Genomic DNA, 144,179 nt, shown 5'->3' on the forward strand with positions numbered 1-144,179 from the left:
AAAATTAGAGCTTGTCATTTGCATGCTTAAAAAGACACCAGTGGCTTCATTCATCCCATCAACCTGCAAGCAAGTGCATGCTACAGTCTGGAATGATCATAGAAATGACTCAAGAATAAAGTTCACATTCCTCAGCCAAGTGTTCAGGGTTGAGGCTGGATGCAGTCTTATCTCAGTCACACTGAGTCATGTTTCCCACCAGCCTGACTGTGAAGTGTGGTCCTTGTCCTTCAGGGCCAGGGCTGCCCCATCCTGCTACACTTTCTCTACTGCACAGTGGATTAAAAAAAAAAAAAAAAATATATATATATATATATATATTCATATATACACACACACATATATATAATTAGTTGTTGATGGGCCTTTATTTTATTAATTTAAATGGAGAGCTGAGAATCGAACCCAGTGCCCCAGACATGTTAGGCAAGCGCTCTGCCACAGAGCCACAACCCCAACCCCTGCACAGTGAATCTCATCTGAACCTCTGTGTGGCCTCGATCACTTTTTACTCAGCATTATATGAACCTGTGCACTTATTTTTATCTCTTATCCTACATTCAGTTTTCTCACTCTTTCCATATTCTAACTACTTTAATATGTTGAAGGGTTGGTGAAATCAAAATAGCTCACTTACTCCCTCTATTCTGCAGACCTGAAGTTTTCCTGTTTTGAAAATTCTGATTAGAACTTAATTTTTCATTAGCATACCAGCCTAAATGGATAACCTTGATAACATCCAGATCCAGAATTTGACAGGCTAGTTTTTAAAGGTTTGTTCCTTTGTTTGAAATATCAATAGCTGTACTACATTCTTCGAATTTCCTTTTTTTTCATTAGCCAAACCCCAAGTACATAACTCTATTACTTAATTGTTATTAAACATCTGAAAACAATTTTACATGAAGTGACACTCTACTTTTTTTCCTCCCAGGCAATCTTCCTATTGCAGGTTTCAGAATTATCATATTATTTCACTAAAACCCCCCCAAACTCCATTTTTTCTTCATCTGATTTTTAACTCCTCCATTTCTAAATAAACACTTCAGGACATGAATTTTTTTTTTTTACCTGATACTGGGCCTATTCTGGAGAAATCTTTAGTAAAGTCATTGTTTCCTTAATGTAAAATATTTGGGAAGTAAAATTTTGTGGACTAATAAAACTTACAGTACAATTAGAAGACTGCTTTTACATCTCATTCCCTTTTATTGCCCCAGTCTCGAGTTTTAGATTCCTCTGGAGTTGTTCTCATTTCTTCATGGTGTTTAGTAACTGGAACGATATTGCCTCATACGCAAACTTGCGCTTCACTTCCTTCCTCAAATTTTTATGAATGTGTTTCAAGGTCCTCTCTCCTATCTTTACCCTTCTCCATTCTGACCAGCAACCATTCACTACTTTGTCTTTTCCTCTTTCTTCACCAAGTTTTAACCCATTCATTCATTTTAACCCATAAATTAACTTGCTTTGTGATGGATGATGAGGAAAATGACATTGTTTCTTAATAAAAACATGGTCTTACAGCCAGTTCCAGAACTTGTCAGTTCCAACATGTCTGAATTGGCACCCACCAGCTTATAACTTGGCATGATGAGAGGTATCTCCTGAGTCTGAGTTACTTATCATCTTTTCTCTGGTGAGAAATAGAAGTACCTTGCTTTTTAGTGAGCAAATAAATGAAATGATCGTTCCTCTCAATTACCTTCACATGTATAACCTCAGCATGGGGTTTTAGCAACCTGAATTTATGTTCAAAGTTTTCTTTGGACTCATTAAAAAAATAAATGATCTACATTCACTTTTAAAATAACCAGCCTTGGGCTGGGGTTGTGGCTCAGTGGTAGAGCGCTTGCCTTGCACGTGTGAGGCACTGGGTTTGATTCTCAGCACCGTGTACAGACAAATAAATGAAGGTTCATTAACAACTAATAAAAATATTTATAAAATAAAATAACCAGTCTTTGATTGAAATGTTTTAATATGAAGGGGTTATTGTTATAGAACTATGATGCTTAATAGTGATTTTATAGTTAAACAGGTTTCTGTAAAAAGCAAAATATTTACTAGCAATGGAAAGTTATTCTAGGGTATATTATCACAATTAACAAGTTCATTTTTGTTTAAGAGTTGGTCAGTGATACTCTACATGTGCCACCTTATCCTGCAAAGTTTACTTGTTTGGCCACAGGAAGATCATTTGAAAATAATAAGATGCATTGGAAACATTTTAAAAAGTGTCACTTTTTAATATTTTTAAATATAGCTCATTTTCATAAGTCTGTGCAGACATGGGCAGAACTATTTCCAGTGGACTGGTGGAGAGGCAAGTTCCTTGGGTAATTTTTTAAAATATTTTTTTAGTTGTAGGTAGGCACAATACCTTTATTTATTTTTATGTGGTGCTGAAGATTGAACCCCGTGCCTCACACACGCTAAGTAAGTGCTCTACCACGGAGCCACAACTCCAGCCCTCCTGGGGTCATTGATGACTAAGTTTCCCCATTCATTGCATCTGAGTACTGTGCATTAAACATTATGCATTCAGTTATTGATTGTGCAAACAATCTCTAAATCCAATCAGCATTTTTCTTTCTGTTAAAGTAGGAGTGGTAGAAGATGGTGAGAGATCTGAGGTTTGCAGAGAACTTAACATTTTACCTCAAGATCATACAAGGCCCTGGCACAGATGTTTCTAAAACTGTGGACCAATTTTTACCCGGAAGTCTCCAACTCCTCTATTTAAAGCATTTTCAAATATGCTCAGCTCCTGGAGGAGGGTGTTATAAGCCCAAATATTGGAGCATGGAACAGCTGATGCCCTTAGGCCAGTGGGAATTCAGTTATGTCTCAGACCCCCTCCTTTTGAACTATCATGGTATGTCCACTCCACCCAAATGCCCTCTTCCTGACATTTTAGACTGGTGAAAAAATGACTGCTAAAAGAAAACTAGCAGCGACTCCGGTGGTTGAAGCAGGAGGATTTTAAGTTCGAGGCTGGCCTGGTCAACTTAGCAAGGCCCTGTCTCAAAATAAAAAATAAAAAGGGCTGGGGATGTAGCTTAGTGGTAGAGCACCCCCTGGATTTAATAATCCCCAGTATGAAGAAAAGAAAAAGGAAAGAAAACTAGAAAATTGGGCACCCACGCACTTGCTTCCTTTTCTATTCAGTATTTGAGAAGCTTCTTTCTTTGGGCACATCTGTTCATTCATCATGAACCCCAGAGATGTGCTCCCTTCAGTTAGTGAGATCCTGACCAGAAGACCTCAGGCCATGGCTCGGATAATTTCCATGCTCTGAAGATATAACCACGGTCTCTTGAGGTCAAGAGCCAGTTACGTAGCCTGGCTGCACACACTGGAGTCAGCACCACCAGGGTTCAAGGGAGGGTGGAGACCCACAGGTCACTTCCCAGTCCCCTCTCCAGCACCCTGGGACAACCATGGAGAGGTTTCTTTTGATATAATTTCAAGCACATATATACCCTTTACCCAACTTCCAAATGTCAACATTTAACAATATTTGTTTTGCCATTCCCGCCCCTTCTGCCTTCCAGAGCCATTGGAGAGGCAGGTTTTAGGCCCCTCTACCCCTAAGAAGTTTAGTGTACATTTCCTAAAAGTGATTCTTACATAATCCAGTGCACTTATCAAATTAAGGAAATCAATACAATATGTTAATTAATCTGTAAGCTTTATTCTAATTTCATCAACTTTCTCAATGATGATCTTTATGGAGAAAAGAAAATCCTGGAGTCTGACTGGCAATCGGTGGTTGTGGTTTTTTACTTTCCTCTAATCTGGAACAGTTCCTCGGTTTTTCCTTGTTTTTCCCAAACTTGATGTACTTTTGATGAATTCCAGCCAGTTATTTTGCAGAATGTCCCTCAATTTGGGTCCTGTATTTTCAGCAGGGATGCTCCATGAGTTTACCTCCATGAATCTTACCAGGGAGCACATAGGGAATGTTTTTGCCACTGCTAGTGAAGTTGGCTTTGATCCCTGATGAAGGTAGGGTCTACCAGGTTTGTCCTCTGTAAAGTCGCTTGTTCCCCGGGTAATTAATAGGAATCTGTGGGTCCTTACTTTCAGATTGTATAAAAGTGAGTTTATTTTTCCTCCCTAAACACAGACACTTTTGTACTCTGCTTGGGTAAATTACACCTTTACTTGTCCAGCTACTTATGCCAGAAACTAGGGAGTCATTCCTCTGTCCCCAATTCTGTAGCTTCTTCCCCTTTAATGTGATTTGAATCCTCTTCCTCATCCCCACTGCCACTGATTAGCTCTGCTTCTGATCCTCTCTCCCTTGAGTTCCTGGGACTTCACTTTGGTAGGCTCTCTACTTCCTTTCTGTCCCTCTTCACCCATCCCCACGTTGTTACCAGAATTATCTTTCAAAAAATTCAAATCGGATTGTATTAACTTTTTACTTAAAAACCTTTCATATAAATTTGTAAGCTGGAAGTTTTCAGGCAGTGAGGGAAATCACGTGGGCCATGGACCACAAGTCTGTATCAGTCTGCTAGAGCTGCTGTGACAAACACCACAAGCCCGGTGGCTCACACAACAGACATTTATTTGTCACAATTCTGGAGGCTCAAAGTCCAAGATCAAGGTGCTGATTGATTTGGTCTCTGGTGAGTTCTGTCTTCCTGGCTTGCTGGTGGCTACCTTCTCACTGTGTCCTCTAATGGCCTTTTCTTGGTCCATGCATGCAGAAGGAAGAAGAGAGACCAGGAACTTTCTTGTGTCCCTTCTTATAAAGATCTTAATCCTATGAAGTCAGTCCCCACCTTATAACTTCATGTAAACTTAATTACTGTCATAATGGTCCCATCTCCAAATACAGCTACTCTGGAGGTTAGAGTTTCAACACGAGAATTCAGGGGAGACACATAGATGGTCTATAACGTACTCCTAACTACCACCCTTTCTCTGTCCCGTGGCAGACATTGCCAATCGATCAATCCCCACGCTCTTTCCTACTGAATTTGAATGAAGCTCAAGACATCAAATATAACCTTCTCAAGATCAAAGATGCCCTTGCAGAGGGGAAGCATACACATGACTCCATTTCCACTAGGGTAGCTGAGCCACAAGCAAGGAGACCTTGCTACTGGAGGTGTCAGGCAGGGGAGGCGGAGGCGGGGCTGCTGGGTCCTGTTGCAAGTTGGCGTCTGTGCATGTTGGCCAGATGTGTGTCCTGGGTATTGTTCTTGGACGGAAAGCTTTCCAGCTTGACTCTTTTGACTCTCCAAGGGATCTTCAATACCCAATATCTCAATGCATTCATAAACTAAGTTGGTGGTGGGGTGGGAAGGGGGTCCACACTCTGTGCCAACTTGCAGAGCCAGTTGTAGTTCCCTAACTGAGCCAGGTGAGTTGATGCAGATAACCTTGTGCTGCTGCTGCTCCCTCTGTCCAAGGTCCCCACCCCAGTCCCTCAGGGTATCAGTTAGAAGGCTTTAGGTTGCAAGTAGCAGAAAAACTGTCATAAAAGGGCTTAAACAATTACACTTTATTTTCTTCATAAGAAAGTATTTGTTACTAAAAATAGAATCATCATATGACCCAACAAGTCCATTGCTGGGTAGATACCCCTCAAACATGGACAGCGGGGTTAAAGAGATATTTGTGCACTCATGTTCACAGCAGCCATTATTCCTAGTAGCCCAAAGGTGGAAATAACCAAGTGTCCATAGACAGGTGAATGGAAAAACAAAATGTGGTATAGACGAGCAATGGAATATTATTCAGCCTTAAACAGGAAGGAAATTCTAACACATGCTACAGCATGAATAATCTCAAGGACTTTGTGTTAGGTGAAATAAGTCAGTTACAAGAAGACAAAAACTGTTTGATTCAAAATCATACAGACAGGAGTAGAATGGTGGTTGCCAGGAACTGAGGAGAGAGAAGAACAGGGACTTATTGTGTGATGGGTACAGAATTCCAGTTTTGCAAGATGGAAAGAGTTTTGGAGATGGACAGCAGTGATGTTGTATAACAGTATGAATGCACTTAATATCATCGAGTTCTATACTTCAATATAGTTAAGATGACAGGTTTTATTTTATCTTTATTTACCACTATTTTTTAAATGTTGAAAATGTCGTCAGTGGGGAGGAGAAAAAGAATTCCCCAGGGAACTCATGGGCTTGACAATTATAAGGTTAGCCCCCTTGCAATTTTCTTGGTTTTTGCCTTATTGTCACAAAATGGCTGCTGTAGCACCACAAATCTCAACATCCAATGGCAAGAAGGAGTATTTTTTTCTAAAATGTCTTTTTCTTTTAGGTTGGAAAACCTTTCCCGGACAGATTTCTAGGAAGTCACCACCACCCTGCTTCCTCTCAACCTGAGCAGGTATTATCGTCTCCTTAAGTCCCACTCACAATCTTTATAAATGTATAATTATCTCAGTTTAACCCACATTAATACCCTTAGGTCTGAGGATGGACCCTCTTTCGTGAGATACCCAGGAGGCAACCAGAAGTCTCAACCAATTCAGTGTCTCTTGTGAGAAAGAAAGGGCATCGGTATCCATGGAGTAGGCAAATTCTGCCCTCCACACCAACATGTCTACTTGTTTTTCAATAATATTGCCGAAATTCAATTGAACATATTTCAATACGTTTAACACCCAAGGTTCACCTTCTGAATTCCCCCACAGAACTAGCCTCTTTTCCATCTGGGCCAGTATGGTGCATACATATACATACATTCACTGTGGTACTCATAACACATTTATTGTTCCTATTTGTTTACCCATGTGTGTGATTTTCAGACTAGACTGCATTTTATTTGCCTTTGCCTCCCTAGAAAACAGAAGACTCGAAGGCACATACAAAATGTTTGATGAGTGAATGAATGAGCAGGTGCGCGAGCTGGCCTGTTCAGAGAAGCAGCTAAAACTGAGCCCAGAATTCTGGATTTAAAACCCCACAGGGAGACTAGAGAAAACCACACAGCCAGTTGGGCTGAGGCTGGGCTTTGCTGAAAGGGTAGGTGCAATGTCTCAGAAGTCAGAGGAGGAAGGAGAAGGGGAAAGAACCAAGGCCGGGGTTTGTAGCCCTCACTCCGGGCTGGGCCTCCTATGTCCCAAGCAGCTCATTTTTGGCAGAGATCTCCAAGGAGAGCAGAAGCTCGTGGGCTGCGTGCTGTCGTTTGGTAGTGGCCTAGATAAACATCTTCAGTTGTCTTGTAGGTTGTTACGGAAACTGGGAAAACGATCGATTTCAAAGTTGTGAGATGTTTTCATATTTGTTATTATGATCGAATCTCCAAGTAGCCAGATCAGCCTGTGGCTCCCAGTGAACTCCTGTTAACATCATGAACCCAGAAAGTCCACCATCAAGGTGCTGGTCGACTCGGCCTCAGGAGAGGTCTGTCTTCCTGGCTTGCTGATGGCTCTCTTCTCACTGTGTCCTCTAACAGCCTTTTCTTGGTCCATGCGTGCAGAGGGAGAAGAGAACTTATGGTGTCTGCCATGAGAAGGGCAAGGCCCAAGCCAAGAGCATCGCCCTTCAGAACACACGGGGCTTACAGGTGTCGGCAGAGCTGGCAAGAGAGGTCATCTTGCAGTTTCTAGATTCAAAGCAGCGCTCCACGGACTCAGAAAACTCAGCTGGGCTTCTGCTTTCTCCATCAAGTCTAAGCTACTCTAACCCTCCGGGCTGGAGACTTTTACATTATGGTTAAATCAGCAGATACCCCCAACCTCTTCCCTAGGTGCCTCCACTAGAGAGGCCCGTCAAGCTGAAGGCTGGTTCGCCCAGCTTGTGGCCCCTAGGTTGGGTTACATGGCTCAGTGAGACTTGACAGGGAATCCAGATTGTGCTTCCAAAAGATTTTAGCTTTTCCTGGTAGAAGAGACAGATGAGCCTGCCACCAGACCCTCGTCCTGGGGCCCCTGTCTTCTTCCTTCATTGAACATGGACAAATGCCTGTGCATTCAACAGCCATCTTGGGATCATGACAAAAAGACCCAGGACTTCCTGCCTTTGAAAATTTGAACCTCTGTTCCAGTTTTGGACTGCCTTCTTCTAGCTTTTTTTGTTATGAGGGGGAAAAAAAAATCAAATGCTTATTTGTTTAAGCCACCATTTGTCAGTTACGAAAGCCAAAAGCACGCGCCTCTCTGTTCCAAGTGGGGTTTCTGCCCATTTCGTGCTGATACTATGAACCCACCTCTTGTAGTCCAAGTGGTTCATTTGTAAGTCACATGATGGACAATGGTCCTGAGTCATCACATGTGGCCCTGCCTGCCATTTGCTGTTTCTGGAGGAAAGAGACAGCAAAGGCAGGCGGAGGCACCTGAAGCTCGTTACCTTTGGTGGCATTGGTGCTGGGACCAAGCCTGCTGTCAGTCTCCTTGCAGCACTGTGTCCTGCCTTGGGTGCTTGGTATGTCCCTGCAGAGAGGTGCAGAGGTCTGGAACAGCCCAGCCTGCTCTCTTGGTCCTCACAGTTGAGGACCCAAAGAAGGGGAGCTCCTGAAGGGACCTCCCAGGCCAGGGCTCGGGTGGCCCTCTTCTAGGCTGCTACCTCCTGCCTTCAGTCTAAGAGCAATTGTGATCAGGGATGTAATGAGGAAATGAGCCCCTCACCTCGCATGACATGCATAAGGACAGTTTTAAAAATAAGTTGAATTTGATCTAGTCCTAATGATGTTCATATTTATTTCATAAATATAGGACTGAATTTCAGAGAAAAGACGAAGATATAGAGTCACAAAATTTTGAGAAACTGGTGCCCTATTTTGAATAATTGAATCACAATGGCCACCAAAGTGTAAATATTCCATTGTGGAATTTGTCCTGTTGCTGTTTTAAGCCACCCAAGGTAGAGTCTTAGGACTGAGGCCTGGGGTTGTCTGTGCACTAAGATGGAGCTGAGACCTGAGCAGGAAGGGCTGATGGGGAGGGGTCTGGGGAGGTGGGACTCAAAGCCCAGAAGACATTAAATAAAGCATTTGGATGAAAAGCCAAATATGCCACCATCCCTCAACACCGGTACCCCAAATATTCCTTCTTGGTGGGCGTCTTATCTGCTACGAAGCTGAGCACATTTGCTAGTGCCTCTGTGAACGCGTGGGGAGAGGTGGAGTGGAAGAGAGCTGGATTTGGAGGATCCTCAGTCAGCGAGCGGAGGATGGAGAGTAGCCATGATTACTCACTGTGGTCGTGTCTTAAATGTGACAGCGATTTTACTTGGCATGTCAGTTTTATATTTCCATATTGAAAATAAAAATATTTATAAAGGCCTTTCATAGAGTTGGAAACCTAGAGCTGAATAAAGAAGTTTCCAGAAGGAAGGACCTGGGATTCTTCAACAGGAATTCTCCAACCTTTACAGGATTTTAGGAAATTAATTTCTGCAATTTGACTGAGATGACTAGGTGTGGGGTGCTGCTTTCACGAATGTGAAGAAAAATGTTTAAAGTGAAAACAGGTTTATTTTTGTCATTGGAAAGCCTGAATGGGAGGAAGCAACTGTCCCTCCATTTTTCTCTCTCAGGGTTCCTTGAGTAGGCATGGCTGACATTTTGGTCTGGATACCTCTTGGTCATCGAGGGCTGTCCTCTGCATTAGAGGGGGATGCTTAGCAGTTTCCCCTGCCTCTACTCACTAGATGCCGCTAGCTGTGACAATCAAAAATGTCTGCGGACATTGCCAGATGGCCTCTGGGAGACAAAGTCACCACCAGCGGATCATGCCTGCTCTGCCTTAACACACCTGTATAATGGCAGGGTCATCGCTCTTGATAGGAACTCCGCTCTTAGATCTTGAGGAATATAAAGGAGAGCCATGTTCGTAACGTAGAGCAGCCTTTATTAAAATACTTTTCTTCTCACCTCTTCCAATATCCAGCAATGCCAGGACCCCTTGCTCTCTTTCCCCAGAGAAATGCTCTTTCCTTCTTCTGCCTCTCTGTCCTCCCCCTCCCCCTTCGATGCCTCTGGACACAACCAGGTCCCTTGCTTGCCTCTGCCTCTTGACAAAAGGAGCTTGTCTTTCATTCTCCCTCCGTAGAATCTACCTGTGTGGCTTTTGCCATTTCTATCCCTCTCTCATTCTCCTGACTGCATCCAGGGTCCCCCGGATCCCGCCTGGACCCTGCGGGCTCCCCTGTGCAGTGGCGTGTGGCTGAATGGGGGGGACCCGAGCAGTCTAGGCAGCACCCAATTTAGCAGTGGGAGGAGGCCGGGAGAGGCTCCAGCACACGTATGTGAGCTACAGATTTTTTTCAGCCTGCTCACAGATGTGCAAGGAAGATGTAGCATCTTCATTTCTCTAAAATTGTTCTTCTCTTCCTCTGAGCCTCCAGCCACTGAAGAGAGGGGAAACAGTCATCTCTTTAGGTTAAAAAAAAAAAATGCTGCTTAGTCTCTTAGACTTCTGCATCCTCTTTTTCTGTCTTTTGGAGATGGTGTCGGGTCAGCGATGGAGTTGTGGCCAAAGGGTTGTAGTGACAAAGATAGGATCCTCAGATCCATCCGCACCTTCTGCATTCCGGTGATATGTGCTCTGGGTGGGCGGAATGGATACTCCCTGGTTGCATCTTTGAGGGTGAGAACAGTCCCATCCCTGAGAGTTTTGTGTCTACCTGCTGTTGAAGCTGCAGCCACCGGATCTGTGATCTGGGCCACTTGGCTTGGAAGGGCCTGCTTGGGTTCCCTGATGCCTTGGCCCCTGGTCTGACTGCTGCTCGGGACCCCACATCCTCCAGCTGGCTCCTCCCTAGAGCGTGAACCGTGTGACTCACCTTTCCCTCATGATGGCAGATGTAAAGAGGCCTACTGGCCTTTCTTTGGTGCAGGTGGGTCCAGTCTATTCTACAGTGATCCAGTGAGCAGCCCCAGAAATTCTAATTCAGCCCTTGTCCCTGCAGGGGACATGCTGCAGGGTGGTGCCGGCCAGCCTGCAGGTGAACCTCCAAGTCCCAAAGTCGAGGGCTTCAGAAGCCCTTGGCCTTTCCCCACCACCGGCCCACCCTCCTGTGGCCTTCAGAATCAGGAGTGAGTGAGACTCGCCTCTGACAGCTGGCCTCTTCCCTCCCTCCTCCTTCTTGCCCAAAAGACCACGAGGCCAGAGGGGTGGGCTTTCCTCTTTCTCTCCCGTCTGCTCCAGGACTTCCCTTCATAAATCTCCCTGAGTGAGTTGGCTCTTAATATGCCAAGAAGAGGGATAAAACCTAGAGCATTTTTCTCTCTTTCTTAGAATGCTTAGCTTTTCAAGCAACTCTCTAGCTGAAAAGTCCTAAAATTCCATTTAGACGCAAATACTTTGCTTCCCCAACTCCTGTTTCATCTTTGCATCCTTCTGGAACGATTCTTAGCCTCCCTGGAGAAGTAGCAGGGACAGTCAGTATTAAGAAATTAAAACAGAGGCAGCCTGTTTGGATATTTTGAAACTATACTACCACCGTGACATGCAGGACAATTTACCAACTGCATATCACGCTGTAATGTGGTTCTCCCATTGAGGCTACAGTCTGTCCAGTCAATGGCCAGAAGAAGTGTAGGTCCCCAGACAGGAAACCAGGCTCTGAGGGCAAGCTTGACAAACAGGGGAAAGGGCGCTTTGCCATCCTGGAGATCTGGAACCTCAGAATGAGGACAGTCACCCAGGGGTGGGCTAATTCTGTCTCCCAACTGGAGTCAGGCCAGGCTCTTCAAAGGGGACTTTTTCATTGGGTCATGCTTCCTCGACTCTACAATCCAAAAGATTAGTGTAATAAAACCTTTTTAATGGGAAGACCAACATAGGAATAGAAATCTTTCATTTTTGCCAAGTAAGAATGTTTAAAACAAACCACTATTTATCTGTTTGTATCATCTGTGGATCTTGGTGAGTTTGCTTTAAGGAAGGCATTATTACTGACAGGAGGGAAAGCCACCTGAGACGCCTTGAAAGGCATAAACAAAGACCTGGGTCGGAGGCAGGGAAGGAGATGTGCAATGTCTAGTCCAGGGGTGCTAGGTATTCTCCTTGGCCTCCAGGGACCATGAAGGCAGGACTAAAAGGAGGCTGGAGGTTGTCATGGAGATCCTTAAGTGGCAGGTGAGAAGCTAGAACATCAGTTTTGAGAGAGCGAAGCTTCTTGCTCTTTCAAGGAAAGGGAGCTGATACAAAAAGTACCATGTCTGGGAATTTAAGTCAGAGGTTCTGCACAGCTTCGCATGGACTCAGTGCATTTTGAGGAGATGTGTTAGAAGAGGGAAAGTCATTTAGGAATCTATTCCAGCCTTGAGCCGGAGGGTAATATTTGATGGGAAATGAAAGGGCCACTTTTTCTGTACCTGTTTGTTACTGCTTCTATTGGTGACCGCAAAGAAAGGGGTGATTTAAGACTGTCACAAATACTTATAGTAAACATTTTAGACAATTTCTATGTCATCGTCACAGAACGTAGTGCATGTTTATTCCAGGCCCTCTGCCGTGATTCACCTTGTCTTATATCTGCATTCCTATCTGTCTTTTCCTCTGGATCACTTGCTACAAATTGTGATTGTTTTATTATCCTGAGCATTTTAGTAATGTCTGTCCCCCTCAACCCATCAAATCGTAATCTGCATAAGAACAGGATCCACTGTTTTCCTCACTATTGTATCTCGAGCACCAAGCCTGGGCCCCACATGTGGTAGGTACTCAATACCTATTTGTTGCCTGAGTAAATCAGTCAATGAATAAATAAGTAGCTAGCAGAAGTAATCGACATCGTCCTCATCGAGTACTCCTTACTACATGCCTTCCTGCTGGGGGTCCTGGGTTGTTTGTTTATTAGGGTGAGCTTCTCAAAGGCCTCCCTTAAACACAGACAAATGGATGTGCACACTGCTAACGGAAGTGGTCTTGGTGGTTCCTGACGGCGAGCTTTCCCCTGAAGCACGGTGCTAGCACAGCGCCACCTGTTGGAGAGAACAGAAAGTACATTTTTTTTTTGTACAATCTCATTTTCTCTTTACAAATAATCTGGTCTAAATGTTGCAGATCTAGAATCTTCTTTGGCATTTAAAAACGTTTATGTTTGGCTTCATTTCCTGTTAAACTTAGACTTTTTTCTTACTTTTTGTCTCTTAAGCTTTAGTCTTGTTTCACATCATTTCAGATAAAGGAGTCATGATAACCTGTCAAACTTAAGTTACACAAAATAGCTGGTGAATGGAAGTATTTATAGACCTACCCTATGAGTCACGTAGGGATCTCTTGAAGATACAGGCATTTGTGATAAGAATACACTCTGTGGCCAGGTGGGGTAGTGCACACCTGTCATCCCGGTGACTCAGAGGCTAAAGCAGGAGGATCACAAGTTCAAGGCCAGCCTCAGCAACTTAGCAAGACCCTGTCTCAAAATTAAAAAAAGAAAAAAGAAGTACCCTGTACAGTGATGGCATGGCAATGCTTTCATTGATGAGATTATTGAGAAGAAACTTCTAGAACATGCAGCTCTTCTGTCATTATTATAAACATTTGTTATACTGGGAAACATGAAAATAGCAGCAGTAGACGTGTGACTAAAGATGCTAGTGATCATGCTTCATGGGGCACCTGCACTTTTAACATCCCACGTGAAATGCGCAGGCCCTCCGGGCCTCCTTACCCATTTTAGGAGGAACGCTCATTAACCCACGTTGAACTCTCCTGTCTCTCACGGAGGTTCTGTCACGTCAGTGTTGGCCCACTTGTCTCCTCTTCTGGACAGATGACCAAACTATCTAAAGTCCTGGGTTTTGGGTTTTTGATATTTCACTTTTTCTTTTCTCTCCTGATTATTGGTTCCCTGACAGCAGTGGAACCCCCTTATAATCCTTTTATCTGGGAATGTGGGTGAGACTGTTTGCTTCTTACTGATTTCTTAGGAAAAACTTCTATGTTAACTACGTGGCCATTTGCATGTGCTGTAATGTGCTGCTATTGTCTCCTAGTCTGTGTGTGTGCGCGTAGCCTTGTGTGGTTTCAAACACACAGAGATGTCACACTTTACGCTTCCGTACTCAGTCTTTGCCTTGGTGGGAATTTCTGTCATCACTCTGGTGCTCAGAACACCCTTCTTGGTTTGGATAACAGATACAGATGTACTTGTTTTTAACTTTGTTTTTCTGATGCTATTTTTCCAGACTCTCTAATTCACTTCAGATTTACTTTTGTATATTTGAACCAAGCATCACATGTTGGCTCCAAATAGACAATAACCTCCACAGTTCGCTCAACAGACTGTTCGCTTGTCCTTGCTTTCTGTTCCTTCCTTTGTTATAAGTGAATTAATCTTACACATGAATATAAATTTTATAGCTTTCTTTTTTAGTTGCCTTAGGCGGCTTGCTGATTATTATAGCAATACCACACATTTTTAACCACAATAACTACTCAATACCTTTCAATGTTCAAGTCTTCTGTATTACTATTTCCTTTGGAATTTCTCATACCTATTCTTGTTTGTTTTTTCTTCCAGATGAACTATTAAAATCATTTTGCCATTTCCCAAGTTATAACTTTTAGGATTTTGATTTACCCCTTTCCATCCTATTCAACAATTAAAAAAAAAATAATTGAATGAAGAAGTTAATAATATTGACCAAATAAAAATGGCAGCAACATTTATAAATGAATAAATTCTTATATTTGCAAGGCACTTGAAACTTTAATATTATCTCCTTTCACTTTGTCCATCAAGGATCTTCAGAATACTTGAACATAAGAAAGCTGTGGCAAGTGCAAAGAAAGGAGAAGAATCTCTAGTACAAACCAGGAAGGGACCAGGCTGGTAGAGGTTCAGAATCTCCTTAATTCAAATCAGAAAATTAAACGTCATATAAAATGTTAAGGCAGAGATTGGAAAAGGGGCACATGGGTTATTTAAAAAGTCATGGACTTAGCGCCACACTATAAAGGGACACTGTGTCTAACTGGCAGGGGTTTGGCGTCTGAGTCAAGTGTATTCGGGTTCTGGGTCTGTGCTTTGAGGATCTGAGAGCGGCTCTGGGCTGGGTAACTAATAGCCTTTGCAGAAAAAAAGTTTGAGCATGATAAAGTAAATCAGTCATACTATTAAAACCTGAAGTAACTATAAATTTTATAATCATGATAATCTCTAAATGTCTGTCATTTATATTATTGGAAAAAATTAAGAAATTTTAAATAAGAACTATTAAGGTCATTTAAGTTGGTGAACAGAGTTTGAATGTTAAGCAAACACAATTTGTTACATCTATAAGTTGTATTTAACATATTTATCATTTTTCAATGAATTCAGTAGGATTTTGCTTGTTAAATTTATAACTGTTCTGTGACAACAGAAATGCTTAAGAGGATCCAACATTAAATTTGTAAATGTCATTTAAAATGTCTAAATGTCATTTAAAATGTTTAAAGTAGCTGCATCAATTTGTATGAAAAAGTATTTGCTCAGAGGAACATACTCTTTTAAATTTATAAGCTAAATGATTATTATTATTATTATTTTATATACGACATAATTTTTTTTTTTTTTTTGATCAGTCCTGGGATTGAACCCAGGTCCTCATGCATGCCAGGCAAGAACTCTACCACTAAGCCACATCCCCAACCTGATAACATACTTTTATATATACTTTGGGACAAATGTACTTATGAATAAAATAACCGTGTCTGTAGGTCGACTTTCTTTCCAAGCTACAAGGTCTGTGTTGGATGTTAACTCCATTAGCAGTAAGATAACTAACTCATTCAGATTTTCTCCGGACAGTTTCAGTTTAAAAACTCAAAGTCCTGAATCCCTGGGATCTTGGCAAGCCGGATGCTTTGGTCACCCTTATTGACAGACACACAGTCCTATCTGATCTTCAAGAGCCCGTGGCAGCCTGCTGTGAATTGAGTAGGTGGAGACATCAATGCCTCCCTTAGCTTATAGTTACCGCCTTCTTTCCAGTCTTTTTCCACTTTGATTGGTTGGTTTATTTCTGAGATTTTTTTTCCCCCACCCCTCCCCCACCCCAAAGAGAGAACTTGGTTCCTTCCTTTTGGAATGAATGTGATCATTTCTATTTTTAGGTTCCTGATCTGAAGAGGCCCATGGCCTCGGATTAATTTCAGCTGAGGTTCTCTTCAGCTCCTCTGTAGAAACGCTCAGGCACTTGCCTCAGCCTTTGCAGGATGGACGAACTGGACGTTACGAGGATGCTTGGGACGTGAATTACTGGGCATTGTTATCATTTTTCTGATTATTTGAAATATTTTACTTCTTACCATTTAACTTTTATATCAGCTTTATTGAAAGGTAATTCACGTTTTAAAGTATGTAATTTCATTTTTTTATACTGTATATTCACCGTTGTACAATCATCACCACAATCAATTTTATATTTTCCTTGTCCCCCAAAGAACCCCTAATCCTATAAGACCCATGAATCCACTCTCCATTTCCTTTATCCGCCTCTTGCCCCACCTCAGCTGCAAGCAATCAGTAATCTACTTCCTGTCTCTATAGATTTGCCTTTTCTATGGCTGAATGATATTCCATTTTGTTTACATATCACATTTGATCTTTTCATTAGTTTATGGACATTTGGGTTGTGGGCATATTTTCATCATTATGAATAATGCTGCTATGAGTCCTTGTTTTCAAGCTCATTTGTCATGGGTATATGCCCAGGAGTGGAACATCCGGGTCATGTGATAACTGTTTCATCTTGGGAGCCACTGCCAACCTGTTTCCAAAGCAACTGCATTTTACATTGACACTAGCAATGCATGAGATCTCGATTTCTCTATATCCTCTCTCGCTCCTGATATTATCTGTCTTTTTTATTATAGCCTCTCTGGTGGATATGAGGTGACATTTCATTGTAGTTTTGATCTGCATTTTCCTGACAGCTACTGATGTTGAGCATCATGTGCTTATTAGCCATTTGTGTATCTTCTTTGGGAAAAAAGGTCTAATTTGGATTGTTGGCCCATTTTAAAATTGGGTTGTCTTTTTATTTGAATCCTTATAGTGCTTTATACACCTAGATATAGCTTTTTATCAGATATATGATTTATTAAATATTTTCCACTCTCCTGTGGTTGTCTTTCCATTTTCTTCATGGTGTCCTTTGAAGCACAGAGGTTTTAAATTTCGGTGATGTCCCATTGATCTAATATTTTTCTTGTGTCACGAGCACTTATGTTGTCACATTTAAGATTTAGTTCACAGGGCTGGGGAGATAGCTCAGTTGGTAGAGTGCTTGCCCTGTAAGCAGAAGGCTCTGGGTTCAATCCCCAGCACCACAAAAAAAGAAAGATTCAGATTACTTTTAAAGGTTATCCTGAGATGAAAATGTTATTATGTGGTAAAAACGAATACATTATTTATATACATATAAAGCAATTTAAATACCTGGAAAATAGATAGACCTTCTAGAACATGCACATATACACATATAGATTGTTTTTCTCCATTAGTAACAAGAAGGTCCCAAAACCAAGGAGTGGTCCTAGATTCACCCCCATGGAAGAATAGAGAGAAGCATCTTTATTGGAAGATTGCTTTAAAATGTCTGAGGAGGGTGAAGATGGGCTGAGGGGATGATTTTACCCATGTGAACCACACCCAGTTCCAATAACAAAAACAATAAATGTGGAAAACATTTCATGAAGTTCTCTGATATGAACAATTTTTCACTGGGGATAGGGGTGGGAGGCCAGCAAGTCCCATGAAGAAGTTTGCCAGGATTGGAGGTTGGGGGAAGAATTCAGAGGCACCATAAAACAGATTTGGTGAATTCTTTCAACCCAGAATTAGTGGGAGTTTGTTTTTCTGAAGACTGGACACTAGATGTCTCAGTTTCATTGAGTTGGTCAAGAGAAAGGCAGGAAATCACACACACACACACACACACACACACACACACACACAGACCCGGAAACAGGAGTTGTGTCCCATCGTATATGATGTAACCTTTACATGGTTGTTAGAATTTAATTTCAGTCAAACTTTCTTTGAAACTCGGCTGTTCTTTTTAAAGTACTTAATTAAAAACGCATTGAAATATCCACCAGGCCCTGTCATTCTCTGGATGAGGAACTAGAAAAATGATATTGAGAAACTTTTCTTTCTTTTTTTTTTTTAAACAAAGCTGTAGATGAAAGCACCATTGGAAATTAGGTGACAATTCAAAATTTACCTCTAGAAAGCACCCACTGCCATTGAGTAATTTACAAGAAGACGTGTAGGAATGTAAAACTAGAAAGTGCACCAGATGAGACATGCGGGGCAGAGAGAAAAGCACGGATCACGAGCCCAGAGGCATGATTTAACCCCCGAAATCGCTGCCTTTCTGCGCGGCGATGCAACTGAAGACGCGATCCACATGCCCCCCCAACGCCCTGCCCTCCTGGGTCCGGGTGGATCCGGTCCTGCCTGGATAACTACAGAGGAAGGACAGGAATAAGAGGCTCATTGTCAGTCCAGGAACCTCTTAGGTGACACTTTGGGTACTTCCTGGGAAATCAGCCTTTGCCCTCCCCTCTGCCGCCCGGGGTCGCGGCCGCCCCCACACCCCTCCTCAAGTGCAAGTGATCCGGGCCCACGAGGTGGAGCTGGAAGAGGGGCCCAGGGGTCCGCCGCTCCGTTCCCAGACTGCCGGGTTTCACAGAGAAGGAACAAATGACGCCTGTTCTGCAGAGCCGCACAATGAGCCGCTTTCTCCTAGGCCCTGACCTTTCCCGGGAAGAGGCCGAGCCACTTGTCAACTCTGCCTTCGTTGCAGAGAATACGTGGCAAACAGCAAGAGGCCTCCTTGCTAGTGAGGGCATCTGGAAGCCCCCGGAGCTTCTCCCACAGGGCCCGGGGTGCCGGGCTGGTGGGTGCCACCCAGTTTTAGGTAGAAATGGAATACTTAAAATACAAGTCGGATCTGGATGGCCTGCGTGATGGCCAATGACCGCCATGTGGAGATTCCATGGCAAACACGTTGCTGCTCACCCCTGATCCATGTCTTCTCCTTCCCGACTCGCAGAGGCCTGATTATGTACAGCCATGGGGTGACCGTGAATCCAGCAGCCTTTTAACAGCCGCCCCCTGCCCTTTTGCCAGGAGTTGGTCTTTGGGGGGCTGCTGAAGGTCTTTGAAGAAGGAAGAACATTCTTCTACGCTTTCTTCTTGTTTTTAGCCTTGTGTGAAGCCCTACCACTTGGACTGACCTGGCGTCTCCTGACCCAGAAGGTGGACATTAAAGACAGACTTGGTGGGTAAATAAAGGCCCGGTCCTGGTGGGTACAACTGAGCTTCAGACTTGCTCTGCTTTGGGATTCCTTGTTTTTTTTTTTTTTTTTCCCTCTGGATTTCAGTCCAAAGCATCCTGCCTGTTATACAAACTTCTTTCCCAGCTGATCCAACACTACCAGGCATAAGACAAATCTTCAGCAAACCATTTGTAAAACACTTTGGTTTTATTAAGGTTTCAAGAAAGATTCTGGAGGATTCCTGAGGAAGTTTGTGTCATTCCAATACAGAGGAACTGGAAATCACATCAGGCTGGAAGGCTAGGGAACGCTGCTTCCTGTCAAGACAGCAGCCTGCGTACCTCAGAACTGGCTTTCTTTCTTGTTTAGTTATTTCTCTCCCAAAAGGATTTAAAACTGAGACCCATCTTGGCTGTCCATCTGTCCGTCCATCCATCCATCCATCCATCCATCCCCATTCATGTGAGCATCTGCCAGTGTGGCAGTGATGTGGTTCCTGGGGTTCCCTTAGCTGGGTGCCACAGTACTGTGATGACCGTGGCAGTGACGTGGGTCATCGGCTACGGCTTCATTAGTTCACAGCCTCCTCCTTTCAAAACTGGGCTCTCCTGGAGGTGGTGTCAGAGGAAGTCCTTGGGGGAACCCAGCCTAACACAGATTTATCCAGTGTCTACTAGGCCAACCTCATGGCTGGGTGTAGGGTCAGGGACCAGCTGCCATTGTGATATAGGAACAGTTGCATCAAAACACGTGGAACGGGTGCTGCTGGTTTAGAAGTCCCGGGAAGGAGACAAGAAATTCAGCTGCACCAAAGTTCAGTTGCCAATGAGGACATAGATCAGAGAGGTTAGGTCACTTGATTGGCGGATGTTAAAGTTCATCAAGTTATACACGAGATTTGCATACTTTACTGTGGGCATGTTTTATTTCAATAAAAAAGCAAAAAAAATGACCTTCAATATTTCTTTGCCATCCTTCAAAGAAAGGAATAAAGCCCTTCATGTATAAGGGGAATATTAATGATACTAATGATACTTTATACATTTTAATAATAATGGAACTGGTCCTCTTAATTTGTATTTTTCATTGCTCTTCTGCTAGAAGCTCTTCTAAATCCTTGGCTTTTTTTGTTGTTGTTGTTTCGTTTTTTGTTTTGTTTTTTGTTTTGGTGTTCCTGCATGGGCTTAATCTCTTCTAAATCTTAAATTGAAGTTTCAACAGTAGTTTGAAGGAGATGCTTTTGGATGGGTGTTGTTTTCTGCAGATGATACCTGATAGGAGTGTTGCTATCTGTGTTAATCTTAGAGTTCAGGATTAGGTCTCCAAATTGTTGGCTCCCACTCTAGGTCTGTCACAAAAATTTGGGAATGCTTCTTTGGGAACAACCTGTGGGTGACTTTTGGGATGTGCAGCTTGCTTTGGCAATTGAGTTGATCACAGTTCAGTCTTACTAAAAGGAATCCTAAGGGTAGCAAATGTTAGAACACCTATCTTATCTCGCCCACCCAAAGGAGCAGAGGAATGCAAGTCTAATCAGCAAATGGGGAGTTTGTTGACTCACTGAAAACCCAGGAACAGAAGCAGCTTCAGGAATGGCTGGATCCAGGGTCCAAACAATGTCATCTGGACTGTGATTCCACCTTGAGGCTCTTCTGTGTCAAGTAGATCTCAGGCCCCAAGTTGGCCCCAGTCAGGTCTGGATTTTCCCTTGTGTTGGCAACATGGAGGCAGAACCTGCAGACTGTGTATCCCCTCTGTTCCAATGAGGAGAGAAAGGTACCTTTTCTCTTACACCATTGCCAGCGGTATTAGGTCTCATTGTCTCTGAGTGGGTCACGTGCACTTTGCTGGCCTGATCCCTGTGGTCTTGGAAGTGCAGTGTATGGATTGGCTAACTCTAGGTCATGTCATTCTCATCAGAGCCCTCCCCAGGCAAATGGACAACTTCCTTTCTCTCCAGAGAGTTCCCTGGAGCCACTGTGCGTCTCTTCCTCTTTCTGGTTTCAGAGGATCATTATAGCTGTGCCCAGGGGCTGTGACGTGCTCTTACCTCGCTGTCCCATCACTGGGCTGCCTGAGCAGGGATCAGGCCGTCCAGCAGCGGCTCCTGTCGTTGGCATTCCTACCTGGCCTCTGAGGCTGGCGGCATTTTAGCTCTGGCCAGAATACTAGGTGGGTGCCATCGTGTGGCAATTCAGTGGTGCTTAGGTCCCTTCTGCTCCCTCCCCCATCCTAAAAATTCGCGGTGTCTTCCACTCTCAGTAGGCGGACGACCCTTGGGGCATCTCTTTGCTCGGGATGCTCCTTACCTATGTGACGGTCCACAGGCACCTCTGGTACCACCTCTCCCAGGGCTGTCCCACTCCGCTCCACACCACCTTCCCCATCCTTTCTCTGTAGGGGTCTTTGCCTGTGACTTGGTGTGGTCACTTGGTGTGGGAGTGCGTGTCTGTGTGCGCTGCAGTGGGAAGGGCGTCTCTCCCAGGTCAGGCAAGAGGCAGGTGTAACTTGTTTATGGAGTGAACTAAATTCGGTAAGGTGCAACCCAGGACTGAAGCAGCACCTGATGATCTGTCTCCTTACTGTCTGTCTGATTCTGAGGCCTCACTTAATGTTAAACTCAACAACCCTCGATTGGGGATCTCGAAGGGTAGGTCCCACGGAGAAAAGCCGCTGATGGCAGGCACGCACTTGGTCAGTGCAGCATGACGTTGATTTCCTTCAGAGGCAGGAAGTGAGCAAGTTCCTGGAGAGGAGGGTGCCTCCCTATGTGGACCGGGCCTGGGCTGTCGCCTGCTTCCAGCTGGCGTGTCAGCGCCCTCTGCTGGCAAGATTTTCCTTTGTGCTCTGCACAGAGGTGGGACTCCCGGGTAAAGTCTGTGGTTCCCACCAGACTAATGCCCGGCAAGGGTAGGGCCGACCTGGTTTCCATGCTGACCCTTTTCCTAGGGGGCCGGGGATCCGGAGTTTAGGCAAGGATCCTATCCCTGCCTCCAGAGGCTTCTTCTCAAACACAGACAGCTTGCTCACATTACTTGGATATATATTTTCAGATCTAAACATGTTTCTTAAAAAAAAAAAAATCCTCAAAAAGAATATGTTAAAAAAATTTTCACTTCCACCCATCTATGAAAGTTCTTAAAAATAACATGTTTACAATTTGACGAAGTGAACTATGAATACTCTGTCAAAATAACTTCATTTTTTGTCTGTGTGGGGCAGGGGCTGAGGCACCCTTTTCAAATACACAGATTACACACCTCCTATCGCCACACCATCTCTAACCCCCGTGAATGTGAAATGCTGTTGGGGACAGAGCCTTCACCTGCCTCTTAGGTCAGGCAGACCTTTTTATTAACTGTGCAGCTGTCTCGGGAGAAGCCGTTGAAGTTGAGTGTCACTGGACACTCAGTTGAAGCCACTGGGCAGGGCCATGAGGGCCCTGCTGGTGTGTGTACTGACTAAACAGCTCTTGTCTACAAAGCTCTCGTCCCTGTGGGACCACTTGGTGGCACTTGAGAGCTTCTCTGGCCCGTGCCGTTTGCCTGTGGGTGGGGCCTCTGCAGCCATCTTCTACTGTGGGGCTGCGGCTTCTCAGCAGAGCTCATGGGAGCAGCAGTGAACTCCAGACCAAGCGGAAACCAACCCTCTTGGTGGGGTGGGGAGGCTGGGAAGCGGATTCCTTTGCTGTGAGGTCCTGTAAGGGCATCTTCCACCCAGCACAAGAGACCAAGCAGGCTCACCAGCACGGAGGGAACCAAAGCAAGGGGACGCAAAGGGGACTCAGAGATGAGGTGACGCATGAAGAGAGGGTTTCTGCTTCCTGGTTCCAACTTTTCCCTGTCCTCCCTTAGAGTCTATCTTATCCTCTTCTTTCCAACTTGCCGTTTGGTTTAAGCAATAAAAGATCACTAAGGCATGAACTTCTGTTTAGATTGCATTTAATGCAGAAGAGAAGAACGCTGAAAAGTTTTGCTCCAGAGTTCAGAATTTGAGTTATTTTCATGCAAACTACCAGAGACCTGCAGAATACAGTGGGGCCTCTGTTAACAGAATTTTGTTTCCATGAGAATTAAGCAGAAAACCATTTTTTCTTTGTTTCCACCTTTGGTATAAAAGCCTAAAATGCACACACAAAAGCAAAACATTGAAAACAACTTAGAGGCCTATTAATAGGAGACTGGCTAAACATTTCATGCCACAGAACACTACAACGCCATCCAAAGAATAGGACAGATCCATAGCATGGAAGGCTCTCTAGGATCCATAGTTAAATAAACAAAATAATACATTCAGTGGCCTGTGTTGTGTGCTCTCATGCATACGACAAAAAAGAAAAGGGAAAAATATATGAGTTCATTTGCACACACACACAGATATGCTCGGATTAGCATGGGAGTCTCTATTTGCATGGGATGCTCAAGCTCAGGCACAGTGCATGCCTTCAGGGAGACATTGGGGGCACAGAGAGGAAGGGAGGCCTCTTTTTCTCTGTTTACCCTTTTGCACTGTGCAAAAATAATTTTTCCCCACGTTCAGGTATTAGCTCTTTCAATACACTTGTCCTATGGAAGCACGCCCAGATGCACTTTATCAAGTACGGTTCGACACTCCGGGGGTCACTTTATCCTAATGTTGGCTTTCATCTGTGAAAACGGTTGTGCAACCAGGTGGAGGCAGGTGGGGGAAGTAAAGGCTTCTTCTCTTCCTGGCCCTGCAAGGTGGGGGCAGAATGAAACAGGCGGGGTGTAGCCTGAGCATGGTAAGGCAATACCTGCGGCCGGGAACTGCCCGGAAGTCAGCTGGGGTTCCCATCTCCTGTGTGCGTTCTCGAGGCTCAGAGCAGTGGAGTCTTTGGACTTGGACCTTTAGTTTCTGCATCTGTTAAGTGGTGAAGATGAGGCCTTCTCTCCCAGTTCTGAGGAATAACAACGAAAGCACCTGGCTGAGTCTTAGCTGAGTGCAGGGCGTGGGGTGTCATTTTGATTGAATTTTCTTCAGTGTATCCTAAAAGGAGGTACACAGCCTGGATTAGTAGTGATTAGGAGGGTCAACTATGATGTGGATGCCCTGGGTTTGAATTCAGACTCTGCTGTTTAGAGATTGTTAGAAGAGTTTTTTAAAAGAGCGTGTTTCCCTCTGGTTTGAAGAACTATCTTCTATCAGCATGGACATCTTTGACATCAGTCATCAGATTGGAGACCAGTCTGGGTCTGAGGCCAACACGTACGAAAGTAAGCAGAGAGAAGAGGGATCGTGGGAGAAATTAAAGAGAAAATATATCATTTTGCTTGAACCCTTGGATCCAGCTTTGCTGAAGCCTGCTACAGCCATGTGTCCTTTAATGACAGATGAGCTCTGAGATGCATCATAAGGCAATTTTGTCATAGTGTGAACATCATAGATTGTACTTATGCAAACCATGCTACTGGTTGATGACTTGATGTGGCCTCTTGATGCAATGAAGAGGTGCACTAAGCAAGAGGCCAGCGCTGGCCTAACAGTTGACCGTTCTTCGTTAACCTTTTTCTTGTATATATAAGCAGGAGGTCATGTGAGGTGGTGAACATCTGCAACTTGGGAGGCTGAGGCAGAAGCATCACAAGTTCAAGGTCAGCCTCAGCAACACAGTGAGGCCCTAACCAATGTAGCAGGACCCCATCTCAGAAGAAAACATAAAAAGGGCTGGAGATGTGGTTCAGTGGTTAAGCACCTCTGGGTTCAATCCCTGGTACCCAAAGCAAACAAAACAAAAACAAAAGCCAAGACATATGTATGTATATATGTAGGAGTACAGTCTAAAATAACGATGAGAAGTACAGTATGGTAAATGCATAAACATAGCATAGTCATTTGTGATCATTATCAAGTTTTATGTACTGCACATAATTATACTGCTGTACTTTTATATGGCTGGCGGGCTGTGGATGTGTCTGCACCAGCAGGACCACAGACTCCAGAGTAATGTGTAGAGCTATGCTGTTGCAATGGCCATGATGTCACCAGGCAACAGGAATTTTTCAGTTCCATCATAACCTTCTGGGCCCTCTGATGTGTGTGTGGTCTGTCATTGACTGAAACACCACACATCACATGATTGTATATCCCTGAATGGTGAAGGACTGGGTCACTGCCTCTGGAATTGAGGAGGTCCTCCCTCAGTTTCCTCATTCTTGTGTCAAGGTGTAAAAACATGTCATACTAGAAACCAGGTCACGTATGTCCCACCCACCCAGCCACCCTTCACCGGATCCCGATTCCAGGTATGCTCTGAAAATGGGGATAAAAGGGTGAAGAGTGAATTCTGAAGGACATTTAGGCACCTTCCCCATGAAAATAGGAAAAGATTAAGCAGGAAAACCCATTGCCAGTCACACCCTGCATAGGGTTCGAGAGATTTGGATAAGTCATTGCTTTTTCTTAAGAGTGAACTCAATTAAGGCATTTGCCAGTACATGGATGGATTGGAGACTATCGTGCTAAGTGAAATAAGCCAATCCCCCAAAACCAGGGGCCAAATGTTCTCTCTGATATGCTGCTGCTGACATAGTAAGGGTGGGGGAGGGAAGAATAGAAGTTCAATGGATTAGACAAAGGGGAATGAAGTGAAGGGAGAGGGGATAGGAATAGGGAGGACGTAGAATGATCGAACATGACTTTCCTACGTTCATATATGAATACGTGACCCGTATAACTCCACATCAGGTACAACCACGAGAATGGATCCTAGTTAGAATAAGTTATACTCCATGTAGGTATAGGATGTCAAAATTTACTCTACTGTCAAAATTTACTCTACTCTACTGTCAAGCATATCTAAAAAGAACAAATTTTTTTAAAAAAGAGTGGACTCAAAAATTCTGGGAGCAAATACTTCCTGTGGGCAGCTGGAAGCTGTGCATTAAGCTGGGTCACCAAGAGGTTTTTCAGAGAAATGAGAGAAGAGGGGGCTTTGTGAACTGATGGAGGGATTTTAGCAGGGTTCTGGCAATTGGGCCTGTGGTTGGTCCCTTCAGTCTCCCACCCCAGACCTGCTCGGTCTGGACAGATGACTGTGTGGCCTAGATGTGTCCCCACTGCTCAGGAAAGTGGACAGTCCCATTAGCTGTTTAAGACTTGTTGGTCTATTAGTTCTCCTGTTGCAGTTGCTGTCCCTCCCTGTTGGGACTAATGACACGTTAACTAACTCAGACTGACTCCTTACTCCCTGGTGAGTGAGCAAGATCAAGGCCTCAAAGGCGGTTTCAAAAGTTAATGACGATAAATGGAACCATCGTCAGGGATTGGTTAACAACAGTTTCGTGAACGTGATCAGCTCGTGCTTGCCATATAGTCCTATGGGACTCGCCTCCGTGACCCCCACCCTTGCTGACCTTTAAGCTGATTGGTTCCCGCCTAGCCTTCACCCTACATAAAAGCTGTGTGACTTCCTCAATAAACAGTTCCTGCTGTGACTGGTCTCCCTGACGTATCTGATTGTCCTCCGCCCGGAGGGCTGGGGCGGGCAGTCAGTCAGCCCGCCCTACCTTTCCCGGTCTGGCCTTGTTGGGGAGTGCTCCCTTCCCTTGCCGCTGGTCGAGAAGAGCAAGGGGGCTAAAGGCCCCGACACCTCCCCCTAACCCTGCCACCACAACTCCCCTTCCAGAAGAGCCTCTTCCCATTAGGGTGACCAGTCACGCTGGTTTGCTAAGGGGGCGTGTGGGGGCACTTCCTTGAGGACTCACATTTGGACAGCGCCATGCTTGTGCTGGGGACATGGCACTGAAGGAGTCAGCTCTGGGCTTAGCCTGGCGGAGCTGCTGTCTGACAGCTGAGGCTGTCAAACATGGATTTTGCTAGGGAGAGGTGGTGAGGGCCTGGGCAAAGGCCCACAGGTCTGGGGGGCGGCCTCACACAACAGGAGCAGGACAGAGGCCTTCGGAAGGGGTTTCTGCATTAGGAACTGAGGAACGACCCTGTGTGCCGATAGAGATGGGGTAGGAACGGACATTGCAGTCTGGCCAGGAGCTTGTACAGAGACAGTGTGGTGGACGCCAGCATTCTGGGGAGTGGTGGCAGCTACCCCCCAGCCTCACTCCCAAAATTTGCAGGCCTGGGGTCAAGCACACAAATGGAGGCCGAATATCATGTGTCTCAATATTTTAAAGTTCTCCAGCAGGCCAAGAGCTCTTAATTACATGCTCTTAATTTATTCTCCTACACTGTACACGCACGGTCTCTGGTTCTCAGGGTTTGGGGGAGAAAGCAGCCACTCCCAAGATGAGTCAGCTTCGTTCCAGCAACATGCCACTGCTCCATGAGGTGACTCACCTTGTGGAGGCAGCCATGTCATTTCCTTGTCCCTTCATTAGAGGTGCCGGGAGGTGCATAACACATCGGAAGGCCCAGACATTCAGTCCATTATCCTGTACAGGAGGGGGCACTGAAGGAACTTGAAAATTCTTCCCGAGGCTGGTCTACGCCCTACATTCTAACTCTCTCCTCCAAGTCTTAGGCTTCCCCATATCTGACCCTTTTGAGTTGCTGACTACAAGTTCCATATTTTAAATATTTATGAGAAACACACACACACACACACACACACACACACACACACACATATTTCCATTCCTTTCTGATTTGATAGACAAAAGCAAAAGTAAGAAGTCTTCCATTTGCCTTGAGCCACGAGACCTATATTTTACCCCCCACATAAATGGAATTTCTTTCCAGTCATAATATTTTTAGCATTTCTTTTTCTCTCAGATGCTGAGAGGGAGCTCCAGAACGCTCTGGTTTTGCTCCTGGGCCCCCGATCACTGTAGCTCAGCGATGAGGAACTGTGTCACGGGCTCCAGGACCTTCTGTGCTCCTAGCTCTGGCGCTAGCTCTCTGGGATTAGCGCTCTCTCTTCACATACCAGCTGTACCACCTTGGGTAAGTTATTTAACTTCCGTGTCTTGACTCCCTCTCGGGGGTTATCCTTGCAGAAGCTCATCTCTAAATGCCGCCATCAGTTCCTTCCCTTCCTGGATGCACCTGCCCACCCCTCTCCTCCCTTGAATCTGGGATGGACTCTGACGGCTTTGCTGCCAGCCTGGGAAGCCTTTCGGCAACTCCAGCCCCACCACCATCTGACTAGAACCACGCAAGAGGCCCTGCTCAGCTGGTCCTAGTCCAACCACAGAACCTTGTGAGATGATAATAAGTGGGTGTTTTAAGTCACTCAGTTTTAGGGCACAGTACCACAAAATATAGCTGCAATAAACACGGATGGCAACGGTCACCATGCCTTCCTCACAAGCTGGATGTGAGGATTCAATGAGTTAAAATTCATTAGACACTTAGAATAGCGCTGGCAATGCTGTGTTGTCAGCTGTTCGTCACTGTGACCAAAATACCTGAGAAGAACCGTTTAGAGGAGGGCTCGTTCTGTGGTTCTGGTGAGGGAACCAGGGCTGCTTCACCACTGAGCTACACCCCTGGCTCTTCATGTATTTTATTTTGAGACAGGGTCCTGCTAAATTGCTCGGCTGACCTCAAACTTACAACGCTCCTGCCTCAGCCTCCTGGTAGCAGGACTTCTGGGCATGTGCCACCGTGCCCACCAAGGAAAGGTTTATCAAGGATCACGGTTTCAGAGGTTCAGCTACCGTCAGTGGCTCCAAGGCGGAAGCATCATGGCAGAAGGCTCGACCCATGGCAGCCGGCAAGTAGAGAAAGGGAGAGACAGGAAGGGGTGGGGGACGGATTCAGTCCCGGAGGCTGTGCCCACAGGGACCTACTTCCGCCAGCCATGCCACGGTCTGCCTGCATTTACCACTCAGTAGTCCATTCAAATTATCAACCCATCAAATGGATTAATCCACTGATGATGTCACAGCCCTTGTGATCCGATCATTTCCTAAGGCTCCACCTCTGAACCTCGTCATTTTGGGGACCATGCTTTCAACACGCGAGCTTTGGCGGGGGTGGGGGTCACTTCAGATCCAAACCAGAGCAAATGCCAACTGCCCTACAGAATATGTTGAATAAAGAAATGAGCGACCTAGGACTCTGAGAGCATTAGAATCTCAAGCTAATAAAATTTATTTTGAGGAAAGAACCATCTTGGTCACTCAGTTCTGAGATACCTTAGTCAATGTGGATCAGCTGCTGAAATTGAAAAGAGTGTCCTGGAGACCAAGAGGCTCAGAGTTGGTCTGTTGTCTGAGCCTGGGCAAGTCCCTAACTCTGCTAGGCCTCAGTGTCCACAGCTCCCAAATTAAGATGATAATCATTGCCACGATGACAGATCTACAGGAAGGACACTTGGGAAAATAGTCGCGAGGAGCTCTGAAGCTCATAGATTCTTCAGGTTTACTGAGACACCTCATCCTGACCCTTCCATTTGTGTCTCTCTGTCAGACATTGATCTGTGCTTCTGTTGGTTGTGGTGACGCATGCCTGCAATCCCAGCAGCTCCAGAGGCCCAGGCAGGAGGATCACCAGTTTCAAGTCAGCCTCAGCAACTTAGCAAGGCCCTAAGCAACTCAGTGAGACCCCATCTTTAGAGAAATATAAAATATAAAAAAGGGCTAGGGATGTGGCTCAGTGGTTAAGCACCCTAGATGCAATCCCTGGCACCCCCCCTAAAAAACCCAAACCAAACCAAACAAAAACAACAATAAAAAACAACCCTCCCCAAACTGCATCTTTAAATTAAACCCAGCTTCCACAGTCCTGTGGCAACTGATCTCTCAACGACGTTCTCCACTCCCCTGCCTCCTCATCCATGGTTCCATCCGCCATGTTTCTCAGACCACAGTTTCCGCTCACAGCTGCCTTTCTCTATATTTCTTCTCCCTTTATAGCTAAGCTTCTGGAAGCAGGAGTTCTTACTTGCTGTCTCCACCCTCTCCCCTCCATCTACTCCCCGCTGCACCACCACACTGGACCTACCCTGGCCAAGATCACCACTGAGTCACCAGAGCAGGCTCACACCAGCTCTCACGAGCCAATTGGGGGTACCTCTTCCCATCACCACGTGCAGTGCTGTCCTGTCGGTTCCTTAAAATCATCCTCAGTGGGGAAGTTGACAAGACAAATTGGCCACTGCTACAAACCAGGGCTTCCCTTCTCACCTAAGAGTTGGTTGTTGAATACTTACCAGCACAGCACTGCCAATGGCCTGCTGGGTGCCAAAAGCGCTCTCCAGTCTTTCCTGACCGAGACGCTTGGTCACTCTGAGTGGCTCTCCCTCTCTGGCTTCTCTGCTGCCACAGTCTCACGTGCAGGTTTTTAGGTCACTTGTCTTTCACATAGTGGCATTATCTGCGATTCTGGCTTCTTCCTCAAATAAATGCAAAGGGGACATCTTGCATTCCCATAGTTTCAATGATTCTAAAACCAAAAGATGACCCTTGATCCCTTCCCAGGCTTCCCTGCCCGTATCCAATCCACCATCAAGTCCTGCGGATTCAATCTCCTGCATCGCTCTCAAATCCTCTCCTTCCTCTCCATCTTTACTACCACCACATCGTTCAAGCCACTGTCCTCTCCCGCCTGGACCACTGCTTTCTTTCAGTGCCTTCCTCCCTTCCTTCCTCTCTTTCCTTGCTGGGAAAGGAACGCAGGACACATGCTGCTCAAGTGCTTACTCCTGAGCTCCATGTCCAGGCTCAGTGGCTTTCCGTCGCTGGTCCCGTGCAGACCAGACCCTCAGCATGACCTGGAAGGCCGTGTGCCATGGCTCCTGCCCTCCAGTCTGATTTTAAATTCGTGTCTCCTGCATCCCGGCCATGACTGGCCTCCTACCCACGGTGTTCTCCAGAAGCAGACCTCGGCGTGTGCCATTCCCTGTACCTAGAAACCCTGCTCCTTCCCAACTCTTATTTATCTTTCGGATCTCAGCTCAAAAGTCCCTTGGGGATGGTTTTCCTTGAGCTTCCAGACTAGGTCACTCCCCTCTCAGATGTTCTTATAGCACCATGTGGCTCTTCTTCGTAGCCCTTAGGTGATTATAACTACTTAGCTTTTTGTGTTCTCCTCCCGATCACAAGCTCCAGGGACTATTTGTTTTGCCCCCCTGTTGTATACCCAGTGCCTAACTCAAGTATGTTTTGAATGAATGAAACACATCTTTCAAATCCATATCTCAAATCAATCCCCTCTTCTGAATTTCAGTGCCATGTATCTAATTGTCTGCTGGTAACTCCATCCTTCCTGTTGCTCCCCAACTTGGAGTCACCCTTGATTCCTCTCTCTTTTTTTAACCCCCTGGTACCTAAATCACCAGCAAAGCCTATCAAATCTGTCTTCAAAATACATCTAAGGGCCGGAGAGAGAGCTCAGTCGATAGAGTGCTTGCCTTGCAAGTACAAGGCCCTGGGTTCGATCCCCAACACCACAAAAACAAAAACAAAGTATATCTAATGTCTTAGCAAGATGCTCTGTGCTTCCTCGTGGAAGACTGTTAACAACTGGAAAGTTGATTTGCTACTGCAGACACCATGAACAACCTGATTTCCTTAAAACTAAATTGTGAAGAGGAAAAAAAATAGACAGAGGATAAGCAATAGATTAAAAGAGAGACATACCATCTGATAATTGCACTGTGGGACCTTGGTTGGATTCTGATTCAAGTTGTTAAGAAGTTTTAACTGATGGGATTTGATGATATCAAGGAATGATTAATTTTTTGAAGTGTGATTACAGTATAGTTAGGTTTAAAATGCTTATTTTTGGCCAAGTGCAGTGGTACCCACCTGTAACATTAGCAGCTTGGGAGACTGAGGCAGGAGGAGGACAAGTTCAAGGCCAGCCTCAGCAACTTAGCCAGGTCCTAAGCAACTTAGCAAGACCCTGTCTCTAAATACAATATAAAAGGGGCTGGGGATGAGGCTCAGTGGTTAAGTGCCCCTGGGTTCAATCCCTGGTACAGACACACACACACACAAAGCTTACTTTTTTAGAGTAAGCATAATGACATGAATGACGAATGGTATGATGTCCAGGGCCTGCTTCTGAGTAATACAGCAGAGGGGGAAGTAGGTGAGGCACAGATAAGAGTGGCCTGAACTACAGATGGCTGAAGTACCATGGCTGCACTGGAATCTGCCAAACATCCATTTTTGCACAACTGTATTTTCCCGCATTAAAATATGAAAATTATCTCTAAAAATTATCTTACTCTTTCCCGTTCCCACTCTTGTCCAAACCACAGCCTCCCCTCTGACCTCCCTGCCTCCATCCCGGCCTTGCCCTGCAAACTGCTAACTACACTGCTGCACCAGAGTGAGCTCCTCAAACACATCAGGTCCTCCCTCTGCCCGTGAGTCCTCAGGCGGCTTCTCACCTGGCTTAGACAGCGTGGAACCTCTCTCTGACCTGTCTCCTGCCACTCAGCCCCTCACTGGCTCCCCAAGTGCCTCTGTGCTATCAGGATAGAAGTTCAAACCCTCCTGTGAGCCTGTAAGTCTCCAGTGATGTGACCTCTGCCTATCTCTCCAGGGTCCCAACCCAAACCTCAAGCTTTGGGGACAGCCTCCCTTCTTCTAATTACTCCAGCTTGGATCTGGCCCCTCTGGTGAAGGCCCAGCTCAATACCACTCCTCCAGCTCAGGGCTCTGCTTCATAAACATCTACTGCTTCCTCAATTGTTCACTGGACTGAAGTTCCTTGAACACTCGAGCTACCTCTGTATCTCGGTAGCCACAGCCTTGATAAAATGCCCAACACTCAACATTAAGCACATTTTGAATCAATGGATTTAAATTCTACACAAATGAACATTGTTGTATTTTTAAAATCTGTGACCAAATGTTTCTTATAACCAGAGGACAACATTTACTCCTATAATTACTCAGAAATCACAAACTTTATATTTATTGAAAAAGCAATTTTGATTTCCCAGGAAAACATCAAAACAAATAGATGTTTTGAGGGTCAAAGATGAAATAATAAAGATAACAATACTTCTGTTATGATCGGTTCTTCCATCCATTGTCCAAATTTTGACTGTGCAGTTTTAAAAATTGCACACCAAGACATTTGCTTACTGACCGTCTTGTTTGAAGAATCAGGGTCAGAGGGGGCAAACTACAAAGGGGTGCTTCTGTCTCCGGAAGATCAGTTAATAGATGGAGGAGATCTGGGGAGGGAAAAGGTACAGACTTCTCAGATGTGGATGAAATTGAAATAGAAGAACTGTTGCCTCTGCAGAGAAACATGGGGACAGGAAGCAGAGACGCATTGGCCAATGGGGGAAGAGCAAAGGACCACAGCAGGAAAGAACAGAACTGAACTAATTAAAAAATAGGTACAAACAGCATTGCCTGGCATGATTTATTTTTACGCTTTTAATTCTGGTACTTTTCTCAACTGTTACAAGTTCTTTCAATATTAAATCTGTTGTCTCGGTAGGTAATGAAGTTAGTTTTAGCAGATAACAGTTATCAAAGTTTTGGTGAGTCTGGTTTGTCTCGTCCTTTAAATACAAAATTGATGCTATGGCCAGTTATTGGTAAGCCAGAAATTTGAATTATTTTTCCCTGTGTGGTTAATGGATTGTGCTGCCTGAGCCACCGACACAGGCTATTAGACATTTGTGACTAATTGTATGCATTTGCAAGACGATTAGCTAAGGTCGGGAACATGGTTTGTGACAATGGAACAGAGTTCTTCCTTCATGTGAAAAATTACTAGCTTATAATTGCATTATATTATAATTTCACTCCATAGTCGTAAAAAGAAAAACAGTGTAAAAACTCTTAAAAACTGGCTTTATAAAACCAGGTAATATCCCTATAAAGAGAAGCCTGAGTCGGGTGACACGGAGCTTAGCGCTGCCTGCTTCAGCTTGCTGCCGGGCGGCGGCTGTACGACCCGCCATGCCTAAGGCCGCTCTGCCTTGTCACGGCTGGTCCCTCGTGCTCCATTCCATTTATAGTTAGCATTTTGCTCTAAGATGTGGAGAGGTAACAAACACAGGAGCTCTGGAGTCAGGAAGACCCGGGTTGGAGTCCCGGCTCTGTCTGGCTGTGGGACCTTCTCCATGTCACTATTAAATGATGAGGAGGGCTACTTCAGGGTGGGGTTGTTCATGGGAGCCCAGGTAAAGACATTTGCAGAATACCTCCACGACAGCCTTTCACTCTCTGAGTATGAGGTCAGGCCTATTCAAAACACTCCATTATCAGAAGACTTCGATGTCTCTTATTCTGCTTTTTCTTTAAATGTCATAATCCACTGGAGACCTAAGGATGTAAATAGGGACCAAGAAATGTAAACAAGCACAGCCACAGAAATATATTGAATGAATAATCTGTGAGATAAAGCCGTGACTCACACAGAAGAAACAGCTGCACAAAAGGATTAACATTGAAACATTTAAAGAGACTTAACGTAGGAATAAGCTATTTTAATCAAGCAAAAACAAATTTATATTCATTATTTCTAAAAATAAAATTAGACTTTTCCAACCCTTAACATCTGCATTTAATAATATCTTCTAACCAAAATACAGATGCTAAAACAGCAAATTACAATATATCTTGTACAGCATACAGTATGTTCACTGTTTACACTTACTTAAATTCTAGTTGGTCTTTATGTACTCAAAGCATACTTAAACATCACTCATAATAAAGTTTTCACAATTAACAAAAAATGTGACAAGGTTGTCTTAAAACGGCTCTGCTATAAATTGCATAGAATATACAGAATTACAAAGTCAAGTATTTTTTTATCAAAATATACACCCCTCCCTGAAACTAACACAAGCTATCAACATTTTAAACGAATAGTACAATTATAGAAAATATTTGCAAAATTATTTTTTCATGTATAAATATTCTGCCATATTTACTTTGGTCTAGAATTATCAGCATACGAGTCCACTTAAAAAATATCCACATGAGGGCTTCACTACATGTAATCATTTTATATTTATAGTTTTAAATCAAAATAACTAAAATACATAATTTATTGACTCATAATCCTAACTCAGATAAGACAAATCAGTGGATCACAGGGTTGCTTTTTCAGTATTCTAATTATCAATCTGAAAGTGATTTTCATAAGCCCTTTGTGACTATCTCCTTAACAAAACCCAAACGGATGGTGTAGGTATACATATATACAACATACAAAATAAAGTTGAGTTCGCTTGCAATTTCCCATTTTCCTCTACTATATAATACTGCATGTAAGTGAAAGTAGATGAACAAAAGATAAATGCAGATACAATATTGGGGTTACTTAACAGCAAACTACTACGGTATAAAAAGGTCAACTTTAATCATGTCCTTTTCTGGGTGTTGAAATGTTTTCTCGCCCACAAAAATCCATACTAAGCCTTCTTCGTGGACACATCACACTTGTCAAGAGAAACTGGAGTCCTCTGAGCTACTTCTTCTTCATGGTGATAACCTTCCAACCTCAGATCACCTTGGGTTTCCATCTGTCAATCCAATGGACATGGATGGCTGCTGGTTACCCTTGAACTCGGTTCTGAATTCTGCTCCCTCTGGTGATCAAAAGGGAAGGAATGTATTCTTTCTCCCTCTATTCTGGCAGTTTTAAAAGTAAGAATCGTTAAGTTTCAGCTTTCCAAAACCTAGTCCACATGACAGAATATCCTGTAGCGCAACCGGATTTTTGAGGGCAATGCTCACGAGCCGGGCCGGGTCAGTGTAAAAGAACGGTAAAGAACCTAGGTGGGCTGTTAGCAAGGGACCGAGGTGTCTGCAGGTAGGAACATAAAGCTTCTGGATTTGGGGATAGATTTCTGAGTGATATAATTAAGGGGCAGAACTCTATATTCCACCTCCCCAACCCTCAAAAACAAAGCTCCTGTTTGGGGTGAGGAAGGCCTATCACTTCCTCTTGCCCGCTCAAGTCATTAATGGGCCTGGAGGTGGGCTACTGTCCTTCCATCTTATACTAGGATGGACTTGTGGGCTGCATGATCTCCAAGAAGGCTAGTAATCACAGGGGCGAGGTTGTCACTTTCCCTAGCACGTGTATGCCTTGTACTAAATCTCCTGGACACTCCTTTTTGTGGAATGGGAAATGCCAGGTTTACTTGCACCCTTGTCTGTCTGGAACAGATCCCCACATCCACGGCCATGGCCTTGTGACGGCTGGAAGACTGCAGAGTTTCAGAAGAATTTGACCCTCTCTCATTCTCTGAGATGAGGCCATTGCAAAGTAAGGTATGGCACAGGTAATCACAGGTAAATTCTGGGAAGGCTTTCCCCCACAGATAAGGCATGACCTATGTTCTCTGTGACTTGAGTAGACCAGTTCTAGTAACAGCTCAGCCATACTTCCAGGGAACCGCACAGCATTCCGTCTAAAAGCGTGCGCATGCTCTTAAGTCAGTTCTACTCATTTCACACCAATTCTCATTATTGGCAGCTCTATTGCTTGTCAGAATTCTCTGCAGGGGATATGGACAGTTCAAAGTTCTTGTGATTCATAAATGTATTTTACAAGGTCTATTTGCAGAAGTCGTTCTAGATAATGTATGAATGTCCTACTGTAGGTTCCTCATTACACACGTTTTCAGTTATATTGTTAAGTGTTTCATATCTACCCATTAATTTAAACACATTTGAAGAGTGCAGAAGCTGGGTGGGAATAAATACTGTCAGAGCTCACTTATCATTTCACATATTTTGAAGATGCCATCTTCATATCTGACCCTTATTTTCTCCAGTGATTAAAGACAGTTCAGTAGCCAGCTCTTATTAGCATTTACTATTAAGTTTTAAATTAGGCTAAAATTAAACTCCTCTTTCACTGGTAGAAATACCACAGCTAAGAACTTCATTAACTTTCACAAGATACTTGGGATGTTGGAGGATTCAGCTATTTTATTTTTGTGCACTTTATGAAGTTAATGCTAAAACTCAAAGTAGATGTTAGGATCCTTTTTTCTGGAGTTTTCACAAATGAGATTTTTTTTTTTTTTTTTTTTTTTTTTTTTTACATTTCACTCCTTCATGACTGTTATTATGTGAACAAAAACAAAATTCTAAACAAAAAAACAAAACAAAAAAACTAAACTTAAAAAAAAAAAAAATCCCCACCAACTTATCTTTCCGAAGATTTTTCTAACTACTGCCACTCAGAGGACATTTTCAACAATGGTTTGTGCGTGATCCTTTTGATCACAGTCTTCTGAATCCATGAGATGTCGATTCTCCGAGGGATTTGAGTTTTCCTGGCTCACGTCCCCCGTTTTCTCCTGCTGACTTGGGTTTTTGAATAAGTGTTTCTTTTGGTGCATCCCGAGAGCAGCAGCTGTCTTGCAAATTTTGGGGCACTGGAAGCAAGCAAAGCCTTTCCCATCATGCTCTCGGATATGCCTCTGCTCATGATTCCTTTTTGTGGAGAGATACAAAAAACTCTGGAAGCAGAACTGACAGCGGTAACGCTTTTCGCCGGTGTGGATTCTCTCGTGGATTTTGAGGGTCTCATTCAAGGTGAACGCCTTGTTGCAATACTGACAGATGAACTCCTTCACGCCCAGGTGGATGCGTTCGTGTTTCTGTAAGTTCCCTTGCACTGAAAAGCAGCGTCCACAGGTCTTGCACTGGTACGGCTTCTCCCCAGTGTGGCATCTCATGTGCATTTTGAGCGTGGAAGGGCTCTGGAACTGCTTGGCACACAGCTCGCAGACATAAGGCTTGGAGGTGAGATGCCGGTGGGGCCTTCCGTGGCTTCCGGCCCCGGAGGCTTTGTCTCCATCGCAGAGTTCACACTGCAGCTTGGGCATCTCTTTGTTGTCTTCTTCCTCAAAGGCCTTGTCTGGAGGCGACTTCCCCACAGCACAGTCCAGTTCTGCTGGGAATTTACACCTATTGCTCGGGCTCCTGCTGCCCCGCTCTTTCTTCCAGTTGACCTTCCTCATTTTTCTCAACTGTCTGGATTTCTTTTTGGGCTTGTAGTTGTAGTAAGGGCGCCACGGCTTGTCAGTGGAATCCTGGTCGCTTGCGTCATCGAACACCTCATTCATCTCCACACACTCGGACTGGCAAAGCCCCAGGGGGCTCTCTCTGTGGGTCTCCAGGTCACTCTCTTGCGGCAACGCCTCCTCCTGCATTTCATACTTAGGTCTTCTCCCTCTTTTGTAAAATAATTTAGATCCTAGGATATGCCTTTTCACAATGGCTTCATTCCCAATTTTCACTGTTATTTGGCAAAGTGGGGCCACGTTGCTATTTGTGGAGGTTCCCGGCAGAGCAGGTTTTGCAATGTAGGTTTCAATTTTACTGGTTTCTTCAAGGTTTGTGGTTTTGCTCAAGGACCCTCCAGGATCGGCTGCATATTTTGATTCCTCCGCTATCTCTCCCCTGTTATGCGGAATAGTTTTCTTTTTCTCCTTAATGCTTTTGGGTCTGCTTGCAGATCTGCCCACTTTATCCATCTCAGGCTTGCTGTCATCTTTCAGGGGCTGGTTGGCAGCTGGCTCTCCAGGGGCTCTGTGGTTGCTGCTGGTCATGGCAGCGACGGCATTACTGTGCATTATCACTGATGAAAACTGGCTACTATGCACGATGACCGAGGGTGCCGGGCCACTGTAGCTGATCACAGAGGCTGGGTTCTCACCGCCATTGCTCAAAGATGAAACAGGTAGTTCCCCTCCCTGGGGGTCAGAACTGACCGCATTCTCAGTGGACGAGACTGATACCTCAGTTGAATAGAAGTTATTGTCAAGATCGATTTTCAACGTCTCCTCTCCCCATTTGGTGCCCTGCGCGTTTTGTGCGTTGGCAGAAGTGGGCGTGTCCCGACACGCGGATGTTTCCAAAGGGACGGCGGGACTGTTGGTCAAGGCGTTCACGTTCTCTTGGAAATTCAGTGTAGACAACTCAGAGCTGCGTGGATTCTGAACAACATAGGCGCCAGGCGCGGACTCATTCATCTGACCGTTTTCTCGCGCATTTTCATAGGAAGAATTTCGGTAGCTCTTATAAGGAGCTCTCTTGCACTTCATAGGCAGGAGCCTATAAAGCTTATACGGATAGACAGTAGGCTTCAAGCCCCCATTGGCTGTTTTTTTGTTGATGGAAAGTCTATGATCTATGGCATGGAAAGACTTCTGATGGTTTTTAAGGATATAGTAAGTCATAAAAGTTTCAAGACAGAAAATGCACTGATACCGCCTTTCCCCGGTGTGCCAGATTTCGTGTCTTGTCCTGTACTCTGCCAATGCAAAGACTTTGTTGCAGTAATGGCAAGGGTATGTTCTTCTCCACGAGTGGACGTTTGCGTGTCTTCGGAGGCTGGATAAAGTCACATAACTACGTTTGCACACGACACAACTGTAGAGCATTTGCCCATTAACAAATTTAACCATGTGGTCCGTGTCTGGCAAGGTACTGCCAGGACTGGAAAATTCACCAACCCTGTTTTCAGATAGTAATGGTTCTGGACCAGTGAAGGAACCTCCATTCTGTCCAATGGTGGGATAATTTTCTAAGAAGCGCTGGTTTTCTCCAGGGACAGGCATGTGGCTTGACCTCATACAGATCTGTTCGTGCCGATCCAGTCTGTTCAGGGTGGTGAACTGTTTGTTGCAATACTTGCACACTAAAGGCTCCTGGGTTGGCTTGTGCAGCTGCATGTGGGCACTGAGCAGAGCGCTGCTGTCGAAGGATTTGGAACAACAGCTGCAATTGTAGACCAGCGGAGGGACCTCTGCTGCTGCTGGTGGCCCAGGAACAGCCGAAGACTGATTTTCATCTTCCCTGGAAAAATGGACGTCGCCTTCGTTGCTGGGAGATTTGGAATGGGGGAGGACCGCGGCGGGCTGGGGACTTCTTTCCTGGGTAGCCTCTGGGGCGGTCACAGGCGGGGGTGGTATATTTTCTGAGGTTGAGTCAGAATCCTGGGGTATGGAGGTCTTTGGCTTCCGGCAGGTTTTCGGCTTTGCGGCAGGAGCCTCACAATTGTCCTTACCTGCTTGGGCAGGTGAGCTGCTCTCCTGCTCGCGCGCAGGCTGGCTCCGGTAGGCCTCGGTGATGGACGAGACGGCGTACGAGTGCTCGGCCAGCGTGCGGACCGGCTCTGCCTCCTGGCAGACGTCGGTCCTCTCCAGGCCAAGGCTGGCCGTCCGCATGGAGTCGGAGACTTTTTTAAAACTGGCCCTCAAGTCCAGCGGAGAAAACATGTTATTACTATTTTCTGTCTCGATGATGGAAAACGCATTCGTGATCCTTGGCCCGTTAGCGAGGGCTGGCTCTTCGTGCCTTTTCTCATTTTTCTCTTCTTTGACCACTCCCTTTTCAGTAATGCAGAACACATAGGGACCTGGGGAATTCGAGAAGTTGCGGTCAGTCAGATCTTCCAGGAACGATATTCCCAGTTTTTTCCCCGCAGCCGCAAGATCGGTGACCGTTTCCTGTCTCTTGACGACGACTGTGGAGCTGTAGATATAATTAAGTATTTCTGTGAACACTTCAGCTTTGAGATCATCCAGCTCCAGGACATGGCTGGAAATGCAGATTGTGTGGCTCCAAAAGATGTTTTTGAAATAAAGGCTTGAAGCGGCCAGGACATTGCTGTGGGCTTTGAACTTGGTATCTTCCACAATGATGGTGACATCACATAAAATGCCCCGGATACGCTGCTCATTTAAGATGGAGAGCACCGTGTCACTGTGAAAGTCATCCTTGAGGTCCCTGGAAAGGGACATGACTGTCATCTGAAACAAGAGGGGACAAATGGTCAGAGCCCCTTCCACAAGTGGCTTCTTTATTTCTAGATGCTTCACAACTTCTGAGAAAACCTTTTTTTTAGGTATGAAAATTCAGGTTTTTTTTTTTTTTTTTAAATCTCATTCCGACTTGAAGTCAACATTAGAGCTAATCTTTCTCTCGCCCCAGCCTGTTTCTCATACCATTGCTAATAGTTATCATGATTGGAAATCCTCCCAGAATGCTCTTCCTCCTTCCCCCTCCAAAGTTGTAACCGGGTATGTGAGTCCAAATTTGTGTGCAGGGCGGGTATTGTTTGTTTTTCCAAATGCTAAGGGTCTCGTTACCACTCAAGCATGTTGCACTGATACCCTGGAGCTGGGCAGTGTCACAATCCTGCCACGGGCCTCCCACCTGTTCTCAAAGACGACCCTGATGACCTGATCCAGACATAATATATAAAGCAGGAAAATAGCAATATAAAAAGAGTTTTCCCTAAGCAAGTGGTTTCTATCTGTACGTGAGGGTACTGCCTGCCCAGAGAACCAGCAAGAACCGAAGGAGCCATTCTAAGGTGTGGCTCTGACCACCGTCTGCACTGTCTGTGCGATGGCAGACCACCAGGGTCACCTACCCCTCTGTACCAGAGGCCCTGGTGCGTTCCTAATCTGATTTCCCCCTCATTATAGCCAAAGTAGACTACAAAAAGAACTCCGAGTTACAGAAGAGAAACAAAAGAGACCAATCACAAAACCAGGAAAAGTATATTCCTAAGTCTATGGTCATATGCCTCCTGGCAGATTCCTAAATCAGAACAATTTAAAGGCACAGTGGCTCTTGTTCTCTGGGGATCCTGTTGTTATCTTCCTTTATGTTTATTCCTTGTATGTCACACCTGTGTACACACACACACTCTCTCTCTCTCTGTCTCTCTCTCAGGGTGGGGTGGGGATGGGTGTTGTTATTCTTTATCTAGATCCTACACTGTGAGCTGGCATGGTCAGAGCCTACTAAGTGACATTCTAGTGAGGGATGACCAAAGTGGCAGCTTTCACATTTACCCAAGAAAGAAACACGGTACACAGCGACCTGAAATGAAAGTAATGCCCTGGCTACATGAGGTACCTTGTTCTGTTCTAGTACCGTTCATTAAAAAACAGGCTAATAGCAACTCGCTATTTTCCCTATCTACTGTTAGATCATCTCTGCAATTAAAAATTTTAAAAAAGCCTCTGTCTGTGGGGCATATTGACCAGTCATCCCTCTAGTCTCTCTCTGTGCCACCCCGGATGTGTCGTTTCCAGAAAGCCACAAAGTTTGATGATCTCTCAACCACCAGTGTCTTCTTAGCACTGGAATATAGCATTTAGCTCACTGCATTTATTCGGTTGGAAAGACCAGGTGGCCACACAAAGAATCTCTTTACCATTTTGTAAAGTGGTTATTATAAGCTGGGCCAATTATATTATTTAGCATTCTTTATACAAACATCATTTGACAAATTCAGCCACAGGAAAAAGGTACCTTCCTACCAACAAATTCTTCAGTTCAGATAATGAGAACAATATATGCACCACAGACAAGGAAGCTTAGAGCTAACTTTCGTCATCAATTGTAGCCATTCTTAGGGTTCTGGTGTGACTACTGTCTCACTTCCTTTATTTAACAATCGTTCTTCTCTTGTTTCCCCTGTGTTTAATTGAACTTTTCCGTGAGTCTTTTCTAGAAGTGTGGGGATTGTTTCTACAAATAAAAATGAAATTCAATGAAATGAAATATCTATGGCTTCCCCTGTATCCTGCAGGGAGAAAGGGTCTCCCTGAACAGACTCAGGAGTTTGTCCTTCATGCAGTTACAGGGCAAAAATGATCTGTGCTGATGTTTCTTTTGCCTTCCTTATGTCTCTGCTCTGGGCCAGCAGAATCTGCTTTCTCCATTGATTCAGTTATTCTCATCCTGTTTGGCTTCTTATTTCAATTCTTTATCCAGTCTGCCTGGAAAGTCTCAGGTCTGATAAAATGCATGCTCTATGAATCAAAAAGGTGGCTTCTATATTGGCTTAGATCTATCTGATGTCATCTATTTTATCTTTATAATTCAAAACTGCTTCTTCTAAAACACTCTGCAGTGTTTTAAATTCCCATGAGGCTCTACTTCCATCCGGGTAGCAGAGTCATCCCTCAGTATCGTGGGGGATTGGTTCCAAGACCCTCTGCAGATACTGAGATCCACAGATGCTCAAATCCTTTATAAAAAAAAAAATGGCATTAGTATTTGCATATAACTTATGCACACATTCCTATATACTTTCAATCATCTCTAAATTACTTGCAACTAATAAAATGTGAATGTTATATAAATAGTTACTATAGTATATTGTCTAGGGAATAATGGCAAGAAAAAAATCTGCATATGTTCAGCACAGGCATAATTATTTACCCAAATATTTTAAGCTCTGGTTAGTTGAATCCATGGGTGTGAAACCTACAGATATGGAGGGCCTACTGTGCAGTCTTTTGATCAGGTCAATAAATATTGGTGGTATCTTGGCTCAGGTTTATTATACACAAAGACTTCCAACAGCTTGGGGGGCTGAGGCAGGAGGATTGTGAGTTCAAAGCCAGCCTTAGCAACTTCACTTAAGCAACTCAGCGAAACCCTGTATCTAAATAAAATATAAAAAGGGAGTAGGGAAGTACTCAGTGCTTAAGTACCCCTGGGCTCAATCCCTGTACCAACAAACAAAAAAACAAAAAGCCCACAAAGCCCCATCACTTCTGTGGAGTCCTCTGATTCTTCTCTCACATGGTTCACTTAGTGAAAGGCCAACTGTTAACAATAACACCTTTGGCATTTTTAGCACTAGAATAATGTATATAATAATAGGTATTTTTGTACATGTCATTTAAAAATCCTCATAACTTTAGAAAATTCACATGTGACATTGTCCAGGGGAATAGCTACCTTTGCATGGCAGAAATGCTTTAAAAATCTTAGTTATTAAGTAGTAGCTTGATTTGCCTCTTAACACAAGCAAAAAAATTTTTTTCATTCTTAATTTTTTCCAGCAAATATGTTAACACTGAGCATGGTCAGATGTGGTGCTTGGAGACTGGAGGACGGAGGGGAGTGAAGAGGCACGTGTCTGTTCTCAAGGAGCTCAGGGCTGGGCTGAAAGAGAACTGTCAATTAATAACTGGATCCGTGATGGTAGGCCTTGACAGGTGGTGAGTATAAAATGTTAAGTACAGCCGGGCACAGTGGCACATGCCTGAAATCCCAGTGATTCAGGGACTGAGACAGAACCTCAGCTACTTAGCAAGACCCTGTCTCAAAAAAAAGATGGGTTGGGGATGTAGCTCAGTGGTTAAGCCCACCTGGGTTCAATCCCCAGTACACACACAACAAAAGAGACTAAGTTACAATTTATTTACAGGACCCTGGATGGCAGGCTTCAATGCATAAACAAACAAGGGTGCTAGAAGGGCGCTGAGCAGAAGGAATGGGAAAAGCCAACAACAAAAAAGCCACAGAAGGGTTGACTACACGCGGGGGTGAGCATGGTCTGGGTGGCGGCTGGAGAGGGTGTAGGCCGCCCATTCCCAGCGACTGCCGCAACTTAGCGCTTTCTGTGTACCTGTTCAATGAGGTGGGCTAGGAAAGGAAGAGTCAGACCAGACGGGATCATAAAGGGCTCTAGAGGACCCCCTTAGTAAATTTTACACTGTAGGTTGTAGGGAACCATTGAAAGTCATAATCAACTTGAATTAAAAACAAAAAATCAGATTGGCTAGTGTGCTCTAAGGCTCAGAGGCAGGCATGCCGGGGCTAGTCCATCCTAGTGGTCCAGGTAGGGAGTAGTCCTTCCTTCCCAGACACAGGGAGAGCCTGGGCACTCGGAGATGGTTCTGCTCCCTGGCTGAGAAAGTGGGATGGGTGGGGTGATAGTAGTATCTGAACTTAAAACTTATTTTAATTCTTTCAAAAAATATTTATTGAACTGCTAAGTAGAAGGCATTCCTCCTCGGAAAAAAACACTTGCTGAATTCCTACCATATGCTTTTGGACAGCTGTTCCCAAACCTGGCTATGCAATCAAAATCACCTGGCTGCTTTAACACAGTGCAGATTTGCAGATTCAGGCCCCATCTCTCCCCGCAGAGATTTGAGCACAGCTGGGCAGAGACCCTGGAATCCATGTGTAATTTTATGACTTTATTTTGTGAGTAACACATTCACCTGATCCCAAACTGAAAAGGTACAAAGAGTGAACATGAAAAGCCTCCTCTCACCTTCTCCAGTGGTACTGAGTCGACCATCCAAAATCAAGGGCTGACTAAAACCCAGCGCTATAAGAAAAAAACGACAAAAAACTCTGCCCTCAAGGGTTCGTGGGGTAGCAGGGGAAATAAGGTGTGTCCATGAAACACTGCAGAACAAAGATACCCAGGGAACACTGGCTCAGGTGAGCAGGGAGAAGGTTATGGGCATTTAGAGGAGCCTGGCTGGAGAAGGGGTGTGAGGCAGGCAGAGGGGAGAGGCTCCCCAACACCCACCCAACACCACAGGATCCTGATGGGTGGAATTCAGCTGTGTAGATATGGACAAAGGGAGAAAAGGGAATTGCAGGCGGCAAGAGGAAGAGTCAGAATTTCGTGCCATCAACAAGCGCGTAACGCAGAAGCTCCTGTAGCAGCTTAAAACAAAGAATCCAAATCTTCGAATACAAATTGGAAAGGCAGTGAAACTTGCTGAAGAGGCAATGGAAAGATCTAACTCCTCCTCTCGCCCTCAGCCACCACATTGTGTCACAAATGCCATCAGAGCATCGTTGGCCAGCTCATAGGTGATCTCAGAAGGCGCTGCAGCTGAAAGCATCCGAAGCAGAATGAAGAGAGGAGTGTGAAGTCCGTGGGCCAGTGGGGACCTGGTGTAGGCAGTGGGCAAATCTGCTCCCGAAGGTCTTGTTTGACTCCCAGGTTTTCTCTCTCTTTCCCCGCTCCCACCCCTATACTGAGGATGGAACCCAGGGTGTTGCTCATGCCAGACAAGCGCTGTACCACCGAGCTTCAACCCCAGCCTCCACATTTTAAAAAAATTTAGCTAATGAACGTTGAAAACCTCTAAGATTTGAAGTTTATTTTGAAAATGAAATGTCCCTTATTGAAAAGCAGCGAGATGGGCAATACCGGGGTTGCTGCCTGCCTGGCACAGACTGGTGCCCAGGAGCTGGGCCCCCTACGCACACACTGCCTGCCAGAGCGCTTATCACAAGCGGCATCTCCAAGGAACTCCGTCGGCCTGGCCTCTTCGGCAGGTTCTGTTTGCCCGACTGATAAGAACAGGAAGTAAAATAGCACTGGACTTGCAGGTCTGGCGGACGTACCTTAGGGTCATACCCAAATGAAAACTGAGACCTGGCGCTCGTGGGGGAGGAGGGCAGTCACTTGTACCAGCTCTTAACCTGCTCACTCTGTTTCTTCATACGGAGTAACTCAAAACAGAGGCCCCAGAAGCCGGTCGAAAGCCATGATGGATTTCAGAAAAAGAAATCTAAGTCAGACAAGAAATATATATATATATTTGGTACCAGGTATTGAACCTAGAGGCGCTTGACCACTGAGCCACATACCCAGGCCTTTTTATTTATTTATTTATTTATTTATTTATTTTGAGACAGGGTTTCACTATGTTGCTGAGACTGGCTTTGAACTTGCAATCTTCATGCCTCAGCCTCCTGAGTTGCCGGGATTATGAGCGAGCACCACCATGTCCGGCAAGATGAGAAATAATTTGCACGTAGCTTATTTAAATTTTTTCTAAAAGGCAAGTTCTGTACAATTAATTCACTATTCTTAATGGTGTTACTGAGATGGACTAGATATGCATGAGAAAGGCTAACAAGAATGTCCCAGATATAAAAATTTTGGTGAGCCAATATAAAAAACCAAACTGGTTTATAATTAGATAACATGGTCATCTGCCTTATATTACTATCATCCTGAGTCACTTTAGCCAGAAGAGTTTTTAAAATATATTCTTAAAATACACACATACATATGTATGTAGCCAAAATGTTATGTATAATACGTGTTGGATATATAAACATATATGAACATATGCTATAAATATATTTTATAATAAACACTGACATATAAATAGGGTGAACATATAATTCAGCACCCAAAATAGGACACTTGAGAAAGTAGCTACAAGTAATAGCTCTGCCAGGAAAAGAGGTAAACATTGGGATAGTATCCTAGGAAATCAGAATGAATGGTCAGCCTGTATTGTAATATATATGTAAATATGTATATATTTTATATATATATATATATATTTAGTTGTTGATGGGCCTTTATCTTATTCATTTACTTATACGTGGTGCTGAGAATTGAACCCAGTGCCTCACACATGCTAGGCAAGCGCTCCACCACTGAGCCACAACCCCAACACTGTAATATATATTTTTAATATAAATTCTGATATACATCTGCCTGTATTAACATAAAGTGCACCTTATAATTATATAAAGAGCTTTAAAGAATTTTATAAATGCATGATAAGCATCCTTTATAATTAGACTTTCCACAAATGCCACTGGGAAGTTCCAGTTAATCAGTATATTTGGAGAATTCCTAGCCCCTGCTGCCGTGTCTCCTGCCATCCCCTGCCTTAATGAAAACTACAAATACGTATAATGCAAACACGGGCACTAAGTCACGTACTTTTGACGATTAAAATGACTTTGCTTCATCTGCTTTGTAGAATCTCCTGCTCTAAAAAAAGAATATAAATCTCTGTTCGTGGTGAGACATTTGAATAGCACAGATGTGCATGAAGGCAGAGGCAGCAGCCTCTGCTCCATCCTGGCCTCACTGTTCCCCAAATCATGGCCCACAAGGCACAGCGCATATGGCACACGATCTCTTTCGTCCTAGGCTCCTCTTCTCCTGATTTCGTAAAACCTGCACGGTTCATCTGGATCAAGCTTTAGAGAAAACCCGTGAGGTGTCCGTCTCTCTTGATCCCGAGGCTCCCCCAGCTGGCAATCCTGAGATGTCCTCCAACTGATACCTCCTCTAGGCAGCCTCCCACCTCTGGGATTCTACTTCTTGGTCCATACCATCATTCTAGCATATGGGATTATTCAATTGTTCACATATATCCTCCCTGGAGCTCCTTGAGTGCAGGGACAGTCTTATCTTTTTGTCCTCTGTACCGGCAGGGTACATCCTTGGTGACGTTGATAGAGAGTGAGAGGAACTGGCTTCTCAGACCCGGGGTAGCAATGGCTTCGATTACATAATGTGCTTACAGCACGCCCTGATTTACAGCCTTAAAAATCAGACCTAAATGAACCCAGATTCCACTACAGACACAGCAAAATGACTAGGAAAATAAAAATCAATTCTTGTAGAACTTTTTTTTTTTTTTTCTCCCTAGCATTCTTCTAATCTGGCAGTTCTTATGGTGTTTCATGGACCTCTGTCTCTCAAGACCCTTCTCTAGGTTTCTGAGATCAAAATTATTTTCACATGACACTAAGATATTATTTGCCTTAAAAAAAAAAAAAAAGGATGTTGAGATGTGCCGGAAACATACAAAAGCAATGATGGGTAAAACTGCTGGCAAATTGGCAGGCGCCACATCAGTCACACCCAATTGAAGGAGTGAGAATTATTCACTTTATTAGGTCTTGACCCTGGAGTAGATCTATGCATTTTAATATTTGGGGAAGTGGGAGGTGCGTGTAAAACACTTTTCATGTACACTCAAGCACCACAATGGCTCTGCATCTGGGAAATTGGGGGCTCTTTGAGTTGTGAGCTGAATTAGCCAACTGTTTTCATGAACACAGCTTTATTTGAAAGGACTGACAGAAAAACTATGTCGATTGAGACATGAAGTTGGACTAAGACTATCTGTCACTTCAAGGATATTTTGTTGCCAGTAATAAAATTTGGTTTTAAAGGGAAAATTTCAAAATTGGAAACATGTATTCGTAAGGAGCGCACTGTGAGGCAGATGATGTCAACAAACGTGACATTATGTGATGTAGTTGAAAGATCAAATGTAGATCTGCCTAACGCAGTAAACCAGTATTTTCTTTCTTTCTTTTTTTTTTTTTTTTTTTTTTGAGGTGCTAGGGATTGAACCCAGGACCTTGTGCTTGTGAGGAAAGCACTCTACCAACTGAGCTGTATCCCCAGCCCAAACCAATATTTTCCAATGACCAATGCATACTGTTACCAAAAAATCATGTATGGGCTAAACCATGCAACAGAAAATAGTAGATTTAAATGTAACAGAACATTAAAAGTTCATTGTACATTAAAAGTTTCAGATTCTATGTTGCAACTAACTTAAGAAACGACCACTTGTCAAGTTTTGGTGTAGTATCAAAAAATATCTACAACCAACTGAAAAGCCTATTTAAAAACTCCTCCTTTTCCAAATGCTTGCTTGTGTGAGGCTGAATTTTCTTTTCATACCTCAACTAACACAACATGCTGTATTGCAACCGAGTGTAAGAGCACATAAAAACCCAGCCATCTTTTTTAAGCCAAACTTAAATATATTTATAAAAATATAAACGAATACACTCTTTTCACTATTATTTTTTTCATTTTAGAGGACAGTCATTTTAGTAAAATGTTACTTTATCTTGCGATTGGTTTTACCAGTCATTTTTCATGAGTTAATAGTTTTATATTCTCATTTAAAATTTCGAATATGATAAACACCAACAGACAAAATGTAGATGAATGAATGCTCTTTGGGTCCTCAATGGTTTCTATAAGGGGGCCTTGGGATCAATAAATTTGAGAACTGCTGTGCTAGCCAATAGAAGATGTTTACGATAATTTTTAAATGATTTCTCCCACCAGGGAATTATTTTGCTCAATAAGATAAGTTCTATATAAACCTAAAAGGACTAAAGAGAAAGTGAATGAAAGTACAATAAAATACAAAGCAGAAATTCCCAGGAGACAGATGGGGAGACCAAGGGACAGAGAAACAGATGGACATACCCAGCATCACACAGGTACTCTGTACCTGTCACTGCTTTTCTAAACTTGACATGATTGCTAACTATCTCTTGAATTTGAGCATGGCTTCAAAGCCAGGTGACAACAGGCCTGTCCACGCTGTACTGAGGAGATCGTCCTTGGATTTGCAGGGCATGATTCTGTCTGTACAATCTGTCTTTGCTTGTGTCCCCGTACACCAAGCCTCAAGAACCAGCTTGTTCATAGTGATCTGTTTGCCCAAATGAATCTGTCTATTCACCTACTCAAAATCCGCCCCACGCTGTGTCCCGAATGCTGCTTTCAGGCCTTGGTTCACTCATTCTGGGGCTGGATTTGAAAACAAAGGAAGCAGTTCTTGGCAATGATCTAACCAGCTACTTCCCAGTACTTCCAGCATAATTAAACCTTCTTTCCAATTAATTCAGGCAATTTTACTAAAATTTATGGAAGTAAAAAAAAAAAATTAAAATGATATTTTCCACATAAACTTTACGTATCTACTATGTAGACCTTTAAAGGCTTATTAATAAAAATCTGGCATAACTTTATTAGTAGATCCTTAAGACACGAAAAGAGAGTGAAATAACTTTCCAGTGAACTTCCTTAGTGAGAAGTGGAAGTCACGTGTCTACTCTTCAGGGCCAGACTGAACCCCATTTTTCTAAATCTTCTGATCAGAGGACAAGGCCAAGAGCCCTCTCACCAGCACCCTGGCTGCTCAATTCCTAAGACAAATAATAAAACGGAATCAAGAGAACAACTTCCTCCTCTCTCTACTGCAAGCCGTCCTCTATAAAAAGAAACTTAGAAATAAACCCTAACTAAAAAAAGAACGCACTGTATTAGGATACTGACCTGCAGTCCTGCAAAAGTCAAACTCACAGTCCATATGGGGCCGGAGCGGAGCCTGTCCTGGCGTCGACTCTACTGCAGGGGTCTGCTGGTCCTGCGGGGAGTTTTCTCACAGAGGACATTTCGCTTCGGGAGCTGGCTGCAAACGACCCACACGCATTTCTGCAGTACATTTGCTCACAGTCGTGTTGGGTGTCTACGTCAGACCTCACGTGATGGGGTGTTAGAAACACATGCATCAGATCTCAAAAACAGATTACAAAACAGAAGCCCTTTATAGAGTTGAGCTGCGTCTAGGAAAAGGAAAATCCTCTTGCTTTTGTCTTCTGCATGGGGCCCGAAAGGGCACAGAAGAGCATGAATCAGGGTTTAATGCACGTAAGCTGTCAGAGTCAAGAAGGCACCGGGTGCCAGGGAAGCGTGTTTTCTTAACCGAAACTCAGGCGGTTCTACAGGGCGACCTCCCAGGGCCTTGGAGCGCGCCACAGCAGGGAGCTGGCTGGGGCCACCTTCCCCATTACCTGGAGAAGGTAAACAGTCGGTCTGGTCTCCAGGCTTGTACTTGCGTGCACATGGGCTGTGAGAACAGGCACTGTGAGACTCGTGAATGATGCAACGGGCCACTTAAATATTTTAGGTAGCTTATTTGGAAAGATGAAAGGGGGAGAAGGTCCTGGTTTCTTTTCTTTTTCTTTTTCTTTTTTTTTTTTTTCTCTCTCATTTTAAAACACAGCAGTGTTTAAGGGGAGCCTGAGTACCTTGGGTTCATCTCAGGATCAAGCTTGTCTGGACACCTGCTTGCTTAAAAAACCTGGCAAACAGGCTTGGAGAAGCCGTCTCTGAGGCCCTTGTGGGCTGTGTCCCCGTTTCAACCAAATTCCACTGACAGGAGTTCCAAGTGTAATGGGCGGTTTTCATCGGGATGTCGCAGGGACTGAGGACAGGGTTCCTGTCCCCTGAAACTTCTCACTGTAGGAGTGACTTAGCATGAACAGATTGGTTTCAAAGACCAAATATCATTTTCTTGTGAACCACAAGAGCTGGCCGAGTTAACCCTACCTTTCTCAATTGACTACTGCCCCCGGGGGAGGGCGGAGGAAGCCTCTCCACTCTGGCTTCTAAACAAGAATGGTGAGGACAGGTTCCCCTCAAATGGACAGTGCACCACTGCCACTGTGGTGTCAAACAACCTAAATGCACCTCCTCACTGCTCCCCTGACCCACCCTCAGTCCCTCTGCACTGGACTCCTGCAAGAAGTGGATCACAGTTCACACCAGTTCTTTCTGGATGAACCAGACCCTGGGTAGAAAGGCGTGGGTGACGTAATGTACGCAAAAGGCACCGAGAGCAGTACTTGGCACAGTAGGAGTTTGATGTGTATCAGCTGCGAGCAGCTTGAGACTCAACTGTACCCTGCCAACCAGGGGCTAGAGAGGGAACGGCTCGTGCAGCCCCCCTTTAAGTCGTATGCAGGGTGACTGACAGGTGAGATCAAGTCAAGCCCTGCTAACAGCCCTACTGGTGGCCTTCCCAAGCCTTAAAGTCCAGACTCTGTTGTGGCCTAGAGGTTACTATGTCTGAGGCCTCTCCAGAAGTCCTCAGACACACGTGCTATGTTCAGGGGCTGACCCAACTGACACAATCACTTTGCCCACGTGAGATGGATACAGCTTTATCTGAAGTATCTGAGGTATGCACTGTGACATGGAGAAGGTGCGACTGCCATTACTTTTCCTTGGGCTTGGTCTCGGAGAGCCTCCAGCCCGAGGCTCTGCAGGAGAAGACCGCGTAGGTCTTCATATTCATTTGTTCCCTCCCACCCTGATCTTCTGCCCACTTGGCTTATGCACCTGCCCAGTCCCATCTGGGCTTGGGGCCTCTGAAACACTGGCTCCAGTACTGCCATGGCTGGCCCCCTCTGATGCTCCAACCTCACCTGGGACACCCCTTCCTGCTACCTGCTCCCCCTTATACCTGCCCTCCGATCATGATGTTTATTCCTTCCTACCACTTACCTCAAATTGCAGTTACCACAGTCCCCACTTATCTACAGGAGAGATACTCCACAACCCTCGCTGGAGGCCTGGAACTAAAGATAGAACCAAACCCTGTAGATGCTGTTTTTTCCAAGCACACACACCAATGATAAAATTTAATTTACCAATTAGGAATAGTCAGAGATTAACAATAACAAATAATAAACTGAAGTAAAATTTCATTTAAAACTTATGAGTTATTTCTGAAATTTTCCATGTATTATTTTCAGACTGCAGCTGACCTTGGGTCACTGAAAGGGTGAACAGTGAAACTTTGGATAAAGGGGGACTACTGTACCTGTCTGCTTATTTCCTGTCCACTGTGCCTACCAGAAAGTAAGTTCCAAAAGGGACAGGGCCTTATTTATCCTGTTCACTACTCACAACTACCTCTCCAGGTCACAGCATATAGTAGGCACACAAAATGGAAATATCAGTACATACTGAGGAATTAAATGAATTAACAGAGTCAATGCTCAATATATGGAAGCTGATATTATTAATGTGTAGAAACTGAGCCCAGAGAAGTGACTTGCTTACACCAGGGCGTGTAATTCCTGATGGCGGAACAGTGTTCAGCCTGCTGCACTCTGAATCCTCTTGTGCACCTGCACACACAGTGCAGACGGAGTCAGAGAAGGTGACCTGCTCTAAACAGCACAAAAGGGCCCAGCACCAAGTTCAAACTGCAGGCTTATTATATAGGATCACCCCCAAGGAAGTTCCAAGCAGGAATAGACCTATGCTGGGACTTAAGAGGTAGGCCATCAGGGACAGCCAGCCTGAGTCACATGCTGGAAAATCACTGAAAGATACTGAAGAACGTGCCGGGAGGACCCAAGAAGCGGAGCCGAGATTCAGAGTTAAGATGAGCAGCCCCTATCATGGCGGCAGTTCCCAGGACAATCTCGACATTGCTGGACGGTGCCACTTAGGCCTGGGGTCCTAAGTGGCTGGCCAGATGGACAATGACCGTACAGCAGGCATCCTCCAGGTACTGCCTGGCATGCAGTCAGTCACGGCGTCTGTCCCACAGCTCAGAAAACATCCCCGCAGTCAGGACCGACTGATCTAAAGCGGACACATGAGGAAGGTGAGCTGTGTGCCTCTCTCCCCCACAGCAGTGTGCAGGTTCACCCTCTCGTTGAGGGCCTGGTGCAGGTTCAGGGTCATGAGGCTTGAGCTGGGGACCAGCCAGCCCAGGGTGCAGCATGAGAGCACAGGGTACCTGGGGAAGAGGCTCTCCTGGTCAGGAGGGAGCAGGGACACAATCAGAGGCTGGCCAGAACCCCACATTCATATCCCAGTGTCCTTGCAAAGGTTTATAAAATCCCCTGTGATTTGACCTCACTTCCTGCCACTCTATCCAACACGAGGCCTCTTTCTGTTCCTTGAATGTGCCAGGTCCTTCCCATCTCAGGCCCTCTGCAGCCTGGAGTGCCCTCTAGTCTGGGCAGCAGCCCACCGGGTCCCCATTAGGTCCTCTGTTACGCACTCACAGCACGCTTTTCTTTCCAGTACTTATTATGACTGCCATTCAAAGTCACTTGACAAACACGTGCCTTACCAACAGAGTACACTCGTGTGAGGCTGAGTCTGTTTACCAGTTTCCCCAGCAATCAGCTCCGCGACTGCTACGTAAGAGGGGCTGATAAACATTTCCAAGATGAATGCGGAACCAAAGAGCACCCGCCACGAGTCAGCTTTACAGAAGCAGCACACTTGGCACGTCAGCAAGCTTTTAGGACCAGCGTCAGGTCAACGTGACTGCCCCGCTGATTCCCCACCATGCTATGGGGAGGGGGTGGGGTACACGTTTGTATCAATAAAATCAAGAAAGCAATCCTGAAAGGGGAAAACAAAAACACTACATGAAAACCAAGTCAACAGTGGTGGCCCAGAGCCGAGCTCGTAAGATCTTACTGCCCAAACTAGTGAGAACACTGACACAGCTTCAAAACCCAGAATGATCACTCACTGTGACTGCTTTGGCTCAAGTGAGGAAAGGAACAGTCCTTCAAATTCTCCTGAGATGTTGTGCTCAAAATCCAGGGCTGGGGTCTTTGTCTTGGGGGCTTGGACTATATTGGCAACCAACTTTTTAAAAATTAACTTTATTAAATACTAAAAATGAAAAGTTGGCAGCACACTTGTGCAGGGTCAGGCCTTGATGTCTGGGGAGGACTTCGTGCTCACGTGACATCCTCCCTTCTGGCACTCCTGTGCCTTCCCACTCCCTGCAACCTCCCAGCCTCGTCCCCTCCCTTGCCCGACCTCCTCTTCTGAGAGGCAGATCTGGAGTGGTGCTGGGCCTGTGATCTGCTTCTGGGTTACGGAACTATGGGTGCTTGTGAATCCCAGTGCTCCAGGAAATGAGCCACTCCAAAAACACGGGCTCCCTTCTCTATCAGGCAGCCAAGGGCGAGATGGAGAGCCCGTGGTAACGGGCGCTTCCCGGCGGAGCCAAGTGACAGCAGACGCTGGGGAGAGGGATCCAGGCAGGTGTGTTACCTGCATTCTGCTGTGTGCTTCACTAGTCTGCATCCTGCTGAAAACTCCCGAGATGTGCAGTGCCCACAAGCTGGCCCGTGGCTTCTGACGACAGTGTGAAGAAACGGGTCACTGTCTCCAGCTCATGTTGGAGCCCCTCTGGGCAGTGCTTCCAAAAGTTACTTTAAATGACGTCCACATCCCTCCGCAAATGAGTCCAGGTCCCCATGTCAACTTATTCTTCGGCAGGAGGAAGATCATGCAGGCGTGACGGCCAAGACCTGTACTCCAGCATGTAAAGGGCACGTCTGTGTACCCGGCACTGCGGGGCACACCACATCCAGTGGACCCGTTCAGGCCTCACAGCCTAATTTTACAGATAATAAAACAGATTCAGAGAGGTTGCGGAACTCAGTCAAGATCATTTAGCTAGCAAGGGGCAGACTGTGACTCAAGCTCGTGAGCACCAAGACAGAATAAAGAACTTAGCGTTTCCACTTCTGACCTGCAACCCCTGCCAGAGGGAGACCATGTCTCTAATATGATCAGAAATACCACATGTACCATCATGTACCATCAGGGGTTCCTGGGGTGAACATTTAAGGGCGGTTCAGTATTTTCCAGAAAATTCTACTTTTAATTCATTTTCTTAATAAGCTTCAATGTAATGTAATGTATGCTGTTCACAAATATTAATTCCTTTAATTTTTTATCTACTTTCTGTTTCAAGACAATATTTATTGAAGGTCTCCCCCCACCATTTCTTGACTGTCATATGGTAATGGCATCATTATCTTCTAATTGGGATGCCAATTAGAAGAGGGCATAGAAAGGGAATGCAGCGAAGACTGAAGCTATCAACCAGGAGAAGGAGAGACCCCCAAACACTACACTAGGACTTTCCTATAACAGGGCTCTCTAGCTAAGGACAACAGAGGATAAGGCAGACGGTGTCCAGTCTAGTACGGTGGCAAGAACCCGGATCTTGGCGTCAGTGGCCCTGATTCAATCAAGACCAGGGTAAGTTTCTTAGACTCTTTGCACCTCATCTGCCAAATGGAGCTCCTAACAGGAGCGACTAGGGTTAACATGAGGACTAAATGGTAAGACCCATAAAGTGCTCAGTAGTATATGGCACAAAATTGGGCTCCATAAACATTAGCTATTCTATTACTATTATTTTGATAAATGATTATTATTAACCACAAACATCAGTAAGAGCAAGGACTAGCTAAGTCTTGGCTCCCCAAATCAGGGAATGTGAAATTCCTCAATGGCAGCGACAAAGGTCATATCTCACGGTGTGCTCAGAGTTCCCTGCGACCCTGCCGTTGCTTGACAGCCCACAGCGCCCACCAACTTGATCCTTCCTCCTTAGGGCGGAGCAGCTACCCCCAAGCCTGAGCCACCACACACATGGGCATCTGCTCACAAAAACCATCTAAATGGTTCTCTTTTCTTTCATTAGTGGCACTGTTGACGCTTCTTCTGAGCCTGTGGGAAGAGGCATTAAAAATCTAAATAAAGATCTTTAAAGGTGACTACTTATTAGCTGTTCGGGTAGAAAGCCTGGTAAGAAGGGGCCAAAATAATCTGTTTAAAACATATACTTAGAGTACTAATAAATTTGTTATGTGTGCTTTTCCTTTTAAGTCAGAAGGCCACTCGTATTTGGCTATAAATTGACAAGTATAAACGAAGCGGGGATGTTGCCTGTTTGCTGGACCATCTGCCTGTTGTGGGTGGTGACATTCTTTTCCCTTCCCCTGCACTCTGCCTGCTCACCTCTCTGGTCTGTTTACAGACTCTGGGCAGACCACACCTGCTCCTTTCTTTGCACGCAAAGGGGATCTTTGGCATGCAAAGTCCTAGCTCTTACTCTAAAGTAGGAACCTAAGAACACATCCTTTTGGTTATGGTTTATTTTAGGGAGAATTTTTATGGTTTTGGTTTTTTTTTTTTTTTTTTTTGGTACTGGGGATTGAACTCAGGGGCACTCGACCACTGAGCCATATCCCCTATTTTATATTTTATTTAGAGTCAGGGTCTCACTGAGTTTCTTAGTGCCTTGCTTTTGCTGAAGCTGGTTTTGAATCCACTATCCTCCTGCCTCAGTCTCCTGAGTGGCTGGGATTACAGGCGTGGGCCACCATGCCTGGCCCTGGTTTTGGATTTCTGATTTCATAATTCTTTAAATCTCCATGAATTCATTAGTATTTTGTCCAGTAAGAAAAAAGAAAACGTCGTGTTCACTTTGAGGTGTAGCATATTTATGTGATTTATTCCAGATTGTGATTCAAACTTGCATCAAAATCCTTGATTAAAATGATTGGCAACTGTCAGACGTAGTCAGTAGTTTCAAGTTTTCCCCTCCCCTGCTCTGTCAGGTCACCTTTTTTCTCCCTGTGCAGCTGGTAATCTCTGTTCCCGAGGGTAAAACAAGGCCTTTGCTTACAGTGCCGGGGCTCACATTCCAGTTCTGCTAATACACTAGCTATATGAACTTGTAGAAGTCCATTATATTAACATTCTAGATTTATTGTTTTTTTGAATCTATAAAGTAGATATGACAGTGCAACCTCGTTCTTAATGAGGATTAAGTGAGATAATACAGAGAAAAGGTAAATTTCATTCTATTGCTCTTTTTCACCCTGATCATTTTGGATGAAAATTCTAGAAAACAACAGAACGATACCTCCAACTCCTTCCTCCAGCTCATCTTTCAGCGATGCTAGCAACCAGTCTAACGCTTGATGGTTGACAGGGTCGGTTTGTAAGAGGGGATTTCCCTGAAGCTGAAGTGATGATTGGCCTGCAGAGTCCCAGGCTCGGAGGGCCTCCCGGAAGTCCAGGCACAATGAGCTCTGGTGGGCTCAGGTCAGGCTGGCCCCAAAAGAAGGGAAACACGCTAAAAAGTACTCAGGAGAGGTAAGAGGAAGAACAAATATTTAGCAAAATTGGGGACTATCAGTAATACAGTCAGAATTCCTACTGTAAGGCCTTGGGAGAATGTGTTAATAATTTTCAGAACAGTGATGAACTTAGAACACTGTCACAGAACAGGCACGTGCATCACCATGTAACATTATGATATAGTTGATAACTACGTATTACTGACACAAAATTAGTGACTCTTCTGTTGCGGGGAGCCCCACATGCCCACTGAAGAGATCGTACCCTGTACTCCTCCTATGCAGACTAACCCTAGAAAAGGATGGGCTTTGAGTTGCCAGAGAGGAGTTCTACCCCTCGAGGGGCTTCTAGAGGCCCACGTGTTGGCCCTTCCCAACTAGGCAAAGGGACTGAGTCAGATTGCCGAGACCTAGATTGGAGTTTTACCCAATTTTTCACACACAGAAACACCAAGGTAGCCAGCTTCCGTCAGAATGTTTAGGAGATGGGCTGGGAGCTCTCTGTGCTCTTCACACTTCATTCCCTTCCATCCTCACCTGGTGGGAAGGGGACTTTCATGCACAATAAGGTGAGTGATGCTGAGTGACATCAGTACCAGCAAGGAGAGGAGGCAGGGCAGAGGGATGTCTGAGGCTGGAGAGGCAGGGCTGGACACGGGATGCAGGGGGAGGGCCTGACGGAAGGGGCCTGGGTTCCCCCAGGGGGCTTCTGTACCGGTGCATCCCTAGCAGACAGCTCCCTGTAGGCTGCACAACTCCCAGGAAGCCCTGGCGCTCGCTGAGTTGCTGACCATCCACTTCTGCTCTTCTAGGTGCCTTGGGTTTAATAATAGGGTTAGAGTCATTAATGTCAGCTCCCCTGGCTCTGAGAGCAGGCGGCTCTCTTAAAAACATGATCCCTGTCCTAGTGGCAGCTGTTTCAGGTTGCGTCTGGGCATTCCGTCACAGTTGGTGACCACAGCCCATGCCCACTTCCGTGTCCACAAGATGGTGCTGAACATACACACACACACCACGCACACGCTCTTGGGTCCCCAGGAGCTGACAAACTCAGCCCCCAAACTGTTCTCAAAACAGTGGAGTAGATGAGCAAGCCCTGCTTTGACATGGACCAATGACCTTGGGGTGTTTCAGATAACAAGAAGCAAAGCGCCTGGCTTGTGGCGTGGCGTTCGCTCAAATCATTCTGCACGCGCCACACCCGGATTTCAGAGGCTGTTTGGATCAGGGACGGGGCCACCCCCACAGTGTGGGGGTCTCCACCTGAGAGGTCTTCACCAAGGAGTGATGAGGGCCCTCTGCTCCACACCCTCTGAGGGCTCACCCTCCCTGGTCTTTTCCTGGGCTCCAAATTCCTTCAACTATCCCCCTGCATATTTTATAGAGAAGCTGAAGATCACACGGGGTGACCCAGACAGGTGTCCAGACTTCTGGTTCTCTGAGCCTCACCACACCATGCTCCTTAAATGGCAGATGCTGGGCCCCCACTTACTGCATGTGACCTTGGGAAGGACCTGACCTCACTAAGCCTCAGTCTCCTCTATAAAAGGAAGCTAATCATCGGGGGGATTAAATGAAGGCAGATGAGCACTCAGTCGAATGCACGGCGGACAGTAGGTGCTCCCTTATTCATTTTATTTTTTACTATACAAACTTTCTGCAGGGGTGGAGAGCATGGGCTTTTCACTTCTTATTTTCTGCCTCCCTCTTTGGGTTCCAAACTTTCAGGACTAATTTTTTAAGTGAAACTCAAAACTTCATTTATTTCATCTCATTAAATTTAATTGTGTTCATTTGGTCCATCCTTTCCCCGCCTGCTGAAATATTTCAGAATGTCGGTTCTATCAAAGAATACACCTACTGATCACTTAAATGTGCTAACTGATCCCTGCTCCAGATTAGGATGGTGGCACCTGTGGCTGAAAGGCAGGGCGATTGTAGTTGAATGTGACAGTCCTTCTCACCCACCTGAATCACACTTCAAAGTCACTAATGCTGTGCTGATGCCTACTTAGGAAATACTCTTCAATCTGCTAGAATAAAAGATATAAAGTCTCAGTGGGCTCTTGAAAGGAGGAGACTGAACATGAGGCACAGCGTCAGAATGTGGCGAGGAGTGTGTGCAGCTCTGGTCGTGGTAACGCACCAATACCTTTAGAATGGAGACGCTGAGACCACAGGTAAGTGACTCTGAGGTCAGACCAGAAAGCTTCAGAGCTGCTAGGAACAGTTGTTGGGAACAACCTAAGAGCAAAAGAACAAGAATCCACGCTTCCTGGGGCTGATCCATGGCCTCTGGGTTGATCTCTGGTTGCAGGTGACTCAACACAAACCCTAAACAGTTATACTGTCTCTGCTCCGTTGTTTCAATAAACACAGTTTGACTAACTTTTCTAACCATTCTGTTCCATTCCCCGCTTTCTCCAGGGTAGCTCAATCCATTTGTTTTGCTCAGGCTCACAACCCAGCATCCCTGTGCCCCGCCCTGCCGTGGAATTCAGACTGCCTGCCATTGTCTCTGCGCCATATCTCCATATCCGCTTACCCAGCAGAACGCCACCTTCCCATCCTGGCTCCTCCCAGAGGCCAACCTTCTGGACCCAGACACAGAGCAAAGACAAGAGCACTCAGCCCTATTCCTGTCTAGTCCTGTACCACTGACAAATCACCTTCACACACACCACCTTGCTCTCCTTCTCACGACACCCTGGATGGCTGTGAGATATTTCCATTCCAAAGAGGAGACACTGAGTCTTGGAAAAATTAAGCCAAAGTCCCAGCACCACATAGCCAGCAATTGGCAAAGCTGGGTTTGTTACCCTGATCTTGTGACTTAGGGCTTGAAATCAATCATTGACATTCTTTAAAAAAAAAAAAAAAAAAAAAGACTATTTGTGTCATCTAAATGTTAATAAATATAAACTACCATCTCATCTGTTGATCGGTGCTTGTTTATGCCAAATTCTGAGTGCAATGTGTATTTGCTACTGAAAGAACTAGATGTTACTAGTCATATCAACTAATAAAGCAGATTTTCCTGGTCACGTTCTATTACCACGCTGCTGAACAAATGATGGCTTATGCATTGTTTCATGTTTCTTGTCACCTGGCGTTTCATGATCACAGAGCATTTTGTTTCATTTATTTTGTAAAATGGGAGTAATAGCCAAGAGGCTTACTGTGGTAAACAAAGCAATGAATGGACAGACCTCAGCCAGCAACTCTTCAATTTATACAGTCACATATTACTATCGCTAATACATTTTCAATACGTTCATTAAAATCAAATTGTGTTGTTGGCAGAATCAGTTCAGAGAAACCAAGTACTTCCTCCCCCTCTCAGCCACCTTCTGGAGCCCCTGGTCCGATGGAGGAGGTAGCCACAGACCGCTCCTAAATGAAGATCACGGCACTACACTGAGGGGCGTCCAGGGCTGTGGATGGGGCAGTCTAAAAACCAAAAACTTTTAAAAAATATTTTTAGTTATAGACGGACACAATACCTTTGCTTTATTTATTTATTTTTATGTGGTGCTGAGGATCGAACCCAGGACCTCACACAAACTAGGCAAATGCTCTACCACAGAACCACAACCCCAGCCCCCTAAAACCAAATTTGGGTAAGGAAAGTTGGGGAAAGGGAACAGGGTGCGTCTTGAGGGACAGGGAGCATGTCCTTGGACTCCAGGAGGGAAACAAGCATTCTGTTCTAGGCAGAGGTCTTCGCTGAGGCAAGGATGCCTGAAATCGAAAGGAACACCTGGGAAGGCCAAAGAGGTGGGGTGGCTGCTGCACAGGGTGGGTGCAGGGGCTGCCTGGAGGCGAGGAGGGAGACGGCAGGGCCTGGTCAGGAAGAGTCCCAAACCTCAGGACGAGCTGGACTACCCCGGGGCCCCACAGTCCTGAGCCCTACTGCATGCTGGAATCACCTAAGGGTCTTGAGAAAGCATGGATGCTGGAGGCCCCAGCTCCAGATGCTGATTCACATGCTCTTAGGTGGGACCTGGATATTGAGATGTTTGAAAACCTCCCAGGTGACTCTGATGTTTAACATGGACAACAGTAAGACGCTTAAAAGATTTGAAAAATGAACGACTGTGACAAAGTGGCAGCAGTTTGGTGAGAAGGATATCTGTGGGGGTTCTGGAAAGAAGACAGGGAGAGAAGAGAGGAGGAAGATCTGAAGGCCACTTGGATGGCAGTCAACCAACTGGAAACTGAAGGGGAGTGAGCGCCGGGTGGCTGACTTGCCAGTTCTGTGGCCCAGATGCGCCATTAACGGGGAGGGAACCCAGATCAAAGAGCTGGTTTGGGAGGAGGGTAACGAATTCTGTACTCCCCAAAGCAGACTTGCAGCTGAAAGGGAAGCTGTGCAGTGCGCTGACCGGAGGAGGCGGCTGCACACCCGAGTGTGGGTTTTGCCCAGGGAAAGTGAACTACGTGAAAAGAAACGGGGCCCAAGACGGAGCTTCGAGGACAGGGGTGGACATGCCAGAATCATGGACTTATTACAACTTTCGTTTCTTGAAGCTTCTCTAGACTGTCTGCATCAGCACAGCCAGGGTTAAGGCCCCGGAATCTGAGTTTTTAATAAGTTTCCCAGTGCTTGTGGATCGAGGCTAGGTTTGGACATTGTCCTCATTTCCTATGGGTGCTATAACAAATGACCACAAACTTGGTGACTTAAAAACAACAGTAATTTATTAGGTCACAATATCAGAGGCCAGAAGTCCAAATTCAGGTGTCAGCAGGGCCATGCTTTCTCTGAAGGCTGCGGGATGGGGGCGGGTACAGGAGGGGGGATCCTGTTTTGCTTCTTCTAGCTTCTGATGGCTCGTCTTTCCTTGGCTTACAGCAGCCTAATGCCAACCTCTGCCTTGTCTTCACATGGTCACCTCCTCTTTATGGGCCTCTCCTCTGTGTCTCTCCTAAGGACGCTTGTCATTGGATTTAGGGTTTGCCTGCTAATCCAGGATGATCTCATCTCAAGATCCTTAATTACATCTGCAAATGCCTTTCTTTTTTCCCCTAAATAAGGTCATACTCAGGAGTTTTAGGTTCCAGGACATATCTTTTGGTGTCCACCACCCATCCACTACAGGTATCATGGCAATAACTCACGTGGATGAATGGAAAAGGGTGTGGATCCAGAGCTCCAAGCTAAATTCCCTGACAGGCAGGAAAGGGAGGAGGAAAATAGAACCACTTCAGGGATTGCTCAGGTACATTCCTCCCAAGCCTGCTCTGCCTAAGGGCCCTAGGCCACTAAGTGTCAGGGAAATGACAACCTAAAAGAATATGAAATGTGGAATAGAAGAAAAATCATGAATTAACAGAGGGGGTGGGGAGGAAAAATAACAGAATGAGACAAACATCATTACCCCTATGTACATGTATGATTGTGCAAATGGTGCAACTCCACTTCATGTACTACCAGAGAAATAACAGTTGTACCCCATTTGTGTACAGTGAATGAAAATTTTTAAAAATCATAAATTAATGAAAAAACTAGACAGACTACGTTATCCACAAGATGTGAGCAAGAACTTTGAAGAGCTGAAAGGACTTTTAGCTCATTTTCTAAACTGAATTAATTTGAAATGAAGCCAGAATTTCTCCTCTAAGATACCATCGCCCTTTTCCCCTGGCCACCGGGAGTGTTCAGTCTGGACAAGAGGTCAACTTGGCAGAATGGATTACTTCTGTCCTTCAAAATGTTTATTGGGCCAGGTGTGGTGGTGCACACCTAAAATCCCAGTGATTCAGGAGGCTGAGGCAAGATTGCAAGCTCAAGGCCAGCCTGGGCAATGTAGAGGGACTGTCTCAGTCCCCTGCCCAAAAAGGGCTGGGGGTGGCATTAGCTCAGTGATAAAGTAGCCCTAACTTCAATTTCTAGTATCCAAAAAGAAAAAAAAAAATGTTTCCTTAGGAGCAGGGGCTACTGTTGGTGACTAACAACAGTAGTTCACCTATACCTCGTCACCTGCCAGGGTCCCATACATCTGCACCGAGAGTGAATCACCCACAGTTTCACACCAATGCATGTTCCGCCACTACAGTCCTACGTGATAACTATTTGTGACAGTGCCCTGCACAGAAAAGTTTTCTGTCCCCTAAGATTGGAATTGCCCTTCCACAAAAGTCACAACAGTCTTCAGAATCAGATTCTTATTTGTGGTCAGAGTCACCCTATCTTACATTTCTAAGGCAGAACTCAAAGGCACAACCCCCAAACACCCCTTAAGCCTATCCCCAAACACCTCCTAGCTGGCAAGCTGGCACTCACACACAGGCCAACCTCTGCAGAGGTCGGTCTGTGCTTCCCATGGGGCCCACGCGGCATTCCCCACACGCTGCGAGTGTGAGGGATCTCAGGGCATCTTCTAAGACGGGCTCAGCATTTAGAATGGATCCCACGTTAAGCCTTGCCTCTAGGCCAAGGACCACACTCCGAGTAGCCAACATCAGCACTCCACTGCAGGCTGTCTGATGGCTTTTGTTTGTTAACTAGTCCTGGAACAGACTCCTAGAATGACTCTACATCTGGTCCCCCTTTTGGCCACCCCACATGGCATGAACCCCACAACCCCACTTGTAATGCAGAAACTTGTTTTTGTTTACTGCCGGAGTTCCAAGAAGCCTAACTCCTGTAATAAAAGTGGGTGAAGTAAATAGGCTCTGTGGGTGTGATCCATCTTCACCTATGTCAGGTAGAGGTGCTGACATCCACCTAACCAAGTGGCTTCAACAGAGTTCAAAAGAACCAAGTTTCCTTGCTTGGTAACAGTGGCAATGGAGATGCTGACGACTCTGGTGGCGAAAGCTAACATTTACTGAGCACTTTCTACACACTAGGGCCACACAGACCTCACCATTCAGCACCAAGAGTGAAATGAGAGTGGTTCAAAGATGTTTAGGATAAAGGGAAAGCACTGTGGATTCCAGGGTGTGCACAAGGTCAAGTGAGTGTCAATGGAGACCGCACTTCTCACACTTAGGAAGCTGCTAACTGCTTGATATTTCAGAAAACATCCTTAGTCGGAGTAGGTCAACACCATAGTCCCGATCCATAGGGACATGCCTGTTGTCACCCATCTCCTGATGCTGTCCAGGTTGACCTCTGCAGGCTCGGTTTCCTTCTGCCTCCTTGGGAGTGACATGCCCAGATAAGGAGGGGATTCTTTTGATGGGTTCTTCCTGTTTCGTCCTGGGACCGGTGTGCCCAGCACTGGGCAGCCAGTGCCCTGCAGGAGAAGACTGTGCGGGTCACCATTGTGGGGCTCCTGACTGGTGGGATGAGTCGGATGGTGAAGGGGTCTAGCTGAATGTGGTCTCGTTAGGCTCCTGTGGTATTTTAAAAAATTCTAATGCCCCCCAGTTTTCCACAATCTAACATCTTCTATCTCCTTATACCTGGCACACTTAACATTCATCCTACTTTCTTGCACCTGTATGTATATGGGTTGTAGACCCTAATCCATAAAAGGTAAGTATAAATCACTTTAAGAGTTTGTTCTGCCTATAAAATTTCAATCTCTGTTCAGTGATTAATTGTCCTTGTAAAAGTCAATAATTCAAGCTCTCAAAACTACTCAAGTGCTCCATCTCAATGAGAGACAGGTGGTGAGAAGCCTTCTCACGGAATATATCCGGGTGACACACTTTTCCCTCAGGATCTCTCCAGTTCGTCCGTTCTCATGGGGAAAATTTCTCAAGATGACTCCTAGGAGGCAAAGTGCAGAAAGCACATTCTTCCCTTTGCTCCAATCATGCTTCAAGAAAGTGACAGTCAGCTCCTAACTGTCATTTCATAAAACCACCACCAGTCCCTTTAAAAATGAGCCCCGTATTCATCATGAGCAGGTGTTGTATAATGGTGAAGCGATCATTGGGGAGTGAAGTACTGCTTTATTCAGTAGCTCCTTACCAGGTCAGAGTGTTCTGAGATGACATAATTCTTCATCATAGTGTCATACAAACATAAGGACCCACAACAAAGATCATAGGAATGGAGCCTGGACCACCTGACTGTCAGGGCTTCAAAACAACGGGGTCAACAAAATAATGTACATCCACCGAGACACAAGCACCTGCAAGCAATTCTCAGAACTGCCCTGTGAACCAATGGTGGTCAACCCCAGGAAGCAAAATTTCTGCTCTAGAGATCTCAGGTGGACATAGAGTTGATCTGGAGGTCTCGAGGTCATTCTGAACGTCTGTGGTGCGCAGGGACTCTCTGCAGCAAGGCTGCTGGTGCCTTTGCTATGCTCTGCCCTCCCTCCTGTCTCCCGTCAACAGCCTCACATTAGCAGTCGCTTCCTTCCTGGTTTCAGACACAAAATGCCAAGAGACCATTCGTATGGGTTGGGGCCCCTGGATGTTTACTCGGACCCCTGTCCATACCTTCCCTGCATGCACAGGGAAAGCAGTCCTATTCCATACAATTCCTCCTCCATGTTTGCAGTCCCCCCAAGCCGCCACTGGAAACACTGCCATTTCTGGAGGGAGGCCAGGCATGGCAGCTCAGCCCTCAGGTGAAAGCCACCGCCTTTTAGGGTTCAGGAGTGGCCACCGATCAATCGATCGGCGGGGGTGTCAAGCAGCCCACGCATAGGTCTGAGGTCCAGGGAGAAGCAGCAGGGTTTTTGTATTAGGGAAAGGTTACCAAACCAGCCAGTCTTACAAAAGGTCTTACAAATGGTAAGACAGAAGAGACAGACTGGGGAAAATGGCTGCGGAGCAGAGGAAGAATATTAAAGAACGTAGTTCCAGTTAGCTTTTGCCAAGTTCACCAGGAAATAATCGAGTTAAAACAGAGCAGGCTTTGGGCAGCAGGCAGGTATGTACGGCGCTCCCCTGCTCACCTGGTTTAGAGTGGACTCATCTGGGAGTGGGGAGGGGTGATTATCAATACAGAAGTGGTCTGAATTCAGAAAAGTAAAACTCCTAAAACAAACCCCCAAACCCACTGTGAGATAAAAACCCGCAATATGCTGTTTAGAAACATTATGCTTTAAATATACTCATCTAAAAAAAAAAAAAAAAAACAACAACTAAAGAGTAGGCTGTGCTGTGGGACAGCGGGTGTCTGTTTCTGCTTTCATTTTAGAGAACAAATGTTCACAGGCTGCAGGGGGAGGAGCTCCCCACGGGGACCCAGCTCACAGAAAATGGCCACCCGGTAAGGAACCTTCCACAGGACGCACAGGGCGTCCAGGGACCTGCGGGGAAGATGGGCACTCACCTCGCACACCCACTACGATCGAGGTGCACAGGGCCTTTCTTTTCCACCCCTAGCATGAATCATGCCTGCAAAGTATTTGTTTGCTAAATGCCACAATGACTAATCGCCAGAACTTTTATCTTCCTCATGGGGAGTAAAGGAACCTCATGGGGAAAACAGGTCATTTTTAAAGTAAGGTGGTTGCTAGGATCAGAGGTGAGATTCCTATTTAAATTTCATAAAAGGAAAACAACAACAACAAAAAAGGGACCTCAACAATTATTTCTTAAAATAGAGAAGAAAAAAAAATCATCAACAACTCATTATACACAGCAAAGAAAGTCATAAAAATAGATCACTCAAATGTGACAAAAAAAATCGTTTGAGTTGGCTTTTTGAAAATGCCAAAAATAAAAACAAATATTGCCAAGTTAAATGCACAACAAACAGGGTAAGAAATTCACTAAGCAGCCTATCTCCATTTAGGAAAAATTGTGCGTCCTGAGTCATTTACGGTGCTTTGTGAAGAAAGTCAACTTATAGTGTGGGGTAGCTGAAGACACTCCAGAATTGTTAGGCCTTGACAGGAAGAATTTTAAAGGTCAGGGTTTTCGGGTTTTACACCCTAGTGAGCACGGCAGCACTCAGGGTCTGCCAGGCCGCTGACGTCCCACTAAACCCTGTTCAGGGCTTCAATCTGTGCATGTCGTCACTTTCACAGAGTATCTTGGTGACTCTGCTTTTTCAAAGCGTCCTGTCCCTGCTCCCCCTTAAAGCAAGGGTGGATTTCACACTGATCTAAGGAAAGGGCTGACCATAAGGCAGGAGGTGTGGTTCAGCAAGGGTGCTCGGCAGTGGGTGTGACTGTGACATTTAAACCCCTTCCGCCAAAAAGCATCAAAGACAGCACCAAGGCCTTAGCAACCCTGCTCTCCGAGTTCACACCAGAACCAAGGCACTTACGCAAAGACAGACCAGAATGCTGAGCAAGTTTTTTAAAAAAGGAAATCTTCATATATATCAAGGAGCCAATCACCATCCTATTAGAACTAACCAGAAATCTTACTCACAAAAAATGCGTATGTCTGGGGAGACTAACTCTGAATGCAGGTCTGCCTTGCCTGACAAGATAATAAATTCAGCTTTGTTTTTGCTGAATTGGTGGGCTTATTATCTAACTGGAATCAACCCTACAATCAGAACTTGTTCTAACACACGGACAGAAAAAAAAATTAAAAAATAAAACAAAAAAACAAAAAACAGGGCCCAGAAACAATTTCTAGCTCACAAAGCAGGAAGTGATAGCTGAACACAGCTGCTCTCACCTTGCACAAAGCCTGCTTCGGGGGGTTGCTGAGAGAATCCCAGAATGCCCTTCCTCAGTTTAAAACGGCCACCGCATCGCTCATGGAAACGCACCCTGGGATACACACACAGGTCCTGGCCAGCAAAATGGGGTGTGTATGCTGGGTCTTCCTCCTCACACTCCTTGTGGAAATGCTTAGTTCCTCTCCAAATGAAGTTATTCAAGCACCGCTTAGTAGTTTTCATAACATAAGAGAGGAATTCTTATTTATTTTTTGGCAGTGCTGGGGATCAAACTCAGGGCTGTGCGCATGCCAGTCAACTGGTCGACCACTGAGCTACATCCCCAGCCTGTGGAAGAACACCTTAAAAAATGGGAAACAGCCTTCTGCCTCTCCCAATTTAAAAAGATTATTTTTTTTTTAAACTACCTTAATTGGCAAGAATCTAAGTGCTTTAGCTGGACCAGAAGTTCTATGTCCTGTTGCCCTACTGTGTGTCGCTGGAAGCCCAGCAGGTACTTACAGTCATCTCTCTACACCAAACAGTGCCAGCCCCATTAGGCTTTGCTGCTGACCACCATCTCCTGCCCTCTGGTAGCCAGCCTGGCAGACTGGGCATAGGACACTTTCACTAATTGTGTGATCTTAAGCAAGTCTTCTGACTTCACTGGACTCCCGTTTCCCTATCTAGAAAGTGAAGAGGTTGGACTAGTTTATTTCTGAGGTTCTTTTGAGTCCTAAAATTTGAAAACTGTGCCAGGAGGGCTGGTACACTCCTGTAATCCCAGTTACTCGGGAGACAGAGAGCAGGATCACAAGTTCAAGGTCAGTCTCAGCAACTTAGCACGACCCTCTCAAAACAAAAACAAAACAACTTTTTTTTTTTTTTTTTAATGGCTGGGGATGTAACTTGGTCATTGAGCACTTGTCTAGCATGTGCAAGGCCCTAGGTTCAGTCTCTGGTACTGAAAAAAAAAAAAAAAATGAAAATCATATTTTCCCTCCCTCCCCTTTGTCATCTTTAGATCAACTCCCAGGCAGTCCCAAACTTTCTGTAAAAATCTTCATTTCCTCCAAAGTGCACGTTTATAGGGTAGAGAGGCTACGTGCTCAGCCTAGCTAATATTTCTGTATCTATGAGGACAGCTGGAGAGAGTCATGAAATTGGGACCCCTGGAAGATCTCAGACAAAAGCACCGTCCCCCTTTCCATATGCTTATTCCAGCACCTCTGCTTTTAGGCTGGAGAGGAAATGGGATTATTGCGCCTTAGAGCAGGAAGAAAACTGAGCCACTACTCAGTCAAATCTTATCTGGTTATGGGTGAGAAAACCACCAGCAAAATCATTATTCTCTTTCTCAACTTTGCACGTTGGGTTGGTTGCTAGGAACAAATCCCAGGCTTTTATGGCTCCATAAACCCACCTCTACAGGGGCTCTGGGCTCTTCCCCAATGCCCTACAGAGTTCATCAGACCTCAGAGGGTGACCAACAAGCATTTACTGAGCACCTGTGGACAAGTGTCCCAGAAGCTGTTTTAAACTTTCAACTGGCATAGTGACTCCTGGTTAGCCCAGCAATCGGGACAGTTTTCCAAGACACCAAATAATTGATCTTATCGGCGTAGAAAACCATTGGTGTTACTCTAAAAGAAAAGTTTGCAATAGAACATCAATAGTAGATAAGGATAGGTTAGGAAAAGAGGAAGCCCCACAAATGGGGGCCTTGATTTGATATCTGGCGTTTAATTGATATGTAGCAAATATTTGTTGAACAAATTCAACTTGGACTAATCTCTCTCTGCTCCACTTTCTTGTCAAGAATTCTGAGGTTAAGATAACATCAGGAATGAGGGTCTCTAAATCTCTGGCCCAAAATCAGGAACACATGGTTATTTCATACCCTCACAACGTAGATAGGGGCAGCTTGGGGTCTAGACAGAAGAGGCTGGCCTTTGGAGTCCCACAAACCAGGGCATGAAACTCATCTCTGCAGTGGTGGCTGCACTTTTGAGCATCATTTCCTTGTGACCAGGTGGCCTGAGGTTCTAATAAGATGGCTGAGGCAATGCACACCAGGAATGCCCATTCCACCCTCTTCTTCAGGGACTGTGGGCACAGACAGGGAAACCCTGTTTCTAGGAAAGGTTCCAGGTCATTGGCATCCTCCTTCAAAAGAAGTGAACCATCAGCGAGATGCTGATATTTAGAAATGAGTCAATATAGTTTTCTTCAATTTTTTTTTTTACTTGTAGATGGACACAACACCTTTATTTTAGTTATTTATTTTTATGTGGTTCTGAGGATTGAACCCAATGCTCACACGTGCTAGGCAAGCGCTCTACCACTGAGCCACAACCCTAGCCCTCAATACAGTTTCAATAAACATATTTCCTTTGTGATTTGGAAAGTATGTACAAGTAACATAAAGCATAATTCAAGATGCAGAAATTAAAGGTCTTATATTCTCCACACATAGCTTGCACACCAAACACATATCGATATCTCAATTCTTTGTTGTGAACAAGCAGAGAGCTAGCACTAGGCAGGAAAAAAAAAAAAAAGGTGAATTATTTTTCATCTAATGAGGTTGGGAGAGATGAGCATCTAGAACTTTAGTCTATGAATTCTGTGACTTATAAGATGCAGAGGAGAAATAATATAATGCATGTTTATCCACTGGAAGACAGAGAGTCAGACAGGTAAATGTATCAACACGTTTCAACCCATCACCATGCAGTATCGCCACCATCTAATACATTGTTGCTAACGACTGAAGTTATACTGGTTTTGCAAACTCTGGGCATAGGCATAGGGTGTCATCACTCACTTGCAGCAAAAGAAACTGGTTTGGGGGCCGTGTCACCCTGTCCTGCTGTGGTTATGCTAAAGACAGCTACAGGAGGTATAATAATACCACCAGTCATTGCCTATCTGGAATTCCATAGATGATATATGCTTACAAGTAAAATCCACTCACATGAATGATAGAAACGTAAAGCTTTTGAGCGCAGACATGTCTAATGGAAACAGACCTGAAATCAGCATGTCAAGTTGCAGGTTTACCCTGCCCCGTGCTTTGCATTTTAACAAAGTGCCATTTGTGCATCTTCGGCAGTTAGGGCGATACCCTCTCAAAATGCAGCTTTCTTGGTCCCGCCCCCAATCCACTGAACCAGAATCAGGGCCTGGGAATCTACATTTTGATAAATTGCACAGGTGCGTTTTTCTCCATCCTAATAAATTGCCACTCACTTGAACTGACACAGGATAGTGGCTTAACGGGAGGTGCGCACTTCCCATGATAAAATCCATGCATCCGAATGAGTCGTACGGATCACGCTGTCTGTGTGGGCGCACCCCACACAGGGCTGGGAGGGAAGGGAATCAACATTCACTAATCGCCTACTATGGTTTAGTTTCTGAACAAATTGTGTATCACTCCATCTTCAAAATAAACCTATGTGAGCTATGGATGGAAAAAAGTTAGGCTTAGAAGAACTTTTCTACAGTCACGGTCTGGAAAGCGGCCCAGCTAGGTTGTGAAATGGGATTTATCTGACCCCGTCTCCTCATTCCATTGTACTAAGCTCACACGCACATGAGAACACAGACACACGGAGCATCATACCACAGGCCATAGGGTAGGAGTCAATGCAATCGAATTACTTTTAGAAACTTTGTGCATCAACAGAAATGTAGCTTTGACTGCGCTTGTTCTATTAAGAGATATTTTGTGGTCTGTTTGCTGACTATGGAATACAGGGTCTGATGCTACCAAATTCACTGAAGAGTGAATTTTAGCAATCAGAAGGGTGCTTTGGGACGTACTAGAGTGGAATTTAACAGTGACTTATACAAATGAACCCACTGCAATTCTTCCTATACCTCACACTACCATACAAAGGGCAAGGCCGACAAAAGGGCAATCCACCACTTGTCCGTCCAAGCCTGAACCCATCCCTCCTGCTCTGGGCCTGACATGCTGGCTCCCTCCATCGGGAAACCCCATCTATGGGCTTCTGCAATGTTCCTCTGGGGTTCTTCCTTGCTCTCCTGCCAGACTTCTCTGCCTCCCTAGGTCCTTTCTTTGCTTGAAAGGCTCTATCCTCAACCTTTCCCCCCTCACACACACTCTCTACTAGAAAATCCCTCTCCCACTTCTTGACTTTTTCTTACATATCAAGGACTCCCAGGCTAACCCTGACCTTCCTGTGGAGCCCAAAGCTCCATCAGTCTGGGAGGACAGTGTGCTTCAACACTCTGACTCGGCACCTCCAAAATGCAGCAGCTCACCTCCTTCCAGGCAGCCCCCCTGGCACCACGGCTCCGGAAAGCTCAGTGTCAGCATTAGCTGCTCCTCTCCCCGAACACATCTGATTCTGTCCGTTCTTCCCTCATCCCCAAGGATTATCACCCACTCTGGGCCTTCCTTCTCCCTCTTTTCCTTGGTTGGCTGCAGCAACCTTCTGTTTCCCTGCCTCTCCTTCCAGTGTCCCCCAAGCCACACACACAAGTGCTTGCTCCTGATGCAAAGCCATCCACTCCCTGTTCAAATAGCTAGTGACACCCACTGGTTAATACATTTGAATTTCCTAGTTGGCATCTGAGGCCATTATTGTTCGGCACCAAATGTTCTCCAGCTTTATTTCCTACTGGATGCTTGTACCAACCAGTTCCAACTCAGCCGGACTCGACACTTTCCCCTGAATATGCTCCATGCTTTCTTGATCTCCCTCCATCCCTACTTCAAATGCCTCCTCAAGTTACCAGCATATCTTCCTTTTTCATTTACCACATGGTATTTCTGTATATTTTATTTTTTTAAGCTGCATAAGGGTCTGACAGGAAAGATCCCAGGTTGTTTCGCTGCTGAGTTATTGATCCCCTTTAGCACAGCGTCATTCTTAGAGGAGGTACCCAAATATTTGCTATATAACATTTACAGAACTCCTAAAGTTTACAAAGCATTTCACATTCAACATCTCATTTGTTTTTATTTGGGACTCAAGTCATTACAAGTAGCATTCAAGCCTTGCAATCTGATTTCTATTGCTGAATGCAATTCTCGGACAGATTCCTAACTTTCTTTCTTATAAAGCAAACAAAAGTATTTCTTCAATTGCTTTACTTTTGAGTGCCTCCAGTCCTCTGGCTTTTGAGGCTAAAAGAGGAGAGCATTATTGAACCAAAGAAACCCCCCTTGCCAAAACGTCTTTTCCTCTGCTTGTGAATGAATGATAGAAATAAAAAGGCCCCCATGAGCAGGCAACAGTTATGGAAAAATGGAAATTTTTATAAAAGGAAAGTGAGAAATTCCTTTCTAAAGATTTTGAGACTTTAAAAATAGCTCTCCTATACATCTCCTTGGAATCCTACATGAGTTAATCTCCAACATCCTTGCAGCTGATATTCCAGCATATCAAGAGAATAAAATCGCTAAGAGTTGAATAATTCCTTGCCAAGAAACTGGACATATCAATCGTAAAAATATAACAATCAGTTTGCAAACTCAAGGGCTTTGTCGGAGCTCAAGAAACAATTTGTTGACTGAAAAATAAATGAATTCAGAGAAGGACTTACTATGGGTTACAAACAGAAAGCATAAATTTATGTTAACATGGAAAAAAAGCGAAAAACTGAATTGAGAGGCAAGAACTTGGATGTGTCCATTACTCTGGACTACTGCAGTGACAGATGCCGCTCATGACTGCTGAGAGGTAGGTAAGAGAGCCAGCGGGTGGCAAGCAGTGCCCATGTGACTGCCTCTGTGGAGCTAGGGTGGAGTTTCCGTTGCAAGCTCCTGGAGGGCAGGCACTTAGCTTTGAACTTTATGTCCGTCACATAGCACTTTGCATACAGAATAAACTCCATAAATGAAGCAGGAGATGCAAAGCTCTACAAGACCTGTCTACATTTTCACAGTTCAGCCCTTAACACCTGTTCTTCTTTACCTCCCAGGGGTATTGTGAGCGGGGAATAAAAATACCACTCTGAATGTCCTCAGTACACTGCCTGGCATACAAACATACACAAGTGCTTGACAAGTGGAAATTGTTACTGTCACCATCTGGGGCTTTGTACACGCCTCCAAGGCAGAGCTTGGTGCACTGGCTGCCAGTTCCTGGCTTTGAGAACCTCAAGAGTCTTGAGGTGGGTTCTTCATGCTTATGAATGCCTGGCACAGTGCTCACCCCACAGCAGGCCAGGAAGCGGGTTGAACGACTGAGCATAAGGGATCCACGTTCCAGCCCTGCTTTGACCCCAACCCACTGGGTAACCCTCAAGAGTCACTTAAACGGGGCTGGGGTTGTGGCTCAGTGGTAGAGCACTTGCCTGGCATGTGTAAGGCACTGGGTTCGATTCTCAGCACCACATGTAAATAAATTAAAGGTTCATTGACAACTAAAAAAATAAAAATAAATTAAAAAAAAAAAAAAAAGTCACTTAAACTCCCCAGGCCTCCGTGACGTCTCTGGGTTCCTCTGGGTCGGAGAAGCCACTATCTATGAAGAGACTTACAAAAAGCTCCCGTGACAGAACTGGAATGAGAAACCAGTTGTCTTAGGGCCTTGTTCCTTCATTCCCCTTCATTACTCAGGCCTCCCAAGTCATGTCTCCTTAACAACATGCTGTTTGAGAATCATGGACACTTTGTAATCCCCAAACGTGGGGGACAGCTATCATGAATCATACAACCCTGAGGAGTCCCCCAGTCGCTCCGGAAGAACCATTTCTTATTTCACACAGACTAAGGAGAGACACAAACTTAGTTACCTCAGTTAGAACGAACCAGCCTTAACAGAGTTAGCTTTCCGTGCTTTGGAAGAAATCACTTGGAAATCCTTGGTACTGAGTCCTCCATCTCCTCCACATCAAGATCTAAAAAAGAAAAAAGTGCAGTGTCCCATGAGGATTTGATGCTTCGGCAACAATAGGAATTGCAATGGGCATACGATGAACACCTACTGTAAGTCAAGGACTGCACAAATGATTGACACATGAGGACTCCAGTAATATTCTGAACTCTTCTCAGCTATACAGAGCATGCGCCCATGTTACTGACATAAATGTGGAGGCTCCAGAGAGTTCATGGAACCAGTTCAAAGTCACACAGCTGGTTTGAGAGCTGGGATTCAACCCCAGATTCAAATGGCTGCAAAGCCTGGGTAAGTCAGGGTTTCAAAGGCTGTTTTAACAGTGACCTGCTATTTTTTTTTTTTTTTTTAAGTTTCATTTTATAAACTTAAAGCCAAAAGTTTCAGAAAACAATGATTACCCTTACTCTGCAACGCTGTTTTCTATTCTATTCTTTCTTTTCTACTGCACTACATATTGTAAACACCCCCCTCCCACCCCCACACACACTTTTTCCCCCCAGTAGCAACCCACGAAACGGATTCCACAATCTTCTAATGGGTTCTCAATCTCGGAAAAGCGCTGCGCTTACATACAGCACCTCACCAGAAGTTTCTCTGAAACCACGACAACCGTCACCCCATCCCCTACTCCCAATTCTTTGGAGCCATGAGAACCTGACCGAGTAGTTCAGCTTCACAATTGGAAGAAAAGTCTTTAACCTTTAAAATATGTATAAGGCACCACAGCACATATCATCTATAATGGATCCCTAGAAGGCGCGTTCATTTAGGGCCGAAGTCCGGAATGGAATTAAGCACTTACCTACAGCAAAGCAGAAGTTTTAAAGTGGAATCGCGGACAGACTAAAACCTCAGGTGATTTATTGGATACTCTGCAAGGAAGTGTCTAACAGCGGGCGGTGGAGGGGTGGCGACAGAGCCCACCTAACTGCTGCAGGAATAGGAGGCTGAGATTGCAAACCCCTGGGGCAGGGCCCTGCCTTTGCACGTCCCGTTCAATTGCAGGGGCTCCGCGCTGCACAGGAAATCACGTTCCGGGAGGGCCAGGACTGGGGTCCGGTTCCCGATCCCGGGCAGGGTGGGTGCGACAGTCCGCGCAGCTCCGGCGCCCGCTGGACCTGAGCCCACCGTGTCCCCGGTGCGCAGTTCTCCCTCCGGCTGCCCTCTGGCACGCCGCGCAGCTGGGCCACGAGATGCGGCACAGCTGCCCCGACTCGGGCTTAAGGCCACCCTGCGGGCTCGGGGCGCGGGACCCTGCACCTGCGGGCGCTCGCTCGCTCGCTCCCCGCGGCGGCGCGGCTTCCCGGCGTCCGCCGAGCTCGCAGCCCTGCGGGAGGCTCCCCGGCCGGTCTGCAGGCTCTCTCGGGGAGAGGAGCTGTCCGGCCGGCCGCGCCCGGGGCCCCGCGCCCGCAGGCCGCGCCTCGCCCACCCGGCCCGGCACAACTCCCTGCCGAGGGCACTTACGGGGCTCGGCTCCTCGGCCGCCAGCGCGCTTCCCCCGGGGGTCCATGGCGCTTCCGGACCCGCGAGTCCGGCCGCGGCGCCGCACAGCACCGCCCAGAAAATGGACGCCGGCGGCTGGGCTCCGCCGGCCCGGCCCGCCGGCCCGCCCCCGGCGCGGGGCAGAGGACGCAGCCGCCCGGGAGAGGTCGGCCCGACCCTCAGCCCCGCGGGGACCAGGCCTCGGGAGGCCGGCGGGACCCTGTCCGGGCCCGCGAGGCTCCAGGCCCGACTCAGGGGCGGCGTGGGGGCCCGCGAGGCCACAGGCGCCACCGAGGGGCAGCAGCCTCGGCCTCCTCGCGGAGGACACGATTCGGAACTCGCCAGGACAACCCGTTAGGGCTCTGGCCACAGAGCCTCGTCACTGTCGGAGCGAGGCCCGGGTCCGCAGGAGGGTCCTGGGCACGAGATCCAGACCCTGCACACTGGACAGGCGCGAGATTCAGAAAAAGTCCTGTGCAGCTTTAATTGCGTCAAATTCTCAGGAATAGGGTGTCACCTGTGTTTTCCCAAGCCTTGTCAGGGGAGGCCTAGATTGATTTTCCCAACGTTATAAAAACGATTTCACTCCAAAGAAGTGGCCCTCTTCCTTAAATAAAGGGCACTGGCTGCCTGCTGGAATCCTCCCGAGACCCAGGGGCTGCGAACGGATACATCCTTTTAGCGAGGGCCTGCGGAAAACTGCCTCGTGGAGCTAACAGGCCCACGTGCGGACGTGCAGGTGTTTTTTTGTTTTTTTGTTTTTTAAGCAATCCTTCGTGTTCCTTGTGTTCTGATAGTACTGAGTCTTATTAAGATTCACTCCCAGGCTACAACTTGGAAGCATGAAGAAGAGTCTGCTCTTGGCATGGCCTGCAGCTGCTTTTTAACCTGGAATATACGAGCTTGAAGTTCTGCATCCCCATTCCCAGCCAAGTTTTAATAATGTGATCATTTTGATGATTTAAGTAGATTCTGATATTAACTGCAAAGCCAGTAGAGCACTTTAAATGGTACAGGAAAAATATATTGACTCCATGTCAAATTAAAGAATCATGTCATTTAAAAATAAAGGCAGAGTTTTGAAGGCTGACAGGTTGGGCAACATGCATACACATGTACCCCAGCAGTTCCCGACCTCTTTAACACCAAGCACTCTTTATTCTCTCCCCATAGGTCACATGTTCAGAAAGATCCTACTCCACTAAACAGCATTTATTAAGTAATGATTCATCCTCCCACTTTAAAAAAAAAAAAATACTGCAATGTTTTTGTACATATAACTGCCAATCAGAGCTTCCACAAAACCTGAGCTAACCTGTTGGTAATAGTGGATTCCAACCTAAAAAACTCATAGTCTAATTGCATGTTTACATGTTTCCATTAAGGTTTTTGGAAACTGAAACCATTCAAAGACCTGCAAGAGAACTGAGGCTCACAGATTAAGAAGTGGGCTTGGGAAGTACCAGGATGTGGTATCCCTCTGTGGACTTCTCTGCAACTAGAAGGTGGGAGGTAGAAGAGTAAGGCCTTCAGATTTGCCTGCCTGGGTATCAATCCCAATCTTGTTGCTTACCAGACCATTTGAGGCAAGTTACTTAACCTCCCTGGGCTTCAGCTTCCTTATCTGTAAAATGGGGCTAATTTTAATATTTGTGCATATCGGTAGAGCTGAGAACTAAATGAGATAATACCTGTGAAGTATTTACAAAGTACCTGTCACATAGCAAGTGCTAATTGCAAACTGTTGTGACTGCTATTAGTATTGAAAGTTAATATTCAGTTATTAATTTATTTATTTGGTACTGGGGATTGAACCCAGGACCCTGCACATGCTGAGCACAGGCTTTATCACTGAGCTACATCCCCCAATCCAAGTATTCAGAGTTCTAAATTCCTACCATCCGAGCAGTGAGAATCAGCTACTGTGTGTGAAGCAACCTTTATACTCCAGAAATTTTCCATGGGTAATCTGCTAGGGTCACATGGTGAGTGACATAGAGGATTTAAACACAGGTCTGACTCCACAGTCCACTTTCTTGCTTTGCTAACTGTTCCAGGTGGTACCTTGATCAGACACTGTCAACAGCTTGTTACTGGTGAAATCGGCTCTGGCTTTCCTAAGAGGCTTAGCAAGTGAATAGCTCCTTACATACACTTGGAAATTCACAAACAGTGGCATTTCTTTCCAATTGGAGCCAAATGTTTCTCCAGAAGTGAGTAGGTTCCCCAAATTGTTATTAAAAACTGAAATATAATGGCAACAGTGTTAAACACCGCAGCCTGAAACTTACATAATCTGCCAGGCCTTCAAAATTTTCCATCCTTCCTCATAACCAGTCGCAGAGTTTCTCTTAATTATTCTTCTGGGTATGCGGAATAATCTGGAAATTTCCAGGAACATCCTACCTTGTCATAATTATATCTTTTCTGTAAGGATTTGTTATTTTCAAGATAACTAAACATGGTATATTTTCTATATAATTTTCATTTCAGTACATTTACAAAGAAACAAACAAACAAAAATTCCAAAAGCACTTTCAAGTGCCTCCTCTCTTAAATCTCTACCTGATCTTCATCATCTCTACAGCGGGGCTCCCTAACCTTTCCCAAAGGTCTTTTCTAGGAAGCTGCCCTTGTTTTCTACCTCACGTCATTTAATTCCCATACAATTTGTATTTTGCCGTTACTGCTTGTTTTTGCTTTCTGACTGCTGCCACTGGACAATTTTACATTGATGGCCGCCTTCTCTTTCTATGGGGTTTTAGGATCTTCGTTATATCACATAAAAAGACCAGAGTGTTGTCTCTGTTAAGCCCACTTGCTTTCTTGGTTTTCCACCTAGATTAGGAACTCATAACTCCTTCTTCCTCCTGTGCTTACAGCTCTGTTAATTGCTGGTTTACTTTCCCGCAGCCTCCCAGGCTCTCACCAAACTCTATCTGGAGGCCGCCCCTTCTGTGGCTGCTTGTCCCTTTCCCTTTAAGCATTTTAAGTCAGTCTCTTCCATATCATTTTCTCTCATCTCCACCACATTCCTGAAAGACCTCTTGTGTGTGAGGTTGGGTTGACCTCCGCCACAGCCTCAGAAGAGACATTGTTTAGAACTGGGGTGTCAACTTCTGGTGCTGCCTGTGGGAGCCTGGGAGATAACTTAAGTGGTGTGAACTGGGGCCTACAGAATTCCTATCCCACCTAACTAGCAGTAGGAGCTGGGGAGTGGGGGTGCTCACTATCCCGCCTCGGGATAATCTTCGCAAGTGGGAATGCCAGATCCACAAAATATTCCAAATGAAGCAAAAAAAAAATTAGGATTTTTATGTAAGTTCTATGAAATGTCAGCTACTACAAAAAAAAAAAAAAAAAAAATAGGGGGCGCCTCAATCTGATCAAGCCTCCAGGTATAGCCACCAGTTTATAGGAAATCTCTGCGACTGAAACATATCAAAAGCACTAGGGTGCAATTGTCTAATTTCTGGTTGGGGGAAACTCTAAGGTCGAAGTGTTTCTTCAACAATTTTTTTTAGAGCAATGGTAAGAATAAAAGAAAAAGAGGGAAACCAGAAGATCAAATGGAATTTAAGAGGGCTGGGGCTGTAGCTCAGGGGCAGAGCGCTTGCCTATCATGTGTGAGGCTCTGGGTTGGATCCTCAACACCACGTAAAAATAAATAAATAAAATAAAGGCATACTGTCCACCTACAACTATAAGAACTTAAAAAAAATGGAATTTAAGAGAACATCAATTGCACTGTATGGACCTTATTTAGAATGTGCCTTGAACTAACAAATTGGTTTTTGTTTTTGTTTTTGTACCAGAGGTTGAATCCAGGGGCACCTAACCATGAAGCCACATCCCCAGCCAGTTTTATTTTTTATTTTGAGACAGGGTCTCTCTAAATTGCTTCGGGGCTCGCTAAATTGCTCAGGCTGGCTTTGAACCTGTGATCTTCCTGCCTCAGCCTCTCAAGTTGCTGGGATTACAGGTGTGTGCCACCATGCCTGGCCTTTTTTTCTTTTTAATGACCTAATTAGACAAGTTTAAATGTTGACTGTGACAGGTGATGTTATTAAGGAATTATTGTTCTTGTTGGTGTGATATGATAGTGTTCTTTTTATTTTTGAGCAATCCATATTTTTAAATGTATTTTTATGTAGTCCACATTTAAAATTTTTTAATTTAGACATATTTTAAACTTGAAGAATTGCAAGAATAGCGCAAAAACCTCCTGCATATCTTCAACCTAGATCTTTTCCTTCCCATTTGAAAGTTGCAGACATCATTCCCTTTTATCCCTAAGTATTTTACTATTTCTTTCCTGAGAAAAGAGGTTTTCTCTTTGAACCTGTATCTTTTAGTGAATCATACTTTGAAGTCTGGGATTTGCTTCAAAATAATATGGGAGGCTGGGCGCAGTGGTGTACACCTATAATCCTAGTGACTTGGGAGGCTGAAAGATTTCAAGTTTGAGGCTAGCCTCAACAACTAAACAAGGCTCTAAGCAACTTAGCAAGACCCATCTCTAAATAAATAAATAAATAAATAAATAATATATATATATATATATATATGTATATATATATATATATATAAAAGGTGGGGCTGGAGGTGTAGCTCAGTGGTAAAGCGAACCTGGGTTCAATCTCCAGCACAAAACAAAAACAAAAACAGGAAGGAATTTACATGAAAGAAGCGGGGTGTTTATTAAACTAGTTCTGCTTCTATGTATGTTTAAGATTTTCATAGTAAAGTTTTGAGAGGTTATATTCACAAAAGACTTTAAAATGATATGAAATGCTTACACTATAATATTAAGAAGATAGGAATTTGTCTACAAAATATTGTCTCAACTAATAAAAAAGTCACCATGCACAGATAAAAGACTGCCAAAATGTGAACATTCCAGTTTATTCACAGTAGGCATATATTATTTTTATAATAAGGAAAACAGGTAAATATGGAAAAATTTTTAAATAACAAAGAAAAAAAGATAATAAAACTAAAAAATTAGAAAACAAAAACCCTAGCAACTAATTAAGTTAAATATATTTTTACAAGTCAAACCAAACACATATGTGGACTGGATCTGGCCAATGGCTTCCCAGAGCAGCAGATTTTGATTTTAAAAATGGGTCTGAAAACTCCAGCCCTCAGGTCAAATCCAGCCTGCCACTTGTTTTTCTATGATCCACAAGCTAAGAATGGTTTTTACATTGTTAAATAATTAGGAAAAAAAAAAAAAAAAAACTCAAAGGAAGACTATTATATTACATAAAATTCATTTTATATAAAATTCAAATTTCCATAAGTGAATTATTATAGAGACATAGCCACAGTCCTATTATTTTATTTAATATTATATATTATTATATTTTGACTCTCACTGATACGAACTTTGTGGACATTTGCTTTGTCCTTTGTTATATAAATACACGTACAAAACCCTCAGTTTTGCCTCAGAACACCGTTATATAAATTTTGTGGGAGGCCATTGATTTAGAATGAGCTCCTGCTCTGGACCCCAACAGACTCAACTATAATGGAGTCGCTCATGCTAAAGTTTCACAACACTAAATTGGAATTAAGTTGTTTATCTGACCTTCTGAGAAATCAGAAGACAAATCCCCAAACAGGCCAGTTTTAGCGGCATGATAAGGAAGTCCCCTCTGCTTTAATCCTTATAAGGAAAATAACCTAAAGTAACCCAGGGTGAACCAATCCGCTTTTTGTTTTATGCTGTTTCCTTGTTCCTGCTCAAGCTACTTATAAACCCCGACTTTTCTGCCAGGCGTAACAGGCGCCTCTCTCTTTTTTATAGATGGGGTGCTGCCTGGTTCACGAATAGCTAGGAAAAGTCAATTCGATCTTTAAACTCAGTTTGTTGAAATTGTGTCTTTTGATAACACAAGGCCTACAATATTCACTCCCTGACCCTTTACAGAGCGAGTCTGCCAGCCCCTGGTTAAGGACTGGGTGACCTAAGAGCAGCTTGGTCTATGGAAAGAGCGCGCGACTTGGAGAGCGGCCCTAGCTTTCCAGAGGACCTCAGGATGGTGCTTCTCTGGCTACTGTCCCCTCAGTGAGACTGAAGTCTGTGGTTTGAATTCCCCAAAGAGTTGGGCAAGGAGTACAGGGACAATGCCATTGTCAACACCAAGTGCTACTGTGCCACCAGGCCTGGCCACCCTGAAGACCAGAGTTCAAGCAATCGGCATATGTGCTGGGGACAGCTCCAGGGACACTCCAACCAGGGCGTGCATGGACTGCTGCTGAGCGAGCAAGGAAGGAAGAAGGCAGCTTTGGGGCTCCCAGAACACACCAGCGTGCCTGCCGTAGGCACCACGACGTTGAGGAAAAGAATTCCTCAAGCCCGCACCTTACAGCAGGTATTCTGGGTAGATCTTCAGTCTGTGCTTTGTAGAAGGCCAAAAGCAGGGCGTGAAAGGTCTGCTCAATTCAAGTTCGATTCAGATCTAGCAGAGCAGCAGGGGGATGGGTGGGGGGCATGGCGCTGTCAGCCTGTGGAATAGGAACCTCGGGACAGAGCTGGAAACCCAGTTAGACTCCGGGATAAATCGCCTTTAAGGGCATCAATCTGCAGGCTCTGCACGCAGCCACGTGGGACGGTTAAGCAACAAGGTCAACACTACGAGGAAGCAGAGAGAAGACCACAGCGCCCAGTCTCCGTGGACTGCCTTCAGGGCCCTCCCAAGCCTTATCTTCCAGTTTCGCCCCTCTTGCCAGCTTCAGGGTGCAGGAAGGCAGCCGCTCCTTTTGCTGCCTCCCGACTGTCCCTTTGTTCCTTCTTCCTTAGCTCCTGCGCCCCGCCTGCCCCCTGGTTGCCCTCTCCAGCCTGCACCCGTGCCCCATTTTGCTGCCCAGATGAACACCCCGTTCTCCTCCACATGGTCTCCCCAGCACCCTGTGCGCTTTAGAGGATCTTCCCTACTAAACGCCCTCCTTTTTCCTTCCTTAGCTCAAGAAACGAGAGAAAAGGGGGGGAAATTACAAGGGCACTGCCCTTCTGGGATTTAACCACATTCTCAGCTGGTGGCTTTTGTTTTCTCGTCTCACTGGCTTGTAAGGCCCTGGGGGCAGGCGCCGTGCGTCATGCTCAGCACTGGGGAAGACGGGCAGCGCTGTGAGGCCTTAATTAGAGCAAGGCCTCAGCCCGCGTAGGAGACTTTAGTATGCAAAAGGAAAAGAAATTTCAAAATATCTATTTGGCAGCCATGGCCACGGGGTAAAGAAGAAGGTGATTTTATTATATAAAGCAATGAAAGCGTCCACCGCCTTTCACGAACCAGAATGAATATTTCTAGTCGTGTTTTTAAAACAAAACGGGACCAGAAAACAAACTCCCTCCAAGAGCTGGTCTCGAACTCTGAGCAGAAATAGCTGCAGAAGCAAGGAAGCCGTTCAAGGTAAAGATGCAAAGTCAGTTGCAAGATCGAAAGAGTAATTTTCCGTTCAAGGAGATGTGTGGGCCATGGGATCACCTAACAAAGACAAGGGATTGGACAAGTGGTTCCTGAATTACCTGCTCCCCAGAAAGCCTACTCCCTTCTGCCGGACAGTGAGCTGGGAGAACCCCACTCCCACCCTGCTTGTCAGCCAGGGAAGTTAAAAAGCAAAAGCATCTTGCCTGCATCACAAATTCAAATTTCTGCATTCAGGGGCTTCTCAACTTAACATCTGCTCATGAATGCAAAAGTGGCAGTCATTATTGAGGTCACCTGGCAAAGCAGGCACACCAGCTTGGAGAAGGGCAGCTAGACATACGGTGGCTTATTAGGAGCCAAGACATCTTGAGAAAGTGGTGAGAACAAGACACAGGTCCAAGTGAAGAACTGTCCTTGTCATCAGCTGATCTGCCCCCAACTCGAAGGCTGGACTTCAGGGAATAGTAACAAAGACTACCAAGAAAACTGTATGCTATTCATTTCTTTCTGCAACAGGGAGGACACATAATTATAACTGTCCATATCGTGCCCCAGCCTTGTGTGGGAACCTGGACAGAGTTCCATAGGCACCACATCAATATTCCATTCTACTCAGCTCATAGTAATGCTGTCACATAGTAGATGCTCAACAAATGCCCCAAGAAATGAACTGAATGGTTGAAGTCCTCTCCCTGTAGATAGGCAGCAATATTCTACTACAAAGGACTAGAAGATGCTTATCTGCATTTAGTGGGATGAGTCTCAAAACCAAGTGAAGTACAAGGAGTCAGGCAGGTCATCTCCACCATGTAAGCAAAGTCTGCTATATTATGAATCAATTCTAGAAGTGCTTCTAGAATATCCAGAAGTCTCAGAAGAAACTTATAGTTTGTAACTTGTGGAACAAACTCATCCCTTGTTCTCTGACCTTTGTCAGCTGACCCTCTTAAAAGGCATGAAAGAGTATTGGTTCTTAAGAATTTTCTAAGTACTGTTTGCTGTATCGAATAAGAAAACTCACTCTAAGCAGTAAGCCCTTAAAACCAAACCTAACAAAACACCAACAGGCAAAGATGTCTGCCGAGCAGGAGCGTTTTAGTGGAACCTCAAAACAATCTCACAGCTGGGAGGCAGTCTAGGATAGAGACAGCCTATTGGCAAGGCGGAACAGACCCTTCGCCATTTTGCCTTTTAAGAAAATTCAATGGCTATCTTCGGGCTTTGTGGTGAGTTTAAATTCTGGGGTTCTTATGAAAAACAAAGCAAGACGCTTCCCAGAAATGTCCTTGCTCTAGGGGCCTTTCCTGGGTTGGCATAGGATCGGTGCCAGGGTTCCTCACTGCCCAGGCCTGCACTGCCTTGAGTTTCACGGCAGCTTCGTAGGCAGTTTCAGGGTAGTGCCTGGGTCAGAAGCAATGACCCCACTGGCTCCTAGCTCTGGGAGTTTGTCAAAGCCAGTGCCCAGGCCACTGTCCCACTGAGGGAGAGCTTACCTAACAGCCCAGACTGGCTCTGAGAGAGCCGTAGGTTCACACAAGAACAGGGAAGTTTGCAGCTTGAGCTTCGGTCCTCCTCTGCCTGGTGAGGCCCCCTTAGACCTCCACCCAGCGGGGTCCTCATGCCAGGCAGCACTCCACTCAAGTGTTCCCGCCCCAGGGAGGCTTTCCTTGTCCGCCATTTTCCAGGGGCCATTCTCCCCAGCACATTGCCCTCTTTTTTTAATTTCTTATTTTATTTTTCGTTTTTACACTTGTCTTCTTTGATTATTCATTGGCATATTCATTTTTGCCTACTTTTCCCACCTCCTGTCCTGCCATCGTAGAGGCAGGCCCATGAGAAGCAGGCTCTGGTCTGTCTTGCTCATTACTATCTCCAGCTTCTGGAATATGTCTGGTATATAGTAGGTGCTTAGTAAACGTGTTAATTGTTTAATTACCAAGAAAGCTGTTTAGAATGGCACTTCCCTTGGAAGGGAGCAGTTGGAATGAGCTGCACGCTACCAGAAATCCAAAGGTTTAGCATGAATTAGTACCAAATAGAAAGCTGCTGGATCTTTTCCTAGACCTTTCTCACGTATCAAGCAGTAAAGACTCTAAGTCACGGTCTGACTCTCAGCCCATATACGGGGGATCTGTAAAAGTGGTTGAAATAGACCAACCTCACTGTAGTAGCAAGAGCTGAAATCCTGTACTCGCACTGAATGAAAGCTTGGAAAAACATTTCCTATTCTCCAAATGGGGTGGGGGGAAGAGTTGGGAATTTTACACTATAAAGCATCCAGGCAGAAAACCACACATTTGCCCATTTCATTCTGGTGAGAACAAAGCCGTTGTCTGCACATTCTTCCTGTCCCACCTGCTCTGGCCTGCCCAGTATAAACACCTTAGCCAAGAAGTGTGAATGGGGTTAGCATAGTCTTCCACACAGCGAGGTTTAAAGGGGTAAGTGCTATCTTCAATCAGCAGGAAACATTTTCTGCTAATCTAGGAAATCCAATGATCATTGTAAATGAGTAAGTTTAGAAAAGCTTTGTGCCTTGTAAATATTGCTGTGAAATATGAAGGCAGAGTATTAGGTGAAACACAACAAAGTAATAAATAATAATTATCCTTCCATTCACTGGTCTATTTATTAGAATGACAGTGGTATAATATACTTCCCAACAGGCTTATTTGGCTTTCTGACTCTTTGAATTGTATTTAAAATTTTGGACAAGACCAAGAGCAACCTAAATGAATGATGCCATTAAAAAAAAAATCATTAGGTATGAAAATCTACAAGATGACGCAACCATCTCTGAGCTAAAAACAAAAGGATCGTCATCTATAAATGTTGAATCTCTCAGGCATTCATTTTATGGTAAAAACAATTACATCGCATCCATCTAATCTTGTAATTAAGATTCAAATGGGTTCAAAATGATTAATTTGTATTGGCCTATCAAAATAGAAGACTTTGTAGTTGTAATCTTCCTGAATAGAAATAGTGTTTTAATTATAAATGCCCGGCTCACTATTTGCTCAAGAGCAAATGACAATTAGCTGGATCCTGCTGCAAGTGTTAATGCTACTGGTACTAAAATAAATGGCAATACTGAATCAGGTTTCTGACATTTTCTTTCAGGTCCCGATCTGATGGATACTATATTCAAAATGTACTTAGTCATTTTAAGTCACAGGCAAGAAGGAAAATGGCTCCCAAACAGCTTAAAAAAAAAAAAAAAAAAAAAAAGGTGTTGCAGGAAGGATATTTCATGGGAAGCCCAGAGCACAAAATCAGTCTGAGATGAATCATGTTCTAATGTAATTGAGCCAGAGACAGATTACAAGCAAAATACTTTAGTTGGCCTCCAAACAACACAACAACAACTACCACCCTCTGTAGCCCACAAGAGGTTCGATTGTACAGATAACGCTTTAGAACATTAGGCAAACTGCAAGAAGAAAGCACCTATTTACACAGATGCCTCTGAGTCTCAACGTTCTTGACGTGGGAGCAAGGTTCAGACTGGCAGCACCTTCCTCCCAACACACCTCCAAAGACGCTCCATAGAAACTCAACATGCACTTGCCATTGCAGGGGTAGGTTTGGCCTGGGGTCCTTCTCTATTCAGAGCTCCGGGGTCATCAGTGGAGGGATGGGGTAAGCAGGAGCATAAGCATTTTCTGATTCTCAGAATTTCTGAAATATCTTTTGTTTCTGAGACGCTGTTGAACTCGTGATAATGAAACTACACCTCTGTGCACAAACCTTGACCTGCATTCTGGAGCACAGTACAAAGGAAACCTTAATTTTGAAAGTATTGAGCACAAAGGAGGAAGAAGAAAGCTGTCACTGTGCAAGCCTTTTCTATATATTTAGAAATATGGTTTAATATGTAAGGCTCGAAGACCGCATTTTTAAAACGTCTAAAATCAGCTCAGGTTCTCTATGAGAGGAAACAACTGTACAATTTTCATTAAACATTTGTTTCCTTTTTAAACACATTCTTTTGCATATCTGTTATTGCATTTTTAAATACGATTTGGTTACCAAGGAAACAGGTTCCGGCCCAGTGTTAATTTGAAACTAAAATATATTTGGGAAGTTAAGCTGAAAGGAAAGAGCTCATGAAATTATTTTTTTAAATGCCAAAATTTGGTTCTTACAGAACCACAACTGCATGGTTTGTAATGAACCATTGTAGGGGTTCCATTTCACTTAGTGAAGCTCTATTTCTTCTAAGAGGGCCATCTATATTTAATATTTCCCCCATTAAAGATTGCAACCCCTCATCCCCCTAAATGATATGTACATATCTAAATAGTGTATGTGACCTTATATATTATCCAAATTTGGTTTTGGAAGTATATAAGTTTTTATTTTCATCTTTCATAGAACACGTTTAAAGACCGCTTCTTAAAATTTTAATATTTTTAATGTTTCTTATTAAGCTTATTTGCGCTCTTTGAAATTATCTCTAGAAACCCATTTATTTTTAGTTTCAAGCAAAAATGAAGCTGAAGCATCAGACTTTTCAAAAAATTCTTTTGTTGTCTAGAGGCGCCACACCTATGATATAACTGATTTTTTTTTAAAAAAGAATCATCTCACTCTTGTAGCAGAATCATTTTATAAGTTTATCAAAGCTTTACATTTATATAGTATCTGAATAGAGAGGCTACCCAGTTTCATACCCTCCCCCCGAAAGACTATAGCTATCTTATTTTTTATTTTAAAAGTTATATTTTAGTGCATATTTAAAGTCATGTTTTAATGCTCTTGCTGCATGGCTCAAAAAAAAAATCTAGAAAACATGCAAATTTCAACCTACCTGTGTGTGTCACTTAATGCAGTCCTAGTATGACAAGACACTCAGCCATTTTTATGGAAGGCGATGGAGACCAACTGATTTCTCCGTCTTCTTGCTCACAAGTTTTAAATGCAACTGCCACACACACCAAAAAATCATACGCAGAACAGCTTGAATGTGCTGTGATCACGAGAACTGAATTTATCAACAGGAAAACAGGACCGAAAAGAGAAGTTTCTCATCCCAGGTTTCTCTGAGGCTGCCACCAAGGAGGTGATGTGTTGAATTTTTTTCCCCTTGCTCCTCTGAGAGTTCAAAGCTCGGAGCTGACCACTGCAAAGGCCACTGTCACATTTGCTGAAAATCAAACCACTGATACCAGCACTGAAAATACAAATTTGAGAACCCAAGTTGCTTGCACAGGACGGAGTGCATAAGAGTTAAAAATAGATTCCACCTTGCCTCCTACCTGCACAATAAACATGTAAGTTTCAAGTGTTTAATTTGATACTCACATTAATTAACAATACAACATACATTATTTAAAAGACAGCAAATGCAAGAAGAAAGGGGAGACACCATCTGGTAGCAGAGTTTTGTTGTTGTTGTTTTCGGTTTTAGGGTTTTGTGGGGTTTCTTTGGCTTTGTTTCAAAAAGAAGGGAAAATCGTATTTTGAATGTGATGAAAACATCCAAATGAATCGGAAATGAAAGGTGATGTCAAAATACCTAAGGCTGTAATGAGGCAAAAAACAAGTCTTCGCTACCAGATGATATGGCATACAGAGCATTTACATACTCACATCTGAAATACTAGGCAACGTGTAATGAATTCTATACACAGCATGCACACAGCACAAGCCCGGCTAATCCTGCCTGCCATCTTAGGCTCGCAGAAGCAAGATACGCACTGCATGCAGCACACGAGCACTGGGAAAGGAGGAGGCAAGGGACAGCTCACCTTAAATGCAGTATCTGATTAATGTTGTAAGTGACATTGCATATCAGCCTCAGAGTCTTGGTTCAACTGGGTAGGAGGGAACAAAGAAAAATGTCATCAACTGCTGATGCAAGATGAGCCCAATCACTAAACACTGTTTAGCAAACTCCAAATTCTGCAACCAGACAGTAGAAGGCATTTCATACACTTCAGCAGAGCTGCTGCACAGTGCATGAACCCTTCTGCTTCTGAGAACCAATCCTTTTGCTAAGGAAGAAAATAAGCTGGAACGAATACAGTCATATCCTCTTCTTGAAGAAAGCTTTCAATACAGTATGTATCTGGTCCGGGCTGCATTTTATAGACTGTTAATTTCATAGAATTGCTAACAACAAAAACCCAAACTGTTAAGCTATTGCAAAGCAAAGAATGATTCTGATAGAGGGTAGAGCATTTCTAGACTATTTTTCAAAATCCTAAATGGTGCCGGCAGGCTTGCAGAAGAATGCATGATCAGCTGTCTGTATCCGTTCTATAACCTTTAACCACAAGCAGCGTAAATGTATCCTGCTGAATGTATCTGCAGTACAGAACGGCAGATACCGCTTCAGACTGGATTGTATTGCGATGGGAATGAATTTTCTTAAAATGAGCAGCAGAAAAAAAAATCAGGACAGAAAAATAAATTGATGCTGAGTTCCTTGGGATGTATAGCTGACCATCATGAACAATAAAAGCTATCTTTAGGATACTGACCTAAATAATACTAAGACTTACAGCTGCATACTGTACGTGTTCAGAACATAGAAAATGCAAAATGATTTTCTCCTCCCTCCCCCTTCGAAAGCTAAATTTAAAAGTAACAAGGCATTTATAGGAATACCGAAAGGCTTCAGACGGTACATACTGTAAGAGAAGAAATCGTGTTGTGCTGAGAGGCAACGTTCTTTGTTTTACTTTGAAGCTTATTTTAGCTACGCTTGTACGATGACATTGACATCAGGTCAGGGCCGACGCTGGGTTGCTATCCGTTTTATGAGTGAAATGTTTCCCGAAAATTAAATCTCATCTACTCAAACACCAAATTTCATGTCTTCTTCAATACACCTCCCTACCCCCACTGCTCAAGATTGATGGGACCTGGTTTGGCTGTATGTAATAAATTGGCATCACTTTCTGCAGAGGCACCCATATATAATTGTGAAGAATTAATTTTTTAAATAAAAAAACCTGCAAGAATTCTTATGCACATCCTCTTTCATTCCTTCCTATCAACACACACACACACACACACACACACACACACACACGCACGCACACAAAATTGAAGCTCAAATTGCAATGAAATGTTTAACATGTGGAACAAAAACTATTGAAAGAGCTGCTTATTCAGGATTTTTAAGAAATGCCTAATAAGCAAATACTATTTTGCTACAAAACCAGTGTCACCATGTCCCCAAAGAGGAAAAGAGCGTAGCTTGCTAGAAAAATTTTCTCCAGATTGTGCCGGCAGGTAAAAACAAAAACAAAAACAAAATAGAAAAGCATTTCATTTACCATGCTATATGAAACAAGAGGTCATTTATTTTAAGGAAACAGAACATGTTCTTTCCACTGTTTCTTTAGCTACAAAGGAGCCATACCCACCCCCACCCACCCTTAGAACCTGGATATAAGCCAACATTTCTGTAAAATGCTATGAAATGGATTTTGAATATGGAATATTTACATTTTTCATCTTCTTATCTCCCCCAAAGTCATTAATTGCCTATTGCATCACTGCATATGCTAATGTTAATTAATTTGAACACATGCAAAAATGAATTAGTATTTTCTGATGTTGCTCATCTTCCAGCGCCTCTCTCTTCTATAAGAAATGGCTGAAAATAACCAGGTGAACCAAACATTCAAGTTCCCCAGAATTTCTTAAAGGAGAGAATGCATTTGAACATCTCAACGTAGGTACTAGGTTTCACAACAGGATCTTTTGTTTCTAGCTCACTTCCTATCTCCTTCCCCAGAACAGAAGTGATTTTTAGCTGAATGTGTGGAAAGTACCCTGCCCACCGCTAGCCCCTACGCCTTAGTCTCTGAGTTGGGTGATTCTGGAGGTGGGTCATACCTGGGCTCCAGCAAGTCCTCTTCTCCTTGGAACACATCTCTCTCACAACTACTCCAGAAATAAATGTGGCTCTAACGAAAACAGTAGCTCCTGATCTAACACCAATGGGGGAGCCATCTTCCCCACCCCCACCTCAGAGCGCTGTGAGCTCTGGCTAACATTGACAGCGACAGAAAATTAGAATGGAGTGTCCTTAGGCCAATTCCTCCTTTACCATGGGGGTCGAGAATTAAGACAGACTATCACACTGAGTTACAAGCCACCCATTTAATAGACGGCCATCTATAAAGCAGGGTCCTTTGAGTGGGGTTGGAGGAGGTTGGCAAACACCTAGGTATTTGTCACTCAGTGTCAGTTGAGAGAGTCCCCATTAAGGACATTGGAAAGCTAGACATTCATGTTAAACATTCACGAATTATTATTATGTAGGCTAAATATTCACAATTATGGAATCTGACCACATTGGACTAAGTCGCTGCTTCCTCTGTCTGGGATAATAAATGACAGTGACGAGGACAGTAATCCATATCAGGCTCCCTGGAGATGGGAGAATGGTGTTCTGTGCTTTTATAGGGAAGGGTGGTCTGGTCCCCTACTGGCACTTGTAGATGCCAGGGCAAGCCATTCCAAACCTCCCATGGGGTTCCCTATCTACCCTCCATCAAAACGAGCTGAAAAGCCAGGTGATGTTCCAAAACACTCAAGGAGCATACATGGTATGTTTACCAAACCTGCTTGGGTTAAACAAACTCGAGCTATGGCTGAACATATTCACAGGGATGAGCTTGCTTAGGCAGACATTCTCGACTAGTAAATCCTGTTTTGTACTTGAAAAAAAAAATGCTCACACCTAAATTACTTCAGCTTTGTCATGATTACAAGTGGCAAAGCTATGCATTCACTTATGATTTTTAAAAATTATGTGCACCTCATTAACCTCCTGGGGCATAAGCACAGTCGTTAAAAGACAAATCCCTTTCCCCAGTGAACAGTTGAGCCTGCTTCTGCCACTTTGACGAGTCAGGCACGAGGTATCCAAAATAATCTGGCAAGAGCAAGCTGGAGGACAGAGCTAGCTAGCAGCCAGGGCGAGTCTTTCACTTTGATTAACGTTCTTACTTGCTCTCTGTCTCCTTGTTCTGCACGCCGAGCTAATTTTATTTTCACTCCTGTGGGTTAAAGTTAAATTACATGGCTTATGCAAAGTACATAATTCAAGTATGAACACAGCTTGACTCTCTATGTTTTTAAAAAAACATAAAGTCAGGGCACTGAGTCCCAGAGGAATCCTTGGTTTATAAACATTTGGATTGGTTTGCACATTTCTTTACGCCATTCACTACATTAAAAATTACAGCTGTTTTCCTTTTACACCTAGTATAGTTGGTCAACTTGTGGGTGAAATTGTTATCATGTTAGGCTATTCTAATTGGAATGTAAAAATTAAATATTCGCCAGATAAAACATTTTCATTTAAATTCTTCGGATTTAAAAAGCTTAGATTTTTTTTTTTTAATGAGGTTGGTTATTACATCTGTCTATTGCCGAATTCATCCCTGGAAATAATTTGATGACTTAATTTATTAATAACTGAAATGACTTTGGGTGACATTTTAGCTGAAAGTCCAATCTACTTTGAACATCTCTGTCTTGCCTAGAGATCTAGGTAGGAACTTCTGCTTTCTGTTGATTAGAGCTGAAAGTCTGTAATAGCTATCAATTATGGGGAATCTATAATATTTAAGCTTATTTAATTATTTTATTAATTATTCTGTTTAATTCTAATGCAATAATCCTGCAAAGTGGGTATTATTTAGTTTTAATAAAGATTACTAGTCACACAGTAAATAGCAGAACTGGGATTCAAATCTAAGTCTAATGGACTGCAAGGTTTGTCTTTCCACCCATCGTAGAAGATAAGACTTCCTCCTTCCACTTCTAACATCAGTACTTTTTTATTTGCAGACACCTGGTGGAGGGTCCCCTAGCTCCTGGAAGTTAACAGCTACTCTTGTTTAGATGAACCAGTGTCTACTTTCCAGGCCCCGGGAATTGTGAGTATCCAGGATACCACCAACTGGAGACAGGCTGGACCCAGTAGGTGGAAGAGACAGCAAAAAATAGGAGGAATCAACAAATTTGGAGAAGTTAAGGGTAGAAAGCAAACCTCACAATTTGTGAGGAAGATTTATCATAATTTGGAAATGTTTTTTGTGGTAAAGTAAGTGGAAGGATATATACATATTTCCATGTGAACCAAGATTTCACCTAGTAAAGTCCGGTTTTTCCATATTACAGATGAGGAAACTGAGGCTGAGAGAGGTATCTGGTGATTTGTCCAAGATCACATCCTTAATAAGTGAGTTTAGCCACTCACTGTATTAAGAATTGTGACTAGTTTCCTTTTACACCTAATATATTCAGCAGTTGTAAATTTTTTATCAAGTTCTTTGATTATTCTAGTCTAAATTATAATTAAAGAAAAATCAGTGTAACAATCAAGACTGACTTGGTTTTGATTCACAAACAGTATTTTTCTCCTGTACAGATAATCTAAGGAGGTATTATGAGTTCCTTCCCCCAACATATTTTAAAAATGGCCTTTTAATTTTTTGATTAATTAATTGATTTTTCTGTGCTGGGGATCAAACCCAGGTCCTTGCACATATAAGGCAAGCATTCCACTCCTGAGCCACCCCAAAAAGAACTTTTAAAAAGCCTAACTTTGGGGTAATAGATTTTCCTCTGCCAAATTTAGTGTTTTCCATGCGTCATTTTAACGAATGAGTCTATATGTTAAAATCTCTTCATTTTACCCTAAGGTCCCTTCTAGCTCTGTAAATTTGCTATTCTAAAACCCAGATTGCCTTCTTAGGTTGGACAGGCCAAGTGCTGGACTCCAAGTCTCCTGCCTCCTGGTGTTTGTGACCAGATGACTGTGTCACTTCATTGGCAGTAATCTTATATGGCAGCCAGATGGCTCTCAAAGGGGGCTTTCTAATCAACTAGCTCCACCCTGCCTGGCAATAGGAGAGGATTATCCTGCTCAGTGCTCGTGGTGATAGAAGAGAGCTGGTGAGTGGTCATGTCTGAGAAGTCCAAACTCCAGGAAGCTGCCACCCATTCTTAGACATCGGCTTTCTCACCTCCATCCATTAGATCCATGAAAGGTGTGGGAAAAGATGTCAAGGCTTGGGCGGCAAGCCTTGGGGACTCACTGAGGTTCATGCTCCAGGAAAGAGCTGGAAGAAGAAGGAAATGTGAACTATGTGGTTTTCAACATAGAAAAGTGATAAATGACAGAGCTTTAAGGGAGGCTGTGGTGGACAACACCCTAAACCCACTCAGATCCTCTTGCGGGACTATGCACAGCAGGTGTCCCCACCACTGTGGATACCACTACCTCAGCTTGAGAAAGAAATGAAAGAGTGCCTGCTTTCATTTCTCGGTGGCACTAAAATGACCTTCAGTGCCCGTGGAGACGGACAGCTTCCCTATGCCCCTACCCACGACGTGCTCACCAGCTGCCTTGACTGCTAACCTGTCACCAAATGGAGAGCAACTAAAACAACAGGGTCGTTTAGATCCTGAATTGGCAAAATACACATTCAGCAGAAAGTTGAGATTTTTCTTTCTAGAAAGGCTGATAACTGCATTGAAAAAGGAAGTTAGGCATCTAAATGAAGGGGGTGAAGGAAGAATTTGTACAGATCCATAAATCCACCTCACATAAGAGCCTAATCCTCTTCTTGTGTTCTTCTTCACCTTGGGCCACAAATATTCCCCAATTCAACGTGGGAACAAACTTACTGGTTTTCTCTTCTGGGAGATAAATGACTTTGCAGCTCAGAAGAGCCACAAGCACGCTCGTCTTCTCAGCCAGAGCAGCTTAACAAACCTCAGTGAGCCCTCCACTTCCTCTGGACTCAAGATAAAAGCACAATATGTTTTTGTTGTATTGAATTATCTCCCTTTCCTCGAGTCTCTGCTTTCCTCCTGGGACATCTTCCGTCTGCCGTGGCACTGGAGCCTTGAGCAACGGGCAGGCCTCACTGGCGGAAGCTCTTGCCTCTCCCCTACCAGTGGCATCTTCAGCTCTGGGTTTTGAAGTCACCTCCTAAAACTGGAGAACTTGCTGGGTGAGTTAAGGAATGGCCCTGGGGCTGAAAACCCCCCCTAGAAGTCTTTCCAGGACTTCACTGCTTGTTTACCAAGGGGAGCCACACCGACTGGCAGGCAGGGCCCGGTGCTTTGTGTAAACCTGTCCTTCCTGGAACAGGGAATGGGGAGCCGGAAATAAAAGTGGCCTGACAACACCACCACGGCCTCTAAAACGTGCCTCAGCATTTCCTCGGGCCCTTGGGGGCAGAGTGTGTGTTCTAGTATTATAGGATGGGGACAATGCTTTAGAGAACACCATCTATGCCCTTTTAAATTATTTTGCAGTTCTGGGGATTGAACCCAGGGGTGCTCTACCGCGAAGCCTCATCCCCAGCCCTTTTTTATTTTTTATTTTGAGACAGGGTCTCACTAAGTTGCTTAGGGCCTCAATAAGTTGCTGAGGCTGACTTTGAACTTGGGATCCTCCCGCCTCAGTCTCCTGAGCCGCTGGGATTGCAGGTGTGCACCACCACACCTGGCTGCCATTTTCATTTTTAATTTTGACACAGGGTCTCACTAAGTTGCCCAGGCTGACCTCAAATTTTGATCCTCCTGCCTCACCCTCCTAAGTAGCTCGTGTTACAGTTACCCGGCTATTACCCCCTCCCCACCTTTTTTTTGAGTGAGATGAAAATCAAGTTCAGAGACAGTAAACGTCACACCTGAAGACCCTAGCAACCCGGATAGAAGCATTACTCCTTAATTTTTAGTATTCTGCTCTTTGTAATTTCATACACAGTCTCAATTAAAAAAAAATTCCAAACCGTCACTTAGATATTTAATAAGTGGTTATTGATTAAATGGCTCATGAATAGATGCCAATAGAGAGGGTTTATAAGATGTTCCTCAATTCCTCTTAGAGGAAAATGTTATGGCATACTTGATTTTTTTTTAAAAAGCACAACTCCGTAGTTTTAAGCAAGATAGTAAATAATGGCCCCAAATCACCTGGGACCAAGAATCACTTGAAAAGAATTGGAGAACCATGTTTGGCTACTATTTTAGTCAATCAGACTAAGGTTAGCCAGCTGCAGTTGCCTTCATTCTATTTGGTTTGCAAAGAAAAATCCCATGAGTTAGCATAAACAGCTAAAAATACGTTGCAAGTTTCGTTTTCCATTGTTCTGTCTGGTTTTGAAACCAAAAGGTGCAAAATGCGGAGATTCACCAACACCTACGGAAGTCAGCCGTTCAAATTGTCGCCTTTCTAGCATTCTGTCCTGATGGTCAACTCACCTCCTGCCAAGAGATTTACACCTCTGTTGCTCTCACCTCACCGCTTGCTCTCACGGTGGTCTCTTGAAATGAGTCCCCAAATATATAAGACCACTAATGGAGGGACAGTGGGTTGCATGTTTGTGGATTGTCACTTGTGGACAGGTGGCCACAGAGGCCTCAGCCCATATGCTCAGCATTGATCTTAGGTGATGCTGGAGGCCCTTCTGCAGAGCAGAGGAGAAACTAAAGCTTGAATTTCTTTAAGAAAAAGCTCTGAAAGTAGTGAGTGCTGAGAATGCCCCTTGACCCAAATGCCCAACGCCTTGTGCAATTCCAAACTGCAAACCCAGGCAGCTCATGATCAATTTAATTTCAAAACCTTCTTTCCAGGGCCAAGTCTGGCAAAAAGGTGTTCGATAGAGGTGTAAATGCTTTGAAGAGAAAGTAGCCACCTGACTTGGTAGCATTCAGCTGTGGCACAGGCTGTTTGTTACAAGAAAGCCCTCAACTGAACGGGATTGAAAGGGGACAAAGAAGGGTTAATCTTCCTCCATTAGAGGAGGGGCCATTGGAGGAAGGTGAAGAGAATAATCTGTGTGAAGGGCAGAACAAAGAGCTATTCCAGAAACGACTGTGCAGGGGCACGAGGGATGATTTGTCCTCGATTTTCACTGGGAGACCATTTCTTAGATCTCCAGATCTTTACCTAGCTTTGAAGTTACAGTCTCTGGGAGCTGAAAGGGGGCGTGTTCCCACTCGCGCTGGAATCCCGGAGCTTTGATTCCATCCGAGGTGGGCTGACTCTGAAAGGCAGAGGGTGAGGCCAAAGCCACCAGGACGCTGTGGAGGCCCAGCCACAAAGGAGAAGGCCGCAAAGTAAACAGCAGGAATCGCATCCCCATGGTGGGGAACCCCCTCCTCTTTTTCTTAGACTTATTTTTAAAAACTTTTATTAAAAGTTGCTTTTGAAACCCTCGTTTAAAAATAGGTTCACGAGAAGTGCAAAAAAATAAGTACAATAAGCGAATGCTTTGTTGTTCCCTCCACGGTGTCTTACAACCTATAGTATGTTGTCTAAACCGAGCCACGGTCATTGGTACACTCAGCTCAGGCAGAGCTCGAGCTCTTGACTGGTTTCCCCAGGGTTTACGTACTCTCTGCGCGTGTCTCTGTGGTTCTGTGAAATGTTATTGTGTGTCTAGACAGGTCACATAGTCAGGTCACAGAACTTGTCTATCACTGTGAATCCCTGTGCCACCCTCTAGTCACATGCTTGCCCCAGCCCTGAGCCCTGCAACCACCCATCTCTTCCCTATCACAGTAATTTGGTATTTGTAGTTTGTAATTAGACTGTATGTAACCCTTTGAGATTGACCTTCTTTCCCCCGGCATAATGCCCTTGCGATTCATTCAAGTTCTAGGTGAAGTGCGAGCACTCTTTTTATATGAGTAGTATTCCAGGTTCTGACTGTACCACAGTTGGCTATCCACGTGCTTGTTGAAGGACATTTGCCTCATTTCCAGTTTTCAGCTATTAAAAAAAAGCTGCTATGCATGTTCACGTTCAGGTTACTGTGTGAACACCCACTTTGGTTTCTCTTGTATAAGTACCTAAGAGTGGAGCTGCTGGACCATAGGTTAAGTATATGTTTAACTTTATAAGAAAATTTCAAACTGTTTCAAAGAGTGGCTGTACATTTTCCATTCCCATCCACAGTTTATGAGAGATCCAGCTTCCCTACACTCTTGTCAGCATTTAATAACATCAGTAATTTTAATCGGAGCCATTCTGATAGGTGATAGGGGCTCCTTTTGATGGTCACAGTCAAGATTGGCAGTAAAGTTTGGGACTTTCAGTTCTTGGGGGGTTGGAGCCAGATATCTCCCATGGTTCCAGCTTTCCTGATGGCTGTCTACACAGCATTTTGGGCTGTCTGACATCGAGATGGTGGGAAACAGTAGCGGTCTCTTTGGATATGGGGGAGCTTTTAGGTTTCCCGAGTTGCTCCTGACTGCAGTGCCACCAGGGGATGCTAGCCTCTTGGAGGCAATGACCCTTGGCCCAGCAGGCAGACTGGATACTGCCTACGGGAAAAGGGAGGTGATCTGAAACCGCAGCGAAGGGGTAGAACTTCCCTGGGTCAGCGCCCTCCTGCAGCTTTGATCTGAGATTATATAAACGCTTTTAATTCCAAAGGTAGGTTAGTTAGTTAGTTCGTTAGTTAGTGTGAGGAGAGGTGAGACTCAGAGTCAACATGAACAAGTAAGGGTGGGAAACCAGCGGCACTTGACAAATCATAGGACCCGCTGAATACATCTTTGCCTTGGAACTTCCTACTCTGTGACCGCCCAGTATTTGTCTGGATGTCGTGGAATTCCAATTTCTGCCCTCAAAGCGTTAGAACCGGTGGCACTATTATTGTCACCACATAGACTTTCATGACCTGGGGTCCACACATCCTGTGAACAATCAGAACTTCATCTGAGTCTCATCCGAATGTGCCTCAGCCAAGGACATTGTTCAGGACAACATGGACGTGGGCTTTGCACAGGGCAAACATAGTGAGGACTTGAACTACCCAAGCCATTCTCAGGCTTCTATCAGTTGTACTTCTAATTTAAGGAAAATCGTTGACATTGCCTGAATCTATATGCATTGTGAACCTACATCCCCAGATCAATGAGCTTGGTCCAGGAAACCAAGAATCAGGAGAGTAGGCATCCTGAGTGGGGACAGCCATGAGTTAATGGAGGCATGGACAGAATGGTAGAGCTTGGTGGTCAAGGGCAAACTCCCTGGTGGCTAAGCGTGGAGAATGGGTACAGGTGAGGCGTGCCTTGGGTTCTGGCTCTTATGCTTCCCCAGCTGTCACAACAGGGCATGCATGTGGAGGAAACTAAGTGGTGATTTACAGAACCCAGACACACACTGGGGACTATTGGGAGCTGAGCTGTCTGTGAACTTGAAGGTCAAATGATGCAATAGTGATCTTCCAGCCATTGAGGCAGTGGAAGGAGAAGAAGCACAGGGCCCTCAGATACCAAGCGGTGACCAGTGGGTGTGGTCTGATGGTTTTGGCTTGTTACACAGACAGGAGGGAATGTCACACTTCCTGTTAGAAGGTGATGAGAATGTGTGAAATCTGACTGCTGTCTGTCCACTAGGTTCTCCACTCTGGTCGTTTTGTCCATTATTTTCTAAATTTCCATTTTCAGTCCCAGCCTCAGGGCCGTCCCCTCCTCCCCTGCCAGCAGAGGGAGGGCCAGCCACAGCGCAGCTCACATTCGAAGAGGAGGCACCCCTGCCTCTGAGGTTCTGCTAGGCTCCCCTCTAGCTCTCTTTTCCCTTCTGTTCATCCCATGGTTGCCTGGCCTGGAGTTTGCCCATGTTTTTAGACTGGCATTTGCCCAGCCTTGCCCTGCTCTCTTGGTTTCTGACTCTGGACTCACCCCTGCCCTGCCCTGTGGCATGGACCTCCTGGATGCCCTCTGCATGGCTGCCCTGTGTCCTCTTGCCTCGAGCTTTAGTACCCACCTCAGGGCTTAGGGCACTGGTGGTCTGACCTCATTAGGTGACGAAGATGGGCACTTGGGCCCCTCGTTGGGTCTGTGCTGCACACATGTGTCCTGAGATATGGCCCTGCCTATCAGAAGGCTGATAAAAGTCCCCTAGCTGAGGAAGGTGATATCTTCTTGTTGGTTCCTTTTGTCTGCTACCCAGTGGTTGGTGTGTCTTTGTCTAGTTCAACTTGTCCCACTGATTCTCTTGGTGACCTCCAGGAAGTAAATGAACCAGGTTGGCCTCAGTGATAAGGTTTCCTGGTTCCCTAGTAAATAATAAGCTTTTTATTATACCATACCAAAGGAAATCCCAAAATGTAGAAGCCAAAAAAGAGGTTTCAAGCTAAACTCTGATTGACATATGGGCTATTGCTTGGGTATGGTTTCCTCCAGAACTTTGTGTCCCAGAGGTTCGGTCCTCAGTGTGGTGTGTTGAGGTGGCGGAACCTTTAAGAGGTGAGACCCAGTGGAAGAAAATTAGGTCATGAGGCATCACCCTCAGAATGGGTTAATACAGGCCATGGGACCTTACTGTGAGGAGGATCATGATAAGCGAGCCTGGCATAGCCCTGAGTCCCTCTTCTGTATGTTCCACTTCCTACACTTGCACGTAATCCTGCCCCTGTAATGCCAATCACTCTGAGACCCTCACCAGAGTTGAGCAGATATTCTCTCAAACCACCAGAGCTGTGAGATAAATAAATCTCTTTTCTTTATGAAGTTCTCAGCCTCAGGTATTTTGTTGTAGGAACACAAAAGAGGTTAGGACAATATACTAGCTTGGGGTTGCCTTACTTATTTTATATCATAAATGTTTGTTAAATTGAATGTGCATTGAACTAATTGAATATATAGATGCTTATGGTTGTCAGACTCTAATGTGCATAAGAATTGGGACGGTGGATTAAAATGCACTGGGACCCCTCTCAGAGGTCCTGATGCCACTAGGGCCTGGAAGCCTGCATTTTAATACGAGAAACTAAAGGGGGGACCCAGGTTTGGTAATAAACACTGAGATCTTTCTAGAACCTAATTCACAGTACTCCCCAGGAGCTCTACAGCACGTCATTGGACCATGTTCTCCAATTTCAAAGAATTTTTCCTAAGGCATCCACAGGATTTATCTAAAGAATGTTTATGTATGTACAACAGTGAAATACTGGGGGTGATCCAATTTCCACGGAAAAGATAAGTGAAGATGCATCCATACAATGGGGATGTAGACATTAAAAGTCATGTTTTCAAAGAGCATTTAGTGACTTTGAAAAATGTTTGCAACATAATGTTAAGTGGAAAGTGGAGCAAAAAAACCTTTTTTTTTTTTTTTTTTTTTTTTTCCTTTACTACTGGAGATGGAACCTGGGGTGCTTTTTTGAGACAGGTTCTCACTAAGTTGCCCCGGTGGCCTTAAATTTGCAATCCACCTGCCTAAGTCTCCCGAGTAGCTGGGATTATAGGGGTGCACCCATACATCCCACTCATCTGGATAATTTTTAAAAGAAGAAAGGAATATATATAGGAAAAATTAAAAAGAACTTCATCAAAATGCTTACATTGAATTATGACTTGGTGTTAGTTTATTTTCTTTTTGATATTTTGTGTGATTTTCCAGATTTTTTTCAGTGACTAGTTATGACTCTATTAAAAAGAATTTGTCTCCTATAAAATGAGAAAGAAGGAAGAGACCTCTCTTACCAGAGACCAGATTGTCAACCAGTGACAATCTGGTTGCTGCCTGAGGACAGGCAACAGAGATACTGGGTTCCATACCCGGGCTCAATCTTAAACTACTCCTTTGGCGAGGTACTTTGGTATAGTTGATGCCAAGGAACTTAGGTCAATGAGGAAGTCCTTTCTCTATATGCCACTTCGTTGCTGTATTTTAGGATAATGCCTGTAGGATCTGGAACATGGAGGGGAGTTCCCCCATTACCCTATGCAAGCTGCACTCATGATCAGAGGCATGCTAGTCAAGGATGCTATCCTGGCCTGGGAGGCCCCACCCAAGGTCCATGCTTCCATGGAGTGGTTTCTAAAACTTCTTTTCCCAACACACTGGGCGCCCCCAAAGGTTTCCAGGAATCATTTTTTTGGTAGAAAGTTGACTCATCTCTCCACCCTGGAAGATCTCAGCAAATCCCAGGTCAAATATTTCACTGAAGGAGATTAGTGGCCTCTCCAGCAGGCCTTTGGGTTAGAGTCAAGCTTCCCCAAGTGGTCACTGAAGCCTAAGTCATATGCTTTGACTGGTTAGGAGTAGTACTATGGACCAGATGAAAGAGAATTAAAAAACACACAACATTTTTTTTTCAAAACAATCATACTTAATAGCAACATCAAAAGCCCAAACACCAATACTGACCATAATGATGGTAATTACTTTCATTGACTGAACATGGACTTTATAAGAATGGTTTGGGCATTGACCTTACCATTCTAACAAAGCCTCCACATTACATTTTTTAGAAACACCATTTTGGAGGTGGGAGGAAGCATTAAAAGTCTGATGAAAACCAGAGGCTGCTTGAGTTAATAACAAAACTTGAAGTCTCCAGTGTGGTGTTTTCCAAGTTGGTTCTTGACAAGAAATTAGGGGATTTCAGTGTGAGAAATTACAAAGCCCTATTACTGTGAATTCTTAGCTTTGGTGAATATGACGTGGGCTTATTGCAAAACCCTCTAAAGGGAGCAGCAGAAATTTTATAATGCTGACCCCGGGGGAAGGGAACACTTCTGTGCTCTGACAATTAGAAAACCTCTGGGGTTAGAACAACTAATTGATGGAGGAGCGCTACATGAGACCGCTGTGTTCCTCCACATCTGTTCAGCATGGGCCAAGGAAGCCAGGCTAAGACCTTCAGATGACCGAAGCTCTGCAAAGACTATGGTCTCTCAAATTGAACGTTACATCTCATGTATAATTAAAACTGAAAGAAATAATCAGACCCCAAATTAAGGCAACTCAAGTTCAAGAGAGTCTGGTTTCTTCCGTAACATCTACTTTGATGGTTTTTTTGGGGGGGGAAGAAATGTCAGATATTAAAATATTTATAAAATATTTACATACAACTTTACCTCGATAGTGTTGTCTGTGAGTTTACCCTATAGGCCGTATTGACCCTGTCAAGTGATCGTGGGGATCTGTGGCTTTCTTTCAAACACTAAGTGTTGACAGCAGTGAATTCTGGTTACGGGAGTTCATGGTCACACCCTTCTTCCTGCTGTACTACGCAGCTGAAAATTAGAACTCAGGATGTTGACCCCTCCCCCACCCCCCACCACTCATGTCAGTTGCCTCGCACTATGAGCTTTGAGGAGTCCTGTCAGATGACAGTTGAAATTAACAAGCTGCGATTAGCGCGTATCCCCACCTCATGGACACTGACATCTTTCCTCCTTCCCTGTGACCCTGGGCTCTGCCCTTCCTGGAACCTGTTAGCTGGGACTCCAGCGGCAGATCATTCCCACATGGCTCCAGCTTTTGGAACCTGATACTTGTTCTCAACTTACTTCTTTGGCTTCCTGCTTCTAGAAAGCACCATACCCCCCCACCCCCCCGCAACCTGATTTATCTTTGACTCTTTTTATCAGCAGAGCCAGCTCCCAGCTCAGGAGATATTTTCAGTCCCCAACAACCCGGGAAAATGGACTTTCAGAGGTGGAAGTATTTTTGCAAAAATTACTCTATTGCTCTATTCAGCCCCTCTTCAGTCCCTTCGTGGTGTGAGGGGCCTGAGCAGAGTGGTACACGCAGAGCAGGCCAGGCATCAGGCTCTGTCATCAGCCATCTGACAGGCTGAGTCAAACTGGCCAGTGACCGACCTTTTCATACAATGGACAATGCATGCTCTTTAGGGTGTGGATGTGGGTGCCAGAAATGTCAAGTCCAGTGGCAACATTGAATCAGAAACCAGACTGTTTAGCTAGCTATTAAGGACAACATGAGAGAGCTAGGTACCCGGCACTCAAGCAAAGACTTACGGTCATTTTTATTGGAGGTTTTTACATTAGGGACATCATAAGGCACGTACCATGTGGTTACTGAAACTTACCGGTAAGTGGAAAACTGTACCAAGATCAACAACAGTTAAAAGTCTATATAAAATAGAAAATGAGCCAAGAGATCTCCAAATAGGATTTATAACTTTTCCTCTCATTATTTCAGTAAATGTTTTGAAATGTCCTGAACAGAAAAAGTTAGAGCTATACATCAACTCCTTTGGGGTAGTATTAATATCTCAACCTAAGCCTTTTTCAGTCTTCTTTCAAATATTTCTCTAATAATTTGGTTTGAAGGTTTCTCTTTAGGGAAATTTCCCCCCTAAGATCTGGAACAGATGAGACAGGATAATCTCTCAAAGTCCCCAGGAACAGAGAGTCACACTAAGGAAACAAGGGGCCTTCCAATAAGTCACTAGGGCTCATAGTTGGGTAGCAGGATTCCACGGAACAATTTCAGATGGTATGCTTCATCTGGAACAGGAAGGAGACAACACCAGAAGGATCGTAGAGCAAGAGGCCCCTGGAAGGAAGAGCAGGGGAAGAATGCCCTTCCTATTTGAGTGGGCACAGCAGCAGGTGCTCACCTAAAGTCCTAGGGCTGGTGCCGACAGAGGCATCTTGAGAAGCCTCGCTGCTTCTTGCCCACATGGCCAGATGTTATCTAAGAGTATCAGTTAGAAAATCCTAAATATCTGATAAATTTTCATTTCTCCTGTTGCTCCTTTCTGTAACCTTCTCCTTGAGCATCTCCAAGTTCCCAAATATACTATGCCACATAAAATGACTTCTCCAGAAATTCTCCACAGTAGTCAGTGCAAAGCAGCTGCCTGACAAGGGACTACATTTCCCAGACAGCTTTGTGGTTAGTTGTGGTCACATAACTGAGCTTTAGCCAATGAAATTCGAGGAGATGTGAAATGCTGTGCTTCTAATCTTGGCCCTTGACAACTTCCTTTGTGTAGTGCCCCCACCTGCCCACTCACCACCAGTCAGTGCTGAGGATTGAACCCAAGGTGCTCTACCCCTGAGCGACACCCTTAGCCCTTTATTTTTTATTCTCAAAAATTGCTCCGGGTAGCCTCACACTTGCAAGCCTCCTGCATCGGCCCCCTTTGTCTCTGGGACTACAGGCGTCGGTCACCAGGAGTAGCCCACGTGCACATTTTCACATTCTCTTCTTCCATCCAGGAGTGAAGACACTCCAGGTAACTGTGAAAACCACATGCTGCAGAAGGTAGAGCCTCTCTCAGCCTGTGAATCTCAATTTTGTTGTCGTTGTTGTACGGTTGGTTGACCATTCCCGACGCCCACCCTGACCTGTGGTGCTGGGGACGATCTGCGGGGCCTGTGCATGCCAGGTGCCAGGCAAGTGCTCTACCACTGCGCTGCGGTCCCAGCCCAGAATCGGAATGAATGTGTTGAAGAGAGTCGTCCCACTGACCTTACTGTTTCATGAGCAGGAAGTAACCTCCTATTTATCGTTCTTGAGCCATTATACATTTTGGGTTCTATATAGCAATTTGTCTATCCTTAATACCTGTCCTTTTTGATACAGCTGTTATTGTCAAAGGCAGACATCTCTGTGCCCTTTCCCCTTTTCTTTAAATCTTACCCTAAAATGAAAAAGTAGAAATAGTAGTAAGCAGACACTAAGGATAAATAACACTCACCAAATTAATGATCACAGCACTCAGATCATGCAGCCAGAAGAACAGAAGTATGTTGGGGCCTCGCTTTGAGACAACCTGATCTATTAAAAAAAAAAAAAAAAAAAAGCAAAACATATATTAGAATGTGGTAGTTGATTTCAAAGAGTGCTAGTTCACAAGGTTCAATTCAGCACTGTTTTCTCGTAAATGACGAGCTTCCCTATTGCCTTTAAAATGAGACTCGTTTTTAAACCACCCCCACATCATTTTGACGAAGATTTTATGCAGAACACATTCACTGTGCTAAGTAAGCTATACAAGACTAGATGCTGACTCAGGGGCATGACTTTAGAAGCCAGGAAAATCATTCTATGTGCTCTCTCTGCAGTTCTTATGTATGCCTTAATTTTTTTTTTCAGAAACTTAATATTTCTTGAATAGGAACTTCTAGAACTCGTAAACTATAGGCTATGCAGAGGTGGAAGAGTTTCTAGACAAAGTTACCACAAACATACTATAATGTGTCTTTGAGTTTAATATCCTAATAAAAGCCATGACACAAGTTGAAATGAAAATAAGTCCTCTGAGCCGGGTGTGGTGGCGCACTCTTGTAATCCCTGCTACCCGGGAGGCTGAGGCAGGAGGATTGAAAGTTTGAGGCCAGCCTGGGTAACTGAGCAAAACCCTGTCTCAAAATAAAATAAAAAGGGCTGGGAAGGTAGCTCAGTGGTAGAGTACTTGCCTAGCCTGTGTAAGACCCTGGGTTCAATCCTCAGCACCACACGCGCGCTCACACACACAAAATGCCCTTGGTAAACAGGGTATGTGGTAACAAAGGTGCACACACCAGAAGGGCCAGAAATACGCTCTGCAAAACAGAAGTGCTGTAGACAGTTTCCTACCAGGGCTGCCATCTTTTACCAGGTTAAGTGTGAAAAAACCATTTGACCGCACAGGGCACATATTTGCCTAGAACAAAGTTTATTTTTATGTCTGACTGGTCGGTATAAGATCAGGAAGCAAGCCGTCCAGAACTCTGAACAAACATTCTGGCAGTTTGAATCAGAGGTGTGGGGCGGGAAATAAAGAGGAGGCCAAGCGAGAGGGCTGATGGGGGCTATATTTTTCCCTAGGATTTCGACTTGTGTGTGTATGCGTGTTTTTCTTTCCCGATTTCTTGTCTGGTCCAGTAGAAATAAAAAAGATCAGGTCCCTTTAGACCTGTATTCAGAGGGTCTCCCAAGGGCGGTCCCCACTCCCCCCTCTCAGCTGGGCCTGCCAAGCCTCGGGTGTCAGGGAACAAGATGGCGCCCACGGTGAAGGGCGCTGAGTGAGGGGCCCAGGGTGGGCCTTCACTTACTCAGAGGCGCTGGCTCCTCTGCAGCCCAGACGCTGCCCACTGCCTGGGCTCAGGAGTTCCAACCGCGTTCCTGCTGTGGGATCTTCACTCCTTGTCGAGATCAGCTCCACATATTTTTCTGATGATGTCACTCATTCTGACTTCCTACATTTGGAAAAGTTGATCTACAAGTAAAACCTTCCATGAGGTTTTAAAAAAAGAAGAAAAGAAAAGAAAGGTGTGCTGTGTGCAGATGGAGAGGAGAAAGGCAGCGGCCTCCTTATTTTGAGCTTTGCTGCAGCTGTGAGTGCCACTCCCCAGCCGGTTTCCTGGCTGCCGAGGGAGGCCAGTGGCCCGGCCTGGGTGACGTCAGGGCCCAGCCTGAGTCATCGCCAGCAGCCGGGCTGCCCTGCCACTTGCAAGGGGACAAAAGGAACCTTTGATGTCCAGAGGCCCTCCTCTCGGCACACTCTCCGGCACCGAGCAGCAGGCCAGGAGGACATTCCTGCCGCTTCCCCACCCCCTGCTGCCCTTCCTACTTCCGGAACAGTCCAGGCGGATTCAACAAGGCCTCCCCAAAGGACATTGCCCTCCTGGGCAGGAGAGGCATGACTGCTCTCCGTCAAATAGAGAGTTAGGCAAGAGGAGGGATTTTCCCTCTGTCCTCTGCCTTCCTCCGTGTGGTGCCCACCTGACGCAGCAAGTCCAGGGATGTGGAAAGGTGATGTCGTTCACGTCACCATCCCTGGGCAGCATCAGTGGTTGGTGACTCTCCTCCTCTACCTGGTGCCAGGGCCACAGGCCCAGCTCCCGCTCTGAGTGCCGATACTAGCTAGTTTCCTGGCCTGGCGCATGGCAGGAGACTGAACGCACAAAGAGTGAATAAACGACCCTTTTAAAATAAAATAATAGAGGACATATATTGAATTCTTACATTTTAAGCCTCTATGTTAAGTGCTTTATGAAGATTATTTCATTTATTGGTATTATCACAACAAAGCTTGATTCCCAGTTCTACAGAAGAGGAAATGGATGCTCAGAGAGGTCAAGACACTTCTCTAAAGCCTCACAGATAGTTAGTGGCAGGTCTGGGTCATTTGATCTCCACTTCCATATTCTTGATCACTCTGCTGTGCGGCTGGAATGACTGAAGTAATACTGACCAGAGGGAGGATAAGAAAAAAGATAGGACTCGAGATCAAATCCTATCAGGAAACAAATCAGGGATGTTCTATGTAGGTTGGGTTGGGCTCGTGGCCTCTGGATGGACCAACACCATCCAGGGGTGCTGCTCAGAGTGGACTGGAGGGTGAGTCTGTCCTCAGGTCCAAGAGGGGAAAAGAAGCTGGAGGAAAAAGACCTAGTGGACACAGTCTTGTGGTGCATGTGGCTTCAGGGTCTAAGCGCCAGGGTCCAGGACCTCGGAGGGCCCAGGCTTGACTTTGTTGCCCTCGGCTGGTGGATGCCGTAGGTGGGAGGACATGAAACGAAAGGGGTAAGTCTGGGGACAGCAGGAAGAGCAAGGGAAGGAAGACCCGGTAGCCTTCTCAAAGGTGTCTGGACCCAGGAAGGAGTGGGAGGAAGGTGAGGAGTCAGGGTAGGCGAAGCTAGCAGCAACGGGAGCAGATCCAGACTGGCCACGGGAGTCACCTTCTGCTCTTGGCACCGTCCTGCCAGAGACCTGAGTGAGGGTCCTGACGATGGCCTCCAGGTGGGTGGAGAGAGGAAGTCTGCACAGGAGAGGTGTCTGGGCCCAGGGGAGGGTGACCTCCGAGGTACCCTCTGCCACTGTGCTGTCTGATTCTGTGGGTAGTACTTTTCTGTGATTCTCCTGGGGTTAATGTCCCATCCCACGAAGAAACAAAAGCCAGGAACTTCCAGGTCCTCTGGGAGGGGGGCCGGGAGATGTTGGCACCCCAGCAATTCTGCCCCACAACTTTCCCTCTCACTCTGGGGCGGGGTGTCTGGTCATGGGCAGCCCTCCTTGGCTCAGGAAGCCGATGTCTCTGATGACTGGGGACACTGTATGGTTACCTTGTTCCCAGGAGCTCTGCCAGTTGCCATTCTGGGGAATTCAATTGCGCTGTGGGGGCTGAATCCCTTGGCAGGTGGAATTAGCAGAGGTGAATTTCCAGAGAGAAAGCCACATGCTTCTCATCAAGGGAGCAGCAGGCCCATCAGGGATCGGGTTCATTGTCAACATCCACACAGAGCCTGACCTTGGGCTGAGGAAAGTGCTTTAAGTTCCAGGCATTTTTGGCAGAAGGATTGTTTATTCTTTTCTTCCCTCTCTGCAGAAAATGCCTCTGGGTGCCTCCCTGCTCTGCTTCCCCAGAGGCCTGGTGGCCTTGCCTGCTTCACATAAGCAGGTATTTGTTTCTCTGAGAAGATGAATAGAGACTGATGAATTTTCATGCTACCTTGTAGAACCAGGGTCAAGCACACAGAAAAAGAAAGGAAAAGAGCCGATAAGTTAGGGACCCAGATCCTCTGCACTGGGGTTGACGCTAACCGTGAAGGTCAACTCCAGGAGTCAGCAGACTTGGGGACGGCGAAAAAGCGCACCTTGACACCTCCTCCTGGTACCCCATCTGGAGCTTTGTCTTCCTTCAACAAATGCCGCTGTGCACTTGTGATTTTCTTAAAAACCTTTGAGAGTTCAAGGGATTCCTCGGAAGACTTGTCTAAACTCGTTGCCTCTACCTGCTATGGTTTCATTCAGTCTCAAAGAAAAAAGTGAAGACAAAATTTATGTACCATAAGGTTTGCCCACTTAAAGTGTATTTGCAGACTCGTGTGACCTCTGATCTAGTTCAGCAATATTTTTGTCACCCCCAAAAAGAAACCTTGTTTAGCCATCACTCCACTGCCAGCCCTAGGCGATCATGACTCTCCTCTCCAGCCTAATAGATTTGCCTCTCCTGGACATTGCGTGCACGTGGAATTATATTATATAGTCTTTTGTGTCTGATTTCTTTCATTTCGCATAACCTTTCAAGGTTCGTCATGTTGTAGAATATTCCAGTACTCCATTCCTTTTTATGCCTCAATAATATTCTGTTGTGTGGACATATGGCATTTTATCTTTAGATCAGTTGGACATTTGTTCACTTGTGAATAATGTCACCATGGTCATTCAGACACCCGTTTTTTGGTGGACTTTTGCTGTCATGGCTCTGGGGCAGAAACCAAGACTTAAGCGTTGCCGGGTGACATGGGAGCTCTGTATTCAATATTTTGAGGACTGTCAAACTGTTCTGCAAAGTGCCACGTAATTTTATGCCCCACCAGCAACGTGTGAAGGTTCTGCTCTCCCCAGGCCTCCGCCGGTACTGTTCCCGTCTACCTAGTGGGTGTGACGTGCTACTCCTTGTGTTCTGAATTGCACTTGCCTGATGACAAAGGACATTGAGTGTCTTCTCATGAGCTGATTGGCCATTTGGGTGCCTTCTTTGGAGAACTGTCTATTCAAATTGTTTGTCCATCGCTAAAATGGGTATTTAGTCCTCTTATTTTTGAGTTGCAGGGCTTCTTTATGTATTCTGGATACGAGTATTTTTCATGTATTATCGCCCTGTCTGTGGGTTCTGCTTTCACTTTCTTGATGGTATTATTTGAAGCATAAGAGTTTTTAATTTTTGTAAAGTTTGACTTACTTAGTGGTCTCCTTTTCTATTACTAGTGCTTTAAGTATCGTAGTTAAGAAACCATTGTCTGACTCAAGGTCATTTACACCGGAAGCCTCCCTGAAAGAGTTTTATAGGTTGCATTCTTACATTTAGTTCTGTGGTCCACTTGAAGTTAATCTTGCTTCATAATGAGGTGGAACTCCAAATTCATTATTTTGGGGGATATCGGGAATTGAACTCAGAGGCACTCAACTACTAAGCCTCATCCCCAGCTCAGTTTTGCATTTTATTTAGGGGCAGGTTCTTACTGAGTTGCTTGCTGCCTTGTCAGCGCTGAGGCTGGCTTTGAACTCTTGATCCTCCTGCCTCAGCCTCCCAAGCTGCTGGGATTACAGTTTGTGCCACCACACCAAATTCATTTTTTAATGTGGATATATGGTTGTTCCAGAATCATTTGTTGAAAAGAATATTCTCATGATAATTCAGTACATCTAAAACTTCTTAAATAAAGCTTATTTAAAAGATAATCTAGCTGGGTTCAGTGGCACATGCCTGTAATCCCAGTGATTCAGGAGGCTGAGGCAGGAGGATTGCAAGTTCAAAGCCAGTCTCAGCAACTTAGTGAGGCCCTAAGCAACTTAGTGAGGACCTGTCTCAAAATAAAAAATAAAAAGGGCTGGGGAATGTGGCTCAGTGGCTAAGCACCCTGGGTTCAATCCCTGGTACACAAACAAACAAATAAACAAACAAATTGTTCTTTCCTCTATTGAATTACGTTGATCCCTTTGTAAAAGAAAAACAAAACCAAAAACAAAATAGTAAGTATTAGTATTTATTTCTGGACTCTTTTTGGTCCCAGGGATTGAACCCAGAGGTGTTTAACCACTGCACCACATCCCCATCCTTTTTTCATATTTTATAGAGACAGGGTCTTGCTGAGTTGCTTAGGGTGTCAAAAAGTTGCTGAGGCTGATTTGACCTCTCGATCCTCCTGTCTCAGCCTCCCAAATCACTGGGATTACAGGCATGCCCTGCGGTGCCCTGCTATTTCTGGACTCTTAATTTGATTCTGTTGATCTAGATGTCTGTTCTTTTGCCAGTACCACACTGTTTTGATTACTTTAGCTTCATAGTTAAGTTTAAAAATTTGAAAGTGTGAATCCAACAACTTTGTTCTTTTTCAGGTTTTCTTTTTATTTTTTGTGGCACTGGTGATCAAGCCCAGGGCTTGGGCTGGGGTTGTGGCTCAGTGGTAGAGCACTTGCCTAGCATGTGTGAGGCACTAGGTTTGATTCTCAGCACCACATAAAAATAAATAAATAAAACGAAGGTATTGTGTCCACCTACAACTAAAATAAATAAATAAAAATTTAAAAATCAAAAATCAAAAAACTCCAGGGCTTTGAGAATGGTAGGCAAGCATTTATCCTTGGGCTAGAGTCTTCAAGAGTACTTTGGGGCTGGGGCTGGGGCGGGGGCTCAGTGGTAGAGCACTTGCCTAGCATGTGGAAGGGCCTGGATTTGATTCCCAACCCTGCGGGAAAAATAAAGTATTTGGCTATTCTGGACCCCTTGCAGTTCCATATGATTTTTAGGATGAGCTTCTCAGTTTCTGCCAAAAGTCCAGCTGGGATTTAGATGTTGTGTGGAACCTATAGATCAATTTGGGAGCTTTTCTTATCTTCATAATATTGTCTTCTGGTCCCAGTAGCCTGGGAGGCTTTTCCGTTTATTTACATCTTTAAGTTATTGAACAAGGTTTTGTCATTTTTAGTGTAGCAATCTTGCTTTTACTTCTTCTGTTAAATCTACTTCTAAATATTTTTTTTTCTTAATTGACATGGTTTAGAGTGGAAATCATCTTTGTATTGGACCTTTGGTGATTGAAAGACATAAATCCAAGCCCAGTTCCACTATTTATTAGTTGGATTCCCTAAGGAATCTTACTCTACCTATATCAACCTTTTCTTCATCTGAAAAAATAAATGGAAATCATAATACCACCCCCTTTTATTAGGTAGATTATTAGGTAGCTTATTAGGTAGATTAAATAAGGTAATGCACACATATCACCATTGTGACCATGATCTCCTGGTGCAGTCTTAGGGTGTTGTTGTGATTCAGTCACCAAAAAGGAATTTCAGATGAGCTTTTATCCAGTACCTGCACCTCTCCAGCACTATGCACACACCTGCCATACTTACTAATATCGTCCTCTATGGGAACCCCACTGAACCCCACAACTCTGACTCCGCTTCCTACAAATCTTTTTCCCCAGTCCTAACCAATGCCCCTCTGGTCCTTCTACTTCTGTCCAGTTCTTTTGATGGGGCAGGAGAAGCAACTGGGCTGGAAAATCAGGGAACATTCCAACTTAGGTTCCATTTCTCCTGAAAAGTGCTTGGTACAGAATCTGATATATAGTAAGGACTCAATAAATGTTGGTTTTTTTTTTTTTTTTTTTTTTTTAATTATCCTGTTGTGGTTGCACGATGTCCATCTAAAAGTCATGTGAATGGCGTGTGGTGTGGGGTTTAGACCATGACCCCTGAGAATCCAGCCTGGAAGCTGCTACCCAGTAGCCCACCTCACTTACTTAGATACATTTGGAGAGGTTGAATTTAGGATGGTGGTTCTTCCCGAGAGTCATGCCTCAGGGAATCAGCCTTGGAAAACTGTAAAAAGTTCATTGTTTGCGGCTCCCTGAATAACGTGTGTGGGGGCTGAACCTCCTGCTTTGTCCCCAGCTGAGCATAAGAACCCTATGCTCCCTCCCCTTTTCTCACAACACCTCCTAGTAGAGTGAGTTTGAAGCTGCAGGTGGGGGCGGGGGTGTTGGTGGTGTAGCTCATCGGGAGAGCACCTGGTTCCAGACCCAGCACGAAAGGAAAAAAAAAGAAAGAAGGAAAATAATCTGCAAGTCAGGACCCATTATTTAGTGGGCCAGATTTGGTTTCAAGGTGACAGAGTGAAAGAAAGCAAAATAGAAAAGATCCAAGTCCATTATAAGTAAAACTTTTGTTTCAACTTTGTAATATGTATGTGAGCTGGTTCTCTGGGAAACGTATTTTCTACTGTGGCTAAAAGTTTTTATTTATTTATTTATTTATTTATTTATTCTTAATGATTAAGAAACAGAGTTGAAGATTCTTCATTATGGTGTTTTTTTTTTTTTTTTTTTTTTTTTTCTTCCAGTACTAGGATTGGAACCCAGGGTCTTGCACATGCTAGACAAATGCTCTACCACTGAACTGCATTTCCGGTCCATTTTGCTGAGGTTGGCCTTGAACCTGTGGTCCTCCTGCCTCCACTTTCCAAGGAGCTGAGATTACAGGAGTGAGCTACTGTGCCCAGCCTCATTATGGTGTTTAAATAATCTCTAAGGGTGTAAAGAAACATTCTGCAGCATCTGTGCATTTCCATGGGGATGGTAACTGTGAGTCCCAGGGATGGAGTTGGGGCCATTGAGGCCTTTTCCTGAACCTGGCAACCCTTGGAGAAGGACTCTTTGTTAGCCATGTGCCACCTCTCAGCCACCCCTCCTCTCCTTCCCCCAAAGTCTGCAAAGCCACATGCTGAACCTGGACAGGCGCTTCTGTTTCAAGACTCAGGTACTCCATCCTATTTGATGCTCACAAGTCTCCCATGAAGTCCAGGGGTCAGGTCCAAATCCTCGCTTGACCACCTAACTCACTGAGTGACCTTAAACAGATTGCTTGGGCTAATTGGCAAGACCAGGAGAACTGGATTTTTTACCTCCCAGTCTAGCTGCCCCACGGGCTCTCCTCATGGAAATGCGTAGCTTTTTTTAGAGGTATGATTCATCCGACTGCCTTAGGAAGAATGTTTGAAAAGCAAAGACCATTTTACTCTCCCCACCAGATCTAAAAACACAACACCAACTTTTATGGCACAAAGCACAAGATAAATAGTTCCTCAGGCCTCGGGACTAGGCATTATCACCCCCGATATTAAAGACATTTAGTTGAGACTGGACCATCAGAAACAGAAACAGGCCAGGAGCACAGGAAAACAAAGTTCTCCGCTTTTGTCCTTTGTGTGGCAGAGGGTCCCCTCTAGTGGTTCTGGAGGAAAATAGCCTCTAGAAAGGGACAGACAGATCCTGTGTTGACGCAGTTAGAGAAGCTGGCTCTGTGGGTCCCTTCACTGATGAGAAACCTAGAACAAGAGCTGGGGTTCTCAACCAGGGCCGGCCTCGTCCTCCTGGGGACGTTTGGCAACATTTGGAGACATTTTTTGTTGCTGGATGGGGGTGGGGGTGGGATGGGGAGGTAAGTGCTCCTAAGTGTGGAGAAACCAGGGACGGCCCCACCTAATTCTAGAATGACCCGGCCCGGGATGTCAATGGTAGCAAGGTGGAGACAGACACCTGGGGCTAGGGAAATGAGAGACCCACCCAGGGACAGGCAGCTCATTCATGGCTCATGCTGAGCGTTCTCTGTCTTTTGATTCCTTTACAAACTTTAAAAATTAGAATTGTTCAGAATTCAAAAGTAATACATGCTCATAAATAAAAACAATGTAATAAAAAGACTTGAAAGGACTTTCCATTTCTTCACCCCTTCCCAGAATCAATGTTGGACTGGGGATGTTGCTCAGCAGTAGAACACTTGCCTCAGATGTGTGAGGCCCAGGGTTCAATCCCCAACATCAGAAAAAAAAAATTAATATTCTTGGTGGTTTATGAGGTTGAACTCTATTCCAATTTCAACTTGGACCATTAGACTTATAAAGCTGGCAGTTTCCCATGGCTATACTTAAGATATTCATCCCTATTTCGGGTAGCCAGGAAGACAAGGGTCAACTCCCACAGGGAGAATTCTTTCAGCTTTCTCATTGGATCCAACAAGGCATATTACAATTTACTTTTTAAAATTCAACTGGCGGAACAACTCTTTAGATGGAAGATAAGGATCTCCTGCATTTTTCCAGATGTTTGGGATGCTCGGTTCCATGGGCTCTCCAAGGAGTCAAGATGACCCATGATGATCATTAAAGGGAATTAAATCACGTGGTGGTGTCTCTGGTGCCTCTCTGATGTTTGAGATCTCACCCTTTTATAAAGAACTTGGTTCAGGATTAGAATCTTCCAACTAGAAATTAATAACATTGCTTTGTTGTCTTTGTCTCTATGATTTATACAAAGTAATGCAATATTGGTTTTCTGCTGAGCGTGGGGGTGTACAATTTCAGTTTATAAGAAATTTATATAGAAACCAGAGACAACTCCAATAAAAATGTTCTAATGGTACAACATTAATTAGAGTTTGGGAAGGAGTTCTCTGATTCATTCTTGGTATGGCTGATTATATGTCATTCAACCATTCTCAATTGATAAACAAATAGGGTTTTTTTTCTGGAGTTTTTTTTTTTTTTAAACTTTCTGTTAGAGCAATGTTGCAATAAATATCCTTATCCTTCTACTTTTATACTTTGATTTATATAGAATACATTGTTCTAAGTGAGGTTTCTGGCCCAAATTATTCTGCGTATTTTTAATTTTAATAGATTATTTCCAGATCATTTTCAAAAAAGTTGAAATGTCATACTCCACCAGCAATATATGAAATGGAATATTCTCCCACATCTTAGATGTCATGGACTTATCATTCTTTTTAAGTCTGACGGCTAAAAATCGGCATCTCACTTTTCCTTTAATTTGCATTTTTCTAACTAAGTCTGGTAGTTAAGAGCAGTTAATCTGAAACCAAAATATTTGGATTTGAATCTGAGATTGCCACTTCTGTTTTCTGGTTGAGAATCTAAACTCAAACCCTAATGGAGATCCTAGCAGTATCCACCCTATAGAGCTGCTGTAAGAACTGAGTGTGTTGATATGTGTTTAAGAAAAGGACCTGAATGATAGTGAGCTTTACATCAAGGTTAGGGTTACAGGTGAGTTCAAATAGCTTTGGTAAATTTATTGCCCATCTATGTTTCTTTTTTGTGAAGTGTCTTTCCATATCATTTGCCTATTTTTCTATGGATTTGTTATCAGTTTGCAGGAGCTCATTATATATTAGGATATTTAGGGCTGTGTAATATGTGCTGAGAATATACACTTTTCTCCCCTTTACCACTGGCCTTTTGACTTCAAGTGTAGTGTGTATTTTTTTTTTTAAATATTGTTTAGCCGGGCACAGTGGTGTCCTTATGTAATCCTGGTGGCTCGAGAGACTGAGGCAGGAGGGTTGCGGGTTCAAAACCAGCCTCAGCCACTTAGTGAGGCACTAAGCAACTCAGTAAGACCCTGTCTCTAAATAAAATATAAAAAGGGCTGGGGGTGTGGCTCAGTGGTTAAGTGCCCCTGGGTTCAATCCCTGGTATCAAATTTTTTAAGTTGTAGATGGACATAATATCTTTATTTTATTCATTTTATTTTTTTAATGTGGTGCTAAGGATCAAATCCAGTGCCTCACGCATGCCACACAGGGCTCCACCACTAAGCCATGACCCCAGTCCCTGTGGTGTGTACTTAAATAAACAACATTCACATTTGTGTGAAGCAGAACAGTTCTCTTTATGGCTGTTAGGTTTCCTATCTTGACTATGAAGATCTTCTACCTTTAAACAAATGAACTTTAAATTTTTTGTTGTTAAAAGTCCTACTCCAATTATTTGAGAATTTATTTTTAGAATTCCCCATATTTGCCTGGGCTGATGTTAGCCATATTTGACTAGTTCTGTGGCAGTGACGGACCGGCCACCTCTGTGGGAAGACGAGGGGGCGGGATTGTCACTATTGTACCCTCCCTGCTCCCTTGACCCATGTCCAGATGCTTTTTGCCCCCTGCTGCTTGGTGGGACTTTAACAGAAGGTGGGATGTAGGCACGGAACTTCACCAATCTGGAAGGTCAACCAAACAGTCAGACCTGCCTCAAGCCTGGCGAATTCCCAATCCCACTGTCCTTCCTGAATAGGGCCACCTCGGCACTGACCCCTTAGGTGAGTTGGAAGTGTTCCCCTGGGGACAGCCTCATGCAGCCTGTTCTCAGGCCGCTTGCCCAGGGCCGCCACTGGTCTAGAAGTGCCGTTCCTCACCCCAGTCCCACCCAGCTGCTGCACAGGACACCCTTCCAAACGCCATTGCCTCCTTCCGATGCTCACAGGGCTCAGTGGCACCTGCTTCAGTTAATGCTGAGGACACACAACTTAGGTTTCTTCCCTCGGCTTCTCTCTTACAGTGATGTCATCAGTTCCAAACCTCTTTGTGGAGCCTTGGGCCACTCCACCCCCACCTCTGCTGCGAGCACACACGCACTCACACACAAGCTGAGTGCTCACCCATGAAACACAGAGTGGCGGAGAAGTTAATTGGTGTCTTAGCCTTTTTACTGCTGTGGCCTTATCAGCAAAAAAGAGTGATAATGTAATTTTCTTCTTACCCTTGAGTCCTGTGTTCTGGCCTGGCTCCCTTTCCTTGGGGTGGGGGAGATAGCACTTTGTACTTCAAAGCTTTTAAAACGGAAAAGTTCCTGGGTTCCTAGGATAAACTCAGATCTTTGAAACCCAGACCTTAAAAGAATTCTTCAGGATAGTGGAGACAGTCACTGTGATTAAAGGAGAGAAGTGTGGCCCAGCCCTATTGGTAGAATCCCTAAGTCAGGAAGTCTGTGAGCGCTGGTGAGCATGTGTGTGTGTGAGTGTGAGTGTGTGTGTGTGTGTGTGTGTGTGTGTGAGAGAGAGAGAGAGAGAGAGAGAGAGAGAGAGAGAGAGAGAGAGAGAGAGAGAGGCATGAGAGGCATGTGTGGGTAGGGGAGTGGGTGTAGGGTTCCAGGGTGGCAGGGGTCTATGTCCCACCACCTCCACGGGAACTCAGGTGGGTGTCTACAGAGAGCCTATGGAGGCTGGCACTGTACACTGTGGCCAGCGAAGATGCGAGCACAGCACCAAGAAGCCCTTTCGAGTTCCCCCCCGAAGGCCTGACTGGCAGAAAAATCTAGCACACCCAGTAGCTAAGGCACAGCTGCACTGGTGGCACCACTATAGTCTATGAATCAGGATACCCCTGTTTCCCTGGGTCCATGGAAGGGACAAGTAGAGCCAGGAATCATGACACTGCATTCTTCCCCAGTCTTGGAGAGTGAGGGTACTGAAGCCAAACTTAATGTGATTTTAGACAACGCAGAAATGGGACATTTGTCATGCTGGAGTCTGGTGGAGAAATTCTTACTTGTTAACCACATCTCTCTCTATGACATAATCTGTGAAATGTCCCCAAGAGAGGGGCTCCTGCATTTTGAGTAGCTTCTTCAACTCCCCCGTGATCGCTACCTGTTAGAAAGTCTCTCTTGTCTACACAGCATGCAGAGGTTAGCTTATAATCTGCATATGTTACTTTAGGGAAAACACGAGGTCTTAGGATCTTGCCAAATGCTTCCCCCACTTGATCTAAAAAAAATTATAGAAACAAGAAGAACCACAGATGAGGCCTGAAACTGGGCCTACATCTGAGCCTTGATTATGCCAGTGAGTCTTCCAGTGCCTCTTGGGAATCATCTGAGAAGCAATAGGGAGGTGAAGGCCTGTGTGGACTGTGTTCCTTGGATTCCATCAGACTTTGGAAGTAACACCACTGTGCAAAAAGCAATGCGTCAGGTAATTCAGAAGACAGAATTAAAATATATGGGTTGTTCCAGAAGGATGGTATTGCCTCTTTGGATAGAATGGTTGATAGGCCATGAAATGCACTGTGGGGCTGGGCTGACCATAAGCAAGATGGCACATGGGGGGCCCAGATGGTCACAAGGACAGGGCAAACTGGGGAGATTTCTCTGGAGGAGTGGCCCTGGGAGGACACTTCCTGATTTTGCCCATGAACTTCTTGATTTCAGTCAGCTGAATGAGACAGGTGGAGGGCAAAGAGGAGTTGCTCTGAAGAAGGGGAAGGGACTTGGACAAAGGGCCAGAGATGAGAACAGTCACTGCCTGGCGGGGAGGCAGCCCGTGGATATTGGAAGTAATGGAATTAGATAGAGCCAGGCCTGGAAGGTGGGACCAACCTGAGGATGACTGTCAGCCGTGGGCAGAGGAGTTCAGAAACGAGGCAGCTGGGTTTTCGCACGGGAACTCCGTGCTGAGAGCAGGGTTTAAGGAGGATTAGCAGGAAGCTGCCGCGGGAGATACCAAGTGTCAGGGGTTCTGTGGGCTAGCAACGATTTCTTCATAATGAAGCTTATGGTATTTTTTTTTAAGTTGATTTTGAGCTGGAAGTATTATGCTTATGGTAGGTAGAACTTATAAAGAGGTTTATACATTGATACGCCTTAATCCACACTACTAGTAAGGGATTATTGATTTATGAAATGAACAAGTCCAATCAGGAGGATCTGGGTTGAAGAAATTTGGGAGAAGACAAGCAAGTGTTGACTTCATAGGTGGTTAGGAATTGCTGCAGAAGTTGTCTGAGGACCAGGTTGTCCTCCAAGACCACACTCACAGGGTCCCTGAGGACAACTGGTGGCGTCCAGGACAGTTCCCAAGAAAGCAGCTCGGACATTGGTGAGTGAGGATGAGCCAGAACTGTCATGTGACACCTGTGTTTGATGTCTCATTTGCCACGTGCATTTCTTCCTCACTCTCTCACTCAAGCATTTATTGTAATACAAAGCTGCTCCCCCGCCCTTTCCCGTTGCAGTCATTTCCCCGCCTCCCAACTACTGTCAGTCTGTGAACATCCTAGCTAGCTATTGGTTCATCAGTCAGCTTGCAAGTATCCTTCTCCGTTATTGGTCCCCTGTTAGCCCATCAGGATTCTTAAAGATAGCTTCACCGCCTTCTTTTCTCTTGCTTTTCTCTCCCCCTGACTTGCTTTCTTTCTCCTCCTCGCTTTCCACTCTCTCTAGCACGTGCCCTTTCTCGTTCCCTTTCTTTTCCTCTCATTTTCTCTCTTACCCTGCAGGGAGACACTCTTTGCTTAATAAACTCCCTTATGTGATTTCCTGTGTCCTGCGTGGTTTCCGTGGGATCCCTTACGTTTATATTTCCTAAGGCTTCATGGACGGTGTGGGCTTCAGTGATGTGACGCATCTCTGGAGCCAGCAGGAGAATGATGGCACTTCAGGATTGTTATTCTCTTTCCTTTCCCCCCTACCCCACACCCCTCCCTCTGGAAAACCGAAATATCGGTTGTCTTGGCAGATGATGCGCTCTCAGCTTTTCTTCCATGAGCTCCAGTGTCAACTCTTGCTTTGTGGTAACAAGAGTGAAGACATTCAACAAGAAGCTTCTAGAACTCTTTACTTCTCCCTACCTTCCAAGGGGTGTGAGTTAAAGTTTTCTGGTTCAGCTGAACTGAGGTTAGGGATGCAAAGTGGAAAGTGGGGGGCTGAGAGGATCAACCTGGAGGGAAAGAGTTCAAGAGTCCTCAAAGGGGAGAATTAGGGTTGGGTTGGGGCTTGACGGCTTGTCTTGGAGGGAAAGAAAAGGGGTAGGGAGGAGGGAGGACAGAGAAAGTGGCACAGACGGAGGTGGCTGGGGAGAGGAAGGGAGGGGCTCTGAGTCTGAGCATCCTTGGAGACCGGAGGGCTGGGGAGGGGCTCTTCCCTATCTGGAGGAAGTTTTCTGGTGCTATGCTGTGAAACCTCTCATCATGGACCACACTGCTACTTTTCAAGGCTTTGGGGTGGGAGTTGGAGAGGGGCTATGGTCTGAACGTGTCCCCTAAAGTTCTTGCTTGGAAACTTAATCGCCAAAGCCTCTGTGTTGGGAGACGGGGTCTTTGTGAGGTGTGAGCGCCCTGCCTGTATGAATGGATTAATACCATTATTAAAAGGCTTGATGGAGGGAGTTTGGCTTTTTTGCCTTCTGCCTTCTTCCATGTGAGGGTACAGTGTTGTGCTCTCCAAGGGAACACAGTGCCCAAGGTACCATCTTGGAAGCAGAGAGCAGCCAGGTACCAGGCCCTCGATCTTAACCTTCCCAGCCCTCAAAACTGTCAGAAATACATTTCTGTTCTTTATAAATCACCTCCTCTGTGGGATTCTCTTGTAACAGCACACACTTTGGTGCAAACCATTACTCATACTGAAGACAGACGTGTTTTTTTGTGGGTTCTGTGTCGCCCTCAATTTTGCAGTCAAGTTTCCTCAGACGTCTTTGTGCAGGTTTGATAGCTGAGTTCCTTGCCCTGTGAGCTCGTCATGGCCAGGGATATGACTTTCATGGCTTCAGCAGGGAGTGACCTAGCTCAGCATGGCTGCTCTTCCAGCTGGGAGGCTTCACCCTCTCCCTGCTTGGGGAACTGGTTGTGGTAAAGATCGTCCCTTTGGTCTGCCCTCCAGCCGACTCCTTTGCTCATGTATTAGGAAAGCTGGAACTCATCCTGCCTTTGAGTCCTTCCCCAGTGCCCCTCTCCTGTGAGCACCGTCACCCCAACTTTCCCGGCTACTCCTTCTGCCCGGTCTGCCTGGCCCTTCCTTCATGGAGGGCTTCCGCCATTCTAGCCTCTGGCTGACCTTCCTTTAGTCTGTCGTTGACCCTCTCCTTCTGTACACATCTTTACTCCAAACATACTCGAAATTCTACAAAATCTGGCAAAATTTTGATTCTGAGAGTTTGACCTATTACCTGGCTATTTCATAACCTATACATATCTTGAGGATATTTATTTGTGTGACCCCAGAATAGGTGGATGCTGGGGTCGTACTTCCCAGCTAACCACATGGCTCCCTTCATCTCTCTAGTCAGGTCTGTCTGCATGAAATAGAGATGCCCCCCAACCCCTGCTCCTTTTCCTGATTTAGTTTTCTTTACTATTTCCTATATAACATTTTTATTCATTTGATGGCTGAATACCTGTCTCCCCTATTTCCTTAGAACATAAGTTTCATGAGGACAAGGACTTTCTCTGTACTTCCAAGCCCAGAATTATGCCTGCCATAAGTTCTTAGTGAGTAAGTGGGTTTCTGGTAGGATTCAGGTACTTAGTCAAAGTGGAACTAAATGAAATAATCAAAAGAGCACTTCTATAAACATAAACTCACAAAACGAGATTTTAATCTTTGTTCATATTGACATTTTGAGCAGCTTAAGGTTCAGATAGTATCTTCTCTATCTTTTCCATTGGGATTAAAAAATCCCCAAAAATATAAACTTAACTTAGATATAAATAATAATTGTTAGATAACAATTGCACTTAACTTTTAAAACCAATTTATAATTTTGAATCTAAGGGAAACAAAAAGGAAAATTAACAATAGACCTTTTTTTGTATTTATAAAGAGAATGATGATTTTTCTTTTTATTGGATAATCTTTATTTTGCTAATACTGAACTTGGGCCACATATTTGAAATGAATACATGTCATCTGCCTGTTTAAAACAAAATGTAAGTGATACATCAGAAGAATTAATAAAACATGCATGTACTGTTTAAAGGATCCATGCAAAGGAAGAAACGCCTTCTAAGCAAATAACAGCACCTTCAGGATTCTAGGACCCCAGCATCCCCTCCCTGAGTCCTCAGCATAACTGCCTCTTTGCCCCAGGGGTGACACATCATGACTTGTCTGATAATTTTCCACTGGCTTTTATGTATGTGTGTGTGTTTAATTTTTTATTTATATATGTATATATAGTTAATTTTTATTTGTGCATATATATGCATAGTTTTAAAAACCATGTTTTATAATTTTTGAAGTTTTATCAAAATAATGAAGTACATTGTTAAGGAAAAAAGTAAGCAACATCAATGGCTTCCTATCTTCTAGACATTTCTTCTGGTAGATCCCTCCATACCTTTAAGCAATGCCCTTTATATTGCTAGCACAGGCCAGCTGTATCCTCACTAAAAGAGTAGGGGTAGAGGAGAGAAATGTTTTTATCAACAGAACAAGTTTTGTATTGTATCTGACCTGTCCTTAGTAACACTGGATACTAGAAAGCATTGGAGCGATTTTCTGATGTTCCAAGAAAAAAGTGACTTTCAAATGTTCTGTTCACCAAGTATCAATTAAGTGTGGTAACTGAAAATTTAACAGCGAGACAGTTTTTTTTTTTTTTTTTTTTTTCCCTGAAAAAGTTACCTAAGGATCTGCTTCAGCAAATAAAGGGAGTAAGACCAGAAGACACAAATGTAGGTTCCAGGAAGCAGTCTGATCCAGGGAAGACCCTGGTTCTAGAGAGCAAGCTGTCCAAACTGGAGCAGGGGAGGTCTCAGGAACACAGAAGAGGATTTGATAGGGATATATGATTACAGAAAGAGATTGGATAAACTCGAAGGCTGAAATAATGGCAAAGATTCTCAGAAAATCAAATTCAAACTCCAGGGGAGAAAGAAACCCAAAACACTAAAAGCTTATGAGAAAAGAAATGTAATCAGAATGATTGCTAACTTTTTCATAGTCACAATAACATAAACCCTGTTACTTTTTCCAACTCATAGAATAAACTACAGAAAGAATAGAAAGGACTTAGTTTTGTTTGCAGAACAGATTTTGAATATCATAGAGGATCTTTTCTCTATCTTGGATATATAAATTTATTGACTCTATGTCAAAGAGATTCATATCCTTCAGCCGTGGAAAGTATCTTCTAATTTTTCATTTCTATTTTCTTTTTGTGTACCAACATCCTGGATTAGCACTTGAGTTCAAAACTTCTGTTACACACACACGCATACACACACATACACACACACACACACACACACACACACACTTTACAAATGTGTTTTAAATATCCATGGTCTCTACAGTTTTTTTGATTATTCCTTTTTCATTGTGTCCTGTTCTTTTATGATGCAATATCTTCTTAAATTTCTCTTAGGATGCTAATTGGGAGTTAATTCCCTTCTGTCTTTCTGTCTCCTGTCTTACTCTTTCCTTGGGTCATTCCTGTGTTTACTTTTAACCTGTTTTTCATGTTATATCCTTTCTTCAAATGCTTGGTCATCTTCTTCAGTTGTCTTTACTTCAGAATGAGGCAATACGATTCTAACTTTTGTTTTTAGTATCTGTTGTGGTTTGGATATGAGGTGTTCCCCCAAAAGCTCCTGTGTTAATGAGGGAATGTGCAGAGTTGAAATAATTGGGCTGTGAGAACTATAACCGAATCAGTCTAGCCTAGTTTGAATGTGTTGACTGGATGGTAACTAGACAGGTGGGGCATGACTGAAGGAGGTGATTGTGCCCTGGAAGGATGCATCTTCCCTGTGACTCTCTCCCCTTTCTCTCCCTGCTTCTTGGCTGCCATGAGCTGAGCTGCTTTCCTCCACCACACCATGATTGATGTTCTGCCTCATCTTGAACCCAGAGCAATGGACTTGACCAACCACAAACTAAACCTCTGAAACTGTGGGCCAAAATAAACTCCTCCTCTTCTACATTGTTCTTGTCAGTTATTTTGGTCACAGCAACACAAAATTGACCAACATGGTACCTAAATGGGGCTTATTACTTGGGGACTTTATCATATGGTGATTTATCTCTGCCAGTTAGTTTTAATGTGATCTCAAATAAATCACTCCATACATAGTTTTTGAGAACGTTCAATGAATTAGAACATAATGAACTCATGATGATATACTATAACTATTTGCTGCTTCTATTATTTTTACTATAGTAACTTGTAGGGACCCAACTGTTTAGCTACGGAACTCTCAAATGATAGCATATCAGGGGTCTTATCTCTGAGAGGAGTGCAATGTTGTTGAGGGATTTTTTTTTTTTCCCACTTTTCTTTTGGGCAAGGTGGGGAGAAGCAGGTGAGGGCTTGTATGGCTGCCAGTGGGAGAGGCACCAACTGCTCCTTTGTGGTATTTTATTAATCACCCTAGCATCAGCTCCACCATTCACCCAGCTGGTGTTTGTGAGTTTCCTAGGCTCCAAGTTTTGCACTGTAAAAGCTCTCCCCCTCAGTCTGTCCTCTCTAGCCCTCACTCCCGAAGCATAGGTTTGGCTTCCTTTTATCCTCCCTCTTCTGCTACCACCCCTCCATCCACCACCGACTTTCCGGAAGTCACTCATCTGCTAAGAGCCCCTTTACCTGTTGGATGCTCATCACTTTTCAAAGGCCTCACCGTGATTTTCATAGGGTTTTGGTGAGGACAGACCAAGCACCGTTTATCTGCCATCTTTAATCAAACACTTGTGTACTCTCCCATGGCTAAGTGACAGGTTCCATGTTTGAAATCCTAACTCTTGTGTGTGCTTTTCTCTTGGCTGTAGGTCCTTTAAGTGTGGGCAAGATGAGGAAGGGAGGGGAGAAAGGGCGTTGTAGCCACATTGGCTTGCTTTAGTTGAGAGCCTTTGGGACCCAGGCTGCTAATGCATTCCCTTCAGATAGAGGCAATAGTCGATTCGAATTTATAGTCAGCAAGAGAAAGGACTTGAGGTGAAGGTTCAGGAAAGACATTGTAAGAGTAATGATAAAAATGAATTACTTAAAGAGGGAGAGATGATTACTTCCAAGTTCCAAAGTTATTACAAGCATTTCTTTTACTCTAACAGCTACCAGATCATTCCTCCTTGACACTATTGCCGGAAATTGGTATGTATGCGAGCTCAAGAATGGCTGTGGACTATTTCTTAAAAATAGAGTGGCAGTTTCATTCTGAATAACCATCATTTATTGGCTTATGATTCACCATTTCCATGACATTTATTACGTGAGCATTTGTGTAAAATTAAGCCACTGCTTTGAAGCTCAAGTTGGTGGAAGTCACAAGCATTTATGACATTTAAGCATTTTGAAATTTAACTGGCAAGTAAATACAACTTCAGTAAATTAAGAACTATCCTTCAAACAAAGATTTAGAAATACTAAGAGATTGGCGACCACAATCCTGATGAAGATATTTGCTAATAGTTAATCCATGTTAAGGAAACGTGAGTCTTAACCGTGTCTTATGTACCAGTCATGTTTTAATTAGAACATCAGAAGCCACTGCATATGTACACGACAGGGAATTTAATATAGGGAACTGGTCACACAGGTGACAGAAAATAGGAGATGCTTAGGGCAGCAGGAAGTCACGCCCAAACCTCAGTTAAAGGAACAATTAGATCATCTCTGGGTCACCCTTGGCGGCTGGAACGGGGTGGGCCTTTCTGGCAGCGGCTGGAACCAGGCTCCAGCTGCTATCTGTGGCACCCTTCAAAGCGGAGATGCTTAGGGAAGGACACGCGGCCTTCCCCTTCCTCCTTGCAGTTGGCTGAGCCCAGCTGGAACCTGTGTGACCCAGAAGCCCGGGAAGCCTGTTTACAGAGATCAGCCCCAGGAGGTAAGAGCAGAGCAGGCAAAGGGTAAAGGATGGATCTGAAGCAAACAATGCGTATGTACAATGAAGACGTTGCCTGATACACAGTATGGACGTCTCCAGGGTGAGATGCGTGCCAAGGGACTGCGTGTAAATCCAGTGCATACCCCCGAAGCACCGTCTGCACTCAGATCCAGTGAGCCATGAATACTGCTAACACGGCTACCAATTAAATGAATGTAAAACATTTTAAACCGGGAATCACAGCAATCAGCCATCTTGTCAGTTTTGTCTCCAGTCTTAACCCTGGGGCGCACGCCAATCCCACAGCCAAGAAGTGTCATGCGGGCTACTCACATACAACTGGTAACGGCATCTGAGTTCGATATTCTTTAGTAATTTTCATGAGAACATCAGAGAATAACATTCTGAAATCTCAGAAAAGTTCTCTGGTTCTTCCTTTAAAAAAGCTAATGATAGTTCCGGAGCTGTCCGCCCTCCCTCATTTCCTCCTAGCAGACGGCAGAAGGTGTGGTAGACAGCTCCTTCTTTGAGAGGTTCTGGAATCCAGAGGTCATGTGGAGAAGGCTGGAATTTGGCCTGCTTAGATGTGAGCAGCAAGCCACAAAGCAAACCCAGAGAGTCTGTGAGGCGGCAGGGCGCCTTCGGGCCTTGCTTTCTAGAAAGTCTGATGCTGGCTGGGTGGAGCCGGCCAGGCTGGGCCCAGCTGGGCACTGACTCATTTCCTACTTAGTTCTCCTCATCCGAGCAACTCTCCCATTGCTCAGGAAGACTTCAAGCCAAAAGGAAATAAAAACACCAAGCTGTAGATCGGGCAGCCCTTCCCCCACCTTGTCTTCTGTGGTAATGGCGGAATCACTTGGATGAAGGGAAGAGAACTGTACGATTCATTCTAAATAATGACAAAATTGAATAGAAGGGAGAGAAGGAGAAAGATAAATTAAAGGATGAATTAAGGGGACAGGGCAAATGAGGAAGCCTCCCTGCCGATGGCTCACCTCTATTCCCACGTCCCTGAGTTCACCCCTGCCCAAGTTCTAGGTGAGTCACAGAGCGAATCCTTGGGGTGTTAAAACAGCCAGATGGCCAGGCCAATTAAGCAGACTGCTTGAGGTGAGACCTGGAGCTCAGTATTCTTTAAAGGACCCTGTGATTTCAGTGTGCAGCCAGGGTGAGGGATCTCCAAGGTGAGACCCCCTTCGGCACAGCATGGCCGAAGGTTGACAGTAGGAATTTTGGAGAGAGGAGATGTCTTTTACTGCTAAGAAATCACAGGCACTGTTTGGAGCGGAAGCCCAAAGATGTGTTGTTCCAGGAAAATTTCTTTTGCCTCCTAAACCAGAGACTGCCTCTGCACCCCAGCTGGGGCAGGCTTGGCCTTCCTCCCATGGCCCTCTGAGCAGAGGTTCTGACCCCTGGGGGCCTTTGAGAAATCTGCGGGGGTGTTTTCAGTTGCCATAATGGTCTGGTGGGTGAGGACCCCAGAGGAAACTAAGCTGTTAGAATGGGCGCGGGAGGGACAGGGCAGGCAACCGACAGTGGAACCTATTGCTGTTCCAGGCTTCAGCAGGCACTTAAGGGAGGTGAGGGGCTCCTGCTCTCACCCCTTTACCGCCCCCACTACACACCCCACGCTCTTTGCAGCCTTTCTGAGTTTAGGAAGAAGAATGTGCTCCCACAGGGAAGCTCAGAGGTCCAGGGAGGAGATGGGAGAGTTCTCTCCTTGCATAATCGTCCAGGATAATTAGTTCTCCCGAATGGGGTCAAAGGTGAATCATCAGAAGCACACTGAATCTTACAGGAAGACCCCGGGGACAGGAAAAGGAAAATCTATCCTCGCAGCATGAGGTCTGCTTGGCTCCCTGTTAGAGGAAAGAATGAGCTGCAGGCTGAGCAGAACCTCGGTGTTCTGCAGTGCAATGCCCTTGAATCCCTGTGGGACCGAGTTCACGATTTCCCAGCAGGCGAAGCCCAATACGAGCTGTCCTGGCCATGCAGCCATCGCCTCGGCAGCTCTGTGGCATTCCACACCTGCAAACCCGGGACCAACCCTTCTCAACTTTCTTGAAATCAGTCAAAAAACCAATTTTTGCCATCTGGGAACACTGGGTCTCCCTTTCTCACAGAAACCACCAGTTTCTTCTCACCCAGAATGGGTGCCCTATCTTTTCAACCGGTGCGAACACCAAGTCTGACCCAACTTCTTTCCTGGCAATGGTTCTCAGTATCCCATCTGGGTGAGGCTGATAACGCTCAGCAATATACAGTAAACCCTAGATTCCTTCTAGAAGTATCTAGAAATGTAACAGGCCTGCCTACCCTCTTGGGAAGATGGCAATTACTTTGTTTCTTCCCTAGGAGGGCTTCTTGCCATAGCAGCTGTGATAGACAAAGTAATGCCTCCCTCCCGCCCCAAAGACGTCCATGTTGTAATCCCAAGAATCCAAACGTGTTACCTTACGTGGCAAAGGGACTTTGCAGATGTGATTAACAACACGGACCTTGAAACTGACAGGTGAGCACAATGTAATCACATGAGTCCTTAGAAACAGAGAACTTTTCCCAGCTGTGGTCAGTAGAGGACCACGTGGCAATGGAAGAAGGATCCAAGAGACGCAACCTGACTGGCTTTGAAGTAGGAGGAAGGGAGTCATGAGCCAAGGAACAGGGGCGGTTTCTAGAAGTTGGGAAGAACTTTAGAAACAGCTTCTGTCCTAGAACCTCATAGCCCTGCAGAGCCCTTTTTAGCACAGTGGGACCTGCATTGGATTTCTGACCTATAGAACTGTTAGATAAGAAGTGTTCAGTTTAAGCTCACTAAACCATGGTCAAGGCTGACCACAGTGGGAGGACCTCCGTCCTGCTCTTACTAGATGCAAAGTCCCTCTGGGTTCCTAAGGTATCAAGGAGGCATGGGACAGATTTTGTGCTTTGGACATGCTGTTTAGATCCAAGACCCTCAAGGTTCTCAGGATCCCAGTTTTCTCTCTTCTTCACTTAGAATCCTTGGGGAGAAAAATTTGAGACTCGATAACAAAAGAGTGGTGGCCTCATTCTTGTAATTTACATAATGGAACTTGTCACTACAGCCTGAAGACAAGAGAGAAAACTACCATCAATATGAGCTATGTAACAACCATCTCAGGATTATATCATGCCCAGAGCTGAGATTTTGTGGATATTTCTCTACCAAGAAAGAGGGTTGTGCTTTGGTCTCTTCCTGGTCCTAGCTCCACCGAGGTTGCTTGAGATACTGGTGCATTTCTCCGTGGCAGTCCCAGTTGGCCTGGAATCTTCAACCAACAGGGACTGAGGATAGCCCTTCTGCTGGTGCAGACCAGAAGACAGAACTCCTTTGTGGACAAGAAGTCTATGCATGTAATGACAGCATTAGGTGCCATGCTGGAATCTTGACCACCAAGGGAGAAGATTCCACCTGCTTGGTTTGCTTTGCTCAGAGTACCCGGCCCCCATTTCCTAGTTCACCCACTGCTGGAAGGAGTCCAGCCCTGTAGCCTGACCAGCTAGAAAGGACTCATGTTTAGCTTCATTTCATCACCTCATCTCCCAGGGCTCTTGTGTCTGCTCCTTGATGTTCCCCACCACAGTGACTTTCACGACCTAACACTGAGTCCAGGGGTCACCAAATGCTGCTGTCCTCCTACTTCCTTGGATGGAAACCCCTGGGATTCTAAGGCAGTCCCAAGATTAAACTGGAGTTTGGCCCGGCGCCTAGGGTCTTGGTTGCACTCAATTCCCTGAGTGCAGAGCATCAGGACCGCACCTCTGATGGCTCCCTGTGGTCACCTGCTCACTTCTTCACCCTAAACTCCTCCAACCAGCAACGCCCCCACCTGGCGTTCTCTTAGATCAATCCTGACAATACAGCTTGCCATTCCTAAAGCGCAGGAGGCTGAGGGAAGTGGGCCTTGCTTCTGACTTTACATTCACTATGGTGAACATCCAGGGGTATACGTCTGTTCTCCATGGAGATGGGACACGGCTCCCTGTACATGTGCAGGCTTCTTCCCTTTCATTTAATTTTATTGCCACCAAATAATTCCCTGTCCCCCCCCCCCCCCCCCACCGAGTTTCTTTCTTCCTGAGGTCAAGGCCTTGCTGAGATCCTCCTTCTCTCCCTCTGTGAATGGTTCTTCCTCTCAAGGCCTGCAGTCTTCAGCTGCTCCTTGGCCTCTTCCCAAAGCCTGTGAGCAAATCTCCCGTTTGTCCTTGCTGCCTTCTCCCACTTAATTTCCTTCAGGGCCCAACCTCTGCCTCCATCAAGTCGCTTGTAAGCCAGGTGTGTCCTGCTTCTCCTCCACTGTATCCCCAGGGTCACCAGGCATCCCACTGCCTAATCCATGGCCTCTTTTCAGGTTGGTGGATTCCTTTAGAGTTCCCAAAAGTAGAGAGAATAGTATAATAGAGACATACATTCATTACCTAGATTTAACCAGGTTAGCATTTTGCCATAATTATCTATATCCATTTTTTGTTGCATTATTATTCAATAAATTGCAAACATTCTGATATTATACTCTGAAATACTTCAGTATGTATTGCTGGAAAATAAAGACATTTTCCTACACACTTAAGGTAATCATATCACACCTAACAAAATTAACACTAATTCCATAATCTCATCCTACACTTGCATTCCATATTACTAGTTCCTTTTAGTTGTCCTGGGGTGTCTTTCCAGCTGGAGAGTTCAGAGCAGGCTGCAGCCACAGAGGCTCACTGCACGGGGGGTGTCCTGGTCTCCATCCGGGGCCTAGGCAGCATTTGCCTCTATAAAGCAGATGCTTCTGGAAGACCTCACTGTGTTCCATGACATCGACGCTCTCTCTTTGTTTCCTACTCTCAGCCATTAATTTTTTTCACAGACCTTTTCTGGCTATGTATCTTTTCAGTATTTGTCCTCACAGGGTTCTGCCTGCTCTTCATCCTGACCTTCTACTTGCTTCCCTGGCAATTTGCCCAACACTACCCCATGGCATGCCCCTACCGACCACTGCTGGCTGTGCCACATCTTGTTCACCCGTTCACCAGCTGATGGCTATGAGGGTTGTTTCCATTTTTTGGCTAACGCTGCAATAAACAGCATCATTTTCATTTGTTTATAAGTTCTTTAAGTTTTAATTTCTCTTGAGTACATTCCAAGGAGTGGAATTGTGGGGTCATGTGGAAACTTGAAGTTTAATGTTCTAGAGAACTGCCAGTACAATTTTACCAAATTATATTGTTTTACAATTCCACCAGCAACATACGAGGGTCCCAACTTCTCCACATCCTCACCAAAGCTTATTATGGCCTGTCTTTTTGATTTTGACCATCCTAGAGGTGTGAAGTGATATCCCATTGTGGTTTTGATTTGGATTTCCCTGATAATTTGAATATCTTTTCACATGCCTATGAACCGTGAACTCCAAACCTGTGAGGCAAAATAAACCTTTCCTCTTTATAATTTGAATATCTCAGGCATTTGTTACAGTAACAGAAAACCGACTAACAAATAATGCACATGTTCAATCCAAATTGTTCATATTGGTCATTTTTATTTGTACTTCTCTTGTGTTCTGAGAGATAAAGTGAAAGTAGAATGGTGAGAAGAAGATGGGGTGGGGAGGAATGTCTACTGGGATCCTTTGCCAACTTTTCACTTGGGTTGTCTTTTGGAGTTGTAAGATTGAGTTTTTTAAAAAATTTTCTAGATATAAGTTCTTTTAATAAGTGTGATTTTCAAATATTTTCTATTCAGTGGGCTGTTTTAGGATGATTTGTAATCATTCTTATATGCATAGTTTCTAGCACAGTAAGCATTTGACATTGATTGAATTCAAGTGAATTCCTTTCCTTTAAGGAAAAATCTTCAGTCATCTTCTCACCATTCTACTTTCACTTTATCTCTCAGAACACAAGAGAAGTACAAATAAAAATGACCAATATGAACAATTTGGATTGAACATGTGCATTATTTGTTAGTCGGTTTTCTGTTACTGTTAACAAATGCCTGAGATATTCAAATTATAAAGAGGAAAGGTTTATTTTGCCTCACAGGTTTGGAGTTCTGGTTCCTGTTTGGTTGGCCTCCTTGTTTTTGGACCTGTGGTGAGGCAGTACATCCCAGCAGAGATTGCAAGGTGGGGCAAGCTGCTCCTGGTGATGGGAAGCAGAGAGAGCGAGTGAGAGAGAGGAAGAGGAAGGGTCCCAATGTTCAGGGCACACCCCCAATGACTAGAAGACCTCTCACCAGCCCCCACCTCTTAAAGTTCACACCGCCTCCCAGTAGCACCATGTTATGGACCGCGTCTTTACCACTTGGACATTTGGGGGACATTTATTTTTTGGTATTGGGGATTGAACTGAAGGGTATTTAACCACTGAGCCACATTCCCAGCCCATTTTATTTTTTGTTTTGAGGCAGGATCTTGTTAATTTGCTGAGGGCCTTGACAAGTTGCTGAGGCTGGCCTTGAACTTGTGATCTCTTGCCTCAGCCTCTCGAGTCTCTGAGAGTACAGGCATGCACCATTACTCTGGCCCTTTGGGGGACATTTAACATCCAAGCTATAGCAATTTAAAACTCTGAAGTGTAAGTGACTTTTAAATAATTGACTTTAAACAAATTACCTAATCTCTCCTGGCCTCATTTTCTTCAACTATAAATTGGATAAAGGTTTTGGAGTTTGTGCTCTATCATCTCTAAGCTTGCTTCTTCTCTACTATTTAAGAAGTTTAATAATAACAGAGGTCAAGGCCATTTCTGGTGGCATGAGGGCTCAGAGCAAGCCACTTAGAATAATCAGTCTGCTTTCTTGCTGCTATATTCTCAGCACAAAGCACTGTGACCTTTACAAAATAGCTAATAAACTAAATACCCATTAGGCTTATTAAGTGCCACAGCTGTAAAGATCATCAAGATGTTAATGACCCCCAAATTTGTGTCTCTAGCCTGGACTCTTCCTGATAGATCCATTAGCTGATTCAATATTTCCATCTGACAGTCTAATAGGCTTCACAATTATTACGTGTCAAAAACAGAACTTCTGATTCTCAGCCCCTTTGTAAACTTACCAGCAGATGGTATACAGCTTACACCAGGTTTCCTAAATTCAGTAAATGGTCCCAAATCCAACCACACACTCAGGCAAAGTCTGGGAGTCATTCTTTAGGACTTTATCTCCTTAAAGATTATCCAGTTTATCAATAAAGGCTCATCAGGTCTAGCTTCAAAACACTCCCAAGTCTGAGCACTTCTAACCCACAGCTTACCACCCTGTTTTCTCTTCCCTGGATCCTACAGTTGCCTCCTGCCTGATGGTCTTCAATCTCCTGTACCCCACTTATAATTTTTTTTCCACATGAGTCAGAATGATTCTCTAAAAACTTAAAGCGGATCATATCATTCCCTGTTCAAACTCTCCGAAGACTTTCTACCACACTAAGAACCAGTGCAAAGTCTGAACCATAACCTCAAAAGCTCCAGTGACCTGGGTCTGGCACCTCTGAGATCTTAGCAATTTGCTCTCTGCTGGTTGACTCCATTCTGGCCTCTCTGGCCTCCTGTGTTCCTTGAAGGTCCTGGCATGTCCTTCCACCAGGGCTTTGCCTCTCCTGATCTCCGTCTGCCACACTGGTTCATCTGGGATTTCCCCGGCTCAGGGCTCACTCCCTTGCTTCATTCAGATCTCTCTCCGAAGGTCACATACAAAAGGAAACATACAAAAGCCCCTCCTGAGACTCTTTGATCCTTTTTCTTTATGTTCAGTTACAATGTTCCCTAAATTGTAGGATTTGATAGTTTGCTTTTTAACTGTCTTCCCAGTTCTGTAAAGGCAGAGATCTCACCTTGGTTTACTGCTCTTTCTATCTTATCTATTCTGGGTGCCATTCCCAGAACATCATAGACATTCCATGAGTATTATTGAGTGAATGAATTAATGGATGGTATCATAACTTACCACCAGAGAGCGAGCCCTGGACTTGTATCACTTACCAGGGTAATCTCTCCAGGTTTCAGTTTTCTCACCTGTAAAACGAGCTAGTCATCCTAGCTAGTGCTACTGTGAATGACAGCCAGGAGGGTCCCTGGAGGAATGAGGGTCCCTGGCCCTGGTGCTCAATTCACAGACCTATGATCACACATAAAAGAAAACATCTTCCTTTATGCTCTATGTTGTTGAAGAAAAAAGGGATCATTGTTATGGCTTGAATGTCTCTTCCAAAAGTTATGCTGAAATTTAATCGCCACCGTGACAGTACTGGGAGGTGGGCCTTCAGGAGGAGATGAGGTCATGAATGGATCAATGTTGTCATCATAGGAGTGGCTTTGTTATAAAAGTGAGCACTATCTCTGTCCCCTGTGTGCTGGCTTGTCCTTCCACACTGTCATGAGGCAGCACTGAGGCTTTTGACAGATGCTGTTACCATGTGTTTAGACTTCCCAGCCTCCAGAACCAAGAGTAAAATCAACTTCTGTTGTTGATAATTTACCCAGGGCTATGGTTTAAATCTTAAGTGTCCCCCAAGGCCCAGGTGGTAAAGGCTTGGTCCCCTGAAAGGCGCTATTGGGAGTGGTGAGACCTCTAGGAAGTGGGGCTTAATGGGAGGTCTTTGCTCATTAAGGGCACACCCTAGGGGATTGTGGTAGCCCACCCTCTTCCTTTACCTCTTATTTGCATGCTGGTCATGAAGGGCATGATTTTGCCCCGCCTTGTGCTCCCTGCCATGATGTGCTGCCTTGCTACAGGCCCCAAAGCAACGTGTCAATCAATTATGGATTGGAACCTCCTAGACTGTGAACCAAAATAAAACTATTTTCTTTGTAAGTTGATTATCTCAGGTACGTGTGGTAGTAACAGAAAGTTGACCACCACATCCAGCAGAAAACTGACTAAGACAGTCATCAAATCTACCCTTGGAACCATAATTCTTGACTTACGACACCATTCTAGAGATTTTGGAAGGAAATGAATTCACTGCAGTGTGGTAGATCAGAGGGAGTGGGGCTCATACACCAGCTGGAACACCCAGGCCTAGAGACATAGCATTTTAATTCAAGTCCAGACACTGCTATGTCCTGGGGACAGCAGCAGGGCTATAGGGGATGACTCAGAAATGACCTCAGCTGCTCTCTAATCTGGTCCTGTGACCAGGCAGTGCCTCATCTAGGCTAGCAGTCTCCTTTGCAGTTCTTTACTAAGATATCACTGACATGGTAAAATAGGATCTTTCCAGAGAAAGAGGCATTTCTATGTGTTCTGGCATGGAAAGATCTTTGTCACATATTTGGGGGTGAAAAACTCAAGTTGCAGATAAAATACATAGTACACACCCACCCACAGTGCTCTACTGTACTTGCAGACAGGATTCTCCCTCTGTGGAAACATACAGAATAGGGGTGGGAAGGCATAAAACTGCTGGTTCTAATCTGATATGGGGGGTGACAAAAACTGAAAATGGGCATCAAGGGACGTTTCACCTTTACTGCTATTTGTTTGCAAAAAGAAGGTATTACTCATGAAATTAAAATTAATTTTAATTTTTTCGACTGTCCAAGTGAGATACTAGAACATACCACATTTGAGGTAAAGGGAAGTAATTTATTTCCCCCTAGCTAATGGTTCTCAAATGACTCTATCATATCCCTCAGGAGGTGTTTAGAAATGCCAGGGGGTATTTTTTTTTTTTTTTTTTTTGGTTGTCTCAAAGACTGGAGGGCACAGGAGCTACTGGCATTTAATCCCCTAGGGATGAGGGAGGTTAAATGACCTATCTTGTGGCAAAGTCCCACACCACAAAGTAGTGCCCTTGCTTGGATGCCAACAGAGGCCCTTTTGGGAAAATGCACGAATCCTTTTATTTTTTTAATTTTTTTTTTAAGGTATTGGGCTTTGTGCAAGTGCTCTTTGACTGAGCTACATCCCCAACCCTTTTTATTTTTTGTTTTGTGACAGGGTCTCATTAAGTTGTCCAGGCTGGCCTTGAACTTGCAATCCACCTGCCTCAGCTTCCTGAGTTCCTGAGAGTATAGGCATGCACCATCATGCCCAGCTTAGGTTGGTTGTACTTATTTAGCCCACAAATAAGTATTGTTTTTCTGTCCTTGGTTTGAACTATTTTCTTTTACATAGTTGTAGAAAGAAAGCATACCTTTATTTTGTTCATTTCTTTTTATGTGGTGCTAAGGATCCAACCCAGTGCCTCACACATGCTAGGCAAGCACTCTACCACTGAGCCACAACCGCAGCCCTGGTTTGAACTATTGAGATACCCTGTCCATGTTCCATCTGAACATATAAAATTGTTAATTTTAGAATTGATGGTCAATTTTCTCTCCTTTTTAAAAAAATTTTTTTTAGATGTTGATAGACCTTTATTTCCTTAATTTATTTCTATGTGGTGCTGGGGATCGAACCCAGTACCTCACACTTGCTAGGCAAGTGCTCTACCACTGAGCCACAATCCCAGCCCCTTGGTCAATTTTCTCTTGACCAAGAGAAATAAATTGAAAACTCTGCCAGTTGCTCTTGATGGAAGTTCCTGAGTTTGAATAGAGCTACTGGCATGAGTTTGATGCCTCCTCTCTAGAATATGTGAATATTTCTGAGAATAAGGCTTATCCAGGCATGAGCCAGTACATTTGTACTTAGCTAAGACTTTAAGATAAATGTTCCATTGGCCAGAAGTCAGGCAAGACAGAGAGGCTCCAAGGGAAGTGGGGAGGGTCCCTTTTCCATGGTTATAGAGTCCCACGCAGCACAGTCTGCCTGCAGACCCCCACCTGCAAGGGGCAGCTCTCAGTGGTGGGAGAGAGAATGGTAGTGATCAGCAAAATAGAAAGAATGTCATATTTTCCCATTCAACCCCATGGCATTTGATGCAGTCACCAAATATTTATTGAGCATCTACTTTGCGACAAGCACTGTACTGGGTGCTGGGTGCTGGGTGTAACACAGAAGGAGACGCGCACTTGCGTTCTAGGGGAAAGACATCACAAACAGATGTAGAGATTGGATCATTTGAAATAGTGATCACTGCCATTATGAAACAACGGGATGTAATATGATCGATAGAGACGCCTGGGAGCAGGAGGTGACAGCATTCAGCAGAGACCCCTGGAGAGGCCATTGGAGGAGGCAAGCTGGACCCTGCAGAGGAGAATGAGCTCCCTGAGGCAATGGTGGCAGCCTACGTCTGTTCCTATCCCACCTGGATCTTGTGGGTTATCTGTGCTCCTGGGTGGGGAAAAATGATCACAGTAACAGCCACATTTCTTATTTTGTCTCTTAGCTCAGGTGTTCAGGTGCATCTCAGGCCAGGGTTTTACTGAGGAAGTTGGTTAATTTGCTTCTGGGGTAGCAGAGTGGAGCGCATTGAGAGGTGGCTGACCTGGGGTTTCTAACATCATTGTTACTAAAGACACTTGGAAGGCAATTACTCTGTATCGGACACAGTTCGAAACACTACAGATACAGAGTCATTTACTGCTCACAACAAATCTGCATGACACCGCGTCACTATTATCCTCAATTTGTGCACCAGGAAGCCAAGGCTGTTTCTCCGAGCAAGGCCTTCCAGAAAAGCACCCTTTCCAGTGAGCTGCAGCATGGTCACTGTCAACACTGTCAGCACTGTCAATTCTGGGTGGGGAGGACATAGCAGTGGTGGCCGTGGCAGCAACAGAAATGCAGAATCGTGACCTGTCCCAGAGCTACTGAAACAGAATCTGTCCTCTCATGGGCAGTCTAGTTTTAAAATTTTCTTTCTTTTCTTTCCTTTCCCTTCCCTTTCCTTCCTTCCTTCCTTTCAACCCAGGGGTACTTAACCACTGAACTGCATCCCCAGTCCTTTTTATTCTTTGTTTTGAGACAGGGTCTCATTAAGTTATTGAGGCTGGCCTCAAACTTGCCATTCTCCTGCCTTAGCCTCCAGAGTTGCTGGGATTACAGGCGTGTGTCACTGTGCCCAGGACAGGGAGTCAAGCTTGAACACCACTGATCTAGTCCATTTTTTGTGTTTGGAGGGATGTCCTGAAAGATTAGCCATCCATATCTGGTTAACTGTTCAAAACCAGGGAGCGTTTTATGGGGACGCACCATTTCCGCTCCTCAGGTAGAGCTCACCTCTCAGGTAAGGAAGCAAGTTCGGCAGGGTTAGGGTCAGTCACTGAACTAAGGGTCATTTGAGCAGGATGTAGTGCATGCAAAGGGCTGGGATGGTGGCTGGTGTTGGGGACACCGCAGACCACAGACATTGTCCCCATGTGGAGAAAGATATATAAGCACTGAAAGTGAGGGGGAAAGTCAGAGGTACTGTCCTTTTACTGTGGCATGTAAGTCCCACGTAACTAACATCAATTTATATCGTGGGCAGAAAGGAAGGAAGAGAGAAAAGAAGGAAGGGGGGAGGGGGGGTGGGCAGCAATGGAGGGAGGCAGGGATTTCATGTTGTGGGCGACTCCCCCATTCCCACGAGGAGATGTCCCTGGGGTGCTCAGTTACCACAGGCCTCTGTGGCATGTGGCTCTCTGAGAAGAGACCTGATGCTTAAAGATTTTTTTACAAAACATGACCCCAAGTACCAAACCACCACATCACTTGATTTTCAACCAAAAACTATGATCTGCCCTGGTGCTGGGGAAAATGGTTGTGTCAGCCTTACCGAGAGACGGATGTCCGTGGGAATTTACAGGTTTTCAGGACACCTTCTGACCATCGGCATCTGGCAGAACGTGCCGACTGCACTTCAGGTCCGATGCAGCTGCACCGTGAGGAGGCCTCGAGCTTCCTGACTTCCTCTCTTGCCAAAGCTGAGAAGCCTGCCAACCAGACCTGAATCTATGCTGCAAATTCATGCAGTGGGGAAGGAGCTCTCAACTGCAGCTGTAGGAGGAAGCGAGAGGCTTGCGATTGTCAGTGGAAACTGTGACCATATCCACTGCAGCATCGCTGGGCCACACAGACACGCTTGCAAAACCCTGCTGGCTGCAGAGCCAGGGTGCTGTGGGGAGGTAGGATGGAAGATGTCACTGTGGGAATCCAGACAGTCTGGGTAAGCGCGTTGCTGGGAAAACCCTTTCCACATGGGAGGTATTTTTTAAAAAATTTTGCATAAATGCCCATTCTTGGTCCAAATCTGCCCTTTCCTGATGATTTCTCGGCACTACAGGTGCACTAGTCAATCATGGGTATGAATTTCCTCTACTGTCCATCATGTTAGGCACAGAAATAACGGTGGTGTCCAGTGGTTTTCAAATTTTCTGCACAGCATCCTTTTTTATAAAAATTAAATTAGCATTTCTCAGAACCTCCATATAGAAGAGACAGACCGAGCGGACCTCTTGTTTTTTCTCTCTGCATTCTCTACTGCCACCTGCTCTTTCTAAAAGCCTAGGGCCCCTGGAACAAGCATTCAGGACGCCACTTGGGTGGCAGATCTTTTATCCTTAATGAGAGCAAACATCGCAGAGCACGCATTATTACAGCCCGTCCCAGGCCCTGGAAACACAGCAACGTATAAAATACCTCCCAATAATAAAGAAGAGGCGGGCCAGATAAGATGTAAACAACCACCAACCATGGCCTGTGCCCGCTGGGAAGGGACCCTAAGTGTGGCCAGGGCTGCAAGGTGCAGAGATGGGAGAAATGGCCTGGGTGGCGGGTGCTTGGGGAAGGTGCTGCAGAGGAGGCGGGACCAGAGCAGGACACAGAGGAGAAAGTAAAAGCCAAGCGGTGGGAGAGGTGGGTGCGCCCAGACAGGAAGAGAGACTTGAACAAGGGCGGGAATGTCCCAGTGTCCTCAGGGAAGCCCTGGGTTTGGTTGTAGTCTCCAGGCATTCAAAATTGGAAAGTGGGAAGGAGGCAGAATTTGAACACAGGCTAGGGAAATCCACCATCTTTCAGAGACACCAAAAGCCCTGCATGAGTCAACTTGGGAGAAAAGACAATCCCAGCAGGAACAGAAAGGAAAACAAGAGCAGAAACGAGACACCACGCTGCTCACGTGTGTTGTGTGACGTGGACTTGCGGGAAAGGTGAGGGGTGGGCCGACGGGCGACATGCTCCTCTTATGCTGCCCCTCCCTCGCCCAGAGGGTCACGAGCCGTCCAGAATGCTAAGGCAAGTGGCATTATCTTCCATTTACTCGCCGGGCATCAAGAAGCCCGTGACTCATCTGAAGTCACCCAGCTGAGGGCTCCCGGGGGCCCTGACTCACAGGCCTTCCCAGAAGATCCTCTCTGAGCAGGGACACATGATCCATCACCAGACACTCGCTCAGCGGCCAGCGAGCAGCTCCCCAAGCAGATCCCGGCTTCTGGGATCTTTCTCCTTCTGCCCAAACCCACGCGGCAGCCTCCACCTGCGGGGCCACACGTGCAGGCCAGGGCGCCAGAGGGGAATGGCTGGAGGTTCAACCCTCTCCTAACCCCAGCCCCATGTGCAAACACTGTCATTCTGGAAGCAGCTGTGAGGTTCGGTGCTGAGCCGGTCCTGTAAAAGTGAGGGCTATGTGTCGTGAGCTGTCCTGCCGGGAAGCACCCATGCTGCCAATTTCTAAGGGGAAGATGGTGTCTGACAGGTTCCCTCATTGGACACAACCAGATGGCGACACGTTGGGCTAGCCGGCTCGCTGCCTTTCTGTTCCCTTTCTCTGTCTTGCGGGGTCAATGGCCTGACTGTGTCCAGTGGCTGTGTGGAGAGAAGGCCTCTGCCCTCGGGCTCTCAGCTGCGGGCTGGGCTCTCAGCCATCTGGTTCCGCAAGGCACACGTTCACCCCTGTCACCACTGCTGGGATGCACACACCGACATAGAGGCAGATTAGACATCAGGCTTGACGCCACCCTCATTGGAAGGGGAGGGGTCATGAGCAAAGTTGCAGAGACGCGGTCACTGAGAGCCTGCTGTAGCTGCAGAGCGTCCCACGCACGTCCTCTTTCCTTCTTCACAGAATGAAGACATGGGTGGGTGGTGGCAGGAACAGGGGCAAAAAGGCACAAGATCCCTGGACAAGGTGGAGCGTGGCCCCCTCTCATCCTGGTCCTGGGGTTCCAGAGACTGTGTTCGTCCCAAAGATTCCACAGGGCAGGTGAGAATGACGTCATCAGAAAAGGGCACAGAGAAGGGTGAGGACAGTCACCACCTGTCCCATCAGTGGAGGAAGGCTTTCTGGTAGGAGGACTTTCTGGGCTGGACTTCCCAGCATCTGCCTCAGAATTTCCAGAAGTTTCTTCCTGAGGCTCTGGGGCCCAGGCAGGGGCAATCTGTGGTGCCCGCCAGTCAGGAAAGCTTGTCAGTCACAGTTGCAGCCAGTGACTCAGCTCTGATGGGAAGGCCAGACGTCCTCCCTGGGGCCACTGGCTGCCATCCACTGGACTCCTCCCCCAGAGGAAGGAACTCTCACAGCCACCTCTGGGACTGTGTCCCCTCTCCCCACAGTAACCATGCCATCAGCCCTTCAGCCTTTGTCCAGCCAGCTAGTTCCATCCACAGCACACACACAGAACCCCCCAAACCAAAACAACCACAAACTCATACTGCGGGGAGGACTAGAGGGGATGGAGAGAGGCTTTCTTGACTTTTCCTGAGCATTTTGAAGGCATTTCTCTAATTCTCTTGACCGAGCTGCACACAGGACGGGAGAACAAAACCAGGATCCTCTTTCACGCAGCGAGCCATGTTTTTTGAGCAGCGACTGAACGCTGTGCCTCTGATGTATAGGAACATCCTCACCTTCCAAGGCTGGAGGCCAGAAGATGAGACAGTGTGCGGAGAGTGGGTGATCCCAGAAGGCGGGATGTTTTCCTCTTTGCTTCGCGGTTGCCTTTGTGACATTCAGACCGAGCTCACCACTGAAGCAGCGAACCAGTGCAGAGCCAGCGAGGGGCAGGGTGGCAGAGGCTGGGACGGGGCCCTAAGAGAAACTAAGGAGAAGGTTTGATGGGCACGGCCTCAGGTTGAAGGCTCAGAGAATTCCCAAAGAGAGTTTGGGTCC

The 144,179-nt window shown here is 45.0% G+C and overlaps 1 protein-coding gene across 8 annotated transcripts; it reads right to left on the reverse strand.

Annotated features, from left to right (window-relative positions):
- Positions 1 to 11,134: 11,134 nt before the first annotated feature.
- On the reverse strand, positions 11,135 to 108,839 carry Zbtb38 (zinc finger and BTB domain containing 38). Of its 8 annotated transcripts, XR_007110195.1 has the most exons (9): positions 108,336 to 108,839; positions 106,997 to 107,076; positions 90,284 to 90,349; positions 89,344 to 89,706; positions 75,506 to 75,610; positions 30,339 to 30,517; positions 23,985 to 24,217; positions 13,191 to 13,349; positions 11,135 to 12,915 (listed from the first exon to the last, which is right to left on the reverse strand). XR_007110195.1 is itself a non-coding variant. In XM_047564115.1 (7 exons), the coding sequence occupies exons 6-7, from the start codon at positions 55,340 to 55,342 to the stop codon at positions 37,302 to 37,304; spliced, it is 3,615 nt and encodes a 1,204-aa protein (XP_047420071.1). In that variant the 5' UTR covers positions 55,343 to 55,655; positions 75,506 to 75,610; positions 89,344 to 89,706; positions 90,284 to 90,349; positions 106,997 to 107,076; positions 108,336 to 108,771; the 3' UTR covers positions 37,194 to 37,301. The 8 variants fall into 8 exon arrangements, 1 of the variants encoding a protein (XP_047420071.1); XR_007110197.1 differs by lacking the exon at positions 30,339 to 30,517; XR_007110198.1 differs by lacking the exon at positions 13,191 to 13,349.
- Positions 108,840 to 144,179: the final 35,340 nt, after the last annotated feature.

This window comes from Sciurus carolinensis, chromosome 9, assembly GCF_902686445.1.
Source record: "Sciurus carolinensis chromosome 9, mSciCar1.2, whole genome shotgun sequence".
Classification (NCBI taxonomy): domain Eukaryota; kingdom Metazoa; phylum Chordata; class Mammalia; order Rodentia; family Sciuridae; genus Sciurus; species Sciurus carolinensis.

Excerpts from the sequence above, each read along its gene's own strand:
- Zbtb38 (XM_047564115.1), bottom strand. The coding sequence starts at position 55,342 with ATGCAGACTAGTGAAGCACACAGCAGAATGCAG. Across the intron at positions 40,884-55,309 it reads AAGCACACAGCAGAATGCAG|ATGACAGTCATGTCCCTTTC; the intron begins GTAACACACCTG and ends CTCTTGTTTCAG.